Source organism: Drosophila elegans, unplaced genomic scaffold (genome assembly GCF_018152505.1).
Source record: "Drosophila elegans isolate 14027-0461.03 unplaced genomic scaffold, ASM1815250v1 contig_149, whole genome shotgun sequence".
Taxonomy (NCBI): domain Eukaryota; kingdom Metazoa; phylum Arthropoda; class Insecta; order Diptera; family Drosophilidae; genus Drosophila; species Drosophila elegans.
Genome location: NW_024545513.1, coordinates 5565750 through 5706228, shown reverse-complemented (window position 1 = coordinate 5706228; position 140479 = coordinate 5565750). Strand labels below are relative to the sequence as shown.

The following is a 140479-nucleotide window of genomic DNA, read 5'->3' as shown; positions in this document are numbered from 1 at the left end:
AACGTTTAAAAAGTTTTGCGCTACTAACTGACTGCTGATAACACAAAAATCTCACCCCTTAGCCCTCACCCCATACCCACTTACCCCCTTCCCCAGCCCCCCATCCATCCCCTTAGCCCACTTATTTTCCGACTTCTTTGGCAGCAAAGAAAACTCCCCCGCTCCTTTTTTCCTGTCCTGAGGCCAAGTTAAAACAACTGACAAAAAGTTGTTGCCTCCGAATGGCAACGAATCAAAGGGGAAATTGGGAAATGGAAAAGCTCTGGGAAGAGCAGAACCGTGGGAAGGGGGGCGGGAAAAACCAGAGGGAGGCCGTGACAAAATTAGCACGAAATATTTTATTTCTCAGCCAGACAAGTCGGCAATAAAACGAGAGGATTCAACCGAAATGGTTAATAAATAGGCAGTGATGTAGGGCTTTTGGCTTAGGGATAAGGGTCACATTTTGATTACCTTTAATAAATGTTATTTATAGAATAATATTAGACAAAAAAAAAACACTCCTAAGTTATTTTACCTGTAATTTATAATTTGTGTCAAATTCATAAATAAACTATTTTTATATTAAAAACATCTTCAATAATTTGTATTCGATCAAAATACATGAAAGCCTTAATAATTAATGAAAATTACTTAAGAATGCTCTTAATCAAATAATAATACTTTACTAATAAATATTATTAAAGAAAATTGTTTAAAAATAAGCTAGTACCTTACATGAATTTAAAATTTGTTTCTAAAATAGAAGCACATGGTATTGGACATTAGAAATCGCATTGCCTTCTTGGTGATTTATTCTTTAATTTTCATTGCTGGCTTTTCCCTTTTTCCCTCGATTTCACCGCCCGTTTCCCTCGCTTTTTCTGGCTCGCCAATGAATCTGTCAGTTTTTCAAATATCCCCAATGCCATTGTGCAAAGTTTCGAGTGGCAGCCACTAATATTGACAGCGCACAAATGTAGAACAAGGGGGTGGTGGGTGGTGCCCCAGTGGGTGGTGCCCCAGTGGGCGGTGCCTGCGGGTGGGTGGTGCTCTGGAAACGTGCCTGAGCACGTCTTCTACTTAACTTTGTTAAACACAAATCCTTTGGGCAAAGAGTTGCTCCGTCCTTCTCTTTGGCCCACGCACACGCATTAGTGGGCGGTGGGGGGCGGTAATGGACGGTGGGTGGTGCCCAAGGGGGCCGGGGTCGGTGGACAGACCGGCAGACATAATCGCATAAAGATAAAACAGTTTAACAGTCGCAATGAACAAAAGCAACTGATGGTTTTTGGCCGCAAGAAGACAAGACAGAGCCATTCAATTGACCTCCTGCTGATTTCCACGGGCGGTAATGGGCGGGGGGCGTGGTATTTGGCGGGGACGGCCAAAAAACTCAGTCTATACGAACAAAGATGGCCAACGGCGTTCGTCGCGCAAAAATCTGTCAATTATTTAAATCGCCAGGCAAAAATCTTGGCCAGGTTTTCAGTTCAGCAGGGAAAGCCCTCGGGGTGGTTCCAAAAATGGATATTTATACCTTTGTGTGGTTAATGGAGGGGCACTGCGGAAATATCTTAGTATTGGCAATACAGAGTGTTATTTTCGGAAATAATCTCTTTTTTGGCAGCACTCAAGTTAATATTTGAATCTTTAAATTTCTGTGTATCAAATATATTTAAAATTGATTTCAAGATATAATTAACCAACCAAGTTTAATTTTAAAAAAATATTTATAGAAAGGTTTTAAGCAATTGTGACCTTTAAATATGTATCATTAAAAAACGAAAGTATTATTAACCATAATAAATCTGAGCAATTTTTCATTTGATTTTTTTTTCTGAGTTGCAAGTCATAATAAAAGTGACTTCTAAGCTGAGTTGCTTTAAGTGTATAAAAGCAACTAAGTACACAAATGTTGACTGGGGCAGAAATATCCAGTGTCTGCTGGTAATTAAAATGAATACAAGCACTTTTGCAGGCTTTTTGTGGGATTGGCAGCCCTGGTCCAGCTGCGCTATGGTCAAATGTCGTCTAAGTGGGGTATCGAAATCGAAACCGAAACCGAAAGCACTGAAACTTGGAGTACGAAATGCGCGCAAATTAAAATAATAAATCCGCCAAATTAAGCACGGAACTCGTTAAGGCCGCGCTGTCCGCGGGATAGAAGAAGCTCTTGCTTTTGTATCCTGCTGATGGCGGCTTCTTTTGACGTCGTCATTAGCAGCATTTACACGTCGCTCAGGGATAATAAGTAACAGGGCCAAGTGCGAAAATAAAGAAAGCGGAAGAGCAGACGCAGACGACTGCGAGGACTGACACAAATTAAACTGAAATTAGTTGCAACTCACTTTGCCCTCGCTGCTGCCAAAAGGATGGGGGGTCAACCCCCTGTTTTCCATTGTCGAGCACCGAAAAATAGGGGCGAAGCGGAAGGACCCGATGACTGGTCTAATGAGAAATGTCTGTCGGGGGAAGCTAGGAAAAAAATGCAACAAGACGCACTCAGACATCCTGATGGCAACCCTGGCCGGCAACGAACCACTATCTTGGTAGAGTTGATTTTTTGTTTTGGCAAGATATAAAGTTCGAGCTTAAACTTGCATCCTTTATTGCGTTACAAACAAAGTTTGATGCGCTCCTAAATATATTTCTAAGAAGACCTTATCAAAAGCAATGACAAAAACAAATATAAATGGTTTGGAAATTTTATATTTTCAAGTTTTTTCAATTTTATTGTTAATAATCGTATTTGTTTTTTTTTTTATTTATTTAAAAAAAAAAAAATTAATTCAATATAAGCTTTGTGTATAAATTACTATTTTGTATGCCTACAAGTAGATGTGGTTCTGTATCTTTTATTTAAGCGCTCCCTAGTTTATTAAATAAAAGCAGTATCAAAATTCGTAGTGATTTCCACCTTAATTTAAAGCCTTTTTTCCCCCCAAGTGGCTGACAACTCCTTGATTGACCAACTGGGGGCGCCACACACGCCTGATCGATGTTAATTGACCGAAAATTGTTTTTGCCGTTGACCGCGAGGACGTGGGACTTAAATGCCTTCTGCAGTCGCCGCTTATGACTTGGCCATTGTCCTCGAATGCCGCAAAGCCCCCCTTGGAAAAGCCCCTCCCCCTGAAGTGCCGCCCCTGGCATTCTGCGGCGGATGTTGCTGCTGTTGATGTTGCTGCTGCAGCAGCAGCAGCACTTACTGCAGTTGCAGCTGCGGTTCGCTCGCTCAACTGCCACAGTCAGCGATAAAACCACAAAACAGCAACAGCCATAAGGAGGCGGTTGCAGGGGGCGTGGTTGGAAGGGATGGGAAGAGGGTCTGGGAGGCGTGGCAGTGAGGACAGGGGCGTGCAAGAACAATGAGGTGATAAACTTGCAGGCTCAACGCATGACAACGATACCCACCAGCAACAGCAACAACGGCGGCGACAACGTCACATTTTGATGGCTCCTTGGAGAGATGGCAACCCTCTGCTTGAAGACAGGTACACTTGAAAAAACTAGAGAGTATTTCAATATGTGAGATCATTGCATCTTAAAAATAATTGTAATATTTTTTGTTTATTGTGATATGGTTATACTTTTAGAAAGTAAAGTACTATTTGATTAATTACAAAAAAATCTATTCGCTATGGAATGTTTTTTTAAATACTTGCTGAGTCTGTGAAATTTCATACAACTTTTTCTCCCAGTGAAAGTAAGCAAGCTGGGAAGTGCAGTCATCCTTTCTACGCTCGCTGTGTGCATGCAAACAACAAAGGAAAATCAGCAATAGCAGTTGTTTGGAGGCGATGTCATAGACCGCTCCCTAACCGCCCTCCTCACCATGTCGCCCCCTCCTCGGCACCCCCCTCGACAATTCCTTACCCCCCCACCGCCCCCTCGTACTGGATTTTTTTGCGCTGCTGCTCTTTAACGTGTTTCAAAAGAAAGTTGGTTGACTTTTGAATGACTTTCTTGGCGCGCTTGGCTCGCAGCACTCTTGCTCCTCCCCCTTTCCCCTTTCCCCTTTCCCCTTCCTCCTTGCACTGGCACGCCCCCACCGTCCACCGACGCCGCCACCGTCCCCGTCCCCGTGTTGTTGTTTGTTTTATGTGTTAAGTGCGCTGGGCCCAAGCGCGCAAATTTCTTCGTGTAACTGATGCTGACGTTGACATCGCAGCCCCAAGCGACCCCACCATTTTTACCCTCCGAAAAACCCCATATATAGTATAAACATATATATATACACGCTATATATATCCGAATGCAGCGGGGTGTGTGTGCACAGTCGAGTCGAAAATCTAGTTACAATTAAAGTGACAAGCTGGCAACGCGGAAAACAAAGTCGCTACCGAATTCAAACAAATTGCATTCGCTTTGATCGTGCTCAGGCGAGAGTGATTAAAATAAGGGACGATGGCGAGGGGGGTGGATTGTGAAAGCTGGATAACAGGGGTTAAATACCAATATAGTGACAGAGCTGAATTTAAAAACAGTAGCAAACAAAGGTTAAAGAAGTACGGAGAGTGATTTAAAAACAATGGAACTATCATAAATGGGGTAAAATAAGAAAGGGACCTGCTAAATATATTTATAGGAGCTATTAAATCGCTGTGTTAGTATTGTATAAAATAATATTAAAACTTATATAAATTAATATAGAAAATACTTGATATTTTGGAAACTGAAATTGACTTGGCCAAACTAATACTATTTCCCAAAGACTGACTGTTTTGTGAATCATTTGAACAAAGTTATATAGTTTTGGGCAGTATTAAATATATGTTATTGATTTAAAGCTCTTCCTCCAGCTTATGCAATTCATTGCATACTTTTGAGCAGCTTCCGTTTTTTTGCAGTAAAAATCACACCTTTCAATATCCAAAATGAGGAAGAAATTTCTTAACTATATATTCCGGGTTGATTTCGCCAACTTTTGCATTTTATTTAAGGAGTGACGTCGTGATTCTTTTCAAAAATTTACAAAATAAATAAAGTTTTCATTAATTTCGATTAAAAATGTTATGACATTCCAGCTTTTAAGCAATATTGGCCAGGAATTTGATTAAAAACATAAACCTAGTTTGAATTTTTCCAGACTTTTGGCAGTAAAAATCCAATTTCGTGGGGGTTTTCAGCTCTAACCGAGCTAAAATAAGATACAGGCCACAAACATATTTGGGTACTATTAAAATATATTGTGTGTAACACCTAAATTAAATATAATTAAGCTTTGGAACTGAACTGACTTATTTTCCCGCCCCATAATTGTTTCTAAATGGCGACCTTTTTGTCTTGAATCTACTATTTCGTATGGTATTACAATTCCAGTAAAATCAAACATATTCTTGCTTAAGCTAGCCACTCTAGGCGTCTCTTTCTAGCCCCTCGCTGGCCATCTCTTTCTGTTTGTCGCTGTGGACTGCACTTGTTTTAATTACTGCCCCGTGTTGATTCCCCAGGACCAAAAAGACCAACTCAAAGTGAATTTTCCATTTGGGCTTTCGTTTGTTTGTTGCTTTCATTTGTTGTAGCTTTATTCGGAAGGGGGGTTTCTGGGGCTATCAAGGGCTGAAGCGCTGAGGGGGTCAGAGGTCGTGGGTTAACCCTTAACCCGTGCCAGCAGGCTTTCCCTTAACCCATTCAGTTATTGCCGTCGCGAAGGCGACGTCGTTGTTGCTGCTGCTGTGGTCGATTGATGTTGCTGTTGGGACGTTGGCGGCGCTGTTGCTGCTGTCGGCGATTTTGCTGATGTCGCTGGTTGTTGTTGTTGATGCGTCTCCTGCTGTTGTTGCTGTTGTTGTTGGGGCGACGACGTCTTTGCTGCTGGCGAATCCTGTTGTTGTTGTTGTTGTTGCCGTTGCGGTTGCGACGACGTCGCAGATTGTTGTTGCCATTGCCGTTGCGGCGACGACGTTGCTGCTGCAACTTCTGCTGTTGCTGCTGGCGGCGACGACGTTGTTGCTTCAACTTTTGCTGCTGCTGCTGGGGGCGGCGACGACGCCGACGATTGTTCTGCTGACCCCTGGGATGATTGGGCTGCTGCTCCTGTTGCTGCTCCTCCATCTGGTCCTGATCCTCGTTCTGATCCTCGTTCTGATCCTCAACCTTGTCGCCCATTTGCTGCTCCTGCGCCTGCTGCTCGCCCTCCGACTGATTCTTTTCGGTGGTAGCCTCCATAGCGGGCTCCTCCTTCAAGGGTTTGACCTCGCCCACACGCACATTCTTCACCTGGTCGCAGGGCACATCGCTGTAGATCACCACATTGCCGTAGTTGCACACGATCTGGTCGTTCTGGCGACCCTCGATCGAGCCGATGGAGCCGTTCTTGTCCTCGATCTCGTAGATGCTGCCCGACTTGGTGATGAAGCCGGTGACCTGCAGCGGCTTGCTGCCATTCGACTTGGCTGGCTCGGGCTGAGCCATTTTCCTTGGCGGCGCATTCACTATCATCGGCTTCGTGGGCTTGACCTCCACTTTGGGCGGGGCACTGGTGGAGCTCGTTAGCGGCGCCACCGTTTGACCTTTGACACAGAACGAGAACGGAAAAAAAAGCAGACACACAGTCATGGGTTACTTTCGGGCCAACCAAATCGAGGGCAAAAAAATTTACCGCTCACCAGCGAAAGGTCGCTGAAAAGGGCCGTGGCCCAGAGCAGGACCAGGATCATCCCGAATCCCTTGCCGCACATCATCTTAGCTCTTGTTGGCTTCTCGACTGACTGAATCGCTGTCCAAGCCGCGATCCCGGCTTATATCAACTCTCTGGCTAACGGCACTTCGACCAGAATATCGCTGCTCGGCCTCTTTCGTCTTGGGATTTTTGCATAATTAACTTCGCGGGTTCAAAGCGTGTCATCTGGAGAATGGGGCCAGGGCAACCCATTTTGCCAGGCCGTACACTGGCCAAAAAATATGTATTCTAATACTCAATTGTTGGGACTCAAAGACATTTGATTGAAACAGCTTCTTTTGGATGGGTTTTGAAGCTATACACATGTGATTTAAATGTTTATAGATAATTTATATGTCAAGTTTTTAAAATCCTTCTTTGACAAAAAAAAAAACAAATAAATAATCAATATTTTTTAGTTCTTGACATATCTTAGGTTTAAGTTAAAAATATCTATTAAGGTTTCATGTCTATACAAATTATTATTCAGCTCAATTTAATATTCAATTTATTAAACAATATTTTTAACTGAGATCACATTTGGTTATGACAGTAACATTTTTGTCAGTGATTTAATAATTCAATTAATTTTAAAATTCTTAATCTAAGACCACACATGGTTAGGCCATTACTTTTTTTTTCAGTGAAGTAAGGCCAATCCTATGCCGTCCCACATCCCCTCTTCATCGAGCAGAGTTCAATGGCTCAAACTAATTAGCATTCATATTTCTTTTTCGATTTTCGCCGCTGTCCAAAAATTCTCGTCTCTTTGCGCTTGATTTTCTCATATGTTGATTATGCAAATTGCTTTCTTGGCCAGCAGTTCGCATTTTCAAATTGACCTCAAGCCACAACTGGCCAAAAGCAAAGGAGGTTCAAATATGCAGAAAACAAAAAATCATCATTTCATTTCCTAGGCTGTAAAACTTTGCTTTTATTTATCAAAAATTGTTTAGCCATTTTAATTGCCCTTGTAAAAAATTGGTGTAACTGCGTAAAACTTGTTGGGCACCAAAAAAACCGGTTTGGTGCTGTTTAGGTTTCTATTTCTGGTTGAGTTTAGCGGAAATATTGCACATGTAATAGTAAATCATATTCTTCTTTGTTAAGGTTGTGTTTTTAATAAATAATAAAACGACTTAATCAGCAAAATGCGATGAAAATATTAATCTTAAATAATGCGAAATAGTTTAGGCTCAAAAGAAAGTTTCTCTCTCTTTGTAGAAAATTGTAAGCCCGAAATTAGTTCACGTTTTCAATGATTTTGTTGACGTATGCAATGCTAATGTTTAAAAAAAATAATGCTTAGATTACCAATCAAATTTGTTTGTACTTTCTACTATTTGTCTTGATTTGTTGAACTTAAAACGGAAAAAAGTGCAAAGCCAAAAATTTGGATAGCTTCTTTACGTTTTCTACTCCAATTTTTGATAAATTTGCTTACAAATCTGGGGCAAGCTATGCAAGCTAATTTATAAGTTAAATATATTATTTAAATTTGCATATCAAATGTGGTTAATAATAAGCAACAGATACTTCTCGCTGTGAAATTAATGTCGTATTAATTTCATATTGTTTAACAATTAACTCATTGTTTTTCTCCAAATTTACCAGCAAATAAATCAATTAATGCCTTTTCCATAACATAACATCCAATAAAGTTAAACTTTTTAATACTATAACTTTTTTATTCGTTTAATTTTGGTATGAGAAAAAAAAAACTTTACTATAAAACAAAGAGATATTTCAATTTATTTAATTATTAAGTTGGGGGCCTTAGTTCCTCTGCTTCTGGTAGTAGTTACGCAAGGCATCGGCCAATTCGGTTAAGGCCGATTTCTGGGCCTCCTCCTGCTTGCGCTCCTGCTGCTTCCTCAACTGCTTGCACAGTTTCTTCAACTGCTTGCGCTCTTTCCTCGCCGACCTCTTCTGGCCACTGTCGTCTTCTTCGGAAGAGGACGAGTTATCGCGCTTCTTCCGGCGGCTCAGCTGGGCACATTGTTGCAGCAGTTTTTCGGCCTCATCATCGGGGTTTGGAGTGGTTGTGGTGGTGGTGCTGCCCCCAGCGATACTGAGGGTGGTGCTGGGGGTGGTACTTGGGGCTGGACTTGGGGAGGAGCTGGGGGTGGTACCACCCCCAGTAGTTGCAGTCGCAGCTGTGGTGCTTGTAGAAGATTCTTCCGGCATTGGCGTATTGGTGCTCGTAGCGCTCGTGGTGCTGCTGGGCGTTGTGGCGCTGCTGTCTTGCGGCCTGGCCAGAACCGAGGAGCAACTACTGGCCACCAGCAGCAGGCCGAATATCAATGTGACAGCTCTCATTTTCGTCTGATTGGATTTCCCGCGACACGACAACTAAATGGAGATCGGCGCTGGGCGTTTGCTTATATATAGACGGCACTTAGCGGCTCCAAAAAACCTCCTCACACCCCCTCTTTAAATTAAGGGGCGTCACGATCCGACTGGTTTTTCGGCTGGCCGCTAGAAATAAGGTCTATAAATTCGTCATTATTGCAACATTTTTTTTTTTTTGTTTTCGGGGGTTTTTGGGAGCACCCTACCATACAAGTCCGTAGGTCCATTGATATCTTATTCAATTTAATAATTTGTGCCTTTAAAAATGAAGCCTTTTATTTAAATTAAAATATTTATTTTAATTTCCAGTATTAAATTTTAATATTTTATTTTATTTTTAAATGATTTAATTAATTGATTAAAATGTAAAGCTGATTTTTTTTCTTATAACCTGTTTATATTTAAATTTTTTTATTTATTAAAAATATTTTTAATGTGTTAACAGTGCCGAAACAATTCAGCTTATTCGAAGACGTTTTTTATCAAAGGGCATCGAAGTAAAAAATATACATACCAAGATCGTGTCCAAATATACTGTAAATACATCAAATGTTTTTTGTACGTGTTGTTTGCGCTGGTCATTAGCGTATTCTGAGAATTGGCTGGTTTCATAAACAAATTATTCTCGCCTTATTATATGTACTACATGGCTTCACACACTTATTACATAAATTTATTTAAATATTCCCAATACCCTAACTGGGGGTTTTAATAAAGCAATCTGCAAAGTGCTTTTATTTATTTTACTGCTTTTGTTTGTACTCAATATTATGTCTTTTTATTTGAATTGTTCTATTAACATGTCTATTTCTTACAAGATTTGTTGGTTGTTACTTAATTAATTAATATAAAATGAGTTTATTTTAATAAAACAAAAATTTTGTGCTACAAAAAACAGTACTTTTATAGAAGATTCGAATTCAAATTTCACTAAACAACTATTTAATTTTTTTTCCTAGGGTATACCTCGTTGCGTTCTTGTTTCCTTGGTTTTGGTCTCGATTTTTCTTTGTTTATACATTGGCATATGTGAATAAAACTTTTTTCGCATTGCGGCTCGCTCATAATGCCGCTAATTGTTTATCAATTACACTTGTTAATTGTTTAATGCGACTGCAAAGTGACGCCCGGAGTTGTGGATCGTGGATTGGGGAGGAAGTGGGTGCTGCCAAGGGGAAATGGGTGGAACGAGGGAGGGGGGCAGGGTCAGAGGTCGGGGACTATCGTACAAATTGCAACATTTATCCGCACACCTGATGCCCCAACAACGTTGCCGATTACTTGCTCATTTTTTGCTCGCCGCTTTATTTTTTTGTCTGTTTGCAATTTGTACAAGTAATTGAATAAAAAACGTGCAGCAAAAAACAAGTAATTAAAAAAGGACCTGGCAAAGGAGCAAAAGAAGGCGCCGAGGGGGTGGTGGTGGGTGGTGGGTGGTGGGTGGATGGTTGGCTTTCGGTGGGTGGAATCAGCAGCCACCGCGTAATCCATATGCAGCAATTTAAATGCAACAGAGAGAATATGTTAATTGCGTGTGAAACCGCTGCGCGGAGTCTCATCGCCACTTGCTGTATTTGCTTTTATTTATTACTTATTATAATTATAATTTATTTGCACTCGTATTTATATTATTCAGCTCCTTCAGCTTTTTCGGTTGTTTGTTTTTCATTAGTTGCATTTTATTTTATTCGCGTTGCTCAAGCTGAATAAACAAGCTGTTGCAAATAGTTTTAATACAATTATAAAGTTGTTCATTTGAGTTTATATTAAATAGGTATCAACCCATTTGTATGTGAGTTGAAGGAATGTGTAGACGATTATTTTTAATATACCAAATAGCTGCAGCCAATATGTTAATTCAGTGATTACTATTAAAGATTTATAGAATTTTTTCAAATTTAATTAAAGTTCTATAAAAATAAATGACAAAAAAAACTTCATTTAATATGCACATATATTTGGGTTTAAAATTACTGATTGCTATTCGAATTTTTTATGATTGTTCATTGGACGCCAATTAACAATTTGCTGCCCGCATTACCATCTCGGAATTTTACTGCTGCCAGCTTGGATATCTGATCCACCGACCGAAATTCCAGGAACTCGAAAGTTCCATAACCATTCAAGCACTAGACAATTACCGAGTTGAACTTTGACTCCAGTCGGTGAGGCTATCACTCTTCGGATTCCCTTTTCGCTTGCTGAGGCCCCATTCCTGACATTTACTATGCCCCCCAACTATTTGCAGATGGATCCCCTTCACTGGCCAGAAATTATTATCATAAGCGTTGCAATAATGAGGAGCAGCAGTCAGCAGGCAGCAGGAACTGAACTGAACTGAACTGAACTGAACTGAACTGACAGCGAAGTTGACCCAAACGAAGCCAAGTTGCAAAAGTCTCCAAGTCAAGTGCATTTCCAACTTGCACCCCCTTTTCCTCTTTCAGCATTCCCATTTCCCCCTTGATTTTACCATTTAACTCCGTGCAAGTTCTCGCACATTTCGCATGGTCTGGCCAAATATCACGCATACGCACATTGCGCATACGCCCTGTGCAACTGCTCCTGTGCGCTGTGAATCGCTGAATGCGGCCAGTCCCAAAAATCCGAGGCCCAGTTGGGTCACGTCCCAAAACAACGGGTGCTAAAAATCTTTAGAACAGTTCGCCGAACGGAAAGCCGAGCGGGAAATCCGAAGGACGATTCGCAGGACCAGCGCAGGCGCCGGCAGATGCAGAGACGCCGGCAGAGGAAAACTTAACAGCAGTCTAACAGAGTGGGAACAGTTTTCGCCACACCGCAAAGACCCGCAAAGACACTCAAAGGCTGCGCACCCTTGCCTCACTTACTTTACTTTACTTTACTTTACTTTTCCTTCGGCGATGCGTGTGGCATGTTCAACGGCCCTTGATGATGCAACAACAACAACAAAAACAACAACAACAGCAACAACAAGCTTTCAAATAAGAAAAACACTGCATCTTCAGGTGAATTTTTAGCGAGACAAACCCCCCCGAGTTCCCTGCAAAATGCCAAATGCATTTCAATTGCCTGCATTTCTCGTCGCACTTCATTAAACTCACTGTCGAAATTCGACAGCCAACGAAAGGGTGGTGTCTTAGGGGGTGTGCAGTTCGGCCACGTGACCTTCACACAGCAGAATGTGCGGTGTCGGTGGGGGTGCGTCATCACGTAGCCCCAAGATGAACACAAAGAGGAAAAACACTCATATCTCAGATTCTTCGGCTTAAGTTTTAGCAGAAAATTTCTTTGGAATGGCACGCGTCATTAAAGCTATATGAGAAATGTTGTTTATTTTTAATAAATGGCCAATTGACGTTCACAGCTACAAATTTTAACATTTGTCAAATTTTCACAAAAAAATCAGAAATTTCGACTTAAATAAATTTTTCAAAAAACGTTTTTCAAAACTCGGTTTTTGTGTCAAAACTAAATTATTTGTTTTCAATCGATCAGGGATGGATGGCATAGGTTGCCAGCTGTTCAAAATAGCAATTCTTTTGACTTTGGGTCTTATTTTGGCAAAGTTACAACAAAAAGACTGTTCAGAAATGATTTTGTTTGAAAAATTGCCAAAAATCGCAAAACATACATTAAAAAATGTGGTTTTTGTGTCAAAGCCCTGGGAAATAATGATCAAATGTTGGAATGTCATACACCGTTGAATTCGTAATAAAATTTCCAATCGAATGGCATTAACAGTTAAAATTTTTTCAAATTTTCAAATTTCTGCAAAAAATGATGATGTACCCCCTTACAAAAAAGTCAGAAATTTGGACATAAATAAATTTTTCAAAAAACGTTTTTTAAAACTCGGTTTTTGTGTCAAAACTAAATTATTTGTTTTCAATCGATCAGGGATGGATGGCATAGGTTGCCAGCTGTTCAAAATAGCAATTCTTTTGACTTTGGGTCTTATTTTGGCGAAGTTACAACAAAAAGACTGTTCAGAAATAATTTTGTTTGAAAAATTGCCAAAAATCGCAAAACATACATTAAAAATGTGGTTTTTGTGTCAAAGCCCTGGGAAATAATGATCAAATGTTGGAATGTCATACACCGTTGAATTCGTAATAAAATTTCCAATCGAATGGCATTAACAGTTAAAATTTTTTCAGATTTTCAAATTTCTGCAAAAAATGATGATGTACCCCCTTACAAAAAAGTCAGAAATTTGGACATAAATAAATTTTTCAGAAAACGTTTTTCAAAATTCGGTTTTTTTGTCAAAACTAAATTAATTGTTTTCAATCGATCAGGGATGGATGGCATAGGTTGCCAGCTGTTCAAAATAGCAACTCTTTTGACTTTGGGTCTTATTTTGGCAAAGTTACAACAAAAAGACTGTTCAGAATTAATTTTGTTTGAAAAATCGCCTAAAACCCCAAAAAAAAACATTAAAAACTTGGTTTTTGTGTTAAAGCCCTGGTAAATAATGATCAAATGTTGGAATGTCATACACCGTTGAATTCGTAATAAAATTTCCAATCGAATGGCATTAACAGCTAAAATTTTTTCAGATTTTCAAATTTCTGCAAAAAATGATGATGTACCCCCTTACAAAAAAGTCAAAAATTTGGACATAAATAAATTTTTCAAAAAACCTTTTTCAAAATTCGGTTTTTGTGTCAAAACTAAATTATTTGTTTTCAATCGATCAGGGATGGATGGCATAGGTTGCCAGCTGTTCAAAATAGCAATTTTTTTGACTTTGGGTCTTATTTTGGCAAAGTTACAACAAAAAGACTGTTCAGAAATAATTTTGTTTGAAAAATTGCCAAAAATCGCAAAACATACATTAAAAATGTGGTTTTTGTGTCAAAGCCCTGGGAAATAATGATCAAATGTTGGAATGTCATACACCGTTGAATTCGTAATAAAATTTCCAATCGAATGGCATTAACAGCTAAAATTTTTTCAGATTTTCAAATTTCTGCAAAAAATGATGATGTACCCCCTTACAAAAAAGTCAGAAATTTGGACATAAATAAATTTTTCAAAAAACCTTTTTCAAAATTCGGTTTTTGTGTCAAAACTAAATTATTTGTTTTCAATCGATCAGGGATGGATGGCATAGGTTGCCAGCTGTTCAAAATAGCAATTTTTTTGACTTTGGGTCTTATTTTGGCAAAGTTACAACAAAAAGACTGTTCAGAAATAATTTTGTTTGAAAAATTGCCAAAAATCGCAAAACATACATACATTAAAAATGTGGTTTTTGTGTCAAAGCCCTGGGAAATAATGATCAAATGTTGGAATGTCATACACCGTTGAATTCGTAATAAAATTTCCAATCGAATGGCATTAACAGCTAAAATTTTTTCAGATTTTCAAATTTCTGCAAAAAATGATGATGTACCCCCTTACAAAAAAAGTCAGAAATTTGGACATAAATAAATTTTTCAAAAAACCTTTTTCAAAATTCGGTTTTTGTGTCAAAACTAAATTATTTGTTTTCAATCGATCAGGGATGGATGGCATAGGTTGCCAGCTGTTCAAAATAGCAATTTTTTTGACTTTGGGTCTTATTTTGGCAAAGTTACAACAAAAAGACTGTTCAGAAATAATTTTGTTTGAAAAATTGCCAAAAATCGCAAAACATACATACATTAAAAATGTGGTTTTTGTGTCAAAGCCCTGGGAAATAATGATCAAATGTTGGAATGTCATACACCGTTGAATTCGTAATAAAATTTCCAATCGAATGGCATTAACAGCTAAAATTTTTTCAGATTTTCAAATTTCTGCAAAAAATGATGATGTACCCCCTTACAAAAAAGTCAGAAATTTGGACATAAATAAATTTTTCAAAAAACCTTTTTCAAAATTCGGTTTTTGTGTCAAAACTAAATTATTTGTTTTCAATCGATCAGGGATGGATGGCATAGGTTGCCAGCTGTTCAAAATAGCAATTTTTTTGACTTTGGGTCTTATTTTGGCAAAGTTACAACAAAAAGACTGTTCAGAAATAATTTTGTTTGAAAAATTGCCAAAAATCGCAAAACATACATTAAAAATGTGGTTTTTGTGTCAAAGCCCTGGGAAATAATGATCAAATGTTGGAATGTCATACACCGTTGAATTCGTAATAAAATTTCCAATCGAATGGCATTAACAGCTAAAATTTTTTCAGATTTTCAAATTTCTGCAAAAAATGATGATGTACCCCCTTACAAAAAAGTCAGAAATTTGGACATAAATAAATTTTTCAGAAAACGTTTTTCAAAATTCGGTTTTTTTGTCAAAACTAAATTAATTGTTTTCAATCGATCAGGGATGGATGGCATAGGTTGCCAGCTGTTCAAAATAGCAACTCTTTTGACTTTGGGTCTTATTTTGGCAAAGTTACAACAAAAAGACTGTTCAGAAATAATTTTGTTTGAAAAATTGCCAAAAATCGCAAAACATACATACATTAAAAATGTGGTTTTTGTGTCAAAGCCCTGGGAAATAATGATCAAATGTTGGAATGTCATACACCGTTGAATTCGTAATAAAATTTCCAATCGAATGGCATTCACAGTTAAAATTTTTTCAGATTTTCAAATTTCTGCAAAAAATGATGATGTACCCCCTTACAAAAAAGTCAGAAATTTGGACATAAATAAATTTTTCAAAAAACCTTTTTCAAAATTCGGTTTTTGTGTCAAAACTAAATTATTTGTTTTCAATCGATCAGGGATGGATGGCATAGGTTGCCAGCTGTTCAAAATAGCAATTTTTTTGACTTTGGGTCTCATTTTGGCAAAGTTACAACAAAAAGACTGTTCAGAAATAATTTTGTTTGAAAAATTGCCAAAAATCGCAAAACATACATTAAAAATGTGGTTTTTGTGTCAAAGCCCTGGGAAATAATGATCAAATGTTGGAATGTCATACACCGTTGAATTCGTAATAAAATTTCCAATCGAATGGCATTCACAGTTAAAATTTTTTCAGATTTTCAAATTTCTGCAAAAAATGATGATGTACCCCCTTTCAAAAATGCAAAAATTGGTCAACAAATAAATTTGTCAAAAAATTGATCTTCAAAAATCAGTTTTTGAATGAAAACAGTATTAATTTTTCTAAACCGATTGTGTTTGGATAGTATGGGTCCCCAGCTGCACAAAACAGTCATGTTTATGACTGTGAAAAAAAGTGGTCATGGGAAAAACTTCTTCAAAATCGACTAGGAATTGAAAACATATGTTGCCAGCTGCATAAAACAATCAGTCTTATTGGTTTTCATTTTGCAAAGCAGGTTATTTAAAATAAAAAAACGAAAAGAGCTACCTACGGATTATTGTATTATTATCTTACATGAATGGTTTAAAAAATATAATTAAATATTTTAATTCCATTTCTTACCCTTCTGTTAAAATCAGTTGTATTTTTCTATATTAAGCTCACCTTTTTTTTTTTAATTGAATGTGTTGAAGGTCGTTCTTCTTCAACTGTGGTGACGAGACGGCGAGCATTTGTGCATACAGTTGGACCCACCCCGAAATAATCAGATTAGATAATGCCATTTTCCTATTTCTATTTTCCCCCTTTTTTGCTCATATCTGTGCGAAGTTATATTGCCTGCCTTGGCAGTGTCCGTTGGTTTGTCACTTAAATGACAAATGGCAGGGGGGAAGTGCCGCTCACCTGCTCGGACCAGAAGGATTTTCCAAGCCAACGCCATCTGCATTTTCCAGGGCTTTCCCCCATTTCTTTTGCTGCATACTTTTAGGCATTTGACAAAAACACCGATGAGCTGAGACCATTTTCCTGGATGCCTTTGCCTTTGCCTTTGCATCTGCTTCTGCCTTGATGAGCCGCAATCCGGGCCACTTAAGTGGGCTGGGAAAACGATGGAAAGCGGAGGAAAATCGGGCGAGTGAGCGGAGCAATGTAGGCTTAGTCTGACATGTAATCGAATGCTATAATTTCCATTAAACTGATTTCCCACGAGCAGCTGCAAGTCAAGCCAGCAAATGTTGCAATGCTGATGACCGGCCCTGGCTTTCGAAAGGGGCTGGAAAAGTGGAAAAGCGCATAGGTGGAAAGGTGGAAAAGCGGTGACCATGAGTGGGGGAGGGGAAAGCCGACAGTTAATGGCCACATGCATAAAAACCTGCAGCCAACGGAAACCCAAAGAGGATACATCTCAAAAGGCGAACTGTGGCAGCCGGGTGGCTTGGAAAATTCATGATGGAGGTGGGGTGGTGGCGGAAAATTCATCCACTGCATCTCCCGCAGGACCTCTAGCCAAAAGTCACCAGTCTTGAGCTCTGAAATGAAAAATAAATTGAATTAAATTCCAAAAAACCAATCTTTTGCGGGCACTTCAACATCGGCAACCAGCTGGCATCAATTAATAAATCAACTTAGAGCTTAAAATATAGGATATGTAGTATATATTTGGTCTAACACAAATACTATGAAGGAAAATATTATCCCAAATCCCATATTTAATGACTTAATAATTAACCAAATATTAAAAAAAAGAGTTTTTAATCAAATATTAAAAAGAATTACAAGGAACACAGTCTGAATGACATTCATAAACTAAATATAAATAGTCAAATGGCTCTAAAAATGTTTGAATCATTATTAAATATAAAAGAAAAGCAGTTTAAGAACCCATGTATTTTTATAAACATTGAACATTATAAGCCGAATTGAAATTATAACAAAATATGTCCATTTTTAATTAAATAACTTTATTAAAGCGCAATTTTATTATCTACATTTTAAAAAACAGATGGATTTTTCCCAGAATTGTTATCCCCTTTGCTAAACATAAACTTTATGGTTATTCAAAGAGCTGTGGAAATAAAAAGGCCATAAATAAAATACCAAAATCGCTTGCCGAATGGCCTAAAAAATACCCGAAAGAAAACATGCATTGAATCAATCATCAAGATGGCAAATGGCTAAAATCCGCTTAGGTTCTCAGTTGTTTTTTCGCCACCGCCAGCGATCGCCATCCGCCCCCTGTGTCACTCCCCCTAAGCCACGCCCCCCCGCCGAGCCGCACGTAAGTCGAGTCCGATTTCGAGACATAAACAAAATAGCCCCAAATCGCCCCACTCAAGTGTCTTGTGTTTATAACCGGCGGACAAAAAGGAAAAGTCTGGCCGGGAATTCTTATCACCGCCGGTCAGTCGTCGCCAGTGGAGGGTTATTCGAGGGACTCCAAGTCCAAGGACTCGTCCTCGTCCTCAGTATCCTGTTCCTGTTTCAGTTCCCGCTTCTCATCCTGATCCCCGCAATGCTGCTCCCCCTTTTCCACCGCTCAGTGCTCACTTAAGCCGCTTTGGGCATGCATGGCAAGAGGCAAATCGGACTAAGCCACTGCTGCTGCTTTAAATTCTTGGGGCCACTCTGCCGCACTGAGGAAAAAATGTACAAGCTCAGAAAAACCCAAGAACTTTTCAGCTAGATGGTCTCAGTTAATTTCCATAATTAAATAGTGTTTCAGGGTAGAAATATGTGTATTCCATCAATGTCTAGAAACCAAAACATTGTTATTAAAAGACTTCAATGTGCTAAAGGGATGCGATTTATTTAAATCTTCATGTTTGGCATTTCCAATAAGCACAATCTAATATCTTTTCCTTGATATATTCGAAAGGATAATCCTATAATCACAACCTAATTAATAAGACTTATGAAAACTTAACAAAATTTTGTTTGGCATTTCACCATATTTTTGTTATTTATTTCCGTTAATATAAAAAATAAACTGCAACATTTTTTTTAAATCCCTGGTATTTTCAAGAGGCCAAACCCAAGTATCACAACCCATTACGATTTGTTATTTCATAACACATCAAACAAACTAAACAAAAATATGTATATAACTTGATACTGCACATTTGTGTTATTTCTAAATTCATCTATCAGTGTGTGGACCCTCTGCACCTCAAAAACAAGGGGGGATGAGGAAACATTGTGCCTGGGAAAATACAGCGACGACTGTCACCTGCGACTTATGCAAATCACCAAACGACCGAACAGCTGAAAATAATTTTCCACATTTCCGTTACAAATAAAAACCAATTCACTTTGCTAATATGGCCACACAGGCAAAGACTCATCCGGAATAGAAAAGCCGGTTTCCCGAGGGCTGGGAAAGTGGGGAAAAGTGGGCAAGTGGAAAAGCGGTGGGGAAAGCTGACTGCGTTTCGGATACGCAGGCCCTGCAAAAGTTTATGCACGCAATGCAATAATTTTGTTGCACAGTGTATGCCCTAAGGGCAGCTGGGTTTTTCGAATTTTAAGTAGCTCTAAAAACTAATAAGTGAAAATGAAATGTTTGTCCAAAATGTTGTGCTTTGTTATAAAAATCATAACATTTTTAATTTATTAAAAAAGGATATATTTAAAATGAATTAAAGACATCCAGAGAAACACGTTTTAGCAAAATTAAATATGTTTATATTTGAACTTATTATGTTGTTTTAAACACAATTGTGCTTAAATTAAACTTAATCTTAGTTATTTAACATAAAGACAATGAATTCCAATAATTTTCTTTAAAAAATTTAAATTTATTCACTCGAAATATTGTTATAATATATTTGAATGAAGGTGTTGTAGAGTTAAGCATGTTTTTTCTCTGGGTCAAGGTACAACAATTAATTGCATGGAAAGAAATGTTTTGAATAAAAAGGGAACAAATATTCATATTTAAGTTAGGTGTCCGCTAGTAAATTCCTTCTTAAGAATATTCCATTGTTTACATATTGTTCAAAATGTGTTTTATTTTTTTTAAATATTTTGAAACTATTTGTTGATGTAGAGTTTATGGTTTATACCATACATAAAAGTGTTACAAATTCAGCTGCTGCATTTTATTTTGCGGGAAGAGTATTTCGAACACCGAGTGACGCCCTGCGGTCGTGTAATATTTCCATAAGCTGCCGCTTACCAACCCGCTGGATGTTTCTTTTTCGCATTTGTTGGATGTCAGTTAGTCAGTTTGTCAGTCAGTCAAGTAGTCAAGTATTCAAGTGGCAGGAGGACGAGCAGGAGCAGGAGTAGCAGGAGTAGCAGGAGTGGTGGCATTTGCAAGTCGTTAAATGCCTTTGCAGCTCGTCATTGTCGTTGGCATTGTGGCTGCACTTGCCCCCCTTTGGGGCGCCCCTTTGGTGGTCAGGGGTGGGGCTCAGAGGGGGGCTCAGATGGGGGCTCAGAGGGGGTAGGCCAACCCCTTTTCGGCCATGTTCCGTGTCGCTGGCATTGTCAATGCTTTCGACTTCCTTCCGCTGTGGCCAACAAATTCGAGCCGCGCATGCAGGCCGCGCAAACATAATCATCATTATTGCTGCAATCAGCATATTTGGCAGGCTTAAAGTCAGTCGCTGTCCTGCGGGAAAAACACGGAAGCATTGTAAATTCCCTGCCCCCCTCCTGCTCCACCTCCTCCACGGCACTTAGTGCCCCCCGTTTTCCCGCAGTGTAGCCCCTTTGCCATGCGTTTAGTTGTGTGGTTATGCTTAATATCCGTCATTAAAATGGTTGTTGTTTTTACCGCACCGCAGAGGAGCAGCAAGACCACGACGGGTACACTACAAGAAATTGTTTGGTGAAATCTAAACAACAACTTCACTACAGGGAAGCCGAAATGTCCTATTATTATTTATTTTATTTTTTTTATTATTTCTGTTTTACCTGAACCTTATCTTGATTAAGTCAAAATTGTATGATTTTTTGATATTTTATGAAGGTTTTATCATTTAACAATATATAAAATAAAATAAAATAAAAATTGATATGTGCAAGGTAAATTGTCTTTTAAACGGCACCAAATACTATTTATGTAGTTTTATGAATAGTTATAATATTTCATTATCATTATTAACAAATTTAATTAAAAAGAAATTGCTTTACATTTTAAGCTCAATGCAAACTTAGTTTATAGGTTTATTTTTTTTTTAAACAATGAAATAATTTAAATAAAATGTTTCAGATAATAAGAAACATTTTTTGCGGACATTCAGTCTCGTGTGATTTAGCCACATGATTTATTTGCTTGTAGTTGAACCGCAATAGATTGTTTTCAGTGTAGCCGCCCGGTGCCAAGGAGAGTGCGTGGGTTGGCCTAAGGCCCATCACCTGAACCCACCTGAAGGCAACCGAGCCAATACACGTGCATTATGCAAATATCAAATATATTGCCCAGTGCATGCGATAAGAATCCATTGCGCAAAAATTAATTAGTCAATTTGCATGAAATTTATGTACAAAGCGCGAACAAACGAAACCAAAACGACGCAAAATTTGCTATTCCAAGGAGTTGGGGGAGTGGATTTGGGGCTGAACATATATCTGACTCGACGCGGATAAGGCCACACTGTGCTACAAAAATGATGGCCTTAAATTTGGATTTTAAATTTTTGTTTCAATATTTGTATACTGAAAAAAAGGGTACCCCCTAAAGTACAAAACTAATACAATCTTTAATTAAAACATTTTAATAAACTATACTATTACTTATTACGTTCGTAAGTATTTCGAAAACAAATTGAATTTTAAGTTTTTAAATAGAAAGAAATTAAACTGTCCGGTAAATATTACTAGTTGTGTTAAAGAAGGTTGTGCATTTTAAATCATACTTTTGCAACCTTTGATATAAGTGTCACCCATTTATAGATCCCAGTAGCCAGTTTATTTTGTTCATAAAGAAATAATCGTAGACATAATTTTCTCTAAGGAATTTTATTAATTTTGTGCACAAAATAAAGCGAAAACAAGATTCGGATTTGAAGACATGCCCAATGCAAATTTCATAGAAAATACTGACATATAAGAAAACAAATATTTGTTCATAGAAGAGTAAACAGAAATGCTTTAATTTGGCATAAGAAAATTGAGCAAAATAAAAAAAACATTGCGTAAGGTAAAGAAATCAACCCAAAGTAAGTGATATGATTGTTTTCCTTTGGCTTCTATAACACATTTGTGTGCATGTGTGTACACACACACACACATTTGAGAGTCTGGCAAAGGTATTGTCAAAATACATAGTGTGCCCTGCAAAGCATGTCAATGACGCCTCTGGCCCTGTCAAAACTGACTGTTAACTTGTGTAGGCAAGTTTCCGTAGCCTCGAAACTTATTTTATTTTCTTGCAATTCTTGCAGGATTGTCTGAGACGGAGATGGCCCTGTACTGGAACGTGAACTGCGACGGCTGCGGCACCACGCAGTTTCGGCACTACCGCTACAAGTGCCTGCGCTGCGCGGACTTCGACCTGTGCTCCGACTGCTACGAACTCGGGGCGATGACCGCTGACCACTCGCCGGCGCACCCCTTCCAGTGCCTGCTGGACCGCGCCGCCCGCGAGCTGCACTTCGGCGGCGAAGAGATTCCGTTCATGTGCGCCGACAGCTTCACGTGCCCGCTGTGCGGCGAGATGGGCATGACCTCCGGCGAATTGATCAAGCACTGCCAGAAGCGACACCGGGCGGTGCGCACGCCGGTCATCTGTCCGCTCTGCGTGTCCGTGCCGTCCTCGTGTCCGGACCGCGTGACGGGTCTGGTCGACCACATGGCCATTGAGCATCCGACTACCTTGCTGCGCCTGCTGGAGGGGCAACCGCAATCGCCCACACACTCGCTCCCGCCCCCGCCACCACCGCCGCCGCCGCCGCCACCGCCAACAACAACGTCCGTCTTTAGTGGCGGCTCCTATCAGTGGTCCGGGTTGGGCAATATGGAGCTCATGGGGAGCACCCTGCAGCAGCAGCAGCAGCAGCAACAGCAGCAGCAGCAGCACCAGCGCGCCCAGGTGCGCTTCATCCTGCCCATGTTTGCAGTGGAAGAGGATCTCGGCGATGAAGACGTCGACTTCTGAAGCGGAATCTGTTGAATCGGATGGAGGATCGGATGGAGGATCGGATGGAGGATCGGATGGAGGATCGGATGGAGGATCGGATGGAGGATCGGATGGAGGATCGGATGGAGGATCGGATGGAGGATCGGATGGAGGATCGGATGGAGGATCGGATGGAGGATCGGATGGAGGATCGGATGGAGGATCGGATGGAGGATCGGATGGAGGATCGGATGGAGGATCGGATGGAGGATCGGATGGAGGATCGGATGGAGGATCGGATGGAGGATGTCCAAGGAGCACACTTACTTCCATATATTTTCTTGCTGTTCACTTTAAGCCGCACACACACACACACACACACACTCACACTCACACACATATACACTCACAAAAGCACACTTAAAACATATTTACACTTAATAAACAAATACACTTTGGAAAAATGCAAAACAAAACGAATTATTATTCTTTTAAAGATGTTATTTGCGGATAAGACCTGCTTCTATATGATACTTCCTATTCGGATCGCTACTCATTAATATCATAACAAATAAACGAAAATAAAATGGCAAATTTTAGGTACTTAAAAAGGTATGAATCAAAAACTATAGAATGGAACATACCATGAAACAATTGATATTTAAATATATTTGTATAGCATTAGTTCCTATTGTCCTGTTTATGAATGCATACAACAAAGTTTAGAACTCGGGTTCACAATTGTATATACATTTTAATTGTATATTCTCTAGCTCATAATTTTGTTTTAAATTTGTTTTTATTATTTACCATTTTCCATTTATGAAAACTTAAGTCACACTCGCCATCGCCAGCCCAACTAATTAGAACTGAGGAGTAAGCCCCAGCTCCTTCGAGAAACCAGGTGCTTCCTGGGGGTATTACTTGGTCGTCAAGTCTGCAGTTCCAAGTGCTTCTGTTGCTGTTGCTGTTGCTGTTGCCGTAATCGGCTTAGAGGTGGAAACCTTTTGTCATTATAAAAGGATTTCAGGCCTGACAGAATTTCCATTTGTTGCGATTCGACGTACAGTTTGTGCTTAGTTAACTTTTGCCCGCTTTTGCCAGCCTTCGCAGAAATTAAGATTCAAAAACCGATATTGCGCCTCTCCAATTATTAAGGTAAGCACAGACAAAGCATTTCCAGATAAATTGCCAATCGAACTAGATAAAATGAGCCGAGTGTAAATAGTGGAAGAGCGCAGATAGGCCACGTCTCCAGGTCCCATATACACTGCGAGAAATCTAATTTCAAAAAAATTATACATTTACTCTTTTCTTTGTTTTGTGACTAAGATTTCAAATAAATAAGTAGTGTATTGGCAGCTGTAATTAGTTTTGGGAAATGAGTTAAGGCTTAATTCATATTATATTTATTACAATAAAAAATATCACACCTTTCTGTCAATATCCTATTTTTGTTTTGTGACTTTAAGATTTAAATTAAATAAGTAGCGGAACTTTTTTAGTTTTTTATTCATTTTTGGGTAAATTACACTTGATCTCGAACTTGAATGAGTTTCTAGCCATTTAATAATATGGTGCTATGCTATATTGGTAGTTTTTTAAACATAATTTTATGTTTTTAAACAGAAAATATTGTTAAAGTGTGAATAATCAAAATAATTTAAATTTTGGGAGCAAGCCCCTAAATAGTGTCATTTTTTTGTGCAGTGTATTAGGGCTTGCCTGGCAGCGTCCAGCCGAAAACAAAGCAGAGTAACCAGGAGTCCGGGCTCCAGCTTTTGGCTCCTTTCCTTTCCTTTTCCTTTGATCCCGGCGCTGCATGCGTGGCTGATGGTTGACAATAGATAGACATGGACATCGACACAGCCGGCATGTCCTTCGTCCTTCGTCCTGGGTCCCCCCTCCGTTCCTCCCCCTAGGCCTCAAAAGCTCCTAACTGTACATATATACACCCTCCCAGCAGGGTGGTCGTTATGGCTAATGAGTATTTTGAGGCCGAATCGGGGAATCGTGTTCACTGCAAGTTATCGGCCGGCAGGAAAGGTTTAAGGCTGCAGTTCCAAGTGGAAGCGGAATCCGGAATCCGGAATTCAGAACTCTCGAGCGACCCGCGGCGTGCGTGAGTCACGAGGGGCGGTCCTGCAGTTGTTGGATATAGCTTTAATTAAATAAAATCTTGATAGGGAGGGTACACTAAGACCTAATAAATTATTCAACATGTTTTAATCCCCAAAAAGTAGAATTTATTGTCTTTCCTTAGAGGTAATCCTCCCACCTTTGAAAACCAACTACTATTTGGTCAAATATAATTTTTTTTTTCTGTATAAAACTTAAAATTGGTCGCCTAGCATCGAAATGATTTTTATTATCATGTTAATAAACATACAATTTGTTTTACCCTTTTACCTTGTTTTTAGCTGCACTTCCGCTGGGCCCAAGTGGCTTCCACTTTAGGCTCGCCTCACGCCGGCATCTCAAGTGGCAGACTTAGGCCGCCTAGATCCCCTTATAACCCCCCTCGGAGAATCCACCTCGCCCACCGTCCCTGCCCTTACTCTTTCTCCACACAGGACGCATACAAATGACAATAAAAGCGAACGACTTTGGTTTTTGGATTTTGCAACTTGCCTGAGCCTCTCTCGCCGTTATTCTGTGTATGTGTGTGTGTGTGTGTGTGTGTAAGGGGTGGGGGGTAGGCTTAGCCCCCTAAGCACCCCCTATCGCCACCCCTTTGATTTTTTGCCCCTTGAAGAGCTGCCACAGTTTTGCGACTGAAAGTTGAACCGCAATCGACATCGCTGGCCGCCACACGCTTGCACAATTTTTAATCATTGCTCCGGCATTCAGAGCTGGTCCTTCGAGCTCCCTTTTTTCCCCGTCCCTGGCCAGCCCCTCTTTGCTCCGCCCCTCGACGATCCTGGAGCATTGTTGTGGGAAGGACGAGGACACATAAACATGCACGGCAGCAGGCGGCAAACATGCACTGCACAAAAAATATAGATATAATGTTACAAAAATAAATAAAAGGCTACTAAAGAAAATAATAATCCAGTTTTCACCATTCCTTCAATCTTATTCAAATGCGTAATCATTAAGACTTGATTGCATTAAATTTAAATAAAAAAAAAAAAAAAACATTTTAAAGTTACACTATAATCATCGCTTTAAATAAAGTGTTTCGAATATTGCCAAAAATAATACATACCCTCGAGTTATAATAAAATACATTGTAACACTTTTCAGAAAGTTTAAGCCAAAATAAAAAACCTACCATTAAAATAAAATCATAAAATCATTTCCATTATTTTATAAAAATGGCCTGTATGTTTTAAGGCCCCATTAAATATTTCCAGTGTGAGCAGGAGCAGGAAAAGGAACAGGGTTCTGGGTCCTGGGTCCTGGGTCCTGAAACGTGGGATCCCAGGCAGCGGGGTCGGGCACTGGGACCCCGGATAGAGCAGAGCCTGGGCTTATTGTCCGGGCTTTGGGTCCTTTATCTTGTTTCTAACTCATTGGATCGCAAAAACGGTCTCGTGTTCACCTTAATTGGGGTAAACATAAGTTCTGATTGCCCCGGCAGGGTTGCAGCGACACACAAAAAAAAAAAAAAAAAAGAAAAGAGTTGCCAGCGACATTTTTCTTTGCCCACCCCCATCTCCATTCTTGGGTTATCCTCGAAAGGAATGTGGCCGTTGTCTGGCCTGGAAAGTTGAGTCAAGTCAAAAGCCAAAGTCAAAGACGAACGTCGAACGTCGAACGTTGAACATATCCAATTAGAAGGCCACAAAGGGCGGGCGGCGAGAAAAGGGTCCGAAGTGGAGGTGGCAACCCTACCGTCCATTGTTGAAAGAAGATCACAGCGCCCAGATAGAAATTGTTGAACGTGTAATTTTTATTTATTGCATACAATTCTGTTAGAACAAATGACAGCGAAATTGGGACGGGTGTTTTCCGCTACACCTATGCGCAAAAAAATAGTATACTATAGTAAAAAAAATGTCGTATATTAATAAATAAATTCACCCAAAATTGTCGTGTACTTTATTAGCAACTGTATAACTTTTTTTGTATTACAAAAATTAAAGCAAAACAAAATTTAATACTAATTATTATCCCGAAATATTTGTAAAAACCTTTTGTAAAAATGGCTTTATAAACATTTTTATTGTTGCATTTCAGCTATTGGTCTGAGCACAGCTGTCTGTATTTAAAATAAATGTTCAACTTTGGCCGCACACAAAAAGGTTGCCGCCATGCAAAAAATGTTTGGGGAACTTTTGAATTGAAAAAGCGTTTAGACATTGTTCGCCTTTCTGTGTGTGGGCAACTAAATGATGGGGAAACTATAAAAATTTCCATAACAATAATAAAAGCAACGAAAAAGGCAGCGGGGCCCCCAGACCCGAAAAGACATTTATTCATTTCAGTTTTGGAAATTAGCATAAAAGTAAAGGCTCACATAGGGGATGATGTCTGTGTTCGGGATAAAAAGTGGGGGTTGAGGTGTTGTAAAATTTTTGGATTTCTGGGATGGGGAAAAAGGATACGGGATGCAGGATACAAGAGAGCAATGGGCCACAATCAAAGCTTGTAAGCGTTTGATAAGCGTGAAAAACGTGAAAATTTTAATAAAACCAAATGAGCCGCAAAATCATACAACCAAGAAAACAAAAAAAAAAAAAAAAAATGAACAGGGAAAATCGGGCTTGATATCCCAGATTTCGGCAAGTTGGGTAATAAAGCGCCCTAATGTATGCCACAGTTTCTGCTCGCTAATGCGGAAACTTTGTCACTGCGAAAAAGCTGCTCTGGAGAAAGACATTTGGAGACAGAGAAAGTCAGGGACAATGAGAAACATAACATTCGAAAAAATTCCACGTTATGTATGCTTTAACTTTTATCACCAAGTCCAAATTGTTGGGGAAATTGGTAAAATCTATAGGTAAATCATGCAGCTAATTACATTACTGGTTAAAATAATATCATATACGTATATCCAAATGAAATAAATTCTGGTAGGTTCAAATATATTTAAACTAGTTTATTTTTGAATTTGTACCTCTAGTTTAAAAGTCCTTGTTTAAAAAGCGATTTTATTGATATTATTTGGCTGCAAATGTCGGGCTCAATTGAATTTTAGTGGTGCTCTCGGCTAAGCTACGAGTTGGTTAACTTATGGCGTATTTGATGGCCACTTCAAACGGTTTGGACCAACTATTGCCAAGCTTGTTAGCCAACCAATTTGGCCCGAAAGTATGCGATGAAATCTGGTATTTGCCAAATGAGGGGACTTAAGTCCTGAACTATAGCTTAACCGTTTGGTTTTGGGATAGCAAACAAACAAGCCAACCTTGCCCCAATAAAAAAGAGAACGAAACGCGCACAGAAAACCCTTGTGTATCTGTCATACCTTTGAGAAAAGTTTCTGTTTTGGGTTTGGGTGTGGGCGCTCAATGGCAATAACTAAACAAAGGCAGAAATGACCAACACATTTTGCGCCTCAATAAAACTGTCAACATTATAAAGCGCCACTTAAGAAATGAACAAAAGACTGGCCCAAAAGGTGGGCGCGTCAGTGGGGAAAAAACAATAATCATAAAATTAAAGCCAAGCCAAAAAGGCAGGCGAAAATTAAATAAATAAATAAAAAAAACGAGGAACGCCACACAGGGCATCAGAAAAAAAACTACAGAAAAAGTTATCAGGTGGAAGAAGGTGAAGGGTTTGGTTGACATGTTTAGCATGACGCACACACACGGCAACACACTGGAAAAAAAGATCCACCCACAAACACAAGCCCGCCGTTGACATGGCTGCTGAAAACTGCCACTAAATGTCAGCAAATGAGGGTCAACACACAATACACATGTGCCACACCTCCGAGCCAACTAAATATTGTAATAAAACGTAGAAAAAACCCAGGGTGATGCATCGCTTGACATGTGATGGAGTGTGAAAATACCCTGGATATTCTTCGTTTTTTATAGAGAAAAAAAAACAAATACTTTAATTTTCCCTACTAAAGTACTTTATATTTTTTGATACTTGTATAATTTTGTAAAATCTAAAAATTCCAAACTTATTGCTTAGCAAACTGCTCCGCAGTACCCTGTATGCATAAAGGGTATAATGAGGAGAGAGAACATATAAAAAGTGAAAAAACTTGTTCGGCCCTTTCGTTATTTTTTTTTGGTTATTTATTCTATTTTATTTTTTTAATGAATTGACCGTAAAATGAACTTGTTGATGAGCCTTATGAGCTGACTAAAGTGCCACGCCCCCACCCACGACGCCTCCTTGGCGTGGTCATTTGCAATAAAAAAGGATTATGAGCTGAAGGACAGCCCCGAAAAAAACCGCACACACACACACTCGCACACGAAACACGATGTAGGGGGAAACACAAACACGGAGCATATAAATATTTATAAATGTGTGCGTGGAGTGAGGGGTCAAGTGTCAGTGCCATTTGACAACTTGCCACACACACTCACTGTGAAAAAAAAAGGTGCGTCCCCCTATTGGCCTCGCCACTTGGCCTTGAACCCCAAACTCAGGACCCAAAAACTCAGGGAGACAGCTACAAATATATGGCCTCTAAGCCATACATATAGTATAAATAAAAAGGGCACAAATGAAATCTGCCATTTTGAGAAATGAATAAGAGCAGTATTGTAGTATTGCTAATCCAGTTTAAATCTGTTTCTATTTTAAAACAGCTTATTTATTCTAATTTATTATCATGTGATAAATCGTATGATAGGAAAAGGAAAAGGTTTTTCTTAACCATCACCTAAATGTATTACTTAAAATAAAATAATGATAACACAAAATATTTGTAATATTTTGATAAAGAAAAATCAAAAAGTTGGGATCGCGAGTTAATATTGAAATAAACAAGTGCACAAATAAAACAAGAATCGTTTTGGTTCTTTCAAAACTCACTGGTACTTGATGAAAAGGAAAACAAGTCAAGGAAAACTTTGCTTGCAATAAATATGGCTTTTTAAAGAGCAATTGGCCCCGGAAAAGTTGCCCATTCCGGCAAGATTTGGACTACTTATCCCCCCACTGACTGTGCGTGCCAAAACATTTTGCTGAGCCTTTTGTCGAACTTGCAATCGACCGACTGCAATCCCGACTCGTACATCACCGCAACATTGTAAGCTGCCGTTGAGTATTTTTCTATTATTGGCGGACGCCGCCCTCGATCGGCTGGATTTTGTGTTTAATTTTATGAAAATGCCTGCCAACGTCAGTGGCGCTTTCCTCTTTTTCCCGCCGGATGTTTAGTGCAAACTTTAGTTTCCCCACACTTTTCCCCTTGGACCTTTGCTGGTCGGGCTTCAACTTCAACTTCAACTTTTTGTCGGCTTCTGTCGTGTTTCCTTCTGTTTTTTCCCTCTTATTTTCCTCCATTTCTGCGCCTGTGAAAATTTGTTACGCCTAATGGCCAGGCAAAAGGGGTTTGGGTGGCACTGTATAAGTGCAATGAGTCCCATAGCTTTTCATTTTCATCAATTTTTCGTTGGCTGCCAAGCTTGAGCGCTGCTCAAAAATGCATGAAAATAATATTGGCTGCAGGTGTGTTCAGTGGAGTAACAGAAAAGGTCTTAAGTGTATGAGAATTTAATTGAAAATGAGGGGAACGCAGTTATTTTCAATATAACTATTTGTCTTTATTAAATAGCATTGTGTTTGATTTTATCGCATATCTACAAATAAAAAATCAATGAAAAATTAAACAGCTTTATATGTAAAGAAAATATATATTATATTTTTGTTCTTAAAAAATAAACGTTGGAAATGTTAACAAAACTGTCAGAAAATGTAAATATTAAACGAATACTAGGGCCAAAATTAATTATAATCACATCTTTTGCCACAATTAATATGTACTTTTTCCAATTTTTAGAAAAGTTATCAGCTTGTTAACTTGAAAATGTATTGAAATTTAGGGCGAAACAGTTGCAGTTTGCAGTTTGCAGTTTCCAAACTCCACAAGGGCATCATACTTTTAATTGGAATCTATAAAACCATTCCACATTCTTGGGTTTCCCTCGGCTCAAAGCTCAATCTAGCCGAGCCCGTTTTCTCGTTCCACAAAATTTTCACTTTGCTGGATTTCGCTTTTCCTTTGGCCAGAATTTCGTATACCTTTCGGGACTCGTTACGTGAGTCACGCAAGTGGAGGCCGAAAAATCCAGATATGAGTGGCAAAAATGCATACAGTGCCTGTCATTATTTTTGTGCAGTTTGCAATTGCTTCGGAGCTGGAGACGAAGGCGGAGGTGGAGGGATAAGAGGTAAAAGGCTAAGGGGCTTAAGGGCGTGATTGAAATTTCCGTTTGCTTAGCCGGGCAACGGGGCGTATGAGTGCCCGCACCTATACTCTTCGCATTTCAGCAGTCGCTGTGTAGTGTATTAATTACATGGGCAAAGGAAGGAAACGGAACGGGAATACTTACCAACTCATTAATGTCATCAACTTCTTGGGAAATCAAAGTTTCTGGCTTTTGGGGCTTTGTAATTATAAACACGAGGCTGTCACCATCAATGTCCAGCATTCATTTGTTTGCCATTGGCTAGATGATGACACCCATCTGTCCCCTGCCCCCTGACCCTTGACCCCTGACCCAGTTGATTAATGAATGTGGCGACAGTCAGCGATGACATCGATTCGTGGCCCACTCCGCCGGATCCGCCAGCGGTTTTACGTAATGCGAGGGCAGCCGGAAAAGGAAAAGGAAAGGGAAAGGGAAAAGCAAGACCAGACGGCATTAAAAGTCAGCAAACACTATGACATCTGCCGCAACGCCTTTGGATGCACTGCGAGAAAGTAGGAGGCTTTATTTAAAATTAACGAGACCCTGTTAGTTAAATTGAATTACTAAATTTTAATATGTTAAAAATAAAGGACTGTAGAGTAGCTTGGAAAAAGTGTTAACTAAAAATGTTTTGCCTTCAAAATTCAAATTTGTATATGGTAATGTAATAAATTGTTTAAAGAAAATGAAATAAACTGATATCTGGCTGTTTCATTGGAATTTAATAGCTATACAATTTTTAAAAATACAGCAAACCAAAAAAAATGTATTTTTTTGAAGTACTTTTTTTTATATACTTCAACTTAAATCCTCACAAAGGTCAAAGGTTTATTACAATTTTCCCGCTGTGTGGCCCTGTTTTTGTGCAATGCCCGGCCACTCGACTCCACTCCAGCCCCCTTAGGGGCCCACTCCGCCCCTGTCTGGACGTGGACATTCATTTCGTCTGGCAATTATTTGCAACACTTGCAGCAAAACAAAGACCAAGGACCAGTTTGGAATAGGATGAAGTGTAGGGCTGGCGGATGCGAATGCGGATGCGAATGCGGATGCGGATGGTGTGGCCTGGAGATGGAGTGCACTGGAGTCGATGGGAGCGACCACATTGCGCAACAAATCTTTTTGTGGCCGGGCACGTGACGAGGGCCGGATCACGTGGCGTATGCGTAATGCCATTTTGGGCCAAGGCAGCACGAAGATACAGGCCCCCGAAAGCCAAAAACCGATCGAAATGACAAATTGTTTAAAGTTTGTGCTGATTGCCATTCAATTTCGAATTTTTAGTTGCCCTTTCCTCCTTCTTTCCTTCTGTTTTTTTACGAAAATTGGCGACACATTTTCGGTGGGCCACAAACTTTTGGCCAAGTTCTTTGCGGTCGAAAAGGCCCCAGGCCGAAGACAATTAATTTCGGGTTAAATCATTAGAAAGAAGTTTGGCTTTTGGCCCGCAGGCATCAGAAAATGAGTGGTTTGTTTATCGACACTTAAGCGCCTTCTGTAGTTTTGGCTACTTCAAGGTTCATGTCTGTACGAAAATTTCACAAGCTTATTATGATTTTAGCTAGCTGTTATTATTGCTAATATTAATCTTTTTTTGTATATTTATATCGCTTTTGAATGTTTCATTTTATTTGTGACATCAAATTTCTCATTTATTTAACACTGTTCTTTTTAAAGCTTGTTGTGATATCCATAACAATTAATCTGCAATTTACTAAAAGCTTATCTTAAATTTCAGTTAGTGCTTTCCCTAATCCATGTACAGCACTCACCTATATATTTTCCCTTATATATTTCCTTTGTCCCCGGAATCCCCTTGCGTCTTCGCAGATCGTTCTCAGATTTCATTCGCTTACTTGCCAAGGAGTTTCATTAAATTCCCGCTTGACTTTTATCTCATGGCTAATTATTCTTCTTGTTCTACCCACTCTTGCTGCAAATGAACTTCGTGTAGAAAGAGAGGGGGTCTGGATGGGTAGAAAGAGGCAGGGATATGGCGAATCTTGGCAGCTCTTCTCATCTGTCTCGTTTCGCTTTGTTTTCGCTCTATTTTTGTTTGGTTCCCTCATAAAACTCAAGTTGAAGAATCCAGACAAGATGAGGGGGGTTTGAAGAGCCCCCCCTTTACCATCCAAAAGGGGGGTCGGAGTCTTTGAGTGTCTGCTTCGATATTTACGACATGGCTGAGATTTCAACTTGGGCAAAAGTTTGGCTCAAAAACTTCGTTGCCTTCAATTGTAGTTGCCAGTTGTTGTAGTTCTTGATATAGTTGTTGTAATTTTTGTTGTAGGTCTTGTTAAAAAAGTTGCTGTTGCTGTTGCTTTTTTGGTGCTAATGTTGGTGTAAAAGCTGTTGTTTCAAATGTTGTTGTAATTGTTGGTGTACCTGTTGTTGGTACTTGTTGGTGTACTTGCAATTGTATTTTTTGTCTCACCAGCTGTTTTTGTTGTTGATTTTTATAAAGTGCTTGTTGCTGTACTTCATACCTGTTTTGTTGTTGTTCTTATTTTTTCGTTGTATTTGTTGTTGTTGGAGTTTTTGTTGTGTCCCTACAAAGTAAATTATAGCTCTTGCTGCAATGCAGCCGCCAAGCCGCAACTTGTCGCTCATTCTCTCATTTATCCTTGCGTTTTAATTGTCACACACACACACGCATTATAACATATATGTTCGCATATATAGTATGTAGATATATATGTGAACGCATATATTCTATCCAGACCACGCCCACACACATGTAATGCCGTACGCCCACTTGTTTACCGCTCGCTGGCATTTTGTTCGCCTACCCGTTTTCCACTGGATTTTCTTCCCTAAGTGGGCGTGGCACATCCCCTTTCCCCTCCCCTTCCACCCACCAGGAATCTCAGTGTCTCAGCATGTGTATTTGCACTTGGCAACTTAACGCTGAGGTTTCGTTTTAATAAGTTTAACAAGTTTCTTGGCATAATTTGCGGTGCCACCCCGCGTCCTTCCTTCAATTTTTTTTTTTTTTGTTTCTGTGGGCAAGGCTTTGCTCGGCTCCTCAGCTCCTTGGCTCCTTCCACATCCACACTCACATCCACTTCCTGTTCTGGCGATGCACTGCTGGCCGAGGGCTGCGAACTGTCGGAGGATTCTGCAACAGGTCCCAACTCGAGAACCAAGTCTCGAGTTTCTCACGTAGCCAAACTCGCCTGAAATGCGAGACCAGACTGGGTGAAGCAAAAAAAAAAAAAATCACGGTTAAAACAATGGACACCACTGTGGGTCGAAATTAATGCTGGAAGGTTCTCAAGGACACTTAAATTTGCCAACGCATACGAAAACCCACGCATTAGAGGATCATTATAAACAAAAGGTTAAAGTTATAGGACTTCTCAAAAGTGTCTTTTTTATTAATAGATATTGCATAAAGCTACTCTAAGCTAAACAAATAGTAAAATAAACAAAGATATATTATCTTTTAAGCCAAGGCATTTTCTAAGTAATAAATAAATAAAATCAGTTTATAAAAACGATACAATAATAAATTTATTAAAATAGATTTACTTTATTAATTAAACAATCTAAAGAAAATGATGATAAAACTGGCATGACAGTTTTGTTTGAATCCTGAAAAAGTAAATGAAAGCATACATACGCAATTGCCCATACTTTCAGATAGTTAGTTTTAATTTGAAACCTTTTTTCATTTTATTTCCATTTTTTGATGGATTTTATGGTTTCCAGAGGCATAAAAAATCTATTACACAGCCAGTAGTTTTCTGCAGTTTTTATCCAAAGCCGGTCGAAAGCGCCATGAATATATTGTGTTTCCCTGAGTGCTAAGCTAAAATCTTGCCTCTGGCCACACTGTGTCGGTGTTTTATAATTTGAAAGACGCCACCATTACGCCATTGCCCGCTCCTGCCCCCGATCCTGCCCTTTGCCCTTCGTCGAACCAGGGGAAATTCCATGCGGCGAGCATACTTTTGTTCTTATCAGGCTGTCGGGCTGCTTTGAAGTCGCCTCCGCCGCCATAATTCAATTAAAATGGCAGCCGAGGTCCAAGGCAGCCACATCCACATCCACATCCACAGCCACATCCACATCCCATGCACCCCGCTCCTAATGTCCCAACCTACTCACAAAGCTAGGTTCTGGCGAGGACATTGTTGTCGGCAGACGGCGATTGGCTTTAAGTCTTTAAAGGACTTGCAGTGGTGGGGAAAGGGGGAAGAGGGGACAGGGGACAGGGGGCAAGTCGTACATAGGCTGTGCTTGGAATTTGCATGCAAACAATGACATGCATAAACAAGTGGCAGAAACAAGGACCAGGAGGCGATGCCAACGATGATGGGACGGCGACATCGTCATAACGGAGGAGCCACGCTCGGACACGCCGAGTGGTATATGGCAAGTGGAAAATGGCAAGTGGAAAATGGCAAGGGGAAAATGGGGAATGGGGAAAACGGGGTGGAAAGGAATGGAAAAGCCGGTCGGAAAATGGGGGAAAAGCGTCTGCATCGCATTTTAGCCATTGTCCTTGACCAGACGGTTCGGGAATGGGGATGTGTCGAATTGCTGGCATCGCGCTTATCAACATTTTTCAGAGCTGCACCAAAGTCACGGTGATTAATTGTGATATTTATAACGATTTTCACCTAACGATTCACCATTAAGATTTTTGGCTTATCAAATTGTTTCTATTTTATAACAAGACATTGAACTTATAGTTTTTCAGTGCCACATTAACTTTTTAAATATTTGTTAGAATATAAAAATCATTTTTTTAGCTTGAATTGTTCCAAAAACAATATATAAGAATATTGTTTAATTGGTTTCTAAATGTCATAGATACTTAAACTCTTTATTTTAGTTTTTGTTTTTGTAAGCAATTTATTCATCAAATATAATAGTTGTGTATATTCTAAGACTGTTTATTGTGAATTCAATGTGATGTTTTATTATGTCTGTAACATTGAGTAAATAAAATGATTTTGTTCCTGTCACAATTCCCAGCTGTTGGCACCTCTATTGGACATATCTGAGTTATAGATTCGCACCAAGCCTATCAGATACCACCCATCCTCCCTTGGAATCCCGGGATCCAGATTAGTTGGATGAATGATGGCGACGGAGAAGGACACCTTTGATTCCGGAGGTGGGCGCAGCTCAGGTGATTGGGGGTTAATGATAATGATGGCGGGACATGGATGGAATTCGATTTCTAATTTTAAGCCGCATTTAATTTCAGACCTTTAAAACGCTACTATGGCTCAATAAGCTCTTTTATACAAGTTACTCAAAAATTACAAAATTGTATGTAAAATATATATATTTATTTGGAGTTTATCCTTTTGTAAACCATTGATTGAAAATATGTCTTAATTTGTTTTTCTAGCTATTTTTCAAACAGGCAAGAAGAGAATAAATTATTAGTTTGGAAATACTATCTACACTTCAGTTTGTAAAACATATTCTAACATTTTATTAAAATTAAATATTGTTGTACGGTGTCAAAAAATAGGAGACATCGAAGTGATTGCAAAACTACTGTTTAAATCATCTGATAATGTTAATGTTTTATATGAACATCACTTCATTCCGCTCGTTGCACTACAACTTTCAGTTCACGCACAAAACTTGAAGAACTTCAATATAAAATCCCTCGACTGCCATGAAATTCAATCAGGACATGGGCGGGGGGCTGTTTTGCTTTCGATGGGGGGTTGGGCGCTACCTCCCAAATTTCTGAGCCAAACGGAACGCGCCAAAGTCGAGAGCTTAGCGAGAATTTAAATATGCGAGCTGCATACTTTTAGGGGCAGGCAAACAGTGCGTGCGAAAAAGCAGCGGCAGCGGCGGGGCAATGGGGCGTGGCAGGTGGGGCAGGTTCAGCGCAATGTTTTCGGCATTAGAAGGCCACGCGGCCGCTGTGATTGTTGTTGCTGCGATTTTCAAATCAATTGGCAAACAGAACAACAAAAGCGCAAACACAAACAGGGAATTTGGTGTGTGTGTGTGTGTGTGTGTGTATGTGTTTGGCTGAGTGAATACCGTGTGACTGTGTGCGCTGACACTGAGAGAAATTTCTGGGAAGCTTACGAATATAAATTCAAATTTGAGCAAGGTATTTAGTAAGGATAAATAGCTTTGTCAATAAAAAAAAGTAAAAACCTAACTTTATAATAGCTTTATAAACATTTTTATAGAATAACCAAAGGTTTTTAGTTGCAACAATAACAATTTATTTTTATTTGTTGATTTCCGATTAAGTTTATTATATAAATATACATGTATTATTTATTTCATGCAACACTTAAGTTGTTTTTGATTTAGAGTGTAAAAAATCTATACTCATAAGTTAATTAAAATGTTGCCTTTGATTAAGTCAGTTACACTGAGAAAAGCTGCTTAGTTCTAGTGTTTTTAATATTTATTTGTGATTTACCGATACCATATTCCTTAAAAATAAATAATAATTATTTTATTTATGTAAGAATTTTGTTGGGCACTAACTTTAACCCTATGCTACCTGCACTACTAAATCTTCCACCCGAAATGTGGTTGTTAAATTGTGTCTGGCTATATTTAAATTTTGATGATTATATATACAATTTTACTTTTAAAAGCATGTAGCTTAAACAATATTTTTTGTACGGTAAGCTCAGAAGCCTTTTAATTTAGCTTTTATATTTTTCCTACTTTTTTCTCTCAGTGCCGCGTGAGTTGTGCTTTGGCGGCATTTACTCGGTGCAGTAACATAAATTACCGCAGGAGGCGACCACAACGGATTCCCCTCCGCTGACCCACACGACATAATAAACGGGACAGGTTGCGACCGCCGAAGAGGGTGGCGGAGGGCGAGGGCGTGGCAGGGCGGGGGGGCGTGGTGGTTGGCGGTTGGAAGGGGATGACCGCAGACGAGCCACTGCAACGTTTTGCGGCTTGCAAATTATTTACTTAATTGCCAACGAAATGTGTCTAATGAGCCAAATGGCGAAATGCAATGAATGCCAATGCGAGGTTCTGGAAATGGCACAAAGGATTACCGATGCGAATGAACACGGCCATAAAAGTCGGCTGAAAGTTGCACGAAAATCAGTATTTGAGGCTGGGAAAGTGGCCAAGGGGTGGGGGGTTTTTTTAAACGTTTAATTCGGTTTTTAGAGCTCAAAGATGTGCTTATTGTTGCTCATTTGCGTGGAGGTTTCCTTGCATTTTAAGGGCTTAAATATAATTATTTAAATATACTGCAATATACTGTATAATAAATGTTACGTATTAAAAAAGCAGTAGCAGTTATACTTATTAATTTTGAACAAGTACTATAATATGTGCCCTATTTGTTTATAAAATTGTAAGTACATGTAAAGCTTTAAAATGCATAATTCCTTTAAAGCTTCATTACTTGTCTGACAATGTTTCGCAAAAAAAATCGCTAAATGGTCGCTACAGACAATTAGATCAATCATTCTTTGTTTTCTTTTTTTTCGCAGGGCATTTAAAGTTCGTTATTTCGCTGGAATCGCTTCGCTTTTATTCTTTGCTTAGCTGCAAAATAATTTCCGGTAGACAATGGGCAGTCGAGAATCGAATTTTTCGGAACGTCACCGGCAAGGATGGAATAAAGGAGTGACCAGAGGGGCAGAGGGGCAGGGGAGCAGGGGCATCCGAGCTGGACGACGTTCAAAATGGTCATGTTTGCATATGTCGCTTGTGTTCCTGCCGCACAGGGGCGGCTCAATGGGGGCGGACAAAGGGGGAGGGGCTGGCCAGGGGCGTGGCCATATCGAACATTAGCTAAAACTCAAGTGAGCCGCAACGAATTGAAACGAATCGAATTTCTAGCCGGGAACGATGCAAGGAATGTGGGGCACACCAAAAGTAGCCCCCTCCCCCGATTACCCCCCTCTCAAAAATTGCGACCATGCGCTTGGATACTGAAAAAAATTTCCATTATATGGATCTAAAAAATACTTAATTTCATAGATCTTTAAGGAAGTATTTGAAGAAATTTAATTATAAGATTATATACTTTCTTATGGAACATTAGAAGCTTACTTCTCTACGTATACGCAATATGCAAAGCCTCTGAAGCTTAACCTTAACATTGCGTATACGCCTAGTTAAAATAAATTCAGTGCTCGAGTCTAAAAAATACGTCAATACCTCCTTTAACGCTTAACATTTGAGGCTTAACATTATAAGCAAATTTTCTTGTTTGTTGTGTTTTTGAATAATAATAATATTAAGAGGTACAAATACGCAATACAGAGAGACCTAAGATAGCCTAACCTTATCTATAAACAACAAAATGTACTAGATCATTTTACAGAAATCTCAAATTTTTCACACTTCACACTGGTGTGATCCGAGTATTTATCGCAGTGCATTGGTGGGGCGCAGCATTTTGCGGCGTGTTTGTGCAGTGACAGCAACAGCGACAAAGTTGATTTATCAGTTTGCTGGCCATTAATCATCGCAGCGACAAGTTGGACAGCCAGCGGACCAGCTGGGGTCAAACACGCCCCCCCGGACCACCGAAGCACCCGCCTTAACCCATGTTGCCCGCGTTACTCGGCACTCGGTATTCGGTACTCGGCTCTAACGGTCAACATTGTCGCTAACGCTTCAGCGCTTGGCCATTTTCTCGCCAGTCCTGCTTTTCTATTTCTTTTTTTTTTGGAAATTTTCTTTATTTTCCTTATCGAGTGAGATAATAAAAGGAGCAAAGTGAGATGGGAGGAGGGTCCTTAATAACCCAGGAGGACACTGGCTTAGCAGGTGACACTGGTCCCGCCCCCATTTCCACTTCCGCCTTTCCGCCCATCGGTTTGGCTTTGCATTAGAGCATTTTCTTGGCTGCATTTCAATTCACAGCACATAAATCGACAAATCGCCGCTGGCTGCGAAACTTTTGCGGCAGTTACAGGCTCCCCTCCGCCTCCCCAAATTTTCCAGACTTTTGTACTGAAAATTCTTAACCCACCGGGGCAAAAGTGGTCAACAATATTTAAAGCCACTTTGCTATTAATATTTTAACGGCTTGGATAGATCCATAAATCTTGTTTTTATCCCCAACACTTAGTTATTGTTTTTTCCTATAAAAATAATTTATATTATATTACCAAGCATATTTTATATCTTTTATTTTGACTTGTCTTAAAAATGTAAGAAATTTTTCTAAGTAATTATATTATTCTTAATAATGTCTGATGTAAAATAATATCTTCTAGTTACATAACTTTGCTTAGTCATTTAGTAAGATCAACTTCATTGAGACTGGCTTGGGTTTCATAGAGTAAAATGGGTTAAGCACCCTTCGTGTCGTATCCTAGTTCTTGGCCATTTATCTGAGCTGCGCAGGTGACACGCAGTGGAAAATGTGCAAAATTGCTGGACATATATATTGATCTGCTGCTGCTGCTGCTTCTTCCCCTTGGCCCTTAACCCTCTGTTGCCCCAAGTCCCAGGCGATAGATGTTAAACGGCCAAATCGATGGCAACACATGCGAGCCAAAAGCCAAAGAGAATTCGCCGCCATTGGGAGTCGATTCCTTGGCTTGGCTTTTGCCGGTCTCCTGCTGCTTTTGGCCCTCCCCCTTCCCCCCTCCTGCCACGCCCACTCCAGCGTCCATGCCCCCTCTCCCCGCCGGCAGCAATTAAAGCGCCGCCAGTTAAAGCCGACAAAGCGAATGCAAACAAGGAAATCAGCCAACGATCCCCGGCCAAAACGAAATCGGAATGCTCTAAATGCTCGACATTAGATGAACTTCGAAACACAATAATCACATTTTTAATTTAAAATAAATCTTTATGCTGAAAGTCTAATTACCGATTTTAAAGACGCAATTGTTATATTTTTAGCAAGCAAAAAATTTCATAAATAGTTTAAACACAGTACTGGAAAGAAATAACAATCTTAGTACTATCGTTAGTTCAATTCTTGTTTTGGCACATAAAATGTAAAATTTATTTTATTTCTTACAATCAAATCTGTAATTATTTATTTCCTAAGTAATAATTCATTTCTTCAATAAACTTAGTAGTTATTTAGAAAAGTGTCCCAAAAAAGATTTAGCTTTAGATTTATTTAACATTATAAATAGCTTATAATTACTTTGTACAATATAATCGGTAATAGTTTAAATTTCTTAAAATGAAAGATAAAATCAATTCAAATTATTTAAGCAGAAAAGTGACCCCAAATAATTTAAGCATTATATTCTAATGAAGTCTAATATTGCTATTTTGAAATGCTTTGCTTTAATATTCTTTTAAATATAGCCTAAACAGAAATAAACTATATTTTTTACTGGCTAATTAAATGAAGTCGATCCCCTAACCTATAACCGATTCGCCAGCATTGTTTCATGACCCCTGCTAATAGTGCAGCCCTTTCCTACAGAGCATATGCTAAACCAGCTCATAAACCATTTGTTATTCGCTGCCTGAAAAAATGTGGACTCCGAGTAAGTTATTTGCCACCCAGCGCGGGGCTTCGGTTTTAGTCTGTTAGTCTGGTGTTTGTGCTGTGTGCCAGGCATAAATAGCACATGGCTATATAGTCGGATGGTCGGAATAGGGAACCCATACCCATACTCATATCCACATCCACAACCATACCCATGGCTATCTCCCCTTTGCTGTGTGGATATTGCGTATGTTTACACAGGGCCACAACCACTGAAAAGGCTGGGTGGTGCAAGTGGTGCAAGTTCGATTGAAGCGAGTGGGTTAGTGGGCTTACTGCCACAGTCACAGTCACAGTCACAGTCACTGCCATCAGTAAAACACCACAACACACGGGCATTAACTGCGTGGAGATGTATCTTTTGTGTGCTTAGTGTAATTTCAACTAATTGCTTAATCAATAAATACATACTACATACTACTTTTATGACAGCCCGCAAAGAGTTCGAGCAGCTCTATCTCTGGGGATTCACCCTTTATCACGTATGTTTTTGTGCTATGGAAATAGATATACAAAAAGGGTATTTGTAAGAGGGGTTGTTGGAGCAAATCTTAACAAACTAATTAATTGTATAGAGCACCCTATTTCCATTTGATTATTGAATTTTCAATATATTTCTTTTAAATTTTTCGATCGATAAAAAGACTATTAAATAGCCAAAAATCATTTTATTTCAAAGGGAAGTTCTTGTTTTTTTTTTTTTAAGATTTGAAGATAATAATGATGTTTGTTGGGCAAAAGCCTTTCTTAAAATTTATTTTTATAGAAACTTTCCACGTTTTTAAGGAAAACAGCTTGTTTTAATTTTTTTTCTAAGATTTGTTTGATCTTTCTTAATTGTTTCATTTTTTTGATTATCGCCAAGTCCAATACGTTTATTTGATACCCTTAAAAACCTCAAAAATAGTTGCTGTCCTGGTGATACTTTAGAGCAGTCCATGAAGCAGTCAAAATTTTAAGCTGAGCCAGCCTAATTTTTGCCCTCAGCGTGTTGCCTTCAATTTTGGTCAACATTTGCCGTTTTGTTTTTACTTTTTTCATACTGCGCGAATTCATTAGGTGGCCAGGGGCGGACAAGGGGTTTTGGCCGTGTTTGGTGTGAGGAAGTTTTGGTCAAGCTAAGCGGCTTAAAATTTCGAGCACACCAGTTGGCGACGTCAAATGGCTGCCATCAACGGGGATTTTCGGGCCCGCGGACTTACCAATTCAATGAATCCCCCCCCCCACCTCTTCCACGCCCCAAAATTTTCCCAGCCCCCGGAAAAATTCCCTAACCCCTAAAGCAAGCCTTAGCCAAATGCGATCACACAAAAACCCAATTAAAAAGTTTGCATTTTTATGTCTCAGCCTCGCGGAAAAAAAGATGTTGTGCCAAAGGGAAGGCGGGCAAAAACAAAAAAAAAAAAAAAAGGAAGGAAAAGGGAGCCGAGGAAAGCGAAGGGAAAGCGCCAAGGAAAAACGCGTGCGGAAAACTGTTTGTCAAATAATTTTTCACAGGCCAATCGAGAGCTTACGCTGGGGATGTGGTATGCTGATAAGACGGCCAAATGATAGAGAGACAGGAAAAGTGCCGGAAAAGCGAAAAATGGGCGGCCCATTAGGTGGGCGGGGCCAGTCAAAGAAAATATAAATACGAAAAATAAATGGAATTGTGACATTTACGCGTTTTGTGAGCTTAGAGTGAGTTAATACTTTGGCACGTAGCGCGGAAAGCGCGAAAAATGGCTGAAAAATCGACGCCAAAGCAGCTGTCACCGAACAGAGCGGGAAAACAGGAAAATGGGAAACGGAAATACATCTCCGACTTACTTTTCCCAATTTTAATTATTTTTTTCTCGCCGTCTTCATTTCGGGTTTTGTTTTATTTTTATTATTTTTTTGTAGTGTTGTTTTTTGACTCCCTCTGTTTGTGTATTTTATTTTTACATTTTAATTAAAACGCAATTTGCACTTACTTAGAAAATCATTTCGACTCTGTTTCTTTTACTTGATTTTTTGTGTCTTTCATTGTTTATTTATTTTAGCTGGCTCACTTCGTCGCCAATGTCTTTCGCTTCCTTCTTCATTATTTCTGCAGAGCATAATTTTTGTCAGATTTTGCTGTAAGTATAAGGATGTTTTTTGGAGCCCAAAAATTAACAAAAAATTATTTAACTAAAAATCGACGCCAATGCGGCGTTGTTGCTATTTCAGTAATCTGTAACTGGAAGAATTGGTATATAACCCTGTTTGGCCGCTGTCAAAATCACAGTCCACCGAATAATATCGATATAATATAATATATAATAATATAATAATAATAAAAATAATATAAAGATAAGCAAACAAAATAAAAAAATAAAAATACGAGGAGCCTAAGTCCCTTTTAAGTTTCAGGGCTATGGAATTAATTTGCAAGCCACTTTTAATTGCTCGTGATTTTGGCCCACTACGCGTTCATCACGTTTTTGGGCAAGACCACAAGGGGGCGTCAGGAAATTGGGGGCGTGGTCGGCCAGGGCAATCAAAAAATTGGCAAATGCCATCGATGAATATTCCAGCTGTTTATTACACTGTTGGCCATCAAATAATCACAAAAGCCAACAAATTTGATAGCAGGCCCCGTTCTGCGTGCCCCAAAATGTTGGCCTTTTAATTGTTCGTTTGCCGAAAATGGCAAAATGTTTGAATAGTGCGAATTTAGCACTGAATGCGAGTGCATAATTAATATCGAGAGTTGGGCGGGGAAGTCAGGAATGCCGGGTGAAATGGCGGAACTGCGGACCTCTCATAATTCTTCTAATATTTGATCGGCTCTGTGGCTCCCTGGCAATTGGTATCCGCTACCGTTCTGTGCCCCTTTGTTTTGTACTGCTGTGTACATAATAAAATATATTTTATCTCATTGATCACAGCACGGCAAAAACATATTTGCATTTTAAAATAGCTACAAAAAAACTAAAATCAAGTGTTAAACATAGCTGACAATATTAAATAGAATTTATTAAAAATAATAATAAGTCAAACAAAAAAACATAAAGAAATTCAAATCTTAAATGTTCTTATAATTAATATAATAAAATATAAATTAGAAAAACATTTCTCCAAGTGTATTTGCAAACAATGGAAAATAAGAAGGGTAAAATTCAAGGGGAAAGGTGCTTTTCAAAATGGCCTCGAAAACTATGAAGTAGGGAGAGAAAACAGGCTAAATACAGATAGCATGATAACAATGGCCCAGACTGTACATAACGGAACAATGGACAGATGTAAAGGGAGTTAGGAAAGAGACAAAAAAAAGCAGAGGAAAACGAAAAACATAAATTCCAATTTAAGTCAGCATAACAGACTGGTTTGTTACGAACAATTAATAAAAACTTGTTGGTGAATTTAAAAACTTATAAAATTGTAGTGTAGATTTTAAGATTTCGTAGTAAAGTTTTAATATCGACATACTCAACCCCATTTAATTTTAGGCCTGCAGTGAAGTCCTTTAATCTTCTATAACTTATTTTTATCAGCAGCTGTCTCATCTTGCGTCGTTTGCACCCAAAAATAAATCCCTCTCATAAAGTGCTGATGATTTTTGGGGATCTTTGGCAAGGCGTTCAGCTCGTCAAACAATTTAATTAAAATATGTCAGTGAACCAGCCGAAAAGCAGCCGAAAACCACCCGCCGAACAAAGCAAAACAAAACAACAATTGTCGCTGGGATAAAATGGCAAATTGAAACATTTTGCAGCCGTGACAGAAACGGGTGACAATTTTGCGACTGGACAGGACGAAGGCCTCCTTTCTCCTTTCGGTGTTGCCATAAAACTTTGCAGCCACTTGCTCCACATTTTGAGTTGAACCCCCTTTCAGCCCCCGCCCCAGAAGGCAGCCTTTGTTTTTGCGTTTTTAATTTTGCTTTGTGACAATCTCTCTGTTACTTCTCAGGATCCTGCTCCTCATCCTTATAGTCATCCCCATCCCCATCGTCCTGCTACTTCTTTATTTTCACAATTGTCAACTGCCTGTCGGCACCGCCTCCTTTTCGCCGAAAACCCCTCCTCCACAAAGCCTAGACTACACCCTTGTGTTGTCTTCATTTGTGCAATCTTTTATTTTTTCTTCGCTTTGCCATTTGATAAGTTTGACAGCGGCTACTTCTCAACCTTCCCTCGCTGCCAGCCACTCTTCAATGGCTGCACTGGCAGAAAACTATTTTAAGGCATCAATAGAAACTAAAACAATCATTCTTTAGATTGTTTTCTTATTTAACATTGTACAACAATATTTAAAAGTAATTTCATTTTAAACTAAATCTTACTATTTTTGAATCAGATATATTATTGAAATATTATTATTATATAATATTTTAACTTATTTATTAAGTTGCTTAAATGCAAATATTCACCTATTTTCTTGGTAAAAATCCAGTTTTTCATTGCATTTTGCTAGTATTGTATTTTTTGCAGTGCACCCTTCACTGTTTCCCCTTTTTGTAGCATCGCTCCTTCTGCTGTGTATTGTTGTGCAAATAAGCAGCGCTCAGGCGTCAAACTGAAAATAAATGAGCCAAAAGTGGTGAGCGGCTAAGGGCCAAAGAAAGTGGTGGATAAAGGGGGTGAGAGTGGGGTGAAAGTGGGGTGAAAGTGGGCCTGGGCAGCCAGGGGACTGTGGATGATATTCTTGTTGCTGAAGTGAAAACAAATTAACTATCTCACGCTGGGTTTTTGTTACCAGCCGGGAAAATAAGACACGGAAGAGCCAGAAAGGACTCTCCAGGATACGGAGATGCGGAGACAACGACGCAATCGCTGGGCTCAGGCAAACACTCGCCAAAATGGCTCCGAGGATTGTCCGAGCTGACAGCTCTGTTGATTCAGCATTACGCTCGGAAAAAACTTTTGGGTGCAGGAATACGGAATACGTCACCATAGCAATATGTGGATTATGTTCTCGGGAGCAAGGAATTTCTGTCTGTCAATAAGGATAATTATAGCCTGAACAGTGGTAATCCACATATTATTCACTTGTCAAATTCGATCCTTACTTGTATTACTTTATATAAAATCATATTGTAATCTGTTTACCTAAATGTCTAATTTACATCTAGCTATAAAAATACTCTTAATTATTATTTTCTTATTCGGTTATGAGCACGTAAATTGTCATTTCTTATTTTTATTATGTGCAATACAATAAATTCAGTTTATTATATTTTTAAATATTCTAGTAATTATTGACTTTGATACTCATTGTTACTCGACTTCTTTTCCAGAGAAGTTCAGTGTATACTTTACATCTTGGACCTGGCTTTCTTTGCTCATTCTATCACTTTCATTTCGTTTGTCTTTGGCACTTTGCCTCATTGCTTTGAGTTGTCTTAATACTCTATTACTTTCTTGGGTCAATACAAAATTGGACTTGAAATGGCACAGAAGTTATTGTAAATTGCTACATTTAAATCATTTTAAAAGAAATTATTAGCTGCTTTGAAAATGAGATTTTTAAATAAAAGATTTTATAATCAACATAATTTATTTTGGTGAACAATAACAAATTATTTTAATTTCATATTTACTTCTAAAAATAAATCAACATGATTTAATTTGGTGAATAATAACATTTTAATTTAATTTCATATTTACTTAGTTTTAAATTTGATCTATTGTTATAACGAACTTTTTGGTAACTCCTCTTTGAATTAGTTTTTACTGCCGCCATTATTTTGTAGCTAAGGGCATTTGTTATTTGTTATTCGGCGCTTTTTCTCAACTGCTTTTCTTTTGTTGTTTGCTGTCCAATTTCGCGCTTTGGTCTTTTTTTTATATTTTTTAGGAACTGCACCTGTTGATGAGCTGCAAATGAGATTTGGCAAACACTGAGCATGATGAAGCAAGTCCCAAGAACAAGATGACGAGGATGGAAATGGCGATGGGGATGGAGATGGAGATGGAGATGGAGAAGTGGCAGCTGAAGTGGCGTTTTATGTGCACAATTTTATGCTAATGCCTTGCCATGGAATTAGCAAACAAATCCACGCACAACTTTAAGCCAGTTGACACACGCACACATTTGGAGGGGTAAAAACAGGGGCAAAATAGGGTCTTTCAGGGAGACGCACAAATAGAAAATATGAAGGCTACACTGGAAAACACACAAAAACTAAAAAATTAAATGTTAATTTAAAAAAAAATATTACAAATTATGAATTAATAGCCAGGAAGTAAAGTATTGCCGATACTATTGAACAAACATTTAAAATAAAGTAAAAAATATATTTTTAGGATATAGTGCACTTTATAATAAAAGCAAAAAATAGGTAATGAATATAATTCATAACATTCTTTAAGACTTCATTGTATTTAGCAGATGGTTTTAAGTTTTGCTTAAAGTATGACATTAGTATGTATTCATACATGATTTTTTCCCCATGTACTTATTCTTTCCACTCAGGACGACTATTCAAAGGGGGATTTTGGGGACAAGGGTGGACCGAAAAGTGGGTGGTTGGGTGGAGGGGTGGTGTGGGTGATGCCACCCACCCACAAGACGAAGTCGAGTCGCTAAGCCAGTTGGCACCAGTAACAATAACTTAACAGCCAGCCAACAAGGAAAATCTGCTGACGAGTTGGGGTTGGTGAATCCGATTCTGAATCTCTGGCAGCCCCTGAATGTAACATTTCAATTGAAAGGATTTACATTCCGTTGTTATGCTTTTCAACATTTTTGTTTTACAGCTAAGGTCGCCCAAAGACAAGTCATAATTGTGTGGTCTGCAGTTTCTGTTCTCGGATTTGGATCGGGATCTGGTGAGTTCCCCCGAAATGGAGGGTTTGTCAACGAGTTGTCTTCGGCTTTTGTTCTGTGGGTGCGAATTTTTCAAAGTAATTGGGCAGTTGAATGATGATGCTCTAAGTGCGAATGAATTTATTTAAATGGCAGAGGGGAATAAATAAGCATCGGGAATCATGAATAGGGCTTAAACTGGCCCTGGACTTGCTGTATACATATATATTATTTTTTGTTTTACTTATCATCGAGGTGGGATTAAGCCAAAAGCCCAAACTGCTTATAAATGTTGTGTATAACTATGGGACTATTCTGTGGAATCGAGAACCGGGAGTCCGCGGCCATTCGCACTTCATTTTCGAGTGATTCGCCTGATGATGATTTTAATCCGTTTTCCGACAGCTCCCACGCTCCGCTGACCATTAATTTGGCTCAGCTCAGCGCAGCTCGCCCGGATTCATTTGAACTCGACTCGAAAATTTGGCCCCGGGCCGCTCGACTGATTCGCTCATTTATGCAGTTGCTTGTCTAATGGCATTTTAATTGTCTCATGCGAGTTTGAAAGTGCCAGTATGCCAGTATGCCAGTTTGCCAGCTTGCCAGTTCGCCATTGCCGGCATCGGCGTGCGCCACCTAGCGGCGGCTGCCCGCACTCGCACCCGCAAAAGTTCCGCCCACAAGTTCGCAACAAGAAGTTTTTATTTCGAAAATAAACTCATTTTAAATACTTTTGCCAACAATTTGCCATAATTTGGCTCATTTCCTACAACACACGACGCTGCCAGCTTTGTCACCAGTGGTGGGGCTTCAGTGGGTTAAAATGGCGGTGCGGGGGAGTGGAATGGAATGAAATGGAATGGGCTAAGGCGGTGACTACTGCAAACTTTTGCGTGTGTTGTGCGCCAGCGGGCGTGGCACACCCCCCCTCCCTCCCATCCGCCGCCCACCCTTTTGTTGCTTGCACATTTTGGCATTGTGTGTTAAGTTCTTAAGCGCTGCCAAAAACTTGAGCCCGTGCAGGCAACCCTAAGGCGGCAGCCCAACAAATGCCACGCCCCCACGCCGCCCAGCCCCCCGTCGCACATAAAATAGTTAAAGTGCTACAGTTGCGGTTGGGGCAGAAACGACCCCGAAGAGACCCACTAGCAAGCTTTTGAAAACCGCAAGAAAATTAGACTCATGCATTATGTTTATTTTTTTATTATATTTCGAAATTTGTATTGATAAACGTTTTTTAATATGATGGCTAATCCTTGCGTAGTCGATTTAGATTAACATATAGGGTTTGCAGATATACTCAAAATAGTAGTTAATACTTTAAAGTACATAAATAACTTTCTTTAATTGTATTTTTACCTTATCTTACTCATGACAACAAGATAAAAATAGTTTAGTCCTTAAATTGTTTTTTAATTTAAAAAAAACTTAATTTATTAAAAATTTGATATTTTTTAAATAAAAAAAATTAAACACATTTTTGAATGCTACTTTCTGAATGTTACCCATCGGTAAATAGTATCACCTTGATAAGCATTTCTTTTATTTTATGGCTGTAATTTAAAGTTCTTACTCCGTATATAAGAGACTGCGGGTGACTTTTTACACTAAAATCCTTTTGGAGCAGCCTCAAATACTTTATTTATTAGGCAAATTTTTGGCTAGGTAAACTTGGGCAAATATTGCGATATTTATTACGGCCTATTCCAGGGTATCGGTCTCAAAAAGTGCCGCCTATGCAGTTAAAACGAAGAAGGTGGTTGGGTGGTGGTGGTGGTGATGGTGGTGCAGTTGCTACTTTATTACAGGGCAAAAAGCGAGTCCGGCGGAAGGAGAAGGAAGAGACATCTCATTCTTGTCTGAGGCCCCGTCGTTTTTTGGCCTGTTTGCATAATTTCCCAAAGAGAAGCAACAATTGGTGGTGGCAAGGGGTTAAGTAAGGCCCGGGGTGGGTTAAGCACAGCGAGAAAATGTAAGGTTCCACCACAAAATTGGATTTATTTTGTATACATTTTTTATACGGTAATGCCTGAAATATAAATACTTGTGAAAATATTGTGACAAAAATGTATGAAGAACTTGACTAATTAAATATACTTTTTGAAATGTTATAATATTCTATATTTTGTTTTATTAAATATTTGTATATAATCACTTTAAAATTTAATGAGACCAATATCGTGACTAATTAATAAAGTATTTATTTATAGCATCATAAAATGTTAAATAACCAATTTTCTTAAGCTTTCTATAAAGAAAATAGTTCTATAAAAGTTTCAATAAACAAAATAAGACCAAATGTCTACCTGAAAATATGAAAATATTGTTTTCTCTGTAGTTGGCTATGTCTGGCTTATACATTTATATATATTTATATATATGTATATTGAACCATCTATCCGGCAGACACAAGGGTTTACTTCGGAAGAAGTTAGGAGCCCAAGTTGAAAGGAAAAGGGGACCAAAAGCAGCAGGAAACCGAACGTAAGATAAGGTCAGGGATTGGGGAGGGAGAGGGGAGGGCTAGGTGGGTGCCAAACAATGGACTCCCTTATGTCTTCAAAAATTACATTTTAAGTTCTGAAATTACAATACAAAATTGAAATATCTTATTTCAGCGCTGCAGTTGGAGGCAATTTTTCATGCGTATAAAGTTGGGGGTTGCACGGCAAAGGATGAAGGACTGAGGACGAAAGACGAGCAGCTAACGAGCCGCATGGCAGACAAAACTTTGCTGAATTTATCAACGAGTCCTCGTGTGTGTATCTGTATCTGTATCTGTATCTTTTGCATTTATGAAAATGTAATAATAACAAAAGACGCAATGCAGACGCGGCAGAAGTAAACTGGAAACAAACACAGGACCTTCAGGACGAAGGACGACGGAAGGGCAACCAGGATGTGCGGCATATGTGTGCGTGGCAACCCTAGACAAACATATGGCTCACCGAATGCACAACGTATCTGCATCCGCAACTGTATCTGTATCTGTGTCTGAGTCTGCATCTCGCCAACTTCAGCTAACAAAATTTGCAACTTAAAAAATTTGTCAAGACAAATTATCATAAAATGCTCATCAGTCGCCAAAAAATAAAAGAATTTCAAAAGTAACATTTAAGAGATGAAAAGTCCTCTTTGGTATAGCAATAACTACAAAAGAATTGTGGATCTAGATTTATTAATGTATCATATTTTACAAGTAATAAAACCATCAATTGGTTTTTAGTTTATATTCAGGTTTTCTTATATTCCGCATGCAAATAAATACAAATAAATATTATTACATCAAATTCAAAATTATTAAACATGTTTATTGGTTTTATAGAAGGTTAGGCTCACTTGGTGAGTTTCCTACTTCACTTTTTAAAATAATTAATATCAGTTTATTTTGTTGTAAATAAGGAAAGAGAAATAATTGCATTGAATTGGGAAAAATTACTGTTTAAGGCCTAACCTGGGAATGTTATTAAATTGAACTTGCCCGGCAAGTGAAAACACTCAGAACACAGCACCGAAGTGAATTCAAATTCAAATAAGGGCTTACGTTTACCCCTGGACTCGCCCTCCGTAAAGTGCTCAATACGTATGCATGTTCCCCATCGAAAGCAAATGAAACTCCAATTAGCAGCGCAAATCAAAGTCAGACAGTTTCGTGCGAAGGACAAGTGGCATCGAGAGCATCGGCAAATGGAACCAGAAACCAGCGGCCAAACCAAAAATAAAATATAAAAATAAAAAAAGTTACAAAAAAGTTAAAGCCGCGTGTCCAGAAAAGTTGTGGGCATTAAATTGATAGAAAGGGGGGAAAGCGGGGAAAGCGGGGTAAGGGGGACAAAATGGGGGAAAAAAACGGAAAAATATTTGGAAAGGGTACGTTTGGGGGGGCTTGAGAGTTTGCTGCGATATTTTGCCTTTGATAGAAAAACAATTTTTCTACTCCATTTCACGCGTTCAAGGCAGAACCATAAAAGCTGGCCAGAAAGGGATGGGGGAGCTCGGTCGAAAAGAGACGGGGAACTCGTCCAGAAAGTGAGGGGTAAAAGGGGGAATCGTCAGCGTAAAGATGCCGCCAGACCGATAAACGCTAGAAATGAAATAACAATAAAAACCAATTTTTTATATCGAACACCAAACTGAAGTGAGGCCCTCCCTTTCTCGCACACGCACACACACACTCTCTCTTTCTCCCTCTCTCCAGCGAAAGTTGCCTCTGTGTGTGTGTGTGTGTGTTGACCCAATTTACTTTGGCCTTGTTGTTGTTACCGTTCACTGGTTTCTTGCAGTGTACAAATTTCGATTTGTAAACAAAATTTCAACCAAAAAAAAAACAGAATAGCACATTATTAGCCAGAAATATTGTTAGTAGAAGATGTCACAAATACAGAAATTTTCAATATAACATACATTTAAATTATTCACTATTGGTATAAACTTTATGGTATTTTAGATTGAGAAAGCCTATTCCAGTTTTTCTTCTTATTTTAGGTATATTCAAAGATAAAAGTTCCATATTTTTAGCCTATTATAAAAATATTTAAAACTTCCAAATATTAAAAGCTAAGTATATGTATTTGGTTAGAATTTAAATCAATATTTGGTACTTAATTAGTCGAAAAAAGGCGTTTTTTTTAAAGATATTAGCTCCTTTCTCGACCTGCAAATCAGCTTGCTATGTGCGTTATTAGCAGCTCAATTAATTCATAAAGGGAAGCAGCCCATTCGAAAGATACAAATGTATCTACAACTTCATTAGTTAGAACCTGCTGGCTTAATTTTATTCCACACACTCACTCACTTTGTTCTCGGGACGGGTTCATTTTAACCCCTGCCACCCGAAAAGAGCGCTAAAAACTTTTGTCAATAAAAGAAAACATCAACAAATAAAAAAGAGGCGAGTCAAGACAGGTTTTTGTCGATGCTTCTATTTGTTTGTCTGTTTGCTGACCAAATGTGGAGGCTGCCGTTTTTTGTTTTATTCGGGAGGGGCTTTAAGGGGTTTACAAGTGGCTAAAAGCGGGGTGGCAGATGGCCAAAAATGGGGTAAGAGGGGGCCAAAACGTGGCGCCCAGCGAACGGATTTCAATTGACCTACAGCGCGTTCATTTGAAGTTCAAAACTTGACCATGAAGTGGCAGATGCTCAGCGGAAATCAAAACCGAAACTGTGAGCCGGGGATTCATACGAATGCCCACTTGTGCTAAGGTCGATGATGGGAATTACCCCGAAAAATTAGAGTCATTCAAAAGGTTTAGCAAGTCAGTTAAAGTACAATTATTGGGTGTGTATTTATTCGACATTCAAACGAGATTTTTATAAACATGGCGTTAGACAGAACATTAATTTCAATTGCCAAAATTTAAACCATTAAGATGTAGCGTAATATATATATTTTTTTAAATTAGCATTAAATATTAATCTTGTTTTATTTCGTTGAATGTAAATCATTTTTGAAGTCTTGTAAAATTATTTCAGAATTTAATTAGATTTTGAAGAATATTTTAATCATTTTCCTAGCAGTTCAAGAGTTCTTTAAAATGGTTTGAGATTATTTCAAAAAAATGTGGTTGAGTTTAATAATTTAAAAATTCATAAATTCAAATCAATTTAAATGGCTTGTGCTTACTTAAAAAAAGATTTTTACAAATAAAATCAATATAACAATGACCATCAAGGCATCATTTCACTTCAGGGCTTTCTCTGTTTGACTGGAGAACCTTAAGTGATTCAAATATATGCCCGGATAATCATGTAAGCCTTTCTCTCCGTGAAAAAATCCCCCCAAAGAGAAATCCTCTAACGTAAGCCTAAAAGAAAAAAAATTAACAATTCGAGCTTGTGATCGAAACAGGAAAAAAACAACGTCGAAAAGTGATCAGACAAAGTGTTTGTTTATTGTTCCCCCCACCAAACGAGAAAAACGTGATTTTCGTTTTTTTTCGGGGGTCTGTCGCAGCGAACAATAGGCATATTGACGGTTGGACGTCAAGTCGGGCGTTAATTATTGATTAGTTTAAAGCCCGATTAACAAACCGGCAACGGGCTTAGAACGAAACGGAACGTCCGACACCCAACAACTTCCATCGCGCTCTCCGAAAACGTGTTTGAAAACCCAAAAAATCCAGAGAGGTACACGGAAAAAAAATATATTTTATTCCCTAGTAAATTAAAAGAAAAATGTGTATTCACTATAATATTAATGAAATGACAGACGTCTGACAGTCTAATAAACAAAATTGGGGATCTTATGTAAGAGCTTTTAAAAATTAAATTTTGCTTAAATAGTAAATTAAAATAAAAGATAGTAAGATTTATAATATAAATTATTCAGTGATTTTAATGAAATTTTAATACAATTTCAATGAAAACATCTGCCAAGAAAATTATTTTTTTTTATGGAAATATAAACAAGAAATTTTTAAAAAGCGCGGTGATATACCTGTGCAACCAAAATGTTTTTTGAAGTGCTAATGTTTATTTCACATCTATTTTTGGGGGAAGAGGAGTTTTTTTTCCAGTGAAGTGAGAGCGGAAGAGTTGCAGAGAAGAACCGGCGGAACAACAAACTGAACAGCGGACCGCAAAAAAACACGGCGGAGAGACAATAAAAGTCGGCCAGCGGCCAAAAACGCGCTCATTGCGTGCGCTGTTTTCGCAACGGCAACGGAAAATTAGCCACCCAGTTGAGGTGCGAGCAGGACGGCAAGTGTACGGCAACGGAATACGGATTTTCAGAGTACGGGTAGGACGAGAGTTACGGGTGTACGGGTGCACGGGTGTACGGAAAACAGGAGGACGCAGAAGCACGGATACGGATACGCAGCCAGGATGCGACACGCATTTGTTGGATTAATTGTGTGCTGGCTGGCAGTTTGTCAACCGCAAGGTAAATATTTTTGGAATACGCCATGGCGCCGGGAATCGGGCATAGACAGGACATAATGACAGGATATATACCCCACGCACACACACACACACACACACACACACACACACACACACACACACAAGCCTTTGTTATTACAGCAATAATTGCAAAATTATCGCTGGATTTTGCGCCTACGTGCGTTGCATTGTCAACAGAAAAACAGAGGAAAGTGTTCTTTCACAAACGGTGAAAGAGACAGAAATGTGGGAAAAGAAAGAGAAAGATGGCGAGGTAGAAACGACATCAAAAGCCTAAAGGTTTATCCCTGTTCTAGCCGCCTTTTAAGCCGTATTATCGGAAAAACACGAGGTTTCCGGAGGATCAGTATCGACTTGCGTTAAATATCTATTTTCTTTTATCTTCCTACCATAAAATACCATAATTTCCATCTTTTTTTCTAACAATACCTGTTGCCAGACATTTTTTAGTTAAACAAATTCTTAAAGATTTTTAAATAAATATAATAAATAATAAATTTACAAAACCAATTTAAATTTTATTCAGAACTGTCGAAATCTAGTAACGAAAGAGAAAGAGAAGACAATATCTTTTTTTTTTCTACCCATACCTGTTGCCAGACTTTTTTAAATTAAACAAAATTTTTGAGATAAACCAGTTAGAGATCTTCCCCACATCCATCTCTTTTTCGCATTTAGCCATCTCTTTCGTTTCTGTGCCATATAACAAATAAAAGCGAACAAGAATTTAAAAACGGTGGAGGAATACAATAGAATGAAATAAAATGTGTGGAACAAGTTTGCGAAAAGATTATAAATGCATCGCGCTGGGGACTTGTGTTTACTTTTGACTGCTGTCATGGCAACTTGCGGAACTTTCCACTGATGTTTGCTACCACTTTTTACGCTCGCTTTACTTGCAAGTAAAAACGCTGAAATGTCGCTTGAATCCCAAAACCTATTAGCCTGTAATGAATTTATTTTTTATTTGAATGCACAGCTCTGCAATTTTAAGAAGCGAACTGGACTTGTTCTATAAAGTTCATTTGGCATATATTTTTTAGGCTAAAAAAATGTAAGCAACATTCTTTGTCTTAATAATGTGTAATTTATGTTGAGTCATTTGATTTGGTTGTCATAAAATTGATGAAGAAACAGTCATAAAATGATTTTTTTGTTTTTCAAAAAATCTTATACTTATACTGTACAAAATTTTAATTATTTTAGATGCCAAATAATGCAAATCACTTTATCAGTATATCTGTTTATCCTTTATTTGTAAGATGGTATCGAACTAAAAGCATAATAGTTTAAGTTTTACAAGAAGATAAATTAATATCATTACTTAATTTGATGACAACCTAAGTGAATGATTGTAACAGTAATTCAGATAGTATTGAAGTAAAGACACCACGGCGTATGAGCAATATTATTACTTATACGCAGTAAATTTCTATTGAAAAAAGTGTAGCTGAAATTGAATAATTTTTATTATAAGTCTTAGAATTGATTGTGACAGAGTTTTGAGATGGAATCACAGTAAGGACAGCGTGTCGTATGAGCAATATTATTACGTATACGTAGTGTATGGCGGAAAGTTAATTTTTTTTTTGGAAAAGAGATAGAGTGGCTTAAATTCATTTGGAAAGGAGGAGTTTAAATGTGTTTTTTAATGTTATTCATTTCCTAATATTTATTGTGTTTTTTTCCAGCTGAGGCGCAGTTCGGAGGCTTTGGGTTCCAGCCGCAGGGACCGTTCGCCTTCCAGCAGCCGCAGTTGCAACAGGTATACCGCCAGCCGCAGCAGGCGCTTCAGTACAGGCAGTATCAACCTCAACCTCTGGTCTATTACCAACAGCCGCAGCAGGTGTTCCAGCAGCAGCCCCGCCAGCGACAGGGATCCGTGTCGAAGGCCAACACCAATGCCTACGAGCGGCAGGTGGACTTCGGCAACAATGTGGAGTACACGCAGGGTCTGTCCAACTCGCGGGCAGTGACCAAGCAGAATGGGCAGCGCGTGGTGACCAATAGCCAGGCCCAGACGAGGGACGTGGACCTGGGCGGCCTGCAGCTGGGCAACACCTTGACCCGCACCCGCACCAATGCCAACGGCCAGGTGTCGCAGGGCATTGCCGATCAGTTCCGGATCGGAAACGTGGGTCTGGGCGCCTCCTTGTCGCCCCAGAACCTGCAGAATGGCTTCGGCCTGAAGCGCGGCTCCGACGGTGACCTGCGCTTGGGCCTGGGACTCCTCAATCTCGACCTGGATCGCAACGTGGCCAATCCGAACACGCTCGCCCAGGCCCAGGTGAATGCCCAGGGCAAGGGCGCCAGGGTGGGTTCGAACAGCAACTCGCAGTCGAATACTCAGCACTTTGGCGGCGTCACCGTCACCGACACGCGGGCCAACTCGAATGCCTTTGGCAAGACGCGCAGGGGTCAGACCTCGGCCAGCACCGGCGGCTTTGGCGGCACTGCGGCCACCAATGGCCAGAGCTTCGGCGGTCCCTTCCAGCAACAGGTGGCCTACAGGCGGCCCAAGCGGAGGGCCCAGTTCGTGCCCTTCGGCTACCCAGGCGGTGGCTTCGGCCCTGGACCCTTCGGTCTGGGACTCGACAGGCCGCGCAGGCAGTTTGGCGGCGGATTCGGAGGCGGAGGTTTCGGGGGCCAAGGATTCGGAGGCCAAGGATTCGGAGGACGTAAGTCTGTCAAATTAATTAGCAATTTCTAGATTTCTTAATATAACGTATACGCAATGTGTAATGGTGGTTAACATTTTTTAAACGAATTATGGCTTTTACAAGATGTTAATAACATACAAGATGTTAAATTTCTAAGCTCTATTGTTGTTTCCCCAACCAACTGATATTTTAAATTACCTCTGAACCCCCGTTTAGGCCCTGGCTTTGGAGGCGAGGGACCTGGCTTTGGCAACGAATACTACCAGCAGCCGCAGCAGCAGCAGCAGAGGAAGAAGGGCAACAAGAACCAGGCGCAGGGCAACGCGAATGCCCAGGGAGGACCCGGCTTCAACCAGCAGGCGTCGACGAACAACCACGCCAGTCCCGGCAACACGGGCAGCAGCTCCATTGGCTCCAATCTGGCCGAGGACGGCAGCAGTGGTCAGGTGTCCTCCGCCAACACGAACACGCACGAGGGCCAGACGGCCAACGGCGGCTTCGAGAGCGGCCAGAACTCGCAGAGCCAGGCCCTGAACTTCAGACCTGGCCAGCAGCAGGCCTCCAGTGCGAACGCCAACACGGGCCACACGCAGCAGGGCGATCGCGACACCTACACCTCGAACAGCGGCTCCACCTCGACGAACAACAACGAGTACGGCTCCTTGACGAACACGGCCAACACCAACTCGCAGGTGGTGCGGGAGGGCAATCGGCAGGATGCCAGCAGCGATGCCAACAGCCAGAGCATTTTCCAGGGCAACAATGGCCAAGGCGATGCCACCGCCCAGACAAATGCCCAGACGAACAGCCAACGTGGTCCCGGCGGCTTTGTGAGCAACTCGGCCTCGAGCAGTGCCTCGGCCACCGCCCAGAATGGCCAGTCCGCCAATGCCAATGCCAACGCGAATGCGGGTGGTGCCGGCAATGGCGGTGGTGCAGGCGCAAATGCCGGCGCCAATGGCGGTGGCTTCGGTGGCTTCGGCGGCTTCGGCGGTGGTGGCGCCAATGCCAACAGCAACGCCTTCGGCGGCTTCGGTGGCTTCGGATTCTACGGACGTTAGTTTTACACATTCCCTAAACACACACCCACTTTTTTTTTGTCACCCACGCAAAAGCACGAGAATTAAAATGCATTTTGTTAACTTAAACACACACTTTTAGCACCAAATCGTTGAATTATTACACTGTTTTAAAGTGGTTGTTGTATGTTGTTAGATTTTGTTGAACATTGTTGAATGATTGCATGTTTTTGAATGGTATTGAATGGTGTTGAATGTTGTTGAATGTTAAATGGAAATTATGAATGTCATGAGGCTTTGAGTTCCCTCAACATCAGGTTCTTAAATGTATTTTTTTTCAATTTATTGATTGTGTTTTACTGTTTTAAAAAGTTATAAGTGGCGTTGTTTAGTTACAACATTGTTTCTGTTATATTTAATCCACTATTCAAGTAGGTGTTTCACGAAAGAGTTATGCCACCACATTGGTGAAAGACATGGAATGTTTTCTTTGATCTTTCACTTACTTTATTTATTGAAGATTAAAATGCTTAAACCCCCAGTTCGGCATCGTGCTCAGCAAAAGATTCGTCTGCAGCGTTGGCTGCCACGCCCCCAAAACAGCACTTCGACCAGGGCCACTTCGATCAACGACAACTTTGAGTATGTGTACTTTAACCACTCGTCGTCTCGCTTGGAGGACTTGCAGCCGGAAAACCCCAAGAATTCCGGACGGGAATCGCCGCCACTGAACACATCGATAGATACCTTCGGACCCTACGACAGTACCCAGCGTCAGGGGCGGACCTTCAGTTTGATCTACGACTGGATCAGCGGACTCTTCAACTCATGCGTCTCGCCCTGCACCTTGGAGGCCTTCCAGAGGCAGACCTGCTGTGAGACTTACGTGGTGGATCCCTCCTATACGCCACCTCCCCCGCCACCTCCTCCACCACCCCCACAAAGTTGCTGTGCCCCCGGCAGGCCTCCTTACTTACCACCACCTCCCCCTCCAAGGCCACTGCCCCCTCCGCCACCTCCAGCGCAACCCATGCCCTACCCCTACCCACCCATCTATCCGAACAGGAATACGCCCGTTATGGTGGTGGCCACGCCCATCAACTGCTGCACCGTGTGCACATTCACCTACTACGGACCGCCGCCCTGCGGTCGGTTGTACAACAACGGCACCAGCAGCAGCAGCGGCAATGGCAGGAGGGTCACCATCTACGTGCCACCACCCTACTACGGTCGATAAAACATAAACCATAGCCTTATTATACCCCAATTGGACACATTTTTTGTATATGTATAAGTTTTTTTTTCGGCAACAAATAATACAGCTAAGAAACAACTCTCCAAAAACCAATTCACCTTTTTAAATAATCGACTTTTCTTATCAAAACCCAGGGAAGTAATGGTCAAAAGATGGAATGTCATGCTTAAATGCGTCATGAAATTTCCAATCAAATGGCATTCCCAGTTAACAATTTTTCAGTTTATCCTATTTTGACAAATCGCTAAAAACCCAAAAAAAGCACCTTAAAAATCGGTTTTTGTATCAAAACCTTGGGAAGAAATGGTCAATGGATGGAATGTCATACACCGTTGAATTCGTAATAAAATTTCCAATCGACTGGCATTCACAGTTAAAATTTTTTCAGATTTTCAAATTTCTGCAAAAAATGATGATGTACCCCCTTTCAAAAAAGTCAGAAATTTGGACATAAATCAATTTTTCAAAAATCTTTTTTCAAAATTCGGTTTTTTGTCAAAACTAAATTAATTGTTTTCAATCGATCAGGGATGGATGGCATAGGTTGCCAGCTGTTCAAAATTGCAACTCTTTTGAATTTGGGTCTTATTTTGGCAAAGTTACAACAAAAAGACTGTTCAGAAATAATTTTGTTTGAAAAATTGCCAAAAATCGCAAAACACACATTAAAAATGTGGTTTTTGTGTCAAAGCCCTGGGAAATAATGATCAAATGTTGGAATGTCATACACCGTTGAATTCGTAATAAAATTTCCAATCGAATGGCATTCACAGTTAAAATTTTTTCAGATTTTCAAATTTCTGCAAAAAATGATGATGTACCCCCTTACAAAAAAGTCCGAAATTTGGACATAAATAAATTTTTCAAAAATCTTTTTTCAAAATTCGGTTTTTTTGTCAAAACTAAATTAATTGTTTTCAATCGATCAGGGATGGATGGGATAGGTTGCCAGCTGTTCAAAATAGCAACTCTTTTGAATTTGGGTCTTATTTTGGCAAAGTTACAACAAAAAGACTGTTCAGAAATAATTTTTTTTGAAAAATTGCCAAAAATCGCAAAACACACATTAAAAATGTGGTTTTTGTGTCAAAGCCCTGGGAAATAATGATCAAATGTTGGAATGTCATACACCGTTGAATTCGTAATAAAATTTCCAATCGAATGGCATTCACAGTTAAAATTTTTTCAGATTTTCAAATTTCTGCAAAAAATGATGATGTACCCCCTTACAAAAAAGTCCGAAATTTGGACATAAATAAATTTTTCAAAAATCTTTTTTCAAAATTCGGTTTTTTTGTCAAAACTAAATTAATTGTTTTCAATCGATCAGGGATGGATGGCATAGGTTGCCAGCTGTTCAAAATAGCAACTCTTTTGAATTTGGGTCTTATTTTGGCAAAGTTACAACAAAAAGACTGTTCAGAAATAATTTTGTTTGAAAAATTGCCAAAAATCGCAAAAAACACATTCAAATTTTGGTTTTTGTGTGAAAACCCTGGGAAATAATGCTCAAATGTTGGAACGTGATACGCCGTTGAATTCGTAATAAAATTTCCAATCGAATGGCATTCACAGTTAAAATTTTTTCAGATTTTCAAATTTCTGCAAAAAATGATGATGTACCCCCTTACAAAAATGTCAGAAATTTGGACATAATTAAATTTTTCAAAAAACTTTTTTCAAAATTCGGTTTTTTTGTCAAAACTAAATTAATTTTTTTCAATCGATCAGGGATGAATTGCATAGGTTGCCAGCTGTTCAAAATAGCAACTCTTTTGAATTTGGGTCTTATTTTGGCAAAGTTACAACAAAAAGACTGTTCAGAAATAATTTTGTTTGAAAAATTGCCAAAAATCGCAAAACACACATTAAAAATGTGGTTTTTGTGTCAAAGCCCTGGGAAATAATGATCAAATGTTGGAATGTCATACACCGTTGAATTCGTAATAAAATTTCCAATCGAATGGCATTCACAGTTAAAATTTTTTCAGATTTTCAAATTTCTGCAAAAAATGATGATGTACCCCCTTACAAAAAAGTCCGAAATTTGGACATAAATAAATTTTTCAAAAATCTTTTTTCAAAATTCGGTTTTTTTGTCAAAACTAAATTAATTTTTTTCAATCGATCAGGGATGGATGGGATAGGTTGCCAGCTGTTCAAAATAGCAACTCTTTTGAATTTGGGTCTTATTTTGGCAAAGTTACAACAAAAAGACTGTTCAGAAATAATTTTTTTTGAAAAATTGCCAAAAATCGCAAAACACACATTAAAAATGTTGTTTTTGTGTCAAAGCCCTGGTAAATAATGATCAAATGTTGGAATGTCATACACCGTTGAATTCGTAATAAAATTTCCAATCGAATGGCATTCACAGTTAAAATTTTTTCAGATTTTCAAATTTCTGCAAAAAATGATGATGTACCCCCTTACAAAAAAGTCCGAAATTTGGACATAAATAAATTTTTCAAAAATCTTTTTTCAAAATTCGGTTTTTTTGTCAAAACTAAATTAATTGTTTTCAATCGATCAGCGATGGATGGCATAGGTTGCCAGCTGTTCAAAATTGCAACTCTTTTGACTTTGGGTCTTATTTTGGCAAAGTTACAACAAAAAGACTGTTCAGAAATATTTTTGTTTGAAAAATCGCCAATATTCGCAAAACACACATTAAAAACTTGGTTTTTGTGTCAAAACCCTGGGAAATAATGCTCAAATGTTTGAATGTCATACACCGTTAAATTCGTAATAAAATTTACAATCAAATGGCATTCACAGTTAAAAATTTTTAAATTTTTCCAAATTTTCGAAAAATTGACGATGTACCCCTTTATCAAAAATGCGGAAATTGGCCATAACATAAATTTTTGCAAAAAACGTTTTTTTTAAAATCGATGTTTTATCAAAACAAATTGATGGATGGATAGTTTAGGTTTCCAGCTGTACAAAAGTGTGCTTTTATGTCTGTGTGTTTGATTTTGGGCAAGTAACAAAATAAAATTGTTTTTTTGAAACCCGAAAAACCCAAAACGCTAGGATGTAAAGTATGCAGTCAAATATTTTTGTCCCTACTTGTATACACTTTGGATATTGGTAACATATTTTTAAATCATCCCCACCCTTTCACTTCATGTAAATTGTGATTTCACTTGTTAATTCGTAAAACGAAAACAGCAGAATGTACTCTTAAAGCTTAAACCGGAAGGCTTTTGAGTGTGACAGCATAGTATTTTTAGCGTATGTCTGTCCCGTGAGGTCCTTTGTTCTGTTTGTTCTCCGCCTGGCTAATTCGGAAAACGCTTGCATAATCTCCGTGGATGGGGGCCTTGTTGCTTGGGGGAATCCTGTCAAAAATGCGGCAAATAAGACACACAACAGGGTAAGCGGGGGGTATATAGGTAGCTGCACTAGGAAAGAAATAAAGTTTTGATACCCTCACCACCGGGGAATGAGTTCCTTCTTAAAGAAATGTTCGGCTAAAAGAGAATATTTAATCTATGGTCTTTGAAGACAATAAGTATCGTATACTCATTGGCTTTACAATAATAATTACTTGTCGTATTTCTAAGCTTTTTCATTTACAGTTTCTACTTTGAGAGACCTAAAAGGATTTTCGATTTAAACGCTATGTTTAAGACATTTTTTGAATGGATTTTAATACTTGTATGAAAGAAATGGGCAGAAAAATTGTACATTAATTTATTTTGCAATGTCATGATGATTTATTTCATTGTTTTTTTGAAATTGATCGGAGGACATCATCTAGTCGTGGCTTTAACCCAAAAATGTCAGGTTAACGTGTCCCATCTTTGTGTCGCTTTTGTTGTGCGGCTGCCTTTCTTTGGGCCTCTTGTGCCGTTGACTTTTGCGCCTAAGCAAAATTTGTGCCATGTGTTTTGTGGCTGCTTTGTTTGTTGGCTCAAATTTGTTGGCAGCCTGCCACACGAGGACTCTTTGGGCCTGCGATTTGGACTGGGACTGGGATCGGGACACCGAAACCGAAACTGAAACTGAGACTGAGGACGAGGCTGAGGACGAGGCTGAGGACGAGGACGAGGCACAGACAGGACATGTCACGTCAGCGGCACAAAGCCCAAACACAAAGGCCTGATAACTGCAGTCGCCTGATAAGCAGCGCCCCAAACAAGGATCTCCGGCTCTCTCGACAACACAGCAAAAAATCTGCCTTCAATTAGTGGAAATGCATAGTCTAGTTGTATTTGATTTTTAAACTTCTAATGCTCCACATACTTGTTCACAAGCTTTTAAAATATTTTGAAAACGCCTCACCATTAAAATAAAATTCCTTTAACATTTCCTCATTGGTATTCATTATAAAATATAAAATTTTTAAACAAAAAAATACTTTCAATATAATAGCATTATAAACTTCACAATCCTTTTCCTAATAAATTTTCTTTATAAGTAACATACCTTTTAACATATAAAAGATTATCTTATGAGCCATTAATTTATAAAATGATTAATAAATTTACTAAAATTATTTGTTTCTCCAAACAATACAATAATTATGTTGGTAAGTGTTTTTCGCCTATTATCATATTTTTACAAGTTTTAACGAACTTTTTGAATTAATTAACAATAAAAATTGCTTTCGGCTGAAATAAATGAAAAATGGTGGAAAATTCTTATCCATTATTCGGCCCGTCCTTAAAGTACTTTTATAAAATGTCCTCTCGCGCTGAGAGTTAATTGCTGACCCCCAAATTTCTGCCAGTGTAGCCTTTTTGCACTGCAGACCCACAAGAGACCCTTCACCACCCGGAAGCAAAAGTCGCCCCTTTTGTCATTTCGCTCATAACGTTAATTTATATTCAGTTCAGTCTAAAAAAAAAAAGAATAGCCAGTGGTAGTGGGTAGTAGGTAGTAGTAGGTAGTAGTGGTACAGTGAAGCCCGTGAGTGACAGCCATCGAGAGGAGGAGTGGACGGGAAGTGGTGGGTGGGTGCCGGTCCGACATCCTAGTTGTAGAACTGCTGGCGACGACGCAGCGCCGGAGCGGCGGCCACGAAGCGGCGACCGGAGTTTCCACCGACGGAGTGGGATCCGGTTGCCTCGTTGGCGGAGTACAGCAGCAGTGGGATCTCCTCCACGCTGGTCTGCTGCTGCTGGGCGGAGTTGCGGACGCCGGAGCGGAGCAGCTCGTCGGCGGAGAGGCGGCGCAGGGCAGCGGGAGCAGGGGCGGCAGAAGCTGGAGCGGCGGCTGGAGAGACAGCTCCATCCAGCAGCTGATCCTCGTCATTCTCCGGCTGCTCCAGCACCAGATCCTCGGGCTGGGCCACGGCAATGCTGTTGCCCACCGGGGTCTCACCCTCATTGTCCGCCGCCGAGATGGAGCTGCTCTGGAGCAGGGCTTCGATGTTCTCCAGGTTGGACAAACCGTTGATCTGCAGCTGGTCGTGCAGCTCGGCGGGAATGGCGATGGCCTGCACGTCCTTGTGGCCCGAGATGCCGTTGGGCGTCGGGATGAACTGCACGTTCTCGGGAATCTGGTCGGTGGGGTAGACGGGCACCAGTTCCGCCTCGTTCTCGTTGCTCGACTTCAGCAGGATCAGCGAGATGGGCACGATCTTCTTGAACTTCAGCAGCACCAGCTTCTTGATGGCCACTGCACCGGGGAACACGCGCCCCTGGGGACCACTGTGCGGCTTCGCTATGAGCGCCCGCTGCTCGAAGTGCTGCCTGCGATGGCCACTCACGTGACGGGCTGCAAATAATAAGCAAATTTATGGAATAAGATTAAGTTAAATTAAACAAGAGTTCTTAAGACTATACCTATTTGTAAAATTGTATATAAATTTGCTTTAACGTTTCTCCATAATGATTTATAAAATAATGAATTAATTATAAATTATTATAAATTATTATTATAAAAATTGATTTAGCAACTAGATTGTGGAACAAGCCTCACTTAGATCGTTCCAAAATATAAAAAAAAAAAATCAGAAAAGAAATTAGTTCTTTATCCAGTAATTAAATCTACCAAAAATAAAATTATTAAAAATATTGTCTTATGAATAAGAATTTTTAGGCTTAAAGGCAAAAGTTCTTATATTTTATCAAAAGAATGGAATGAATTTCCAAGGAAATGTTGAAAAATCCATCAGAACCAATGGACTTTGCCAAAGAAGAGGCCAAGCCTTTTATTAATTAGTAACCGCGCGTTAATTACAACTATCATTAACGATCAGCAATCGGAAACTCACCTTCGCAGACGGCCAAGATTGCCAGGCCGATGGCCAAAAGGGCTACCAACTTAATTGCCATAATGATGGGATGTGGAGGCTGCGGACTTGGACTTGTGGATCGGGACTTGGCCTAAACTTGGACTTGGACTTGGTTCTGTCGCTGGACGAGGGCCTCTATTAAATGGTCCAGCAAGTGCCCGGCAAAGACATTTTATACAGGGGAGGAACGTTCACCTGGCCGCCGAAAAGACGGCGGCGAAACAGCAGAGACACATAAAAATCACCTGAAAAACAAAAGAAATTAGGTGGCCTGGCAGAACAAAGTAAAATGTGGCGAAATTGGAGGGGATTTGGCCGATTGGCAAATTATTAAACTATGCAAATGTCTGATGTCGACTGATTTATGCACAAAAACCAGAAACAGAAAACATGGACAACCGACAGATCCCAGAACGTTGACTTTTAGCAGGTCCATTTCCATTTCCAGTTGCAGTTTGCCTCTTACCAAAAATCGAGAAATTTGCATTTTGGGTCGTCTCGAAAATACGGAAAAATACAAATAGCCAAAAAACGAAAGAGAGAACCGTCTGGCCAAGAATCTTGAGCCAATTTTGAGGTCAAAAGTGAGATTTTCAATAAGTCAGGCCGCTTCCATTTGTCACTGTCCGAAGTGGGCGAGGTCCCACTGTTCGTCCCCCAGATGTCAGAGTTCGGGGCTTTTTCGGGCCACATCTCATACTGTTGGCCATTTTTGGCCAGCATGTGTTCCCATTCGGAGCAACAAACAACGGGCATTTAAATCAATCATAGTGCGAAATTTATTCTTTTCTCCATTCACCCCATTGAAAGTCGGCTCCACTTAGTGCCAGAGATTAAATATTTAACCCAGCGAACTATAAGTTGCGAGCCGAGCGGAATATTGGCAAGACGGATTATGAGTTTGTGGGATTTATTGCCCACTATTTCTTATTTCCCCTATTGTTCGCTAATTTAAATCAATAACGTTTTGTCCCGTAGGCTTTGTTCGATAATAAAGTCAATTAATACACAAGAGATTACAAAACGGGCCACATAAATCTTAAGTGCCTAAAAATAGTTTTTAAAAGGCGCCTGGAGACTTGTACCAAACGATTTTCCTTTTATCAGTAGCACTTTTACAAATTTCTTTATGGACGAATTAAAAGAGTATTATTACAGACACAGAAACATTTTGAGCCGTTGAACCAAGCTATTGGACTTTATTTTGTAGTTTGTTAATATCACATTGAGTTTGAAAAACTCATAAATTATGAAGCTTGTCAATTGTAATTTTACAATTATTAAGAGAAAACAATGTTCATAGACAAAAAATCTTAACATTTATATTTTTTAATATTATTGTGTTTCTATTTTACTGTTTCCGACTTTTTTTGTGTCTTATATAATTTAAATATTACATTTGAATTTTGTTTACTAAGTAAGCAGTAAAAAATGTAGCTTTACTTTGAATTAACCTTGACTTTTAATTGTTAAGAAGTTAGTTACATAATCCAACGACCTTTAGAAATTTTGTTATAATATGTTCATAAACAAATATATTTTTATTCTGAATTATTGTCCTAAAACAGTATTTATTTTAATATAACTTAGATATATATATTTTTTAGATTATTGCAAAAACCACAAAACGAATATTAATTTTTCCTCAGACCTTTTCGACATCTAAAAGAAAAGAAGATCATACATTAATGTGACGCACGTTACAAGAATCTATGGTGAGCAGTGCGAAACTTTCCCAAAACAAAAATGATTTCCTTGGGGCGGTTACATCGAATCATTTCCGATATCGATCCCCTGGCCTGAATATTAATTGGGCTCCCTAAAAAACCTATAAAATCGGGAGCCAATCGATGACCGCAGTGCGATCTAATTTCGAATTTGGGCCACTGGCCACGGGTGGTATGATTAATTTATGTGCCATGTTTTTTCGTGCTCCACTTTTTACTGCCAGACTCTCCGATGGTTTACCTAATTTATGTTATTGCCGCGCCAATTATTTAAATTTTCCGCGGCTACCGTTGGCCAGTTCTTTGTAATGACGAGGGCGGTCTGGGAAAAGAGAAAAAAAAAGGAAAACATATTTGCGGCCCATTATGGGCGACATAAACAAATGTTTTAATAACCAAATTATGCGGGGAGAAGCGCAATGTATTCATTAGCCTTGAGGTCTGGCCGAGCAACGAGCAAAAGAGATCCGAGCCAAGATGTTTGATGCTAATGGAAATGCATAAAAAAATCATAAATACTCATTAGCAAATTCTTTTTTTTTGTGGTTTCTAGTCTGTATGTGTGGGTATGTGTGTATGTGGCGAAGAAGAAAGTTGGCCCTCAACTAGGGGTCATCTCAACTCATCATCCGAGGGGTCAACATATTTGGAAAGTTAGTATTGTAGGGAAAGTTCTATTTTTGACCGGACTGGCTAAGAGAGATTCCCGGAATCAGCACAATGATCCACATTGGGTGAAAAGAAATCGCTGGGCGGAAATTACTAGGGTACTACTTTAGGGCAGTGGTGGACCCATCGGAGAAAAAAGGGGGTTCAAAATAATATGTTGCAAAAGTATCCTGGATACGGCACTGATTTAGGAAATTTACAAGACTTCAAATAATCAAAATCTTAAAAAAAATTGTATAAATAATATATGTAAATTTATAATAAGAATTTTTAAGGCCATACATGTATCAATCAAAGCAATCGATTTTGTTGATTTTAATCTAATTATGTGCATTATTTAGCCCAATAAAACTGGACGCGATTTGATACTAATATATCTTAATATCTTAAACATCTTGACCATTTCACAAAAGCATGGGTTTTATGTTCTTAAATAAACAAATTTTAATAAGCTAAAAATGGTTAAATGGTTTTCCGACTTCAAATAAAATAAAATAAACAAAATGCTTATAACACAAAATAAATATCATGAAAAATACACGTCATAAAATTAAATATCCTGGATAATAACAAAAAATATGCCTCTGTTCTTGGTCAACCTGAGTTTTTTATTGCAAGTTGCCTTGCATTTTGACAAATTTTAATCGAATGAATATTTGAACTGAAAATATTAAGCAGCTCGAAATTGATTACGCAAACAAATTTAAAGTTTATCTAAAAAATGCTTATCAAACAAAAGTCCTACAAAAGAGATCTCAATATTATATCAATGTTAGGTTAGAATATAAAATGTTAAATATTAATTTAAAAAATAAATCACATCCTCTAAATTTAATAAGTTTAAAATTAAGTTTAATACTTGGTTTCTTAAATATTTTAAAATCCTCAAGATCACGAATTAACTATACATCAAAGGGTTTTTATTATTTAGTATTGAATTAAAACTTTTACTTTAAAACTGTGTGTAGTTTACATAACATTAAAACCAAATATGCAATAATTCATTTTAAATCTTTGAAAAATTTTGTAGGACCTAAGACCAAATAAATTTCCAACAACGTGTTGTGACACGTTCTGAAACTGAGTTCTTGAGTAGCAATTAAATCGGAGATCTAGTCAAGCCTGGTCGTGAGCACATGTCCCATAAAGTCCCATAATATTCACGATACTCTGGGCCCTGGAACTAGTTTGTAGATATATATTTGGCCGAGCGACCTGCGACCCGATCTCTTTTGGCCAGCGGTCAAGAAACCGCAAATTGATTTACAGCCCCGAGTGGGCAATCAATACAGAGATACGGAGAAGAGAGAGAGCTTTAGAGCCAGCTCGCATTCTCAGACTCTCTGGATCTCTTGCTCTTTTGGGCCGGCTAAGCAGGGGCTTTTGGCCAAAACCGTTTGTAGACGGCACATAAAAAGCTCGGGTCGCGTCGCTCCCCCAACAGTTCGGCAAAAGAAACCTCTGTCTGTGGACCCCTAGAAATCAGAGATCGAGTTGAGAAAAGAGTTGCGTGCGTGTAGTAGAGACCCCCGAGATAATCTAGAGAAAATCTAGAGAAAATCCCCGAGAAAATCCCCGAGAAAACCATCGAGAGCAACCATGACCAAGTTCGTGGTGGTGGGCCTGTGCCTGTGCCTGCTAGTGGCCTTCAGCCAGCTGGCTGCCGCCGTGACCGAGGCTCCGGAGGTGGAGCAGTCGACGGAGTCGCCCATCGCCGACATGGCGCTGATTGGTAGGATAGGCTAGGATAAACCCCCCCCCCACCATTTTCCCCAGCCAACCCATTAATCTCCCCCTGTGTTTGTTCTTTTTTTTCATGTGCTGTGTGTTTTCGTTATCTTTGTTATTTGCCACTTTTTTTTACTGTGTGTTCTGTGTGTGTGTGCTGGAGCAGAGGAGACGCCCATGGCTCCCAAGATGCCCACAGAGAAGCCACCGGTAGTGGCCGTCCAAGAGGCCCCCTCCATGGTCTCACCAGTGGAAATCCAGGAGAAGGCTGCCCCACAGCCACACACGGTGGCCGACTTCATCATCCACCCACTTATCGCCTTCAAGCCGCGCCAGGCCTCGCTGGAGGAGATCCAGGGCAAGCAGGCATCGGCTGCCCCCGGCTCCAGTGCCCCAGCCTCGCCGGGCACCTGGCTCTTCGGCATGAATCCCGCCCAGCAGCTGGGCTCCTCCTTCTCCACGCTGGCCGGCTCCGTTTCCGGCTGGTTCAACGATCGCCTGCAGGCGGCTGGCCAGCAGCTGCCCGGCCTGGTGGAGACCCCGGTGCGTGGTGAGTCCACCACCAGCACCAGCAGCACCACTTCGACCACCACCCAGCGACCAGACATTGTGGTGCGAGTCCAGCAGCGTCCCCAGCGGAATGGCAACCGAAATGGCAATTTGAATAACAACAACAACCTGAACAACATGAATAATAGACGTCGCCAGCAGCGACCCAATCGGTTCAACAACCGCCTAGACTCCTTCGAGGATGACTACTACGAGGATGACTACCTGCAGGGCAACCGCTTCGACGAGGAGTTCGACGACGACGAGGACGAGCAGAGTCTGGAGCAGTTCGAGGACGATGACTCGCTGGAGCTGCGGCCGCAGCAGAAGCCCAAGAAGCAGAGGAAACAGACCCAGGTGCAGGCGCAGAACCAGCGCCGGAAGTTCCAGCAGGAGGAGCAAGTGGTGGTCAGCCAGAAGCGTCGTCAACCAGTTAACCAGAACAGCAACAAGAAGGTGAAGGCTCAGAAGAAGCCGGTGATCGAGGAGGCCCAGGATGACGAGGAGGAGGAGGACGAGGGGGCCAACAACGACGACGACGACGACGAGGAGGAGGAGGAGCAGGTGCAGGAGGACGACAGCCAGGAGCAGGACTTCCACCAGGAGCCTCTCTACGCCTCCACCTCGACGCGGCGCAGCCAGAACCAGCCCAACTTCATCCAGCGTGGCCAGCAGAGCATCATCAGCCAGATCAGGCAGTTCACCAGGGGTCAAACACCCGCCGAACTGGGCAACACCCTGAGGAGGACCTCCTCCTCCTCCTCCGCCTCCTCTGCGGCCGGAGCCAACGCCTCGAAGACCCGCCGTCCGCAGGCCACCACCTTCCTGGTGAACCGCAACGGGCAGACCGTCTATCTGGCCCCCGAGCTGCTCAACCTGAACAGCTCCCCCTATCCCTACGCTTATGTGCAGGGTCAGGGCAAGAGGCAGAGAGTGCCCGTGGCCGGAAACTTCCCGCAGCCCCCTCTGACCGTGCCCGTGAGGCGTCAAGGTCGTCCCACCCAGTACATCACCATCCCCTGGAGCCAGCTGGGTCTGTCGCCGCCGGATCAGCAGTCCGTGGTCTCCCTGGCCGAGGGCATCCAGGCCCAGCCCCTGATTCTGAACATCCCGCAGAGCGCCATCAGTCCGGTGAGGGGCACCTCGGGCTCCAAGAAGCAGCGTCCGCAGCTGACCGCCTCGGCCGTGCCCCTGCTGGCCGACGCCTCCCTCATGGACATCTTCCAGCCGCCCCAGATTCCGCCCTCCCGCAATGGTAGCCCCTCCTCCGCCTCCTCATCGGGATCGGGATCGGGTGCCGGATCGGGTTCGATCAAACCCATCTCTGCCCAGCCCGTGCTGATTGCCGCCAAGCCCGTGAAGGCTGGAGGCCTACTGCCCTCCCGCATTCGTCCCGGCACCATTGTGGAGAAGGCCCCGGCCATGGATGCCGCCATGGAGAAGCCCGCCATGGAGGCCACCGAGATGAAGCAGGAGCAGGAGATGATGGCCGGAGGAGAAACAGCCGCAGCTGCCCCCCAAATGGCCAGCGAGGGTGGTCAGGAGTTCATCCTGGTCGGAGATGACGACGAGCCCGGACTCTCGCGACATGTGCAGCCCGCCTTCGGCGATGCCCGCTATGTGTCCTACGGCGACTTCCATCCCTACTTCGATCTGCTGACCCAGAACAGGCGATTTGCCCTGAGGAAGACGGGCAGGTCGCTGGAGAGCGCCGGTCCCGAGGAGCAGGTGGCCCCCAGGGCCTTGACCACCTTCGGAAAGGTGCCACAGATGGAGGAGGAGCAGAAGGAGGAGGTCCAAAAGATGGCGGTTCAGAAGGAGGAAGTCCAAGAGATGGAGGTTCAGATGGAGGAGGTCAAGAAGGAGGAGATGCCAAAGGAGGAGATCCAGATGGAGGAAGCCCAAAAGATGGAGGTCCAGAAGGAGGAGGTTCAAGAGAAGGAGGTTCCGAAGGAGGAAATCCAGAAAGATGAAATCAAAAAGGAGGAACCCCAGCAGGAGCAGCCCAAAATGGAGGAGCAGGCCAAACTTGCAGCATAATTCTGTAAAACTATAGACCTTTCCAAGAAAAAAGCGAGCCCAAAACGAACGAAATAATTAATGAAAAACAAAAGAAGAAAATAACAAACAAAACCAAAACCAAAACGATTTTCAATCCCCGTGAAAACCACAAAGAAATAAATTTTTTTTACCTTTTTTTTGCGTGTGTTAATGCCTGACCAAAAAACAAGTTGAAGAGCCGGCGAAAATGAGAGAAAACTATTAGCATAACTAAATTTTTTTTATTGTTTGGCGTTGGCCAGTTGAAAGTTCAAGTTTTCGTATGCGCAAGATCATTGAACCTCGAAAGACCAGAAAACCTGATCTTTAATCCAAAACCAAAAAACCATGGCTTATTAATGAGGCCCGTGCGCTTTGACCGATTTAAATATCTTCCAACGCTTTTTTTTGCCTTTCCATAATTAATATTCGCCCAGCGACAAAAGAAATTCGCTGTTGGGGTCAAAAGCATAATTAATTCCGCTGAAAGAACTTCGAGATTAATTTCGAATCGATATGCAAATTAGTTGACCGATTAACGGTATTTGGCGTACAGTTGCTTGAGAACAATAATCGATCGAAGGCAACCTTGCAAACGGTTTTTATAGCAGTTAGCTTCTGGGGAATTGTTGGAAAGGACTTATGCAATGATCTATTGCAGCTTTCGAGTTTTATGGCAGGCAGCATTTTACAGTAGTTTAGAAATCTGAGAACTTTAATGAACTTAATGCCAGGACACCGTTAAACCGTTAAACATAAAGAAACTCTTGTGCAAATTTATTTTTTAAAAAAGTAGATTCTTTTCTGGGAACTTTAAGCTTGGTAACTATTAAATTATCTCTGAGCTTAGAGCTTAAGGATATGCATATTTTTAAAGTTAGGTAACAGAGATCACAGCTTTGAGCTTTATAGCAGGATAATATATAAACTTGAAAAAGCCGAGTTCAGTAAATTTTAAAGCTAGGCCATGATCGGGCATTTTAAAAGCTTACTTTCAACTTTTGGAATGATAAGAATTATTCTCTAAAATATTTAATTGGTCTTAGTACGATGCATTTCTTAGCTAGAAGATTCTAAATAAAATAATATATATAATATATGAACATTTTTTTTATATCTCCCAGAAAAACCAATACGAAAGTATGTTTCTAGAATTAAAGCATATGTCCAAGATCAATATTTTTGTGTGTCAAATAGTATAGTTTTATAGTATCAAATCAGTCAATTTATGTTTTTTTTTTAATTATTTATTTTATTTAATGAAAACACTATTTCGTCCCTACTTTCAAGGCACAGGAAATAGAAAATATTCAAGCATTTAAATTTTCGGAAAATTCCAAGTGAAACTGTGATATTTATTTGCTGTTGAGAACTAGCAAACTTTACATATTGAGACTATTAAATTATCCGCTATTGTATTACATGAAATCAAAAATTCTCACAATGTAGGCGATTCTCGCACCACCTTTACAAATCTCTCGCCGGCACAATCGACTCTTGGTTGGGGCAAATAAAACACGCAGAAATTCTTTTCCAGCTTGATGACCCCGGGCAGCATTTAACCAGTCAAGCGGAGCTGATCCATAGAAACCCATCCCAGATCGCAGATGCCAGAGACGAGAAGCTGCCAACAGTCTTGGCCCGATTATGTGGCCATAGCCCACGGGCCAAAAGGTGGAAATTTGCATAATCATCCCGAAACGAGCGGACACTATTGGGCCAACATGCGAGCACTTCAGCCGCGGCCAGTTGACAACATTATTCCAGCATTATATTCCGGCGATCGTTAATGGTTCGCAGCGACAAAAGGCCGGGGTTAACGCTCAGTCAAGTGGCCAAACAACTGGATGCCAAATTAGAAAAGCCCGAAGAAAGAGTTTCGTTTCGATTCGAATCGAATTCCTACTCTCCGATTCAGAAGTGTGCTGGCATAAATTGCCCCAGGCAGAGGTCAGCACCTGCCGAATTGGTTTTTGGACATTTTGACCATTTTGACCATTTTTACCATTTTACCATTTTGGCCATTTAATTAAGGAACGGACAATGAACTTTCAACTCAATCGGGGCCCAGCCCATAATTTCGACTTAGGTCAATTTATTACCCATCTGCCGGAGTTGGCCAAAAATTAAAAACTAAAAACCAAAAGAGCCAAAAAAGCAGCTTTCTTTGTGCCGTTGTCTCGTTTGAATACCATATTTCCAGCGGCCTGACCCCGATGAACTTCTCCCATCGGCACATTCTTATGGAAATTATGTTGCCGTTTCTTTTTCATAATCACAATATTTTTGTTTTAGAAATTTTTCGCAGTTTTCGCAGCTCGTTGCCAAGCGGATTTATCTGTCTTCAATAAAATATGTTTGAATCTAAAATTGACCCAAGTGCTTGTGGATTTCTTTATTTGGGGGGGAAAAAGCTAATATAAGCGGGTCTTTGAAACAAATCGAAAACCGTTAGCGGAATTTCTCCAATCCATACCTGGTCATTTTTGGTTGACCCAGTTTTATCCAACAGTTCATCAGAGTTTAAAGTTGAACCTCGTCAAAGAACAAAATTAATTTATGCGTTCTGACCAAAAGTTCGATGTATATGTATCATAGATGACAAAAAAAATCTGGATCAACAAAAACACTGTCATCCAGACCATTTACTCATGATCTAAGCATTAAAATGTTTTCTTCTATAATTAAGCTACCGTCTTAAAAGCTTGCTTGCATTATGAATATTTATACTTTTAGGTAATATCAGAATATGCTATAGGCAAAAATCAATAAATTCTTTGAATGAGCAAACAACAAAATATTTTTTTGCCTAGAAACACCTCTGACTTCTTTGATGTTATTTGCTAATATCTGCCGGTTTGTTAATGAAGTGTGACTAGGAGAAGAAAGGCGTAAGGAATGCCACAAATCTAGAATATTTTAAAGACTTCAAGTTATCCCAGGCCACTATTTTGCCAGCAATATTTAATGGAAACAAATTTGACAAATAAAAAGGGATGTTTATTATACATTTGTATTATATGCTATTAACTTAATGACTTATATTTTCTTCAATATCTTAAATTTTATCAATTAAAAAAACCAAATTTATAGACATGGGAAAAAAAGTATACCTTTATACCTGTAAAAATAAATACAAACTATTTTTTTCCCTTACAAAGGGTGTAAATTCTCTGAAGACTTGATGAACTTGAAATACTTGATCATTTAATGTAAACAACAAATTTTTGAAAATTAAAAAAAAAAAAGGATATTTTCTTCGATAAAAATTGTAAAAAAGTAATTCAAAATTTAACGACACCAATTGATATTCATTTTTTTTCTGCTTAAAAAAAAATGTAATAGATATATAGTTGATAAATCTTTTTACCGTCAGAATCTAAAATGTTTTATAATATTTTTATTAATTTTTATTATTTGAATAGCCCTTGACAATTAAAATAATAGGCATAAAATGGTGCAAAACGTTGTTCTTCGGTATTGGATCACAAAGTTATTTTTGTCTGTTTAAGAGACAGTAAAAATATCAAGAAGCAAAAGTGGATGACTGTTTTTTGATATCAACGAAATGTCTACCAGAATTCAAGTAGTTGCGGTTTATTATATATATGTAAAAAATATAAAATGTAGGATGAAAAATAGAGTTATAAAAATTTTTTGTTCGTAGTTTCCTTTCTTTAAACGTCTGGAGTGTCAGTTAAAAATCTCTGAGCTGGAAACAAAAGTAAACTATGCAAAAAACCGAACTATGAGCCAAGCGGTTAACGCCACCACGCATGTGGTGATCTACAAGTTCGCCTGGCCCCTTCTGATGTCCCTGTTCGAGGTGAACCTGTACCGGATCGTGCTGGAGCTGGGGGCCCACATCCTGCTGGTGGTGCTGACCCTGGTGGTGGCCAGGAAGTCCCGGGGCATGGACGACCACCGGAGTGGAAGGCACGCCGTCTTCTCCACCCTGGGCCTGCTCCTCTGCGTGGGCGAGGCTCTGCTGTTGAGCCACTCGTGGTGGCTCCAGGAGCTGACCAGGAAGCGGCTGACCCTGCTGCACATGGCCCTGGGGATAGTGGGCATCTGGCTGGGATCGGTGGGCATCTTCCAGAAGAGTTGGGCCAAGAGGAAGCAGGAGGGAGATCGGCACTTCGCCTCCAAGCACGGATGCTGTGGCCTGCTGGGAATCCTGCTGATCGGTGTTTCGCTGGCCACCGGACTCTTACTCGTCTACCTAAGCCACCTTACGCTGCACTTGCTCCACCGGGTGGCGGGTCTTACCGGCTTCGTGTGCCTCTGCTGCAGCCAGTGGTTCGCCCTCAACTTGGGTTTCGCCAGAAGGGAATGGAAATCGAAGCAGATCAAGTGGCTCAAGATCGCCATCTTGGGAGCAACCATCTCGGTCAGCGGCTACGAGTTCCTCTGCCTCTCCACGGACATCCTCCATCTGCTCCCGGCAATTTCACAGCCATGGGTCTGAGCATGAAGAACCTTACCATCCTCATCTTTGAGTGATCTTTGGGTAGTGGCTGCATACAATCACAAAAGCTGTAGACTTGGTATTTTTAAGTATTTTATTTAACGCATTTATGTTGATTATTGATCCGTATTTAAATCGTCTATGCAAGAAATCACAAATGCATTTGTTTTTTTTTTATTTTTATGTATTTTATTCTCTCATATACTAAAAGCGTTTTAACAATGATCTGCAAAACATATTTCGGGAGGAGGCATCTTAATCTAAATCTAAGTCTAAAGGCAATTTAAATGAAAGTCTTTAGGATAGAGAACTTTTAATTAATTAATAATAATTGAGCGACTTATCACCTCAAATTATTTTGGAGTTTGTAAAATAGTAGTTTACTTATTGTAAAATACCTTCTACATTGGACCACACAAATAATAAATAAATTTAAATTAATAGCAAGTCAAAATGTAACCAAACCCTAAATTTATAATATATGAATGAATTTAATACTTATGAAAATTAATTTGGAGCTTGTAAAATACTACTTAACTCTTAGTCTTCATATTTCATATTTATCCAATTCATTATTATATAAAACCTTTGTGCGGCTTGGGTGTATTGCTGAATATGCAAAATCTATTTTTGAGTCTGTGAATTGATCGCATGTGAAATACTAGTTAACTCTTAGTCTTTCACCTGCAACCAATAAATTTGGTGAATATGAGAATTCTGTTTTTGAGTCTGTGAATTGATCGCGTGTAAAATATTAGTTTACTGTCGGCCTCTTGGCCACTTCGTTGGCCAATTAATCACGACAGCGAGAACGGGAACGGCAACTGGCCATGGTTCTTGGCCAACGAGGGTCCATCAATCTTGGCCCTGCCTTCCATTTCCATTTCCATTCCCACTCGTATTCCCATTGAAATCCACGGTGGATTGGGTATATGACCCGTGGACGGGGTTTGGATGCCTCGCACTTCGCATGCGTCGCTGACTTGGAGAGCAGGTCCATCACAACTTCGGATCGGCCCTTGACTTCTCGGCTTTCTCAGTCTTTTCGGATCTTTTTTGGCTCATTTTGGCTCATTTTGGCTCGTTTTGGCTGATTATTTAGCTGGATATTTTTTGGGCTTTTGGAAGCGCAGTATTTTGTGCGTGTCTCTGATTGTTTTGTCATTAGCATGACTTCTCGATTCGGCGACTGCTGATTTATTCAGCGCTCTTTCTATTGTCCCGCCAGCCAGGGTCGCTGACCCTAACTTCTATTTTTCTATACCATTTTTCTACATTTCCACAAATTTCGCCACTTGAAATTATGCCGACATCGACCGCAATTATGCCCAATGTTCTTCATCTGAATGTCTGAGTGTTTGGGGCTCTCTCCCGTCTTCAGCTGTCATTGGGTTCTGGATTCTCGACTCTTTCTTCGGCCAGAACTTTTCGCATAAAAACCTAATGCCGCCGCCGCAGATCGTACAGTTCTGTTTGGGCCTTGCTTACAATTAGGATCCGGTCGGCAGTTCATCTATTTCATCACTTTATTTTGCCTTTCGCCGTTGCCTTTTGCATTTTCCGCACATAAAAAGATGTCCAAGTTGGGAGCTGGCTTGCTGGTGGCTCTCTGCCTTCTTGTGGCCACGGCCCTGGCCGAGCCACGCCTTCAGGGGCGTGGGCAGGGTCGGGGGCAGGGGCAAATGCAGATGCAGATGCAGGTTCAAAGGTCACAGCATCCCTATCTCTTTCTGACCATACCCAAGGGTCGTGCCAATGCCGGCGCCGTGGTCCAGGGCTTCGAGATTGTCGAGGAGGAGGACGATCATGAGGATCTGCAGGATGAGGAGCAGCAGAACGACGCCGACGAGGACGACGAGGAGGAGGAGCTGGAGCACCAGCTCGGCCTGAACTTTGCCCGCAGCGGCCTCGGCTACCGCAAGAGCCAGCCGCAGGAGGACGATGTGGAGCAGGACGACGACCAGGAGCAGGACCAGATGCCCGAGGTGGCGCCCCCCAAGCAGATGATGGTGAAGCGCGACCAGGCCGGTGCCATCATGGTGCCCGACGGCATCATCGAGATCGAGGGCCAGAGCGTGCTGGACGAGAAAACCGGCAAGGCGGCGCTTCTGGTGCCCCGTGCCGCTCTGGACGCCATTCCCGATGGCGCCGTCGTGGCCCTGATGGAGCGATCCGCCGCCCCCCGCCCGAGCCAATGACGAGGAGCTGGAGGAGGAGCGCGCCAACCGCGTGGTGGTGCGCAGGCGCAAGAACAACGGACGCCGCAACATCCGCCGGCGGGGCATCAACAACAGCCGCCGTCGCCGTCGCCCCGCCCAGCGACGCCGTCGAGTGGGCGGCAATGGCAATGGCAACCGCCGGCGCAACGTGCGCGTCATCCGCCCCCAGAGCGGCAACCAGAGGAGGCGTGGCAACCAGAGGCGCCGCGGCCAGGTCGTCCTCCAGGGTTAAGATTGGACACGGAAACGGAGGTTCCCAACAATCCCCCTCTATATAGTATTATGGTTAAGATCCAGCGCCCGAAAACAGGACACGACACACACAGGACACTTGCTAAACAACACTTGATGCGACAAATAAAATGTGATATGAAAATTATATATTTATTGGATTTTAATTGGGTGAATAATATGAAAGTAATTGGGGAGTTAATATTATATCATATCTAGAAGAGATCAGAATTTCTGCTTAAGTCAATGAACAAAATCATTAATTTACAGATTAATTTATTAAGCACTTTGCCATTTTATATCAAATACAATAGTGAAGATCAACGAATAATGAAAATGATTAATATGCAACACTTGTTGCGACAAATAAAAGGTGATATGAAATTTATATTTATTTGGGATTTTATCCCAAATTCGTATTAATACGAACAGATTTATTTTAATAGATAGAAAATCTAGCGTTGATGAGAAATATATTCTTATTGACAGAAATCAAATACTTTCTATTCGCTTCCGAGTTGAATAAAGAAAGATTTATGTAGCCATTTTCCATCTAACGTTAGAGTTAAGATACAACGCCCGAAAATGGGACACGAACTATGAGACACTTGGTATACAAAACTTTATGCAACAAATAAAATGTGATATACAAATTATATTTATTTTAAATTTATACGGGGGCTATGATATGAATGAAGGTTATTAAGCGGTTGATTATATTTTAAAGAGATGAGAAATAAATTATTTTTGTCAGAATCTCTGATTATCCAAATGAACAAATGTCTTTCATTAAATCACAGACTTTAATTAAAATATTATTATTATTTATATATTATATAAATATTTGATTGGGAAGTTATTAATACTACATATTTATAGAAGATGGAAAGTAAATTCTTATTGGAAAAAACTAAGCTTATTCCAACAGTCAAATGATTTTAATAAAATGTAATGGAAAAATAACATCTATTAGCAAATTTTATTACTATGTGTGTGCCATGAAAAAATTTTATTGGAAAGTTATTTCTATTAATATATGGAAAATGAAGTAATTATGATTCCATATTTAGAGGAGATGAGAAGTAAATTCTTTTTGAATAACACGTTGCCATTAACTCTCAAATATTATGATAAAGATTCACTACCGAACAAAACCTGATTTATGAGACAAATTAAATGTGATATGGAAATTATATTCTTGTTGTTTTTTCAATGTTTATGAAAGTAATTTGTTGGAAACTGATTATTGTTCCATATTTAGAAGGGCTGAGAAGAAGTTTTAAGTTCAATAAATAATTTTACATATACTTAGAGCATAACAAATATAAAGAGCAAATGCCAAACACATTATGAGACAATTGATACAACACCAAATGTGATGTGAAATTATATTTATTTGGAATTATTTTAACGGGCTTATAAAATGAGCTTAATAGCTTGTAAATACACTAAATTAACGAACTACCTATAGAATACCAATTGTGGAACAGTTTGAAAGGTTAAGAATATAGTACTGGTATATTTTTAATCATTTTATTTATCAAATAATTATTTTAGGAATAAAACATTGGTTCTATATGCATTCTAAAGAACCAAAGCAGTATTTAAATTATCCAGTTGTTTTGTGTTAGTTGAAAATTTATTTCCGCTCTTCAATTAAATGAGCTAGAATTTTGTACGGGTAATTAAACCAGATGCTGTAATTGAAGTAACTTCAGTTAACTAGTCCACACTTTTGCAAGGAAATGCGATGTACCAACTGAGCTGGAGAAAAGGCAGAAGTGACAGCAAAGAACTTCTGTTTGGGCCAGATTCCGGAGGTCAATCTCAACTTGACGTCAATCAATCATCGGCTGCTCGGCGATGGATGGAAGAATGTTTTTGGCGAAAGAGATGGCAAATTAGCATAAAATTCGTACGCCTCTGACCCGCGACCCGACTCACTTTGACCCCGGGCGAACTTTGGCTAATAGAGCTGGCCAAAAGATTGGAAACTGGGGGGTAATTTGGAGGAGGGACGAGGATGACAGCCATCGATCAGCTGGACGGCTCCAAGTGGCTATATAATCCCGGCTCAGTCCATCAGTTGTCAGTCAGTTGTGAGTGCAAACTCAGAGACAACAAGTGAGTTAGGAGCCCTCGATCCCCAGTCAAGGAAATCCCGAAAAACCCCCAAAATCCCCACAAGGAAATCCAGGAGAACCACCTGCAGAATGCATTGCCTGCTTCAACTGAGTCTGGCCGTGGCCCTTTGTGCCCTCTTGGCCCCATCCGCCACCTTGGGTGAGTCCTTGAAAATATACTAAAGTTTAACACAAGAAGAAAGGGCTGTATTAACGGCCCTTATTCTTTGATTCTTCATCGAAAAAGCGAAATCACTTTGCTCAAAACAGTAAGAGAAGAAGGCAAAGCAGCAGCAAAGCCCTCTATTCTTCAACAAATAAAAGCCCTCTGATATCCGATTGTTTAGCTTAAACAAAGACAAAGTCTGCAAAAAAGTCTCACTCATAAAAATATTATTTTTTTAACTCTTTGAAATATCTTATATAGTTTATAAACTTTATTTTATCAAGCATCATTTACCATTTTTAAGAAACTTAAGAAAAGCAAATAATTTTCAAAATGTCCAATCTTAATAACTTTTGAAAAGATCTAACGGTTAACGCCGATTGCCTTTAGCTAAGATATTGTTTTTCCCATATTTAACAACATTTTCTCGATCGGCTTGTAAATTATTCATTTTGTTTTATTACTACACTGGTTTTTAAGGGTCTCTTGTAAGTCCTTTAAATTTTCTTGTTTTAAAACTAAATTAAAAACTCAATACTAGTGACTTAATTTAGTTGAGTTTTTTTTTTGTAAAAAGTTTTTTTAATTCATTTAATTTTATTGCTGAACTTAAGTGATTGATTTTACAAGCTTTTACACAATTTCTTACTGAATATTTATAACTAAGATCAGTTTTTATTTCGACTTTATTTTACCTAATTTTGTCTTGCACAAAAGTTGCAATAATAAATTAATTAGCTTTGTGAAATAAATATTTTAGAATTGATTTAACACGCTTTTGCTTACTTTCTTACTCAATAGATTATTTTGTTTTTATTTATGGCTATGCTTAGTCTGCGTTTGCAATAGTTTTGCCCTCTTTTTGTTTGGCTTAGAGTAGTTCTTCCCTACTGAGTGTTTTTTGTACCCTACCCCTCAGCCGAACGCCGCAGTGTGTACCGCCTGGGTGGAGCTTCCTCCGCGGACGCTCCTCTGGAGGCCCGCTTCACCTCCTCGATCGCCAACAAGCTGTCCGCGCTGAAGGGCACCACCACGACGACCACGATAGCGAGTCTCACCTCCACCGACACGCCCAGTACCACCACAGTGACGTCCTCGCCCAGTGGACCCACCACCTCCACGGGCACTTCCACCACCACCAACACGCCCACTACCACCGGCACTGGCACCGGCACCGGCACCGCCACCACCCGTCGCGCCTTCGGCAGCGGCTTCAACCACGAGGAGATCGACGAGGAGGAGGACGAGATGCCCAGGTCCTTCGAGGAGGAGGACGACGACGACGAGGGCGGCAGCTCGGCGGACGAGGACAACGACGAGGACGACGAGGAGAGCTTCTACGTGGACGCCCCCGTGGCCAACAACGCCGTGGTGCAGCCGCAGACCGCCGACTCCGTCGGATCCGTGGTCCGCCCCACCGAGCTGCAGTGGCGCCAGTTCCAGGCGGAGCAGCGCAACCGGCGGCGCATCCAGCGCCTCCAGCGGGAGCACAACCAGCGCATCCGGGCGCTGCTGCGCCGCCAGCGGGCCGCCGAAAAGCGCAGCCAGCAGCAACTGCGCCGCCAGCGCCAGCAGAGCCGTCGTCGCAACTCGCTGCGCCAGCGCCGCAACCGCAACCGCTCCAGGGCGCAGCGCCAGCGCCAGCGCAAGACCCAGATGAGCCGTCGCCGCCGGCAGCAGCAACAGCGCCAGCGGCGCCACCGCCAGCAGCAGCGCCGCCGCCTCCTGCGCATCTTGCGCCGCCGTCGCCGCGGCGGTCGTCGCAACTAAGCGGTGGTGACCTCAACGGTGACCCCTAGCCAACCGATCCGAACCCCCCGAATAAACTGAACTTGTATGCAAAACAACAGCACCCATTTTTTTTTTTCATTATTACATGGGGGATCCTAAATGGAATAGTATAGCCAAAGTGGAGCTTACTAAATCAAGCGAGTTTTTCAAAGACTTATAAAGGATGATATGTCAAACAGATATGTGATATGTGATGTTTGAATAACCCTATAGGTTCCACCCGCAAAGATCTTTAGTGATTGAATCAAATATATATAGCCACCAGCAAAGATCTTTGGGGATAATATATTTCACTAAGGAGAAAACTATTTGAGTATCAAAACCATTATAAAATATATTGAATGAAAATAACAAGATCACATCTCAATAAAAAAAAGATAAGAACTGTGTTGCAAGAATTGTATAGATCATAGAAGATATTTTAAAAAGCATTAAGAGCTTAAGACTTAAGACCCAAAGGAAACATTTACAAATATGTTAACTCCATTTCATAATGTATAAAGATAAGAATGGAATAATACATAGTCCACAATATGGTATTAATCTGTTTATTTTCTTTAAATTTTATTGTGTATAAGAAAAACTAGGAGAAATATTCTTTAAAAAATTGATCGTTTGCTGAGTAAAAGAATATGGAATTGAAAATAATAGCATTTCCTTACAGAACAGAAAAATTCCACTAGCAAACTCGCATAAAATCGAATAAAGTATTGTAATAACGTGCGAACTGGAACTCTTTCTCCGATTCCAAATGTCTTTCTTCGCGGAATTGTGTGTGGGGTCACTGCTTCGGTGGTTCATTGACCAGTCGCCTCCACTTTCGCCCTTTGGTTTTTAGGCTTGCGACTCAGAATCAGAATCTGAATCAGAATCTAAGAAACAAAATCCGAAATCTGAAATCAGAACCGAATATGAATATGCAAATGCCCAGCGACGATTCGCGAGCCATATGCAAATGATTAGCGGCGATCGATCGATGGGCTGGCTATTGGCATTGGCATTGGCATTGGCACTGGGCTGCTTGGGGTTACGGGTCAGAGGGCGATTATTTATGGCATTATTATGCAAAGCGCTTACAACGCCGGTTGGCTGTTTGTTTGGCCCCTTTGCAGGCCCTTTCTTGGCAGTAGGCCTAAACTTACAAGCCATCTCGCTTTCTCCGCTGTTACACGGCACTCTCCCCCTCTCGCTCAGTGACCCGTGGGCTGTAGAACCATTTGTTGTAACTTCTTGTAATGCGAAGGGCCATGGTTACATATAAATATGCCGGCTCCCAACCCCAGAAGTCAGTCACAGCAGCCCGGCCATCCAAGAGATACTTATTAAAGCACCGCCGAACCCATCCAAAGGATACACATCCATAGACAAAGATGCATCTGACGAAGGGACTTTTGATAGTGGTCTGCCTGGCGGCCCTTGCCAGCGGTGGGTTTTCCATTGGATCCCAAAGCCAAAAGCTTCTTATATCGATTGTTTGACTTCTCAATCCACAGCCAAGCCGCAGAACTTCCAGATCTTCGGACGCCAGCGGGATGAGCCCGCGGCCCAAGGTCGCCTGAGTGCCAGCCAGCTGACCGATATCCTTAACAGCCTGAAGGGCGTCAGCAGCACCACCACCCTGGCACCCACCACCACCACCGTGCCCTCGGGCACCACCACCGTGACCACCTCGCCCACTGGACCCACCACCTCCACCGGAACCTCCACGACCTCCACCACTCCCACCACTGACACGCCCACCGACACTGCCACTGGCGATGGCCGCCAAGTAGAGCTGCTCGACGACCAGGAGGAGGACGACGAGGAGGAGCAGCAGCAGGTGGAGTCCCACCACAACCGCTTCCAGCTCGAGGACGACGACGAGGAGGAGCAGCAGCAGGTGGCCCGCGCGCAGGCCAACCGCCGCCGCCAGGTGAACGCCCGGAGGCAGCGCCAGCGGATGCAGCAGAAGTACCGCCGCCGCCAGCAGCAGCAGCGCCGTCGCCGCCAGCAGCAACAGCAGAAGCGCCGCCAGCAGCAGAAGCGTCGCCAGCAGCAGCGCCGCCGCAGGCAGCAGCAGCAGAGGCGCCGCCAGCACCGCAACCGCCGCACCAACATGCGCCTGGTCAACCGCTTCCGCCAGAGCACCCCCAACCGCAACCGCGTCATCCGCATCGCCGCCTAGGGTGGACCTTGTCCGGAAATAATCAAATCTGAAGTGAACCCGAATAAACTGCATTGATACAATACTCTTAATGGGTTTTTTTTTAATAGGAAGGGGGAATGTTACCAGTCCTGGTTTGAAATCCTTAAAGTTCAACGGATCAATGGAGGGTGGTGGAAATTGAGGATTTTTAAAAGGAGATGTAACCATTCCTAGTTTTATAACTTTAAAGTTACAGAAACCACTTGTAGTGGTGCCGCCAAAGCACCCTCAACGGCAACCGCGTCATCTGCATCGCCGCCTAGGGTGGACCTTGTCCAAATGACATCGAATAAATTGTAATGATACAATATTTTTATTGGTTTTTTTTTTAATAGAAGGGGCCATGCCACCACCTTTGGTTTGATCCATTTAAAGTGGATCATCAGCACTTAAATATTTTTTTGAGTATTTCTGAGTAGGGTAATGGAGATTGTACCACTTTAAAAGTGGTGCCGCCAGAGCACACATTTGCGGCGCCGACTAGAGTGGACCTTGTTTGGAAATGACTTTTATACTTTATTGAACATTTTTAAAATAGGATTGATTTTATATTAAATTGTCTTTATTTTTAGAAATAATGCCCTAAACATGGCCTCAACGATGAGCCTGCCGTGAAAAGTACCTTTTCAGGGGACCTTCTAAGATGGGGTACTTTTTAAGAAGATTTTGAATATAAGCAAGTAACAAAAAAAAACAACTTAAAATTACTGAATCCGTTTTAAAGGATCATCCACGAAACAACACTTCTGAGAATTTTTAAAGCGTATTATTTTTGTAATCATCTTTAAATAGTAAATGAAGGTGTAGACTTAGGGTATGTTACCACACTCAGATTATTTAAGATCATCAACAACCTCATACTTTTTAGGAGTCTTAATTGATAGCTTGAGAATTCCTAACAAGTTCAGGAACTTATAAATTATCAATTAGACAAAGGGCGACTAGCCGACTTACGAGAGCAATTGTTTCAAAATGCAACAGATATCGACCATCGCGAACACTTCGCTGATCAAATATTTTCAAAAGCTCAGTAGACAGCCCAACAGTCAAAAGTGTTTGAAATCGTAAAGGATCACGCATTTCTGCCACGTAACTATGAAGTCCGATCTTAAAGAAATATTTATATTCTAATATGCATTTCGTATAAATAACAAGCTTTACTGTTTTTTTCAGAAGCGATAACGTTTGACAGCCTTAGCGTTACAATAAGTGAAAGAAATAAAATATTAGTAACATTTTTGCATTTTAAAAACTTAACATAGTTTTTATTAGCCCCCAGTAACATTCAAGGTAATTCCTGCCCTTCCTTAGCATATTGCACTGAAATGGAAAGTTGAAAAATCTCTGACCCATATAATATATATATATACATAAAAAATAAAAACGAAAAATCGGATTTTTAACAGATACACTTTTCTAAAATATCCATAAGCTTTGATTTGTTTAACGATTGTAAGAGAGAGGATGTAAACATAGTTTTGGAAAGCGAAAATAGAAAAGTATAGTATTAAAACATAACAAAATCTTGTTTTATTGGGTGAACTAATTGTTCTGTGACATCCATTATGACACTTGTAAATTGCAATGCCAAATTGATGAACAAGAATCAGGTAACTAATGGTGAATACTAATAACTTGGTACTCTGCGTTTATCAATCACCACCCAATCGATGCGAAATACCTCAGCGAACTTCGGCTGAAATATGTCGCATGGGTCAAACTAGTTCAACGATCGGCGAGCGGTCACCGAAATTTATGCAAAAACTTTTGGCGAATGTGCAAATTTGCGAAAAAGAAATGATAATGAGAATTATGGTCGTCGATTCTGGGCTGCGTTGTTGTTAGATCCGTAACTGGAGCGTGGGGTATATAACCCCGGCTGGCCGCTGGCAATATCACAGTCCACCAGCGACCTTCCCTCAGGCACAGTCCTCCAGTCGAATTCGAGTCCAATCCGAAGGCCCAGTCCAGTTCCAAAGGAATTACCCACGAGATCCCCAAGATGAAGTTCTTCTACGGCGCTCTGCTGATTCTGGGCACAGCAATCATTGCCCAGGCAGCTGGTGAGTTCAGCTCTTAGTCGGTGCTCCTTGAAGTCTAAGTCTAAGTCCAGCAAAATCAAAGGAAAATAATTTATTCCACTTTTCGCAATTTGCTGATAAAAAAGCTCTAGGAACTCACTAAAAATATTTTAAAATAATTCTTCAATATTTAATTGGCTCTAAAAGAAATTTCATAAATTGCCAAAGCAACATCAAATATTTTACAAATCTTGAATTTTGAAGCTACATATAAATGACTACATATCTTAAATTAAAAAAAAACACTTTCTTATATAAAATTTTTAATATCTGTGACATCCATAATATTTTTGATACATGAACACCTAAGAAAATATAATTACCTAAAATATTTCTAGCTTCTTAATGGCTTGATATTAACCAACATTTTTAACACAATTAATTGAGAACCCGCCCTTTCGGCCTTGAAATCAAGAAACGAAATGCTTCGTAAAATACAGTTTTATTAATGCCCTTTACCCTTTACTTTTAGTGGCCCGCTCCAACGATGAACCCGCCCAGGAGAAGGAGACGGAGCAGCAGACCAGGTACCGCCTCTTCAAGCAGCCCGTTCAGATCGAGGCTCGCAGTCTGCAGCACCTGATGGCCCTGAAGCAGCCCGCCTGTCCGCCGCCGCCGCCACCGATGACCACCAGCACGTTGCCCTCGACCACCACGGAGACGACCTCGCCCACCGGGTCCACCCCCAGCACTGGCACCACCACGAGCACTGGCTCCCCCACCACTGGCTCCCCCACCACCGGATCCCCCACCACCGGCAGCCCCACCACCACGGCCCGTTTCTTGGGCAATGGCAACAACCAGGTGAAGGACAACGAGGAGGATGACGAGGAGTTCGAGGAGGAGAAGTACCTGAAGGAGCAGGACGATGAGGAGGATGACCAGGAGGCCGATGACAACGATGACGAGAGCTTCCAGCTGGCGACACCCAAGGCCTCTGGTTCCTCCTCCTCCATGCGCCGTCGTGGCAGCTCCACCTCCGCCTCCGCCTCCGGATCGAAAGACAACATGTCCACCAACGAACTTATGCGCGAGATCGAGCTGCGCCGGCAGAAGGACCTCAACCAGCGACTCCGCAAGCAGCTGAACGCCGCCAGGCGCCGCACTAACCAGAACCGCCGTCGCGCCCAGAACAACCGCCGCCGGGTGCGCAACCGCCAGCAGGCCAAGCGCCGCCGCGCCATCCGCCGCAGCAACCAGAGGCGCCGCTCGCAGAACCGCCGCCACCGCAACGCCCGCCGCCGCCTGCGCCGCAACAACCGCATCAGCCGCCTGCGCATGCGCCGTCGCGCCAACCGTCGCCGCAACTAGGGAGCTGACAGCTGACAGCTGACCTTTGACCCACAACCCCCGACCTGTATGCGAAATGGTTTCAATAAAGCGAATATCGAACAAAATAGCTCATTCTCTTATCACTTTCTGCGGGCTTTCAGTGGGGATCATCCAAATAGGTTCAATTCCTAGGGTACCTATAGTACAAAATGAAAAAATTGCCATTTTACAAAATATTGCAGGGACAATTCATAAGGCCCGTTCTAAGATGTTCAATTCCTGGAGTACCTATGAGCCATTTTTAATGGAAGTAGGGACCAGCCTAAGGGACCACCCCAAGAGGTTCAATCCCTAAAGTACCTAGTTAAAAAAATAAATAAATAAATAAAAAAATATGTCATTATCCTATTCATTTTAGAAAATTTAGCAGGGGCAGTCCTTAAGAACCCTAATAAGAGATTTAATCCCTGAAGTACCTATAAGTCCATTCTGATTTAACAATGTTAGTTGAGGTATTTACTAGGGACAGCTTTAAGTGACCAATCCGAAGGGTTTTATATTCATATGCTAAACAAATAACTCATGGTAACGCCGCACCAATTTCATTAATTAATTTCATATTGTACAACTTTAACAATATTTTGAAAATCTAAAATCAAAGCTCTGTGTTGCATAGGTTATCGCTTTATGTGTGTTTCCGGAAATAATAGTTGATCCAAAAACATACTTAATATAATATATATATATATATAAGAATAAGTATTTACGCCAGCATGTTTATAAATCAAATTTAGAGAGAGACTGTCCATTGGTGCACTGATGAAAAATGGTATAATGAAAATAAATATTTAAAATGGTTCCTATTAGATATGAGTGCATTATGTTATGGTTATACATGTTTTAAAATTAATTTTTAAGGCTTTCAAGTTAATAATGGAAACTATTAGGAATAAATATATAAAATTCCAGCAATATGTTTAAAAATTATGACCCCTTTTTAAATGATGTGTGTGTTTTATTTTTAATCTCTAAGCAAGTTGAATGTTTCAATGCAAAGTACAATAGAAATTGCGAAAATATTAATTGGATTAATTTTAAAGCTGACAACGAAATATAAATAGAAAAGGAAACGTTCAGGGTTAAATATATTTAAATCTACAAGCAAGTGTGCATGTCAAAAATGTCAAGCAATAGGTTTTAAAACATAGTACATACAAAATTTTGAAATTACTAATTTCGAAATTTTTTAAAATTATGAGTGTGTTTTAATTTCAAGCTATGTATAAACAAGTTGCATGTTTTATTGCAGAGTACAAGGTAAAATGGGAACCATTTCAACTATTTCGATTTCTTTAACTAATGTATGTATTTAAAGATTAAGAGCCATTAAAAGTATTGTTAAATAATAATATGGTTATAATATTTCTAGTTAAGGTTTCATGGCTGTACCATTTCATCTTCGAAATCTTCGAAGCTCGAGCTGTGGCACTTTGTGGGTCACTTTCGCAGGCTGTTGTGGGCCACCTTCGACCCAGCGTCTTCAATTAGAAATCAATTTCAATGGATTTTCACTTTTTTTTGAGCCCACTCCAGCGAAGGCCCAAGGCACTGCTAAAACTCAGAGATCAGAAATCAGAAATCAGAAATCAGAAACCAGTAACCATAAACCATAAGCCAGAAGATCAGAAGAAATGGCGTTCCGCTTGGTTGAAAAAAGGCATGGGATGACCGGCAGAACCCGGTTGAATACACAATATAGCTGGCAGCGATTTGCGATTTGCGACTTGCGATCAATTGAATTTCAATTGTGTGTACACACCATTTTACCGTTTGCCGTTTGGGGCACTCTACGTTCATTTGCATTCCAGCGGCCAGTATAAAAGCCCCTGAGCCGGGCCATTAAAATATCAGAGCCTGATTGTCCAGCCAACGGCGAGCAGCAGCAGAAGTCACCGAGATTTTGGTCCACCCCGAAAAGTTCTCTTCGCCGAGTAGTTTCCCGACAAAGCCAAACCGAAAAGAAGATGAAGTTGCCAGCAGTAGTGATCCTTTTGGCCCTCGGCCTCCTGGCCGTGCAGGCGGCTCCCGAGAAGAAGCTGGCCCAGAAGTCGAGCCAGATGGAGGAGAAGGAGGTGGCCAGCGGGGCAGCAGGAGCTGCCGGCGCCAAGGATCCCTCCAGCGGCAGGCTCTTCCTGAAGAAGTTCCTCACCTTCAAGAATCTGTTTAGCAGCAGCAACCAGCCGGTGATTCCCATCATTATCACGGGTGCGGGCACGGGCACGGGCACGACCACGAACACGGGCACGGGCACCTCGCCCACGGTGACGGTGACCTCGACGGGAACGATTCCCTCGGCCACGGGCACCATCACCACCTCCCCCACCACCACAAGCCCAACGCCCCAAAGGACCTTCGGGCCAACGATTGTGAAGGGAGCCCGCTACGGCAGCGTCGACCAGGACGAGGACCAGGACCAGGACGGCGAGAAGGAGCAGGACCTCGATCAGGAGCAGGAACAGGAACAGGAGCAGGAGGCGCAGCTGCCCGCCCAGGCCTATCCCGCCGAGCTGATGGACGAACAGGCGCTGCAGGCCGCCCTGGCAGCCGGCGCCCAGGAGTACGAGGTGGTCACCGAGCAGGAGGTCCAGGGCACCGCCGGATCCGCCAGCTTGGCCGGCACCGAGAGCAAGGCCACCCAGAGCAACCACATCAGTCTGCGGCGCAAGGGCGCTCGCCGCGGCCAGGTGATCAGCGTGCGCATCCCGCCCCGCTACAGGCGCTACTTCAAGAACGGCCAGAAAGTGATGCTCAACACGGGCAGTCGGCCCGCCACCAAGCGCCGTGTCGTCCGCAAACGCGTGCCGGCCAAGAAGATTAACAGGAACAACAACCGCAACGGCAACATCAACAGGCGACGCAACGGCAACAACAACAAGAAGAATCGCCGCAACAACCGCAACAAGAACCGTCGCAATCGCATCACCGCCGTGTAAAGGGGTATCCTGGATCGGGAGCGCAGGATCACTCGGTCGATCCGCCACCCACACCCCCACTAGCCGACATGAACAATTTTTTTTTTTCTAATTTATTGTAGCCTTACTTCGAGACTGCCACACTTCCTGCGGCGGGACATATGACATTAATAAAGCCCTTTCACAAGTAACGCGATTGTTGTTTTTGTTGGTGTTTCGAAATATGGGGTCTGAGAGAAGGTCACTCATTTTCAGAAATTACAAAAATATACGTGTACTGCACCATCGAAAATTGCCACCACAAATGAGGACATTATACCACATTTATTAATAAATATAATTTCATTGGTTAAACCAGTTGATGTAATAAAAAGTAATAAATTTGTTGCGCCTTATATAAAATAAAACCCCTTTTTTCTCCTGTTTTGTTTTTTGAGTCAATGTAAGCTAGATTGGAAATATCTATTAATTCACTCAGTATTTTAAAATCAATAATAATAGTTTACAACACTTTCAATAAATATTTCGCCAGTATTGTTTGCTGACTTCATTTTGCCAAGTTACAAAAAACAAGCTTTAAAGAAACTTGATTTAATATTTCTGCGAAAACCCTAAAAAAGCACTCAGAAAATCGAATTTTGTATCAATACCTTGGGAAGTAATGTTTCAAGGAAGAATGTCATACATAGTTGAACTCGTAAAAAAAACATTTCCAATCCAATATTTCGCATATACATATACTAATTTCAGGTCAGTTTAATTTGAAGCCAAGTGAAATTTGTACAATCGACTTAATGAATGTTCAAAACTCATAATTGTATATTAGTTCAAATAGTTCATAAATGTATATTTTTGGCCCACATATGCGACTGAACGTATATCGATATGATTTGGCGATCAACCACCTCATCCAAAGATCGGCGATCGTTGATCTCCAGGGTCGAACAAAAGCAGAAGACAATTGTGGCTTCTTACTTCGCAGCCAATAGCCTTAATGGGCATAGAACCAGTGAAATAATTTGGTGAGAAGTACGCACTTGACCCACATTTCTGGGCCGAGATCACCGAACAGATCGGATCGTGGCGAATGATGGGGCACATTTTGGGTATTTAAGCGGCCGTTTAGCCCGGGGCTCTGGACAAACATGGGTGGACTCCGACTGCTGACCGTTCTGATCGCGTCTGCGATCTTGGCCCCTTCGATTCCAGGCATTTCGGCCAATGCTTGTGGATCGCGGCTCCAGTTGCGATCCCAAAACGATGCCATAGATCTCCGTCGGCTGAGCGAGAAGCAGTTGCAACAGCTCGTGCAGCAGTTGTCTAGCTTTAAGCCCAAAAAGGACGAGGACGCGGATGAGGATGAGGATGAGGATCAGCCAGAGGAGGAGGAGGAGGTCGAACCAAGTCAGGTTGGCTATCAGGACCGGGAGGACTTGGAGGACCCCGAAGATGATCGCCGCGGTGGAAGTCGCCCGTGGAACAGAGTGCAGCGCATTATCCGGCGGCAGCTGGTGAAGATTCCCAGAAGATATCTCAAGAAGCTGCTCAGGCAGTTCGGATTGGCCAGGAGTATCGGAAATGGTGGTGTCAGGAGCTCGGATATCGCAGGTCCCCAACTGGAGGAGTACTACCTCATACCATTAGAGTGAAAGATATGACGGGAAATGAAATGGCAAAAAATATACAGTGTGTTTCTTTGAATACTTTTAGGAGGTGATTTCAAATGGCTTCCATAGGCTTAATTTATTTAAATTGCCTTTCTCCAGAAGAAAAGTAGCAATGCCATACATCATAGACACATTTGTTAAGAAACATTTTTAAAAATCGAGTTTTGTATCAACTCAACCGTTGAATTCGTCATAAAATTTCCAATCGAATGGCATTCACAGTTAAAATTTTATCAGATTTTCAAATTTCTGCAAACAATGATGATGTACCACCTTACAAAAAAGTCAGAAATTTGCACATAAATAATTTTTTCAAAAAACATTTTTCAAAACTCGGTTTTTGTGTCAAAACTAAATTATTTGTTTTCAATCGATCAGGGATCGATGGCATAGGTTGCCAGATGTTCAAAATAGCAACTCTTTTGAATTTGGGTCTTATTTTGGCAAAGTTACAACAAAAAGACTGTTCAGAAATAATTTTGTTTGAAAAATTGCCAAAAATCGCAAAAAACACATTCAAATTTTGGTTTTTGTGTGAAAACCCTGGGAAATAATGCTCAAATGTTGGAATGTGATACGCCGTTGAATTCGTAATAAAATTTCCAATCGAATGGCATTCACAGTTAAAAATTTTTTCAGATTTTCAAATTTCTGCAAAAAATGATGATGTACCCCCTTACAAAAATGTCAGAAATTTGGACATAATTAAATTTTTCAAAAAACTTTTTTCAAAATTCGGTTTTTTTGTCAAAACTAAATTAATTTTTTTCAATCGATCAGGGATGAATTGCATAGGTTGCCAGCTGTTCAAAATAGCAACTCTTTTGAATTTGGGTCTTATTTTGGCAAAGTTACAACAAAAAGACTGTTCAGAAATAATTTTGTTTAAAAATTGCCAAAAATCGCAAAACACACATTAAAAATGTGGTTTTTGTGTCAAAGCCCTGGGAAATAATGATCAAATGTTGGAATGTCATACACCGTTGAATTCGTAATAAAATTTCCAATCGAATGGCATTCACAGTTAAAATTTTTTCAGATTTTCAAATTTCTGCAAAAAATGATGATGTACCCCCTTACAAAAAAGTCAGAAATTTGGACATAATTAAATTTTTCAAAAAACTTTTTTCAAAATTTGGTTTTTTTGTCAAAACTAAATTAATTTTTTTCAATCGATCAGGGATGAATTGCATAGGTTGCCAGCAGTTCAAAATAGCAACCCTTTTGACTTTGGGTCTTATTTTGGCATGATGTATCCCTGTTTTTCTTAATCGAACGGAGATTTAGAGTATATGTCACCAGCTTTACAAAACAGTTGCTCTAACATAAATATCTTATATAAATAATTATATGATAATGTTTAAAAGTTTTAGTTTTTTCGAATTCTGCAGAAAGCTTTGTCGAAATTTTTTTCCCCTATACTTCTAGTTATGATTCCATTCGAAAGCTTGCCAAATGATCGTGTTAAAAAGCTTGCCCCCAGTTATGCTCAGCTTTCTAATGGCATATCAGCTTTTGAACAGCTGTTTGACTGGGCCAGCGATAACTTTTTATGATTAGAGAGTTTGTCACACGTTCGAGGGTAGAACAGGCGAAAACTGCTGTTTATTGAGTGATTTACGGAGCAGAAGTGCAGCCAGAATGTCAGCGGGAGTGCTAGCGGGAAAAGTGGCTCTGGTAACAGGTGGGTTTCACATTTCCATTTCCATTTCCCAGGTGGCCCGTGTGTATAGTGATCATACAATTTTTGTAGGTGCCGGTTCGGGAATCGGGCGTGCCACCTGCCGTCTTTTGGCCCGAGATGGAGCCCTGGTGATCGCCGCCGATCGCAACCTCAAGGCGGCCCAGGAAACGGCCCAGCAACTGGGTGCGGATCGATCGGCCGCCCTGGAGGTGGACGTCTCATCCGCCCAAAGTGTCCAATCCGCGGTGACCGAGGCGCTCGCGAAATTCTCGAAGGCCCCCAGCATTGTGGTCAACTCGGCGGGGATCACCCGCGATGGCTATCTGCTGAAGATGCCCGAACGGGACTACGACGATGTGTACGGGGTCAACCTGAAGGGGACCTTCCTGGTCACGCAGGCCTTCGCCAAGGCCATGATCGAGCAGAAGCTGGAGCACGGCAGCATCGTGAACCTATCGAGCATCGTGGCCAAGATGAACAACGTGGGCCAGGCCAACTATGCGGCCACCAAGGCCGGCGTCATCTCCTTCACCGAGGTGGCATCCAAGGAGTTCGGCAAGTTCGGCATCCGGGTGAACTGCATCCTGCCCGGCTACATAGACACGCCCATGGTTGCCGTGGTGCCCGACGCCATCAAACAGCAGGTGGTTCAGCGCTGTCCCCTGGGAAGATTGGGCCAGCCGGAGGAGATCGCCGAGGTGATCGCCTTCCTGGCCTCCCCCCAATCCTCCTACGTCAATGGGGCCGCCATCGAGGTCACCGGCGGTCTCAAGTGATCGGCCAAGGAGGATATACTATCCAAAACAAATGCCATGCATAACTCAAACCCCCCTAGTAAGGCTAGATATTAAGTCATATAGGTCCAATCTAGGTTTGAGCTATGGAAAACCGACTGTGTATATCAGGGATGGGCCCAGAACATTGCATTTACTTGTCCAGCCATTCAGTAAAGTTTTTCGTTTCATAATATATATGTACATGTCGCAAATTGAATAAGTAGTTTTACTGACAGCTGTTTGGGCTATTATTAGTAAGGATTATTATTTTTAAAATGTTTTCCCATTCACTAAAATGATGCATTCTAAGTCCCAAATCCCTATTCCAAAACATATTAACGAGCCAAATTTATAAACATGTTTTTCTAATCAGAACTTTGACCTTACACCTGTTGATGTTGTCTGCTTATATCAACTACGCCACCTGGTGGCGATCTTTGTGCCTAATCGTAGAGCTTTTTTTGGTCTATCGATACTATCGCCTTAAAGTCGGGAAATACACCTATAAAAAATGTATATACCCTTAAATCAATTATTTTAGCTTATTTATATTTTGATTAAGCTATTTATTAATTATTAAAATTTGAAGAAATGATAAAAAAATATGCTTTTAGGCTGAATTTTACAACAAACCCATATGCCTAAAAGTATGTCACTTTTCATTCATCATATATATTTTTTTCTCCTATTTTCGAGCAGAGCTCTTTCGCCACCCAACACATACATATATTTGAATGAATTTTCCTATCTGCTATTCGATCAGTAGTGGCAAGCAGAAATCTATGCTCCACTTGGTGAAACCACCGCGAAATCCCCTTTCCATTTGGATTAACCACAAAAGGACCATCGAAGTGGGAAATGGAATGTGTGACACGGCTTGTTGTGGTTTATCGACGGGGCTTTCGGGTGGGTATTTGGACCTAGACCCACCGAAATGTACAATATTAATATATTTCACAATTCCCCAGCTGCTAATTAACTCAGTCGCACACACACACATAAATACACACACACAAAGTCGCAGGGGGAGATATATGCATGTCAGGCGACACACACACACACACACACATATGTTTGAGTGGTGGTTGGGTGGTTCTCTGTGGTCGTGCGTGCAATTTAAATAATGAAGACATTTTATTAATTCAAGAAATTCAACTCTCCCAAACTGGCCACGCACACAGAGACAGCTAAACCCACACACACACACACACACACACACACGCATAGAGCAGCAATTACAGTGGCCACCCGACATTAAGCAACCTCCAACCAACGACACCACCGCACAAAGGCGCACACAAAACTTGCCAGCCATTTTGGGGTTAGGGTCGTCGGGCGGAAAACCAACCCACCAGCCACCAGCCACCACCCACCAAAACATCACCCACCGAACAAACAGCTGCTAGCTGGTGCGTTTCCCATTTCCTCCGGTTTTTAGTGCATAGTGAAAAACAAAACATTTGCTAATCATATGAAGCGACCCTGAGATGTCGCTTTTCGTGTGCACTGAAACAACAGAACTGCATTTTTTCAAACAATGAAAACATTTTTAAAAACTTTTACTCGATTTTTCCCGCATAAATCTATTTATTTGGTCGATAACCATAAAAATAATGGCCATATATTGGAATGCCATACCTCGTTTAACTCGTTATAATATCCGAAAGATCCATTGGTATTGAAACCCATTCTCGCAAAAAAAAAGTAATGTAACCCCTTAAAAAAAATTTAAAATTTGTCCAAATTAAAAGTGTGTCGACGAGTGATGGGGACTGCTAGATTAGGTTCCTAGCTGGACAAAATAGTTTGATTTCTAGCTGTGTGCCTTGTTTTTGCCAGAAATTATTATGGTTTTTAAATATAAAGAATAACATGGGATTGAAATAAGGACATTCTAATTTACTGACTAAATAAATCTTTGAACCTTTAGAAACCTCTGGGAATTATTATTGAAATGAAATGAAAAATACAAATATTAAGTAAATAAAAAGAATAAAATTACGGTGGCTTCCTTTCCAAGATGAGTTTGGCATATAATATCAGTTATTTTTCCGAGTGCACGCATCCACCTGTCCCTGTCGCTCCTTCGAGCGCTCTCTTTGTAGCAATTAACAACGCAGTGCGACACAAGCGGCGACGACAAGCCAACACTTGAGCCATAAACCAGCCCAACACGACCCCCGGAACGACCCCAAAAAACCTCAATCCCAAGTCCCCCCCAGCCCCGAATCCACATAGCCCATTGCCCATAACCCATAGCCACCATAGCCACCATAGCCACCATAGCCACCATAACCGCCCACAATCCACCCAAAAAACCCTCGACTTCGGAGCGACCAGCGCTTTGGCACTCGCCATATCTCATGTTAATGAAATCGTAACTCTTCGGGCGCCTCGTGTCCGTTTTTTGTGCCATCGCCTGTCCGCAAACAAAACAAAAAAGGTACCCAAAAAGGAGCCGACGGAGCCCGAAAGGATGTTGGATCGCAGAGCTGAGTGATTAACGCGCCGGGAAAATTCCGGACGACTTCACGGGAATCGGAGTTGCTGTATGAGTTGCTATCATTTCAAGGGGTTGGGGTTGCAAAATGGCAAAATAATTATTTCACAAACATTTAAAATGTTCTAAGCTTTACTTCTGTACTTATAAGAAACCTATAAGCAAACGAAAGACTTAAGAAGTTTTAAAACATTTGTAAAATGAATACAAAAGTCAAATAATTAATAATTAATTAATAAAATAAATAATATTAGGTATGTATATATTTATTGGATTACTTTATTTTGTCACACTAAATAAGATTGTGAGTGTAGGGAAAAAACGTTAGGTCAGATATATATTACATATCAGAAAAAAAAACTTTTTTTAAATTTCAGGCCTCAAATAAATCTATATATTTAGTTTTGGCTTTCAAATAGTCTTAAGTCTTAACAATTGCTTCGTATATTATTTACGATCTTTTCTTGATTGAATAACCTACTAAGGCGATTAAAACTAAAATTCAAATAGAGTATAACACTTAGCTAGGGGTACACTTTTTAGCAATGCTGAGCAAAAAACTCCAACTAATGTCAGTGGCTCTGGCTTTACTTTCACCAGTCACCAGTCTCTTGACATTTGCCGACTCACGTTAGTTTCAGTTTTCGAGAGTTTCCTCCTCGCCTTTTTCCAATGAAAAAAGAAAAAACGCTAATTAACACAGCCAACCGCAATTGCAACTTCCTTCTGGCTAAGTGCACGTATGCTCCAGTATGCCACCCCACCGCCCAATATAGTATACCACCCACCACCCACCACCCACCGCCCCAGCAAGTCACGTGTGACAGCAAGGGTCGTTCGGTGACAAAGGGCAACTAATTTAGTTTAATGGGCGTCGTGCGCGACTTTGTTGCCCACAGCCGCAGAATTTCTTGCGGCCAACACTTGCCTCCAGGGGCGGCGAAAAGGGGGGCGTGGAAAAGGGGTGCGGTGGGTAGGGGAGGGGGTGAAAGGGGTCAGGGGTCAGGGGTCGGGAGTAGATTGGTAGGTGGTTGGGCGGCTGGGAAATCCTTACGCACTCTCATTAAGCATTTTTAGTCGAGCTTAGCGAGCCGTTTGTTTGCACTGTCAACTCTACAACTCTGGAAAACTGCACTTGGAGAAAATTGAAACGTTTTAAAGCAACATAACAATAAAAGACTTGTTCAATTAAAACTGTAACTGAAAAATCGAGTATATGTACTTATTGTTTACAATTTTAGTAGGGACTTTTTATCAAATAATAAATAAATAATAAATAAATAATAAATTGTCCAGACTTTTGTAAAATAGTTATGGCAAATGGATATTTTGAATGTTTATCTCTACATACTATACTTACTGTAGAAATTTGGACCACACTTAATTACTATTTATAATCACAAAAAAATTGTAAAGTTTATTCCAGCAAGTATTAATTATTCTGGAATCGAAACCGATTTGTGGCAGTGTAGCACTGCCGACAACTCCGAGGCGACTTGCCATAAATTAACACACATGACTGGCGGTGGTGGTGGTGGTGCAAGTGGTGCCAGCGGTGAAACATTTTCATTTCACTCTTGTTTGTTTGATTTTTGGCTTTTTGCAGCTAGCTGACAGTTGGTCCTTCCGACCTGGGCAAATTAAAAATGTTTTCTGCCCCGCTCCCCATATTTGTCTTTCGACTTTGATGTCCAACTCCCGAACTCCCAATTCGCAATGCATCGCTTTCCTTCTTTTTCAATACATTTTTATTCAGTTTATTTTTTTTTTGCTTTCGTGTTTAACTTTGTGTGTGTTTTATGCTGCTTATTTGCCTTTATCATTTGCATTTTGTAAACAAAAAACATTTGTTCGTTTCGCGCGTAATTGGCGAAACTAATAAAATACCCACAGCTAATAAATATAGCAAAAGAGCGGAGTAATGTTTACTTTTTCTGGGATTTCTTAGATGAAATACGCTCGCTTATCAAAATATAATGCTTAGGGCTATGAAAAAAAATGCATGTATAATATATATATCTATGTATATATCTAGGGCTAGGTCTATATTTTAAATATGCGTGTGTATCTTTAGTTAGGCTACAACTAGGATAATTAGACCGTTATACACTTAGAAGTACACTTAGCACAATTGAACTGACGAATTGAATACGTTAACGCTCTTCTTTTTTTGTTTGCTTTTTGTTTTTTGTATTTTTTCCATGGGCGATTTGAGATGTATGGGCGTGTCATAAGTTAAGGCGACTGTCAAGATCTAGCTTCTATATTTATTTAACCGTACAACGCACTATCGAAATCTTAGGTCTAGCCTAGTGTTACGGGCGAGAGAAGATAATGCTACATGATTCAGTTGAAGAAGAAGTTGAATTTGGGGGGCGGTGCCGATCTGAATCTGAAGGGTCCTCCAACCCCCTACTTAAATACTATCAGGTACTTTGGCATTTCGTTCGCTTACTCGCTAGCTAACCATTCAACTGAATGTCTTTATGCTTGTATATAGATTCATTAACATTTAGCATATACTATATCCGTGTATACATAATTGAATTCTTTTGTTTTCTTTTCTAGATTTTTTTTTCGGGGGAGTTTTTCGGGGTGACTTTGTTATGGGGGAAGAAAAAGTTGGGGTATAGAAAATAAAGATGTGCTGTTAAGGATTCTAATATAACGTATGTGAAGTTTAAAAAGGTATTTCATTTTTTAAATTACTCAAGGAAGGAATGGAAAGAACTTGCAAAGAAAAGGATAAAATAGCAAAATATATATAAGTATATAGAAAAATTGTCTACTAGATGGATAGATTTCTAAAGAAGGAGAATAAATTAAGATATAGTTAAAGTTATAGAAAAAATACGAAATATATTAAATCTGAGAACAAGTTCAAAACAGTTCTCACACGCTAGCAGCCCCCCGAAAACCGAATTTTGTAACTGGAGGTTAAATCACCAATCAGTTAACCATTACATTAAGGCGATTTCTCAACAAGCGGTAAAACTCTCTAATCTTCCTAATTGTTTTTCTTTTTTTTTTTTTTTTTTTTTTTGTTCTGTAAATGCTTAACACTCATTCTTTGAAGCTTAGTCTCTCTAGATCAAACTGGGCATTAGCCTACGATATAAGATCCTTAAGTTTAGAACACAAAAACGTCAAAAAAAAAAGTTCTAGATCTAAGGACTAAAGAAATGATGAATCCGATTATGTCTATATAATCGGATGTGTGTGTGTGAGCTAAGTGCCTAAACCTAAGCAATTCGAATTTTTGGTAGCTAAAAAAAACGCACCACCAGCACAGTGATGCCCCCCTAAAGCAGCCGCCGGGGCCTCGTTTTCCGCGTGAGATCAGTCTTAGCGTGGCTCAATGTGGGTCATTACTGCTTGGTGGTTGTGGTTGTGGTTGTGATTGTGGCTGTGGCACCCTCTTAAACAGCGGTGGGTGGTGGCAGCAGCGAGGAGTTGGAGGACCGCAGATACGGATTGCCGTAGATGGCGCTGTAGCGCGGATCCACGCTCAAGGCCATCGAGCTGGGCACCACCACGTGGGTGGTGGCGCTAGTGGCGGCGTTGCCGTTGCCACTGGCGTTCACTGTGCTCTGGTTGCTGCAGCTGCCGTTGGGCGACGAGCTGACCACCGAGGCGGTGGTCGACTGCAGGCTGGGCAGCCCGTTGTCCTGCCGGATCTCCCGCGATCCGATGATGCTGCCCGTCAGACTGCCGCCACTGCTGTTCGTGAGGAAGGTCATCGGCAGGGTCTGCGCATTGGAAGCCTGTTGGTGGTGGTGGTGGTGGCTCTGGTGGCTCTGGTGGCTCTGATGTCCCTGCTGCTGCTGTAACTGCAGCTGATTCTGGTGGTTGTTCTGCAGAATGGTCGAGCTGCCGTTCGATTTCGTCGAACAGGTGGTCAGATACTGCGGCGGTGGACTGTAGTGCGTGCTGTAGTCGCCGTACGGCACATAGCCGCCCGAGATGTCCACCTTGAGGTCGCTGTAGTTCGAGGTTCGGTCGCCGGGCTCCAGTTTGCAGCTCACGCCGCCGTTCTTCGTGATCTGGTGCTCGCTGATCACGTCCGCAGGCGGCAGCTTGGTGCGCTTCTTGCACTTGATGTAGACCACCACCAGGATGGTCAGCACCAGCAGGAAGGCCACCACCGAAATGCCGCCCACAATCGTCATCAGCAGGGAAACGCTCTCTGCGGAGGACACAAGAAAGGCAAAGGAAGTGCGGCTTGAGTATGGTGAAAATTCAAAATTAATTTCCATATGAATTTACTAGTATAAACAACCAACCAAAGTATCGAAAATAGTTTGTAGCTTAACGTATTAAAAGTAAACTTACATTTTAATATGCAAAAAGGTTTAAGCAAAATAAAAAAAATATATAGATAATTATTTAGCTAAAAAATGTATTAAAATTCACCAAAATACAGGTTTTTAAAGCCCTATAAGCCATGTATAAACTACTAAGCCCAATAAACTAATAATTTGGGGAAGTACTCACTCTTGGCCTGCAGCTGAATCTCGGCCACGTCGTTGCCGTAGTCGTTGACCACCGTACAGTTGTACTTGCCGTAGTGGTAGGCCTGGCTGTCGCGGATGATGAGGGTGCTCTTGACGCCACCGGGCACCGCGTCCACTAGGATGGAGTAGTCGTGGCCGGACTCGGAGCTGATCTCCTGGCCGTTGAAGGTCCAGGAGACGTGGCGGGCACGAGGCACACTGCTGGCGAAGCACTCGATGCGGGCTGTGTCGCCCACGAGGCCGTACTGCGTCCGCTGCGACCCGATCGCCGGCGATCCCTTCAGGTAGACATAGGCGTCGGCGGATATCTCGGCATAGCCGGGCACATTCGCCTTGCAGTAGTACCGCCCGGCCGTCTCGTTGCTCACGCTGAACGTGAGGTTGGTGCTGGTGCCCACCACGCGGTCGCTGGGGTGTTGGATCCACACGATCTCCGGCTGCGGATTGCTGTCCACCTCGCAGCTGAGGGACACCACGCTGCCCACGTCCGCCTCCATCGACTGCGGTCGCTGCCGGAAGCTGGGCGCATCTGCAATCAAAGTGGGGGCATTGAAATAAATTAACTCAAACAATGCAGTAAATAAATATTAATGCAACAGAAATCACTGTGGTTTTGAAATAAGCTTTACCACGCCGCCTAAGAGTATGCAATGGTATATTCAAAAATCTAAAAATCCGTTGGACTTATTTCAAAAAACGAAAGTAATATTTCTACTGCATACATTTCGGACACCTTATAAAGTGATTTCAACAAACAAGTGATTTTTATTGCAGCCCCCCTATAAAATAGGTAAGATTTTGCCAGTATTCTAGTGCTCATCAAAATGCAATCTAAAATTAAATATAAAATATTAACCTGAATTGATAAAATCTTCAAAAAGTATGTAACAAGATACTACAATAAAAAAAAAAAATATGATTCTACATACAACCATGAAATATAAATATCGTTAAGTTAAATATTGAATGTCAAATAGTATTGGCAATTTACTGCATTTAATTTCCAATTAATTAACAGCTTCTGACCAAAAGCTTTAAAAACAGAAAATACCAATGCGTACATCGAAACGAAACCCATTACTAGGCAAATAACTACACATTAGTTAGATATGAAGAGCAAAATTCACGTTTGTCTATGATTATTATTCCACAAAAAAACAGCATAAAACAAATTCTGCCTATGGAAAAATACATTTACACCATATATTAAATATTTCTCTCTTTTCTATTTTATTATGGTGATTTTCCATTGCATTGCAACAACCAAAAGGCAATTTTAATTTGAATATTTGTCTATCACATTTTTTGATATTAACAATGATTTGTAAATACATTGAGTTTGCAACGAGATGCCATTTCATTATTTTTCATTATTTTTATAAAATCAAATAAATTGTTTGACAGATTGCTGTCTAATTTTTGTTGGTGAATATATATATTTTTTTTTTGAACTACTTACAGCTTATATCGAGGGTTTCGCTGTCCTCACTCTTGCCCACGGAATTCTGCACCTCGCACTTGACAATCGCGTCGTGGAACTTGCGGGTCACATTGCGAATCACCTGGAGAAAGAGGGAAGAGGGGGAGAGAGGGTCGATCCATGAGTTCCAGTTGCAGTTAATTGTGGGAACGTTAGGCCTTTCCGGTGGCGATCTAACTGGTTCCAATAATTGCCAACATTATACAACAGCAGCAGAGGCAGCATTTTAATCGCAATAGTTGCTCTAATTATGCGCCAGCCTGCCAACTGGAATGTCGACCAGTTTTTCCAGGAGGAAATCTCTGGGGAAAATCGAGCAAACTAGGAGTAGGAGCGCCACTTACCATCTCTGTCTTTTGGCCGCCAATGATCGGTTCGTCGTTGATGAACCAGCGGTACCGGACATCGCTGGGATTCGCATCTGCCCGGCACTCCAGACGCACCTGCGAGTGCTCCACAATCCGGGCGCCGGCGAAATGACCACCACTTGCTCCACCGCCTGCACCACCAACTGCACCACCAGCCGATCCAGATGCGCCTGCACCACCGGGTAGCGATCCCATCACATTCACTTTAACCTTGGGCGCGTATTTTACCTGCAAATGGAGGTGAAATAATGGGAATGTTTAACTAAAGTTTCCACTCAACTTACATCTAAAGTTTGAAATTAAAAAAATGTCTACAAAATTTATAAATAAATATAAAATAAATTATTGCATTTATTTTCCTTTTAATTTCTTAGAGCTACTCAGATGTAAAATTGTATACTTAATGTTACATTCTAATTTATTGTCATTTAAAATAGTCAATTTCCCATTCTGGCAGTACAATTTAATGATTTTATTTCTCTCCCTTTTAAATGCCTAGATATGGTTAAATAAAAATCAATTTGAAATCTGCTGAATAATCAGGATAAATTACACAAATTTGACACCACATAACATAATTTGAATGGCATTAAAAATGTGGAAATTACTATACTTGCAACCACATTCATGGGCATTTGTTGGCCTAAAACTACGCAAGTTGTATTGATGTGCCATGTCCTGGCATGCTCCAAGTTGGCCCTCATTCAGCTCAATCAGATGCGAATCCCGGCACTCCTTGGCCCGACATCTTCGTCAGGGATTTGTCAGCGCCATGGACATGTGACCCCCCCGAAAAACCAGGCCAATGACAAGTGGGCTGAGGTCGGTGTTGGCTCTTTGTTGGCTCCTCACTTTCGCACCCTTCCCGACGAAATGAGGGACTCGCAGGAGCCTGGAGCTTGGATCTGGGAGCTGGGAGCTGGGAGCTTGGAGCTTGGAGAACCCATGATGGGTGCCTTTATGTCCGGGCATGAATTAGCCCGTCAGTGTCGTGCCATGTCCGGCACAAAAGCCCATTCAAAAAATACTATCCCCCGGCTTGGAGCTGTCCTCGGAAAGAAGGGGACTTCCGCAGCGCCTCGCATCACGTAAAACTGATAGCAGGCTCTCTCCTTTGCCCCGTTCATACCATAGATAAGGCTTGCGGCAGTTCATTGCACTCAAAAAAATAACTATTTAGCCAAAATAGGCTTAGAAAACTATTAATTGAAAATATTGACTGAATATAAACATAAAACTCATGAACAACTATCAGAAATAAGTCATAAATATACTTTGAAAAAGTTTCCAAAATATTAGCCACCCTTTATATTACTTCTTTGCCTAAATCAAATTTTTGCTAAGCATCAAAATAAAAAAAAAATTTAAATTTAAAATGACATAATAATATCTAAAAAAATATATATGTTCTACTTTTTCAAGAATATTACATTCTAAACTAAGATAGGCAGTCCCACAAACTGTTGATTTATTTAATTAATTGTTTATGCTCAAAATAAATTATAAAATTCGTACACACTTTAGCAAAAAATTAGTGGAATTCGAGGTTGTTATTTAAAATTAGTAACCAAGATTAACAAGCTCTATAATAGACTGTCCCAAAAATGTTCTAAGATTTTTAGACACTCCAGTAAAGGTACGATTTAATTATAAATTAGTAACTTAGTTTGAACTAAACAACTTTCAAGAATATTCTCTAAAATCGATGATATCCCAGCAAAAACTAAGAGGACTGGCCAAATTTAATTATAAATTAGGTGTGAAATTTTACAGTGTGGGGGCTCATGCAAAACCTGCAATGACCTGTCAGCAGGACGACCATCGGGGGGTCAGCTGCTGGTTTTTTTGGTTCCTGGGTTTTTGCGTTCTCTGCGTTTTCTGGTTTCCTGGCCGCAGGACTACTCACCTCGACACGTATTTTCGCCGAGCGATAGGTGCGGTCCGCCGTATTCTGCGCCTGGCAGGTGAAGTTCGTGTTGTGGTGCTCCTTTTTGGGGGTCAGTCGCAGGACGGACTTGGCCGTAAAGCGCCGCAGATCGGGCAGCGGTATCACCGTGTACTCAATGTTATCCGTGAGTACGTTGCCCAGGCCATCAATCCAGGTAATCTGCGGGTGGGGGTGGAAAAAATGCAGATTGTGGTTCATTGTTGCTTCGATAAGCTGCCCAATAAGGGTCAGGAATAAGTCATTTTTGAACAGTTTTCTAAATAATACGTAAATATGTATGTGATCATAATTTCTGTGACAATTATGCAAGCCAAAATAAAGGAAGTTCATGATGGCCAAATATTTAGAAGAGAATAATAGAATCTGATATTATATTGATTATCAACGGACCTTTAATATTATAAGGCTGAAATGATTCCACACCCAGTCTTAAATTTGTCTCAAAAACATATGAGAAAGTTAAAGTAACTCAAGAAATAAAACATAAATAAAACCATAAAGTGAAATATAAAAAGTACAAGTAAAAAAAAATAAAAAAATAGAAAACAAGAAAATAAATAGATTAAATATTTCAATAATTGTTTGCATATAAGTCTAGCATTTACTTTTTCAATAGTAAAATATGGCAGAAATGCAAAAGCAGTAAGTGGCTATGTGTTTGTTAAAAAATCGAATTAAATATATGGAGTAAGCTCGCAGAAATATACTTGTTTAATAGAGAGGTGAAAAGTAAAGACCACTCACCTCAGCAGCGGGTTTTCCGCCCACCGAAACGCATTCGATCTCCACCTTGCGGTCCTCGGTGGCGAAGATGACGTCGCCCTGCGTGATCTTGGGCGACTCGGGCGGCACCAGGACGGTCAGTCCGGCGAAGGTGGACCGGATGGCGGGCTGGGCCTCGGGACCGGGACTCACTTGGCACTGGTAGCGGGCGTCGTCGTCCAGCATCACCGGGTAGATGTCCAGCGAGTAGTCGCCCTCCTCGTCGCTGCCCACCATCGCGTACCGCTCGAAGCCGCTCAGGTCCCGCGAGGTGCCCAGTCCGAAGTCGTCCTTGGTCCATTGCAGCGTGCCCTGCTTGTTGACCACGCGGCAGGGCAGCGTCACCCGGGCCCCCACCACCGCCGTCTGGTCCTGCGGCTCCATGGCGAACCGCTGGTTCTGGTAGCTCGTGTACGGCGAGCTCCTGACCACGCCCACTCGCAGCCCCATCCCCGCGATCGTGGCCAGCAGCAGCAGCTGCATCGTGTCCAGCATGGTGCTGCAAGATAGATGAAATACCCAAGTTAATGCACATCCAAACACCACAATCAAAGCCTTAAGATAAATAAGCTTTAGCCTTAGAGTGTTACTTTGATACCTATGTACATATTTATTTTGAACAAATATCTGCCACAACTTTACATTTTGTTATATGTTTTTCTTAAGCTGTATTCTTGAAATTCTGTTTTTCTAGTTTGAAAATACTTCCCGAAGCGCTTGTCAAACCGGAAACCTCTATTAAAGTCCTTCAATTAGCTGCGATTCGGATGCAACAAAAGGCTAAGGGGAAACCGGATCGGATTTTGGAGTTTTGGGTTTTTGGATTTCTGGGGAAGCCTTGAGCAGGCGCCAACATAATGGAGACCCCAAACAAAATTGTCTTTTCTTCTTGCGCACACATGTATCTATTTGTTTATTTGCTGTGCTTTTTATGCGCTTTGTTTTGCTTTGTTGCGTTTTTTGGTTTGTTTTTTTTTTTTTATCTCGTTTCGCGTTTTATTGAACAAATGTTTCGTGGGACTGAGGGGTGGGGGGGCTACAATTGCCTCAGGGTCTTATTACTTATTATTGTTCGTTTATTGTTCGCTGTTGGCGCGCTTGTTTTTTTTTTTTGTTTTTTTTATATATTTGTTTGTGCTGTACTCGTACCCATTTTTATGTTCATTCGCATTTTATTCGGTTTTATTCATGTTTTCCAAGTGCAGACAGCCGTACGTGAGCCCCAAAAACGAATTACATTCAAATTAGTCAAAGCAGGGAGCTTGGGTGGCGCACAGTGGTGCAGGGTGGTGCACGGGTGGTGCACAGATAGCCACCGCAGAAAACGGCTTAAGCCGCGGGCCAGTGCCGGAGTTTATGACAAAGGGCGCCCATAAACGGGCAAAATGTGCAAAAATCTTGCAAAAATATTCCACAAAGTGCCAGGCCAAATATGTAAAGCACAAGTCTTAAAAACTGAAAAAAGTGAGCATATAAAGATATGCAAGACAAAGAAAAAACAGATAAACACGACTTTGTAATAGAATAGGTAACTAGTAAAAAAGATTCCTAGTAAATTGGTTTTAAAAGCTAAAATATAAAAAAATAATAAATTAAGTTTCCCATTATATATTCATAAGATAGAAAAATAAAATTAAATGTCCCAAATATTCTCTGTTATATATCTAAATTTCCCTTTCAATTCCACTTCACCGCTGTATTAACTTGAATGATCTCCGATTCATAGAATCGAGCTAAAACCTCTTCATCACTTGAGCTAAATTCCTTCTGTTAACCACTTAATTCCAGCCACCAAGCCTCAATCCCCACTTTCAGCTCGAGTTGCGTTTGATGAGATTTGCCTAATAAATTGCAGCTACAATATATGAAGCACAATCTCGACTCTAAGCACTAAACTACACTCTCCCTTTCCACTTTTCCACTTTTCCGCTTTTCCACCTTTGTTTCCCAGCAGCACTTTTCAAGTTCGACGTACAGGTGCCGTCTGACTTGGAATTTTCTCACGCATTTTTCCCAGTAGTTGGGTAACTATTTTACTATTTCTGTATATTCTCTGTGGGGTTTAGGGTTTCTTCTATTTTTGTTTCCATTTTTCTTTTTTTGTTGGTCGGTTTGCTTCCGTCTGTCTAATTTCGTTTTCTTGTAGTTCGTCGCTATTATTTGTTTTTATTGCATTTATACGGAAATTGGCGTCTCAAATTAAACGAAATTATAACAGAAAATGAAATAGTAGAAGAGAGAAGAAATCCATAAGAAAAAATAACCCAAAAAAGATGCAAACGGAGGCAAAAGATTAGCGGGCTTCCGTTCAAACGAAAAAAAAAAAGAAAAGACAAAACGGAAGGGTTAGAAATCCGAGGGGCGGGGCCTCGAAAATTACTCAAAATTAGAGCTGTACCCGAAAAAAATTTAAAATCCGAAATCCAAAATTCACTGGAGGCTGTGGGAGAAACTCCAAACGATGAAAATCTCGAAATCATCACCGACTTCCCAGTTGAAGATGGTAATAGTGCGTTTGCTAAGCCAATTAAAACCGATTTTAGACACGCTCGCAGGGAGTTTTTTGCTTTTTTTTGAGGCCCTGCCTTTTATGGGCGATAAAGATTCGGTTTCATCTGTTTTCGGATTTCGATTTTTGGGAGAAAAGCGAGGAAAAAGAGTGTTGATGGCCTGCGTATCGATGGTGGAAATTGACTTTATTGCCCTGCAAGAATTTATGGGAAAACCTGATCTTGCAGCGGAGAATTTACTGCAGGATGGCTGCGGACTATTGATTAATTTTATATAGTTTTTTTTATGTATATAAATATTTTTAATTAGTAAAAGTAACGAGGGAATTGACCTATTTACCTTATTTGTTTTTGAAAATAATGGATTTAAATTAAGAAACAAACTCTTCACAAAGTAATGGATATAAAATATTAAGATAATTGCTTTCGTTCTTAAGATATTCTTCACAATTTTCTAGACCATCTGGGACTTTTTTTTTTTGTCTGCTGCTTTGATCATGTTTTCCTCTTGAAATTCCTTAACTTTTTGGCTTTTTAATTTGTTTTCTCCGTTTCGCTGTCAGTGTCTCAATATCCAGGGCATGTCATACACGAAAACTGCTCCGAGTCTCCGCCCGGAAAAGTGTGGGTGGTTCAGGGGGTGATGGTTGGCCAACAATACAAATCACTCCACTCATTGGCCAAGTACGAGACTTAACAGTAGCAGCTGCCATCTGAGTGGAAAGTGCCTGGGCATCTTATTCTCTTTCGCCTCGGAACACTAAAGCTCAAGTGATGTGCCATTACCCCTCTGACCCTGTAGCCCCCTCTAAACCCACCCACCTGCCGAAAAACTTTTGCAAGAGAAAGAAGCAAGGCGAGTGTTCAATATAAATTTTTCAAAGTTATTTGTACCAGGTGGGCCTTTCTTTATTGATTTATGAGAGCCACTTCGACGTGCTTAGAAGGTGCAGCCGTAGAAACTTCAGGGGCGTCGGAAGAAAAAGGGGGAGCGGCCAGGTGGCAATGGGCACACAAAAGGGGGAGGGGCAGCGGGCAGATAAACCGTAAATGACAAAAGTCTCGAAGGAAGCCGCACATCCGCTGCAGCTTGCATCTAATAACCGAAGCGAACTGGCGATAATAATGCGATCGTGGAAACTGGTTTACGTTTTTACACTGGCCGGCAAGAAAAAGAAATAAAACCAATTAGAGCAGCCAGGGATGCTTAAGTTGGTTATATATTGAAATCAATTTGTATTTATATATATTAAAAATAAATATATTGAAGTTTAAGAAAACTAAAAGTACTAAAAATTAAAAACTCCTATTTCTTACAAATTTATGTAAAGAAAAAGGTAGTTATTATATTAATTTTTATAAAAATGTTTAATTTGTGATTAATTAATGCTTGATATATATCCGAGAAAAAAGATTTATCTAACACAGTCTTGTTTCATGGAATATAAAACAAAGTAAACTCGATTAACTTGTTTTTTATTTTGTAGCATACAATTTCTTTCTTAAATATCGTTAATTATAGTTTAAGGTTTCTCCTTTGAATATTTAGCCATGACTTTAATGCTTGTTATTCCGACTTGCATTCATTTATTTATATTATTTGGAGCATCCAAGGAGCCTTTTACATGTATCTATATGTGGCTCAGATTACTGTTGTGTCTTTAATATTTTTGCAAATCAGTTAACCCTTTTTTTCTCGCTCTGGGCTGACAACTTGATCCCGGGCGTCGTCTTAGCACCTGTTCCCCCGATTCCAGTTGCAACTTGCAACTATAAATATCACAACAGATGCTTGGGCTGTGGCATTAAAGGATGCTGGATGGTGGATGCTGGATGCTGGATAAGTGCAGCTGCATCTTGTGGTCAGTTGAGGTGATGGCCAGGGGCGTCGGCTAAAAGGGGGGGGGCAGGGGCCCGAAAGGCAAAAGCAGCTGCAGAAAGGAAGCCCGATGGCCGGGGAAGTTGCTGCCAATTTCCAACTGGCAACTGGCAACTTGCAACTTGCAACTTGCAACTGCCGACTAACTGACAAAACAGGCAACCATCTCCCATATAGTGTGCAATATCGATTGGATTGGATTGGATTGGATCGGATCGGAATGGAGGGTTGAACGGCGGCAGAGGGAGTCGAGATTTATGTGTGATAAGCGTCGCCTGAAAATAATTACTGTATCTCTCTGCCGCCGGAGAGCTGCGAATATTGAAAACTGGAGCGGAAAGCGTTCGCAGCGGAAATGTTTTTCTTGCCATCGGAGTTTTCTGTTTGCCAGTGATTGGCGATTGGCAGCGTGGGGTTAAGAGCGCCCAGTGGGGGGTTAAGTCCCAGATTGTGGCCGGAATTATCTTCACCAATGGTGTGGCAATCTGCTTTTGTCTGGATGCCGACCGAATAAGACGATTTTCGATGATCCGCTTTTTTAAATGGAAAAAAAATCAGTTTAAAAAGCTTCACCATAGATATTTTATGATATGATGCCAAACTTGTTATGTACAAGAAACTTCAATTTCATATATATTTGATTGTCTTGAAATATTATTTTTTTTCGATTAAAAGTCCAGTTTAATTCATTTCCTTACTGTTCAAAAATATTGCCATGAAAGAGGTACAGTGTTGTAAAGCTTATATAAATAAAATAATTAGTGCGACTTTAATTTAATAAGATATCATTGTTGTTGGATACAAATCAAAACCAATGGCACATAAAGAAAACAGTATGTGTCTTCGGAAGCAACTTTATTCGCTGTTAAATAAGTGAATATGTGGCACACATCCTTTGGCTTTCTGTTTGGCTGAGTAAGCTGTCCCAGCAGCCTGCAAGTTTCCCAAAACAAACCGAAAACTCAACTTTAACTGTCAGTTAAAGTGTCGACTGTACTTGAGGACGCCTCCATCTGTCTCTGTCGCACCTCTGAAGCCCCCTCTCTTTCGCACACACATGCAAGTGCCCTTAGGGACCGGTTAACCCTTCACCAACAACAAAAAAAATAAATACAAGGAAGGAAAAAAGGAAAGCTCGTCCAAAGGAAGGCTACTTAAAGGACTTTTGCTGACAAAACGGAAAAGGCAACAAGCGGAAGGGAAAAAGGACTAAGATCGGGAATCGGGGAAATCGGGGGATAGGGGGAACCGGAAAAGGCATAAAGGATATTGGTCGAGGTCCAGGGTTCAGCAAAGATTAGGACAATTAAAAAAGGGAATGCTTAACAATTAAAATCAATTTGTGCGTATGTCTGTGTGGGTCCCTCCCCATTCTCCAGTTCTCCATTTACCCCTTTCGCCCACTGCTTTCTCCTCGCTTTTCTGTTGACAATTTGTTTGCTCGAACAAATCAACTAAAAGGCAGCGGCTAAGTGGCAAAAGGAGAAGTCCGGGGGGAAAGTCAAAGTCAAAGGATGACGACTGGCCGGGATTCAATTGACCCTCTCTTTTTCCACCCATCCGCCATCTCTGATTACGAGACAAATGTGTGTCCTGGGGCCGGGCTAAATCTGGAGCACCAGGATCTGGATCTAGATGTGGATCCGGGGTCCCCATTCCAAAGTCAATAAAAGGAAAACGGGAAAAAAAATAAACTTAAATCGCCTATTAATGGGCCACACACCAGAAGTTTTTGGCCAGAGTCAGCACAACTTAACGGAACAGTGAACACAAGCTAAAAAGGTCAGCGCTCATCCTTAAAAGGGGACACTGATAATTATCAATAGGGGTTTGAGTCGGTAAGTGACTTAGCAGAAAAAGGCAGCCACTGTTCAATATTTTAAATAGACAGTGTTACAAAGTTTAGCAATTGAAAAACAAAGACAGTGTTGAAAAGCGAAACAAATATGATACTCCATTCAGTACTAGTTAATAGTACAACTTGTTATAATGTATAAACTTAAAAAAAAGATTAATCACATATTTAAAATGAATTACAACTGTGATACTTATATGGCTTTAACAATAAAAGTAGTGTTGAAATTGTGATCGACCAGTGTTGTCCAGCCATTAATCATACACAAAAACCAAACAAGAAGTAAGGCCAACAATGTTTAAAACTAAGATCAACAAGCCCGAAACGAAACTTGAAGCCAGATCAGATTTCATAACACTAATCGAATGAACCCGAGACTCCGTCTTGCCTTAATATAATTACCAACTGCAGCTCACCCAGAAGAACGAGTTAAGTTATTCATCAATTCTTCAAGCTCCGCGGGGATAATATCTGGCGAAGGGGGTGAAAAACTTGTTAGCCGTGTATAATTAAAGCATCTCGGTTCGATCGGACTCTCATTAGCATAATTCTAACATAATTCCTGACATGGTCAGGCATAAAATTATGAAACGAACTCGCAGCAGCCGAAACTCCAAATAAAATCATCAGAAAGATATATATACACAAGACATATGCGATACATAGTATATACAGAAAGGAGATGGGCTTGGGGAATGGAGCAGAGCGAATGAAAGTTGCTTGGCCACATCGAAGCAGAATTTCAATCAGTAAATTGAACACCTGAACTTAACTGATTTCGTGGTTGCTTTTTGTTGTTGGTTTTTTTTTTATGCTCTTTTGTGTGTGTGGTTATATTATTTCGATTTTTTTTCTTTATTTTCGGCTGACTGGAAAGGGGAGAAGCTGCGAAGAAGCAAAACAAGTTGAAGTCGAGCAGCAGGAAATTAAGCCAGGCCAAGAAAAGACACTGCAACAATGACAAGCCGAGGGGAGCCAGCTGGCTTCGATTTGGGTTTAGTCGGGGCTTTCGGTTTTCGACTTGGTTTTGGGTTCCCCAGCGGCCGCAGCAGCTTCTCCACTTTACGTTTAGCATTTTTTTCAAATTCATGTTTATGGTTTTGTATTACAAGCGATCGCAGTCAGCCAGTCAGCCAGCCAGCCGGCCAGCCAGTCAAGATTTGTATAACTTTAAGCCTTATTAACATATTTTATGCTCCATTCGAGTTCCATTCCATTCCAAGTCCAAGTTCGCCCACACACCGACATTTTTCTTCATTTCGTTTTATTTCTCCCCGTTTTCGTGTGGGCCGCCACTTTGACATAGATCGATCCAATCCAATCCGATCCGAACCCTCAAATAAAACAAAAAATATAAGAAATAACGAAAACCCACCAGAGAAGCCCATGCGATGCGATTGGCAAAGATTGAAAATGAGTGATTTCGAAAGCGGCACTTGACCAGAAAGTATTTGAATAGACTTTAGATGGTAAGCATGGATATTTCTTAAGCGACTAAAAGTAGAGATTTTCAGCAACTCTTGGTTTATAATTGAATGAAAATTCGGTTCGGAAAACCTGAGGGAACTTGAGTTAGTCTGGTTTGGTTTATGATCCCATAGTCAGGCCTTCGGAGATCTTTGGGGCTTTAATATTACATTTTAAGAAGAATTAAAGCGTTGTGTTATTTATCATATCATTTTAGCTGGTGTCCAAGCTGTATACCAAGTTTTATAATAGACTCTATAATAGCACTGACCGAGTTCCTTGAGGCTTTTATAGGAATGCCTATAGCAATTTGTGTATATATTCAATTTGTATTTGCCAACTAAGTCATATACCAAATTTCACACACAAACCCAGGCAGCAACTTCAGTTCCTTGAGGCCACTTTCTAAAGCCCAGTGACAACTGCAACTATCTTCACGCAATTGTAAGTGTACCAAACTAACTAAACACCATACCACGTTTCATTGAACAAACTCCACTGCAAGGCGAGTTCCCATAGGCAATGTTTTCATTTCAAATTATCATCCACAACGACAATTGGCTGACCAAGAAAATACAAAAAATAAAAAAAAAAAAGAATCGGTAAAACCCTCACCTGACAGCTGTCACTGTTTCAGGGGTACCTGTCCCCTCCGAAAGCCGAAAACCGAAAACCGAAAACCTAAAACCGAGCCCAAAAAATAAACAATCTCCGCCCGGCTACCTCATCTCGGGCTTATTCTTTTGTCCGGCCGTCAGTATGCCCCATTTCCTTCTCCCCATGCAGCTAATTGAGTTATATCCCCACCACATGACACTGCAACGTGCAGCGTGCAGGGCCCGAATGGGGAAATGGGTAAAAAGAACGTGGAAGAAATAAAGCGGCAAGCGATGGAGAGACGAAACCTATTTTAATTCGTCCCAAAAAACCCAGGGAGACTGAGACTCCACACAAATACGAATCAATTCAATAAATAAGAGCGGGACCTGGACCTTTCCCATACAGGTTATCCCCCTTCTGCCACGAAACCTCTTAACAAACGTGTTAGAAAAGAGCAGTGGAGGTGCAGAGATACAGATACAGTATATACAGATGCAGATCCAGATCCAGAGATACTGGCACATTTGCCGATATACCGATTCGACCCACTCGGGGATGTCAGTTTTTCTTTCGCTGGCTTTTCCATTTGATTGCCTTGTGGTTGAACGCTACTCGGGTTGGTGGGTGGGTGGTATATCTATCTATCTATCTATCTATCTATCTATCTATATGTGTATGTACATATGGTGGTTGCACCACACTGCGACAACAAAAGATACAACGAGAACAACGAACAACGGCAACGACAACGGCAACGATAACGACAACTTCAACTGGCAACACCTTCGGTCGCTTGCGTCTAACTAAATCCGATTATAACTAATTATCATGGACGCCGAAGCCGAATCCAAAAACGAATACGAATACGAATACGAATAGGAACCTGAACCCGAGACGGTAAATAGCAAATAGCAAATAGATAAAATGAAATGAAGGGGGTTACGAGGGGCCAGGGTTGCCACACTATTTTGCGGGCTTGGCGTGGGCCATTCTTTTTGTATCTGTATCTCTCAGTGCTCATTGTATTTCTTGGCTTAACTTTATTATTCTCCTCTTTTTGAGGTTGCGACTTGAGTTGGGTTTTTGTTATGGCCATTGTGTAATGTCAGTCATGTGTCCATATCAAAGTTGTTTAAACTTGTAGGTACATATATATGATTAAGCAAGGGAATCTTTAAAGCAGCACTCAATCGAAAAAATTACTGAAACTGCTATCAAAGTATATATTTTAAATATGTTATTATAAAAGTTGCAGTGTTTTCTTTCACTCATTTCACTCACCTTAAACACCTTTTTAATGAAAGAGAACACAAGTCTCGAGTGTCACTTTCTCACTTTTCTTGGCCGCCCTCCTTTTTTGTTTGTTTTCTGTTTGTCTTCGGGCCCTGAGATCTGCAAAAAGCGTGAAAAAAGGGAAAAGGGAAGGAAAAACATAAGTACGATTATTAATTCAATTCTTGCTCTTGTGCTGCTTCATTTGTTTGCCTCTGTACGTATTAATTGTGGCTGCTAATGTTTCTGTTGGCCCTAATGCTGTTGTTCGTCTTCATCTTGGCCATAAACACGCACAGGCCGTGTTTGGCAGCGACGGGCTTCCGCATTCAATGCTCTTTTATAGGGCACAAAATGTTTATTAGACATTATGTGTGCCCGCAGCAGTTGTACCCCCTCTCTACGCCCCTGGCCGAAAAACTTGCAGGGAATCACGCATTTTTCGCATAACAAGTCAACAATCGACATTTTTATGCAACGTTTTGTGTGTGTTACTGCTCCTTTGGGCTGGGCCATAGTCCTTTTCTACTTAATTTTCTATTATGATCTTTGGTAATTGTTGCAATGAAAATTTATGGCTGGGAAATATTTGCACAGGGGATAGTTCTCGAATAACTTTTAGAGAAGAACTCTAACTAAATTAATAAACCTCATGTGCACTATCCATATTAGATCAATAATTGAGTTAACTGTTTTGTATTATACAATTTTGGGCTGTAAATTTCAAGAATGAACATATATTAGACCAAGGACTATTTTCGACTGGCATGCAAGAATCCAAACAAATTGAAAAATTGATGCCTGCATTAGGGGCATTTGCAAGCCCTTTCCTCTATGTCGCAGAGCTGTAAATGTAACCACAGATAACTCCCTTCCCCAAAAGCCAACCCCCTTTTCGGCCCCCCTTCCATGACATTTTTACCCCCTTTTTTAGTTTGATAAAGCGACGGACATGATTCATGGAGGGTTCCGTTGGCTATGCTCTCGATTATATCCTTGCATGCCTAAGGTTTTTTTGGAAGGGGGAAGGGGAAGGGGCAGGGGGGCAGCGAAACCCCCTTTTTCAGGGGCGGAGGTACACAAACACAGACAGAACATGCAATACAATACAAATAAATACACAAAAATGAAAAAGTACAAAACGTGTGTGGCACGAAAGCCGAATCAGGCGATTGTCTCTGTGTTTTTTTATATTTCCTTTTTATTTTTGATGGGGTGTGGGGGAGGGGTGGATTTTCGGGCGGGTGGTGTCCTGGCTTTGAACGCACTTCAGGACGCAGACAGGACAGCTGGAACGGAGCTGAATGTGGCAACAAGCGTTAAGTGGTTGCCTGTTTGTCGCTCGTGTACTTGGAAATGTTTTACAAATTCAGCAGCGTGGATAAAAAATGGAAATAAATAAAGGGAATATCGAGAAATCCAGCTGTGGGCTGGGTGGGATGGGTTGGATAGGTGGCATGGGTGTTCGGGGTTTGTAGGGGGATTGTATGGGGGAAACCACCCTGTCAGCTGTTTCTCATAGACCAAAGTCAGCTGCTAATCCTCGGCGGGGGTGTCCTGCCAGATGACGATGACTCACATTGTGACGGGGTGACTGTGACTGCGATTCCTTGGTGGTTGTCCGAAAAAAACCCCAAAAAAAAAAAACAAGGAAGTAAAATCGAAACTTAAACTAGAGCAGCCGAGGGGATGGTTGCATAATGACTCATAGTCCCAGCCAAATGAATTATTTATTAGAACTTTCCGTTATAGTATCATTTTAACCCACACTGCTGAGCAAACGCAACATTATGTTCAGAATTTATGTTTTAGTGTCAAAAGTTCGAGAAAATCCAGAGAGAAATGGATATTTTCTATTGATTTTTGGGCTTTTATTTAAAATAATAGTGGATTTATTTAAAATTAAACGTGCATTTCTTTTTATTGCCCTTAATTTTAACTCTTTAAAAATGTTTTCCTAATTTTTTAAACCGAACATATTTCCTCCAACTTTTCTCACTCCCTTCAAAATTTTTAGGCTTTTCCCCTTGCTTTATATTGTTAATTTCAACCATTTTAATTGTTATTCAAAGCGGCTTGGCATATTCCTGACTGGATTTTCCCAAGACCTCGGCTGGAGGACGCTTCCATCCCGCTGACCATCCCGCTATCATCGCCCCGGAATTTTCATCTCGTAGACCGCAAGTGTTTCACATGCTAGTTTCCAAGCATAGTACAAGCATACAGCCCCCACCTCAGAGCGTTTGTCCAAAGTTTTGTGGGCTTATCTAAATGCCATTTTATTCCGGCTGCTTCTTGGCTTGTTCTTGTTTATCTTGCAGATACATCTCTGCTAGGCTGGGAACATTCTGCGGTCAGGAGTTGTCAGTTGATAAAAATACCCGGCCACAGTCGGCGATAGCCCGAAATCCACTTTGGCTAAATGTAAATATTAAATTTGCGCATAAAAATATTACGGCAAGGAGAACGCAGGGCGTGGAACGCTGAAGGTTGGGCAGATAGAGATAGCCAGCCAGCCGGGGCCAGCAGCTAAAGTGAATTCACAAAGGAAAACGGAGAGCCATAAAAAGCTGACTGCGGCAGGACTATGAAGTGCCAGTGGAGGCTAAGGTCCTGGACTCGAATTCTCAATTGACGCGCCACGTCCTCGATGGCAAAAAAGATACATATATCCAGATACGGATTGCAGGAACGAAGAACGGGGAACGGGAAAGAGGAGACTCCACGGACGACTCCATAATAATTTTATGCGCTTCCAAAAAACTTCCGTTCAGTCATTGCGTTGTGTTTCCGCCCAGAAGTCGGAGACGAAGACATCGCACATGGTTACTTCTTTTTTCGATTGAGATGACATCGTGACTGGGGCACGAAAGTCAAGAAATATCAATATCATCTTTTAATTAGTTTTTTTTTTTGGAAATGCAACATAGCTAACATCGCAGGGCGATGCTTAAGAATTCGCGGCCCGTTTAAACTTGAATTAAGTGTTTGAACAAAGGTAGAGTTTAAGAATTCGCCAATTGGTCTTACTAAGTTTAAACTGTTCTGAAAGATGCTTAAAAATTTGCAATTTGTTTGAATGCAAAAAGAGAGTTGATTAAGATTAATTCAGCATTTTTAAGAATATAAATTTCAAGATCACCATCATCACGCTGTCATCTCTAGATATTTTTCACGTTGTTGGCCAAATTGCCATAGAAATTTCGTAGGTTCCCGAGCGCTTCTTGTATTTTTTTGCGACTGCCTCGCTTTTCCTTTATGTTTCCCGTTTGCCGGCTGTCTTGCTTGATTTTTCCCCTTCCGCGGAGTGCTTATTCGTTGGCTGGTTCTTTTTTAGCTGGTTCTCTGAGTGCTGGCTGAATGAATGAGCCGGCGAGCGAATGAATGAATGAATGAATGTTCAACTGTCACTTCCGTCAGACGGGCCAAGCGGAGTCAGGCCAAGAAAAGGAAACCAGCACCACCACCACCCACACGTGGGGTGAAAGTGGGTGAAAGGGGGTGGTTTTGGGGGGGGGAACGACAACGCGTCAACATTGTTGGGGAAAATGCGGGGGCCAAGCGAGTAATGACATATTCAAACGCAGCGCGAACTTGACGACGCCCCAAAGGAGTGAAGATGTTCTACACCAAGAAGACGCTTAGCGGAGGGAAAAGCGGGGGGAAAACCATGGGGGAAATGTGCACAAGAAGCGTTGCCAGACATTCTGACAAAGCTGGCGACAAGGACGTACACTTGTAATAACACGAAAAGGATATTGTAAAACATTTTCATAAGTTCTCTCAATTTCTGAGCGCTTTTTTCTTCCAGCTCGCGTCGCGTTCAATTGCTGATGAAAATGGTCCTTGGAGGGTGTAAATCTGGGGACTTGCCAAGGAACCAAAGAAAGTACGGCGGATTAAGTTAATTAGTGCTAAGGATAATTTCGAATCTGAAGCTAATGAGTTTTTTATACATATTTATTTTAACTTAGTAACTTTACATTGAAGAAGCGCAATGACATACAATACTATTTAACAAAGAATGATATAATTTAGCTAATTCATCAAATCATGTTTTGTGAATTATAATTTGCCTGCACAATCACTATATTTATCTTGAACACTTTTGTGTTAAGTTTTCACTCCAAATACAATTTAATTAGAGCAGAAAAAAATTCATCCCGCCATTTCAGACACTTTTGTTCATCTAAGCATCGCCCAGCTTCCGCTTTAGATTCTTTATTCTTTACCCCCTGGAAATTCCCCCTTTTTTTGGGCCATCTGGCATGCATTTTTCGACTCCGTCTACTTATTTCAACTATTGTCCGACAATAAGGAAATTTTATGCCCATTTGAGTTCGGTCCTTGGCTATTTTCCCCACACCCTGCAAATCACCCTCTTTCGTTTTTGGACTAATTTGATGTTTGTCCCCATTTGAGATACGAATTTCTTGGGTCTTTTCTTCTGGGCTGTCTGCCAACCACCGAAAAGTCAAGGGAATGAAATCACACATGGCCGCCCGTATTCCAATTTAACCCCCAATCTGGAGGGGGGGCTTCCAAATGCCCCTGCAATTTTTTCCACCCCCCTTTCTGCTTCTTCAAGGCGACGGCACACTTCAGTTTCCCTGGCTTTCCACTCTGGATCCAACTTTTCCCATCAATGACTATTAATTGGCATTCTCGATGGGTGGAAGGGGGCTGGGTAACCATGGGCGGGGGTGGACCAACCCCCTTAGCCCCCCACCCTCCTGCATGCTTCACTTGCATTAAGGCGGCGCCATTAAAGCTCATCAAAAATGCAGGCCAAAGTGGCGCACTTTAAAAATGCCGCCTCTCATAGATTTTCATTTTCCATTTCCATTTTGCCCCCCTCCCCCCCTCCACGAAAGTAGAGTGCTATGTTTTTGGGGTCAGAACACCCCATCAGAGACCTCCACTTCCCACTCCCCACCCCCCACCATTCCCTTCTAATGATGATGGCTTGACAAATATTTATTGCTTAAGCATTTGAGTGCAAATATTTTAATTAGTCTGGCGACAAGACAACAGATCTGTAGATGGAAATATAGATGGAAATGGAGCTGAATTCTGAATACCGAGCACTGAATGCCGGATTCTGGGCCCGTTCTCAACGCTGATGAGGCTTAATGAACTGCAAAGCGGCTCTCAATTGTCTTCAATTAACCAAATTAACCAAGGGATAAATTGTTTGCCTTTCAATGCCCTCGGCTGCTTTTCTTTTCTTAAACGAGATGAGAAATTAGCTGGCAGAGACAGAGATGCAGATGCAAATCCCAAGCAATAAATATTTTGCTTATTTCTAAAATAGCAAATTTGTTATTCGATAGCGTACCAACTGTATTTGACACAACAATTAAAGCTTATAAGGTATGTGTATTTAAAATTAAATTATATATTTTTGTCGAATTTACAATAATTGTAGGAAATTCTGTTTTCTGACTTTGTGTTATATATTTTACAGAACTTATTCTTAGGAATTTCAAACAAAATAGACAACCATTTTGGGGTGGGGGGGAAAGATTCTCCTGTTCATTTTGAAGTAGAGTTCGCTGTTAATGAGCTCTATTAAATGCCCAATATAAATAGCTCAAAATCTCATTAAACGGAAAACTTTCCTTAACCCACTGAGGCCGGGGCCGGAACGAAGGGGCACAAAAGATGAGTGAAGCAGTCAAATCAGTGGAAACGATACGGCAGAAACTGTCAAAAAGCCTGACAGCTCCGCTCTCAAGGTGAAACCGGTGGGCCGGCGGGGGTTAAAGGGTGCTGGGCGGGGGGTTAGGGCGGGTTAAGGGGGTGCCGAACATAATTTGTGGCATGCAAAGAACTAACAAAGCGACAGGCAGGGAAAAAACAACAAAAAAATAATGCAAAATCGCAGGGCGAAATTGAAAAGGAAAAATAAGTTTCGACATGCTGACGAGGACGCGTCAAAACGATCCAACAAATGCGGCCTCGCCAATCGATAGCACAGCAAAAAAATGCAACAACAAAAGTACGGGAAAAATGAGGCAACAACAACTTGCGACATGAGCATGTTGCACTTCCTGCCACGCCCACCCCCATCGCCCCTGAACGCCCCTTTTTGCAGCCCTGCGCCAAAACCCCAGCCCCGTTCACCATTTCCCTGTCGATTGTTTCAGACGTTTTTAGCAATTTGCAATGCCAGCAAATTGGGCCAAATTATAAAATCAAAAAACGGCACACACACACACACTCTCAAACACACAGAGCGTAAATAGTCGGGATTTTTTAAAAGGTATCATTATGAGGCCCTAAAATATTTACATTAATATATTGACTATCGTTTTAAAAGATTTAACCATTGAAATAAATCTTTTCAAATTTCGATATTTCTTTTTAAAGACGAAAAAGAAGAATTCCTAGCAGCTTAATTTCAAGATAAGTAATAAGACGCATTATTATTATTTTCTGTGTATTCATACCACACATATGGAGCAAGAGGAAACAGCAGCATAAGTAAAAGGTTAGCTTGGCACAGAAGTAGCTGCTGAAGATTGAAACTTTGCTTGCTTTTTTAATGACAAGGGACAGGTGCGTGTGCCTGAAGATACACATACACATACACATATGCATCTGTATCTGTGTGCGTGTGCCTGTGCGTGAGTATCTGTGAGCGATGCGTGACTGTATTGGTGCAGCTTCTGGGCCTGCAGCTTCTTCAACTCGCATCTGTGTCTTTAACACCGAAGCTGCCAGCTACATTTTCTCGATTCACAGCTGAAGGCACAGTATTTCGGTTACACAGAGAAAAAATATCCTAAGGAAATAAAATATTTTGTTTCAGGCCAAGCTAATGAACATACGAATTTTTAAAGAAGTGAATAGAAAATGAATTAAACATAAAGTTTTTAAACTATACAAAATATCAAAAACCATTTCATTCAAATAAATTAAAAAATGATCATGAAATATAAAACTTTTTTGATTTTAATTGCATATAACTTAGATAAAAGCTCGAGGTTGAATTTCGAATTTATTTAGAAATGATTTAATTTAATTGCGACGTTTTGCAAACGCTTAGCATATCTTATTAACTTAGCTTTGAATATTTAATTTATTTATAGATCCAGATAAAATATATAATCTTATTTATATGTGTGTCTGCTTAAACTTTTTGTGATTCTTAAACTTTTTGAGTTAAAAGGAATACCTCTTTATATGATTTACAAAATACTATTGTTTCAGTGCAGCAAATCTTGTTTTTCTTCACGCATACATTAAATGTTTTTATTTTTTTTTTTTTCAATTTTAAACTCAAATACTCAAGGAATGCTAATCGTTCTCTTGTTTATTACTTTTTGTGTCTTCAACTTTTTTGTTTGAAAGTAATCATAAATCATGCAAAACCAAGGAGAGACAAAGATCGAATCAGTTAAGCAGAGCACTTTTTTTCTGAAGATGCCCTCGGTTGAAATGGTCAGAAAAAGTTAATTAGATGGCCAAGGTCTGGAAAAGAAGATCTATTATTGGAAAGGGAAAAGTAAAGATCCAGTTCGTTGGGTTTTAAAGTTTTAGGACTACGATCCGCTTGTATATATGTATATATATATAAACAAAAAACAATTAAAAAAAACGCCGTAAACATGCTTTAATCATTACCTTAATTAACTGATTTTATTTAATTCAATTCAAGACATTTTAATTTTAAACTACATCGAAGAACCTTTAGTCATATTTTCATCTCAAAAATCGTTCAAAATTTTGTTGTATTGTTGTCCTAGTTTGAGCAGTCATTTTTGGTAATTATAAAATGAAATGATTATAGCTACAGAAGACCGATATCACATTTTCTACGTTTGCCTTGATTGCAACTTCAAAACACATATTTTCCCTGACCAAAACACAAACCAACGAAAACACTTGTAACCAAAATGTCAAAGTGGCCAAAAGCTCAACTTTTGAGGGGCGGAGACTTTGGGCAGCTGTATTTTATAAACAAAATCAACCGAAAAGGTCAAACTGAGGGAGCAGCTGTTGCAGTTTGCACACAAAAAAAAGCCACCAAGTCAAAGCGGTTTTCTTTAGATTTAGTTTGTAGTTAATTTTATTTTTACTCACAGTTTATGTTATTTTTTATCTCGGGGTCCTTAGTCCTATATATTGTGTATATATTTTGAACTGCTTTTGAACAATCACAGGCACTAATCCATAATCGTTGTGTGACAATTTTCAGCTTGTTTGGTTTTTTTTTTTGGGCCTTGTTTTTATTTATTTATTTTAGCCTTGTTTAATCCATGTTTAGCACTCACTTTTCCACTGGTAATCCACACCAAAATATACTTTTTTGGCTTGCGTTTTGCACCACAAAAAAAAAAAAATTGTATTTGAATAGATTTCGGTTTTGTTTATGTTTTATTGAGAGTCTGGTTTGCTTTATGCTCGGGCGAATTCGAATTCTCGTCTTCGGGTCTCGAGAAAGTATCTGTGGGATACTTGCAGTTCGGAGTTTCGGAGTTTCCGCCGCAACGAAGCGAACGGGACGAGCGAACGGAACGAAGTGCGAGCTCGATCCGAAAATGCGACTTCTTTGGCCACGCCGGCTGCCCTCGAACAAAACAAAGCGACGCAACGTGTTCGCTGCGGCTGCAAGCGCCGCGTTCGCGATTTAACAGCGCGCAACAGTGCCAACAGCGCGGTTCGATGCAACCTCTGTTATTCATTTCAAATTTTCTATATTTGAATTGACCAAAAACAATGGAAGAATTCTGTTCCTTTTCTCAAATTAAAATCTTCTTCTATTGCTAACTTGAAGAAATAGCAATTAAAAATGTATAGTAAATATAGCTCAAATTTAACGTTTTATTTGGGAATACAGAGTATACACATTTTAAAAAGTATAAGTTAATAGTTGAGTTACTCTGTTTCTGCCCCTTTAACTTTGACAGATTTTCTCTGTGTATTCTTATAACTTATTTTGAAAAATTTAAAAATAATTGAGTAACAAAAATAACAGATTATTCAATTTTATTTTGAACAAATTTGTAGCAGAGAAAACACATTTTTCCTTGAACTATAAGTATTAACTATTGTACGATAATTTTAGCCAACATTTTGTTCGGTGCAAGTAATTTTGGGGATATCCTCTTTTTTAGGGCCATCTGGATCACCTTAATTGCCCTCTGATTTGCTGTTAGCAGCGCCACCTTCCGCCGAAAGTGTGGACCACCAACTGTTGCCGGAGAAGATAAAAAAAAAATTAAATAAAAAAGCAAACCCTTTTAAAGCTGCAGATTGAGATAAAGACGGAGAATTGGCCGCCGAGAGGTCAATGCTGTCGGGACGGCAGCTGTTCTCCATTTCTTCTCCTCTTGGCACCCACAATTCTTCGCTTTTTGGTAGAAATCTGCAGTCTTTCTTCGGATTGTGGAATGCCGAAAGGGCTGCAAAGTGCGCCATATGGTCCACTTCGGCGTTTGGAGAGCAATTTGGGGAAAATTCTATGGCTTTGATTTGACAAAACTGTGGAAGTCTCATGGGAACCACACTGAACCGAAAAAGACACCACTTTCGAACCAAATAAATAATTGCAACAACAATTGATTTTAAGCTTGGAAATGTGTAATGTTTTAAGATATAGCTTTAATTTGTCATTTAAAGACTTTATGTATCCATTTAAGTGTGATTAAGTAAATTTTGCGCTGTGGGAGCCATTTACCGAATGCGACTTGTTAATCAATCGACTGCATGATGGGTCGATTCTAAGATTCTCCATAATTGAATCGATACACAGGCCGGGCGATCCATGAGATACTGAGATGCGCTGATAGAAAGATACAAAATACAAAGATAGCTGCGATGAAGATGGACTGCTGGATGGGAAGATTTCGGCACTGGAGACATAGAGATGTGAAGACCAAAATAAACAAGTTTCGGGGGGAAATTTATGGCACGATTGCTGCGAACGCAATTTAAACTACGCGTGTGAGGGAGGCACTGCCGGAAAATGAAAATGGAAAATGGAAAAAGGGAGGGGGTGCCGTGATGAAGTGTCGGCTCGGCTCAGCTCTCTTCCAATTTTCCGCTTACTTCTGCGGTTCTCTCTCTCTCTCTTCGCGCCTCTTTCTTGACTTTTCCGAGGGGGAGATTTTCCGAGCTCCGCTGATTTTCTCCGGTTCCCCAAGTAATTGTCGTGTAATTTATGGCCGCCGTATGGGAATATCAATGCAATGCGCTCTAAATTTACACAAATCCGACAGATAAAGACAGAACGCCGGATAGTTAGGGTATTTCCTCTACTTCTCCACTCCTCTACTCGACTTCAATATGCACAACCGAAAATTGTTTATAAACACCCAAAACGAAGAAAAACAAAAAGGCTTTTTCGATAAGAAAGATCATGGCGAGATCCCATAAATTCCAGCACCGATAGGGTTTGCTGGAATTTACATAGATTGAAATGCAGTGGCATTACCAATTAAAATCGTAAATTTCCACACACACTTTGTCCTTAAAAATTTCAAGCAGTTCCTTATCTCGAGAAGAGTTTTTTAACCCTACAAAAAAATTTGTTGAGCTAATTTGTGGTCTTAAAATGGTTGTTCAAAATATAAATAATAGCACTTGGACTAGTGAAATAATTTAGTTCGTTTTTCAAATAAATTTATGTTTTTATGGTAGGCATGTTTATCATGTCTTATATACCATACATTTGTATAATATCACATAGCTCTTCAATTTTTACCTCTTCTTTTTAGTTGTCTTGGCCTTTGTCTATTTTTGGCGCACCATAACCCGACAATGTTTTTAAAATCCCTTTTGAGAACCGAATCAATATCCATACCATCAAATCAAATCAAATCAAAAATGCGATACCTTCCGCCCTGTTTTTCCCTGTTAGTTGACAGTTTTGGCTGCTCATTAAGGTGGGGCAAAGGCGAGGAAAGCTGGGGGAAAACTCTCCATGGCAACTGCAGATGCAGACATTCGCCGTCATCCCCATTTGGATTTTCCATCATTGTTGCCAGGCTGCTAAATATAAGCACTCAGACGTGTATGTTACAAGTTCCCCCATCTCCGAACCGAAGTCCACATCCCGTATTCCGTATTCCGTAGTCTGTACAGCCCCCACTCCATCGCCATTCCCATCCGAGTTTGCATCTCCCGGACAGCTGTACTTTGGCACGCTTCTCCGGTCCCGATTCTCCGGGATTTGGGATTCAAGGGCAGAAAGACACCGCCAATCTCCAGAAGCGCCTCCATCCGACGTCCGTCGTCCGTCGTCCGTCGTCCTTCCCCCGGGAGTCTCGCAGACTCCTCGAACTATTTTTGAACGTCCGGCCTTTTATTTTTTTGCACTGCGCCGTGTTCCCCTGGAAATTCCCGTGTTTTGTTCATTCCTTTTTCGGGGCGGCACCCTGGAAAATCGGGAGATTATCGACTATCTCAGTTGATTGGTCAGTGCAAAATCAAAAAACAAATTTTTGATTTGGTTTTTGATTATTTTAATGCATTAACTAAGTTTTTTATATGTGCATGCTTATTGGTAATTAAAATAAATTCAAGTCAAGAAAGAATTCAAGGAGTACCAACTATATTATTTATATTTTATTACGTATTTTGTATTGCCTATTTATTAATAATTCTTTTGCAAACGAAATATTTTCATAACTATTCGACTGTTCTTATTTTATTTCTTTTTTTTTATAAGTACATAAAGTAAGCTAAAATCCAAATAATAAAGATGATGATATTCTCATAAATAATATTATAACTTATTAATCCCTTATTTCGTTGCTGCTTCAAATAAAATATTTATTTTCGAGGGCATCCAAACTATCGAATTTGGCTGCACCTAATGCCCATATGAACATATACCCCACAATCCCCCCCCTCGGTACAGGGGCCAATGCCAGCGTCTCTTTTTATGTGTGTTTACTGTGAAATTTATTTTTAATTTCAACGACGCGACCGGCACCCTCCTCTTCCTAGTTTTATTTATTCCCTTTTCCTTTTCCTTTTTTCGCCTGGCTGTGAAAAGCAGCCGTGGAAAGGGAAAACATTTAAACAGGATGCAGCATTTGCTGGCCAGGGGGACAGGGGCGGAGTGGAGAAGGGGGCTGGTGGGGTGGAGGGGAGAAAATGTCCCACCCAAGTCATGCTGAAATTGCTTAAAAATTGCCAGACAGTGCAAATATGTTCCAGCCAAAAACGGGATGCGAAAGGGGGATGCTGACTCAATGTATCCCCTCCGATTACCCCGCCCCTGGAGTTGACAGCAGCGGCAGCAACAAATAGTTTTTAGCCCTCCGAAAAAATAAAGTAAAGAGATATAAAGTGAAATAAGAATATAACAAAATGCAAAGCGAAAGGGATCAAGACCCCCTGCCCTGCTCCTCCTCCTCTGCCACCCCTCTGCCACCCCCCTGACAACCCCCGCCCATGGCTGTCAGTCTGGGGCGCATTAAAATGCAGAATGAGGAGCATTTCATTTGCCGCCGTCGCCTGGCGAAATTCAAAATCAGCAAATTACGTGCTGGGCCAGAATGTAACTAACACTTTGCCAGTCATCCCCATCCCCCCTGCTCAATTTTCCCGTCCCGCCGTCCATGCCTTCGCACTTCCCCCCTCTGCGCGCCTAAGACGACATGTAATTATCGTTCAAAGCGATAGTTCGCAGGGGGCGACAAAACAAAAATAAGTGCCAAAAGTAAATAAGCCAAAGGTTAAGCAGTCACAGTGACTCAAAAAGTCAAAAAGTTTTAAAATTTCAATCTAGACTTAAATCAAATTTGGTTGTGTTGAGCTAACGGTCAAAATATCTATTGCTAGATATTTAGAAATTATTTTTAAAAATCCAGACTGTTTTCGACTTCTACAGTATGAAAATTGAACTAAAAATAATAATCATTTGTTTATAATTTTAATATGATAAACTCGTATTTTGTTATCACATTTTTCTTTATTCTTTTAAATAAATACTTTCCAATAAGCTACCTGGTTTTTTGAGCATGTAACCCAAGAAGTATTTCTTACCAACCAGACGAGATCCCTCACTTCGCACCAGTTAATTGGGAAACAGTCTTAATAAGGCCGATGGAAAAGCGACTTCTTCGATTCCTGGGGGTCATTGGCAACAGCTGTTGGTGTGGAAATGGGGGTCCCAACTCACCGCCCACCCCCACTTTTCTCTCTCCACCGATGAAGTCTTACAGTTTCCTTCGCGAACACTGAGGGTGGGGGGTTTTCGTCCCGTCCATTGGCCTCGCGTACGAGTGGGTTTTTATTTTCCCCAAGTTCATTTAAATTTCCACCGCCTGTCCGTATGTCCGAGCCTCTAAACCAACTCGTTGCCGATTACTTTCCCTGTCTAAATTATTTGCGCAAAAAAAGTGGGGGGCCATTGCTGGGACTTGGAAAACCGAATCTTGAAATACTCTAAAAAGATTGTGTCTTTAAAGATGTGAAATTTTAAATGCTATACACCCCAGCTGTAGTACAATGATTTTCCAGTTATTGTGTGTGCCAACACAATATAAAATAGATAAGTTAAATAAAAGGTAGTAAGTTTCCAAACTCTCTTAAAATCCATCGCAACCTCTGCCAAAAGAGTACAAAAAAAGAGTTGGCAAATAAGTAAGGGGGGAAAAAATACGGTTTTGGGTGTTGGGAGCGACAGGCGGCTCAAGGTGAATGGCGCAACGGTAATTAGTTAAAAAGCAGCTGCCTGTGAATGCGACTGCGACTCGATGAGTCGTGACTCCACTGAGAAAAATAGCCAATCATAATTAATTCTTTACAACTGAACAATGAGCTTCAAATAAGTTATAAATTATAACATTTTCAAATATATATGACCACATTAAATCAAAAAAAATGATGAATGGTTGTTTGTTTTCTCCCAGTGTAGCTGTAAGGCTCGACCGTCTTTAGAGGATTCCAATTGGTGGGGGGAATGGACGGGGTGCGTGCACCGGTTTATAGCACGTTTGGGAGCCAACTCGTGGGGCGGGGGGCGTGGCAGGGGCGGTGAGCGGCGGGTGGCGAGTGGTGTTAAGGGGAAGAGGGGGTGCACTTGACCGGCTGCCGTTCGCTTGACAAAAAGTGAAATGTAAGTAATTAAAATTGCCAACGTTTTAGTCTCGCTTCATTTGTAACTCGAAACCTGGCATGTATTTGCCACCCGTCCTCGTCCGCAGGGGTTCCACTGTATGTCGCCCCCACGCAATTCGGACTTTTCATTCACTTTCGAAAATTGAGGAAAATTAACGAAAATGCCGTTGATAACTTTGGTGAAATTTCGCTTAGTAATCTCATATTCCGTTGATGGTAGGCATTAAAAATAAAAGCAAAAACTGGAATTTTCAATAATTTCATTTACTCTTTATGTGTATTAAGTCAATATAAAGTTAATTTATCTACCAAACTGAAAGAAAGCTCTCTTTTACAACGAATGGCATTAAATCATTGATTTTACCTTATTTTTTTCTCATCCTGACTCTTGAGTTTAATTTGATGTTCCCTTGGGAGTCTATACCTTGCCATCCTTCAGATTCGTCCCCCTTTTTTATTGTGATTTCCCATTGTTGAGGTTGTATTAATATTATTATTATGATATATAAATTTTTTTTGGCTATTTGTTTGTTTTGTCTTTTCTTTTTTGCCTTTCTGTTTTTCGTTATTATTATTTGGGCTTCCGAAGAGGCTGCAAAATCGCTGAAAAGGCACGTAGCCCATTGATGGAATGAAAAGCGGGGAATCGGAGACGCCTCTGGGGGGAGGGTGGGGGCAGGGGCGTATGGGGAAAAGGGGCTAGAAAGGGGGGCTGAGACAGGGTCGAGCCACTTCACCACGTCGCCGCCTGGCACTTGGCTTTCATTCCAGAATTTTATTTGGACTCTGTTCGCTCGACTCTCATCTTTTTCCACTTCGATTTTCCATTTCAGTATGAAAATTGCTGATAATCAGAGGGTCTGCCCCTCCTCCCTTGGCACTTCATTTCCCATCCTCATTACCCAAAGTGCGAGCAGATCACTCGAAGGGGGTCGGCTGATTGTGATAAGCGTCGAAAAAATAATTGAGGAGGGGAATCGAAAGTGACAATCGCCGATTGTGCTGGAATTAAATTAGAGATCAAAAAGAGTAAGGGCACACCTTAATTTAAAAATTGCTTGGTGGAAATAAAATTGTATAAAAATTCCTTAGTAAAATATATATATATATTAAAATACTTTATTAACTTAAGAATAAGGAGTAGAAGAATCACTCGCTAAAACAATCATTTGTTTTCTAGTGCGATGAATGATTGATCGAATTAGTAGATAACTCAATCAGGCATTCATTAAATGAAAGCGCCAAGCAATTTCCATCATTTTCCTCAGCTTGACTTCGAGCGATGCATCTGCATCTTTGGCCCTTTTGCTCCTGCTCCAGGGTATATATAGATATATACATATATATATATATTATATATACATATATAGTAAGATATATGTGTGTGCAGCCATTGTGACACTCGCTGCGTAAAAATCATGTTAAATAAATGAAATTGTCATACTCGATGGGTTTGATGGGGCAGCTGAAAGCGAAAAGTGAAGACGAAGATGCAGACTCAGACACCCAGATGATGATAATAATGATGATGATGATGATGATGCTGATGATGAGATGGGGACTTGGGATGGGGTCTTGAGATAGGATGGGATGGGCTGCAGTCGGACTGGAGATGGGTTGCCAATGGAGTGGATGCTGCAGGCAGCAGGCTGCAATGACAATGACAATGACGTTGACGTTGTCGCCCTGATGACTTTCAATGAGTCAACTTCGGGCCCCCTTTTCCCTCCTCCCTCCGCCCCTGAAATTCTGGGGCCAAAGAACCCCCTTTCGGGTTCCGAGAAAAGCCGCCCCCTTCCCCAACGCAAAACTCTTATTTTTTGAGCGGTAATTATTACCCGACACTATCAGCTTCTCTCTTGCAGACCGACTGATAAAAATAAGTAATCTGGCAGTCTTCGAAATTGTCACCAACTTAAGTTTTTTTCGAAGTTTAATGCACTTAAATGGGGCATGAACATTATGTGTTTAAATATACTGCAAAATAAGTAGAGCTTATAAACAAATTATTCAACTAAAAAAATATGTATTATTATTGTGTTATTTTAGAGTTATGTATTTATAGCTTCTTTAAATTGTAACGCTTTAGAAACGTGCAAAAAGAGGGTATCAACATTTTAATAAGTAAAACAATATGAAAAATAAATTTGTATGAAACGTATTACTTTTGCAAATGTTTTGACCCTGTTTTTGGACCTAAACTTTTTGTCATGAGAAAAACTATTTATTTTGAAAACATATTGCCATTAATATTATTACATTATATTCACAAAATTAAAAAAACAATCAAAGCACGGAAAAGAAATGACCAGAGTATTGCAAGTTTCGGTGTTTAAGCCAGCATTTCTTTATCTTCTTTTTTTTCCCATTTCATTAAATCGCTTCATGCACAAAATTTATTGTTATTATTAGGAGAGCAGTCGCCCCGATCGAAAGGGGAATTTTTGGGGGACACTCTCGGTTGTTTCCATCAAAAACATATACATTTTCGTTGCTTTTTTTTCGACTTCAACCGGGGCTCTGGGTAAAAATTGATGTGAAAACTCATAATTGGATTATGGCAACTCGGAGCTCTTGGTTAGCGGTCGTCGCCTTTAAGGGGGTCCCCATTTTCTCCGCCGCCAAGTGACAATGAACTTGAAAATGGAAATGGAAATGGAAAATGTGAAAAAGCGCTCGAGGGGCAGCATGACTGTGTCTTGTGGTTTTCGAATTTTCATCGCTTTTTTTCCGTTCCATTTTGCCCAGTGCTCAATTAAGTTTTTCTCCGCTTAGTAGGGGATTTATTAGCCAAGTGACGACTGTATTTAAGAGTCTAGTCAGGTTGATGGCTTTGTTTGGCTTCGCTTGGGGATCAAAAAGGGGTTTTCTTCTCTCTATTTATTGATTTTAAAAATGTACTCTATAAATTGTTCTAAAAAATCAATTTTATTAGTTCTAAGATTTTTTGAGTGTGTCTCATATGCTTAATATCAATTCCTTAATGAAATGGGAAACATTTTTATGTGTCTAACATATGGAAAATCCAAGAGAAAATCAAGGGTTTAATTCGTTAAATGATTGACCGAACAGCTGAATTTTATGCTTGGGAATGATATGTTTTTTGTGTGTGAAAAAAATCGCTAAAAAACACCTCTGTTTAGTTTCATTTTCAGCACTGCACTGGCAATTTTCCAACCTGTTTGCTGACCTGTCAGAACCCTGTTTATAAATCGAAACCCATCATCGATTACACCCCACTCTTTGGTTTTATAGATGAAATATGCATGTATTTAAATGCGTTACAATAAATTTTTGATTTATTTGCGACGCCATTGACTGAATTTTAAATGACAGCGATTTATTTCAGATTTATACATAACAGAAATACGATGAGAAAAAAAATTAAAGCAGAGTTTGCCAGAGTTTTTTTTTTTTTTTTGGTACGGTAAGCCATGAAAAGGGGTTTGAATTTACGAATTTATTGTTAGCGCGCTACCGACATATATAGCCTTATCTTTGTCAATCAGTTTTTATGATGAAAAATCGGTTAGCATTTTTCACATGCATCGCCCAATTTTTTTTTATTAGATTTAATTCGTGTCAACATAATTTTGTTTGCATCGCTAGTGGCAACTTGAAGCCCTACGAAAATCCAATAAAAGCTGATATATTTTTCTGTAAAAAGGTTAACTTTGCTACCGACTTAATTAGGCATCGCCGACGAGAAAAACACCTAAGCGCAGCTTTTACTTTTGGCCTGGGAAACTTCGTGTACTTTGCGCAAGTTTCAATGAAAACAACAAATTAACTGAGACAAAAAGCGGAGGGGGGCTTTTCCCCTCGGAAAACACAAATTATCAAAGCAAAAGGTGCTTGAAAAAAAAAGACTTGAAGAGTAACTGGGGCCCGGTAATTATGCCGTCTTACTTCTGTTTTCGGTTTTTGTTTTTCTTACCTCTTTCAGTTTCAAATTCACATGATAAAGCTTAGAGATTTACTCCGGTGGAGGGCCTATAAAGATTATAAATACAAAGTAAGGGAATTACTTTAGCACTCAATTACAAAGGTAAGTTATTTTATAAATTAATATTAAACTGACTATTAAAAAGTTCGTTTTATAAGATATTTTATATATTATTATTATTTTTCGGCATAAATTTCGGGTTAAGTCCTTAGATATTAACAACTGGTGGAGAATCTCGTTATTGGAATGGGAACTAAAGACAACGACCCCCACATATGGCCACATCCCCCCACAGCGCCCCGCCCCCTCCAGCCGCCCCCACACACAGAGAAATCCTAAGTGCTTTGTCTAAATATACGATTGCCAGCCGAAGCCGCGCTTGTCTGACGCATAAATCCCGGAAAATCTCAGACTATATAGTTTATAACACTCGACCGACTCACTCCCTTAAGCTAAAAATAACTGCAAATTGTCTAGAATTTACGGAGCACGGGAAATGAGGAAGGCAGAGGGGAAAACGAGAAAATTTCCAACTTGCCTGTTGAGTAATTCTACGAAAGATCGTCTCCGTCTGGGAATTGGTTTTCCCTGTTTGAAGAGCCCTAAAGACGTCTAATGAGCATCATTAGGTCGTCTGTATCTTTGTATCTTGTATCTGGCCGTGTGTGTGTGTGTGTGCGTGTGTGTGTGTATCCATCCCTCGCCTAGGATTTGTTTATAATGAAGTCGAAAAGGCAGCGACGTGACTGAAAAGGATGGCGAGAGTGCCAAAGAGAGAAAGAGAGAGAGGGAAAAGGATCTGAAGGCCCGTTTTTGGGTTAACAAATTTCTAATCGATCTCTGGGTCTTTGACTTTGATGGAAAGTGTTTTAAAATTGTGGGAAATATTTACAAATATGAGTTATCAAATAAAATGCATATTGAATGTATAGAATTATTGAATATAATCCTTCTACCACCACAAAAAAATACATTTTCAAAGGAAAGTCTATAAAATTTATAGAATACATTTAGGCAAGAAGTTATAAACTCGAGAATGCGTTATTAAATTTATTTATTTGAATATCCAACTTCATTAGTTCAGAATAAATTGAGAAGATCAAGCCTTGATTTTCCAAGATCACGCCTAGTTTTCTCCAAATCTCAAAGGGTATTTCAGTTTCAGTTTTTCTGGGTTCACATGATTTTGATGTCAACTTTAGGGTTTTTGAATAATCAATAATGATCGATGGCTGTGTGATTAAATCTTGGGGTTTCTGAGTGGGTGTCTGTACTCGGCTGCCCAGCATCTACCCTCTCCCTCTCCCTCGCTCTGCCTTTCCTGTCTTGTTCTGGTCACCTTTGACCTCTGCCGCTCTGAATTCCTCTTTCTTATTGCTTTTGGTCTCGGGAACGCATCTTCCGGCCCCGCTTGACATTTTTATGATCGCCCTTTTCTTGTTCTGGAATCTTTATTGTCTCTGGCTCTGTTTTTGGTCGCTCGTTCGCACACAATCCTTGATATTTTCATTAGTAATTAAATAAAATTTACAATAATTTCTGGTGCACCTACCGCCCTTTAGTTTGCCTTGACTTTTCCCTGGAATTTGGCTTTTCTCACACGCTTAACCCTCGTGTCTCCGGGGGGCTATTAAATGCCATCTTGTTGCCTCTTTCACTGCGTATTGTTGCTGTTACAACACACCTAGCGAAAGGGACAGGTAGTGGGCTGGCGAAAGAGAGGGGGCATTTGAAATCTCATTTCTCGTTCAGCTTCCGCCGCAGTTAAAAATAATGACAATTGAAATCTGGGAAATCGGCAGCGAAAGAGGAAGCCAAGATCTGCTTAGGCATAATTTTGATGAAATATTATTTCAAAATATATTGAAAGGCCGAAGAGTTGTTTGAGTTCTGCTTGAAATGCACTTGAATGGAGCTAAACTCGATACATGTGGCATCATATGACAGAAGTCTTAAAAACCAATTTGAAAGGGAAAACATTACAAAGGAAAATTCATTCACAGAAATTATGATTGATATTTGTATAAATAAATTCATTTTTTGGCATTTGATTTGTGATTATATTGTACTTCTACCTTACTTTAAAAATTTTCAACAAAAAGGAAATGGCTACTATTGAAATATTATTTTATAATTACAATTTACAAGCCAAATAAATACTTGTGTAATATTTTTGATACCTTAGAATGCAAAGGAAAATAATAAACAAGCAAGCCAAAACTATGCGGATATGAAAAAATCACGTTTGTTATTCAATTCCATTCATTTTAATTTGAATGTGTCAGGCGTGGCCCTTTTTTTTACAATGTTCTGCCCAGGCCATCCATCAAAACCAAGATGTTTCTGTTTCTGTTGCTGTTGGCCGCATTCCACCGATTCTCCGATTCTCCATTTCTCCACTTCTAAATTTCTCCACTTCTCCATTTCTCTGGCTCGGTTCACAGTCAATTGGCAACCTTGTCCCGCTTGAGAATGGGCCCTCGAACGGATCTTGTTGGCAGCAGTAAAAGTTATAACATTTCTGCATAATTTGTGGGCCAGAGAACTGGGCGAGTGGGCTGTTTGCTATGGAAATGGCAACTGCAAGTGCAACCTTGGCCAAAAACCAAGGCAGTGGCGTGTGGGAACAGGCACTGGAGTATCTGCGTATCTGCCGGGAGTATCTTTAGCTGTGGGATCTGTGGCCTGGCTAATTGCTGCTGCGGATTTCTGCCCATCGCCGGGGTGTCAATTAAATTCACTCGCAGTCGGGAGGTGCAACATCGTAGAGTGGCAACAGCAGCAACATTGCAGGCACAGCAGCAACATTGCTTCGCAGCTGCACAGACAGCCACACATCTGCAGCCCAGCTGCTCTTCAAAAGTTCGTCCGAGATCACACTGAGAAAAAAAAGAAATCAGCAAAAAAAAAATATTTGAGGGAGCAGTGCGACAAGTGCAATGATGGCATCCCGTCAATGCACTTCATACCATTTAGTTTTCCATTACAACATTTTCCTTGGCTCTCTCATTTTTCCAGAATTTTCTGCACTTTCTGCTCCGCTTTGCGATGGGAAAAAATGTAGACCAGCGACAATTTGTAATGCGATTAATGCGGCTGATTAAGTTTTGGCTTTCAGAGAATAGTAACAGCCAGCACAGTGGGCTAAAGTTCAGTAGTTGAAAAAACATTGCAAGACTTCCAATTTGTTTGAAAAAATTATTAAATTATTGCTGCTGCTTTATTTTATTATTAGGTTTGTGTTTATGTAACTGTTTTGATCTTCAACAACCTTAACGATCGTTTAAAAAGATAACAATTTATATACATCCCCTACCAATCAGAGAAATCCCCCAATTAAGAACTGCGCTTCCTGAAAAACCCCCTTTAAAATATAGAATGCCCGCAGAAAATTATTCGATATTGCGGTAGATAACATCGCTCGATTTCGTACGATTGCCCTCGGATATATGTATATATGTATTTATATTCGAAACACTGGAACCCGAGACAGCTGCGGCTCACACAAATCAGGGAATGAAAATAAAAACGAGACCGAGGCGGGGTAAAAAATGCCAGAAAAAAAGGAAAAATAATATCGCGTGGGGAGGGGGGTGGAAGGAAGCCAGGAGAGTGGAAAGAATCGAGTGCAAACGCACGAACCGCATTCGTAGCTGGATTTTCTTCCCTTGCGACCCCCGCACCACAGAACTGCGATGATGTTGCTGCTGGGTATTGGGCATGATGTTGCTGCTGTGGTGCAATGTGCTGCATTTCCGGTAGCCGCTCAGGATCGACAGGCCGACTTCGTCGCTCGGTGCGTGTCTTTCACTGGTGCGTGTGTCTCACTTCTCTGCGATTCCCCGATTCCTCGATTCTCCGATTCTCTGTGTCTCAAGCCCTCAGTTCCCATTCAGAGCAATCCGGAGGAGGCAGCGAAGACAGAGAAAGGGACTAAGACGACGTGCCTGTTGGGCCTTGCAATTGATTTCTTTGAATTTTTTCGCTCGTTTGTTTTGCAGTTGGTCCTAACTCTTCTGGTGATATATATTTTTTACACAGCGAGAATAAATGTAAAATGAAAGAAAAAAATCTCAGCTTAAGGATAAAATGTTTTCAAAATGTCTTACATATATTATACATATAAACTTGAATAATTTGGTCAAACGATATGAAAGGAGGGAAACGCTTAAGATTTATTTTTATACTTCTTAACTCTTTATAAATAAAATGAAATTCAGCTACGAAATCATAGTTGCTCTAATACTATACTCAGATTAGATATTAGGTGAGCTGAAAAATACTAAAATGTGTTTTATATACAGTATTCAAACCGTTAAGTTTATTCTTTTAATTTTGATTTGCCTAATGGAATTTTTTAATCAGCGTTTCTATTTTTTCGTTGTGAAATGCAATTCCACTTGAATTCTTGATGTTATTTTTATCAACAGTACAATTTCTTTCGCTGTATTCTGCCCCTGTGGTTGTTGCTGTTTTCTTATCTAGTTTTGTGTGAAGTCATTTTGTACCTGTGGCCAGGTAATGGGCAA

At 40.6% G+C, this 140479-nt stretch overlaps 16 protein-coding genes across 19 annotated transcripts; 12 read left to right on the top strand and 4 right to left on the bottom strand.

The window, feature by feature from the left end:
- Positions 1 to 5616: 5616 nt before the first annotated feature.
- On the bottom strand, positions 5617 to 6678 carry LOC108140597 (myb-like protein P). The gene is made up of 2 exons (XM_017263508.1): positions 6587 to 6678; positions 5617 to 6497 (listed from the first exon to the last, which is right to left on the bottom strand). Exons 1-2 carry the CDS (start codon positions 6666 to 6668, stop codon positions 5617 to 5619), a joined length of 963 nt encoding a protein of 320 aa, XP_017118997.1. The 5' UTR covers positions 6669 to 6678.
- A 1690-nt stretch (positions 6679 to 8368) lies between these two features.
- Positions 8369 to 9008, bottom strand: LOC108140691 (cell wall protein DAN4). Its single transcript, XM_017263644.2, has one exon. The coding sequence runs from the start codon at positions 8963 to 8965 to the stop codon at positions 8423 to 8425; it is 543 nt and encodes a 180-aa protein (XP_017119133.1). The 5' UTR covers positions 8966 to 9008; the 3' UTR covers positions 8369 to 8422.
- Positions 9009 to 17967: 8959 nt separating this feature from the next.
- On the top strand, positions 17968 to 22942 carry LOC108140592 (E3 ubiquitin-protein ligase KCMF1). Of its 3 annotated transcripts, none has more exons than XM_041710672.1 (2): positions 17968 to 18026; positions 22138 to 22942. In XM_041710672.1, exon 2 carries the CDS (start codon positions 22155 to 22157, stop codon positions 22848 to 22850), a length of 696 nt encoding a protein of 231 aa, XP_041566606.1. In that variant the 5' UTR covers positions 17968 to 18026; positions 22138 to 22154; the 3' UTR covers positions 22851 to 22942. The 3 variants fall into 3 exon arrangements, with proteins under 3 accessions (XP_041566606.1, XP_041566605.1, XP_041566607.1); XM_041710671.1 differs by lacking the exon at positions 17968 to 18026 and adding an exon at positions 21653 to 21893; XM_041710673.1 differs by lacking the exon at positions 17968 to 18026 and adding an exon at positions 22052 to 22082.
- Positions 22871 to 24937, top strand: LOC121467483 (dibasic-processing endoprotease-like). The gene is made up of 2 exons (XM_041708907.1): positions 22871 to 23157; positions 24778 to 24937. The coding sequence occupies exons 1-2, from the start codon at positions 22871 to 22873 to the stop codon at positions 24935 to 24937; spliced, it is 447 nt and encodes a 148-aa protein (XP_041564841.1).
- A 30027-nt stretch (positions 24938 to 54964) lies between these two features.
- On the top strand, positions 54965 to 59069 carry LOC108141501 (glycine, alanine and asparagine-rich protein). Of its 2 annotated transcripts, XM_017264932.2 has the most exons (4): positions 54965 to 55221; positions 56933 to 57006; positions 57079 to 57919; positions 58118 to 59069. In XM_017264932.2, exons 1-4 carry the CDS (start codon positions 55164 to 55166, stop codon positions 58960 to 58962), a joined length of 1818 nt encoding a protein of 605 aa, XP_017120421.1. In that variant the 5' UTR covers positions 54965 to 55163; the 3' UTR covers positions 58963 to 59069. The 2 variants fall into 2 exon arrangements, with proteins under 2 accessions (XP_017120421.1, XP_041566628.1); XM_041710694.1 differs by having other exon boundaries at positions 56933 to 57919.
- Positions 59070 to 65156: 6087 nt separating this feature from the next.
- LOC108140857 lies at positions 65157 to 66462 on the bottom strand. Its single transcript, XM_017263844.1, has 2 exons — positions 66402 to 66462; positions 65157 to 65902 (listed from the first exon to the last, which is right to left on the bottom strand). The coding sequence occupies exons 1-2, from the start codon at positions 66460 to 66462 to the stop codon at positions 65157 to 65159; spliced, it is 807 nt and encodes a 268-aa protein (XP_017119333.1).
- Positions 66463 to 70276: 3814 nt separating this feature from the next.
- Positions 70277 to 73200, top strand: LOC108140666 (apoptotic chromatin condensation inducer in the nucleus). Its single transcript, XM_017263608.1, has 2 exons — positions 70277 to 70550; positions 70713 to 73200. The coding sequence occupies exons 1-2, from the start codon at positions 70418 to 70420 to the stop codon at positions 73133 to 73135; spliced, it is 2556 nt and encodes an 851-aa protein (XP_017119097.1). The 5' UTR covers positions 70277 to 70417; the 3' UTR covers positions 73136 to 73200.
- Positions 73201 to 76833: 3633 nt separating this feature from the next.
- LOC108140738 (cytochrome b561 domain-containing protein 2) lies at positions 76834 to 77744 on the top strand. The gene has a single exon (XM_017263718.2). The coding sequence runs from the start codon at positions 76884 to 76886 to the stop codon at positions 77601 to 77603; it is 720 nt and encodes a 239-aa protein (XP_017119207.1). The 5' UTR covers positions 76834 to 76883; the 3' UTR covers positions 77604 to 77744.
- Positions 77745 to 79177: 1433 nt separating this feature from the next.
- On the top strand, positions 79178 to 80054 carry LOC108140869. The gene is given in 2 exon segments (XM_017263873.2): positions 79178 to 79792; positions 79794 to 80054. Coding segments are annotated over 2 exon segments (876 nt in total).
- A 2212-nt stretch (positions 80055 to 82266) lies between these two features.
- LOC108140873 (trichohyalin) lies at positions 82267 to 84112 on the top strand. The gene is made up of 2 exons (XM_017263903.1): positions 82267 to 82336; positions 83262 to 84112. The coding sequence occupies exons 1-2, from the start codon at positions 82267 to 82269 to the stop codon at positions 84110 to 84112; spliced, it is 921 nt and encodes a 306-aa protein (XP_017119392.1).
- Positions 84113 to 85503: 1391 nt separating this feature from the next.
- LOC108140589 (UPF0746 protein DDB_G0281095) lies at positions 85504 to 86297 on the top strand. Its single transcript, XM_017263481.1, has 2 exons — positions 85504 to 85558; positions 85627 to 86297. Exons 1-2 carry the CDS (start codon positions 85504 to 85506, stop codon positions 86295 to 86297), a joined length of 726 nt encoding a protein of 241 aa, XP_017118970.1.
- Positions 86298 to 88269: 1972 nt separating this feature from the next.
- LOC108140846 (transcription initiation factor TFIID subunit 11) lies at positions 88270 to 89710 on the top strand. Its single transcript, XM_017263834.1, has 2 exons — positions 88270 to 88381; positions 88872 to 89710. The coding sequence occupies exons 1-2, from the start codon at positions 88321 to 88323 to the stop codon at positions 89708 to 89710; spliced, it is 900 nt and encodes a 299-aa protein (XP_017119323.1). The 5' UTR covers positions 88270 to 88320.
- Positions 89711 to 91607: 1897 nt separating this feature from the next.
- Positions 91608 to 92812, top strand: LOC108140863 (serum response factor homolog A). The gene has a single exon (XM_017263857.2). It carries the CDS (start codon positions 91696 to 91698, stop codon positions 92662 to 92664), a length of 969 nt encoding a protein of 322 aa, XP_017119346.1. The 5' UTR covers positions 91608 to 91695; the 3' UTR covers positions 92665 to 92812.
- A 976-nt stretch (positions 92813 to 93788) lies between these two features.
- On the top strand, positions 93789 to 94292 carry LOC108140581 (guanine nucleotide-binding protein-like 3 homolog). The gene has a single exon (XM_017263468.1). The coding sequence runs from the start codon at positions 93789 to 93791 to the stop codon at positions 94290 to 94292; it is 504 nt and encodes a 167-aa protein (XP_017118957.1).
- Positions 94293 to 95848: 1556 nt separating this feature from the next.
- On the top strand, positions 95849 to 96987 carry LOC108141659 (estradiol 17-beta-dehydrogenase 8). The gene is made up of 2 exons (XM_017265133.1): positions 95849 to 95994; positions 96064 to 96987. The coding sequence occupies exons 1-2, from the start codon at positions 95952 to 95954 to the stop codon at positions 96768 to 96770; spliced, it is 750 nt and encodes a 249-aa protein (XP_017120622.1). The 5' UTR covers positions 95849 to 95951; the 3' UTR covers positions 96771 to 96987.
- A 4068-nt stretch (positions 96988 to 101055) lies between these two features.
- Positions 101056 to 126452, bottom strand: LOC108140986 (irregular chiasm C-roughest protein). Its single transcript, XM_017264063.2, has 8 exons — positions 126014 to 126452; positions 117935 to 118045; positions 108325 to 108841; positions 107539 to 107739; positions 105609 to 105860; positions 105244 to 105346; positions 103765 to 104313; positions 101056 to 103456 (listed from the first exon to the last, which is right to left on the bottom strand). The coding sequence occupies exons 3-8, from the start codon at positions 108835 to 108837 to the stop codon at positions 102690 to 102692; spliced, it is 2385 nt and encodes a 794-aa protein (XP_017119552.1). The 5' UTR covers positions 108838 to 108841; positions 117935 to 118045; positions 126014 to 126452; the 3' UTR covers positions 101056 to 102689.
- Between the last annotated feature and the right edge of the window lie 14027 nt (positions 126453 to 140479).

What these genes read in the sequence shown, in the direction of transcription:
- LOC108140597 (XM_017263508.1), bottom strand. Translation starts at nt 6,668, where the DNA reads ATGATGTGCGGCAAGGGATTCGGGATGATCCTGGTCCTGCTCTGGGCC. An exon ending in CGACCTTTCGCTGGTGAGCG is followed by an intron (nt 6,498 to 6,586) that starts GTAAATTTTTTT and finishes TCTGTGTCAAAG; the next exon opens with GTCAAACGGTGGCGCCGCTA.
- LOC108140691 (XM_017263644.2), bottom strand. Translation starts at nt 8,965, where the DNA reads ATGAGAGCTGTCACATTGATATTCGGCCTGCTGCTGGTGGCCAGTAGT.
- LOC108140592 (XM_041710672.1), top strand. Translation starts at nt 22,155, where the DNA reads ATGGCCCTGTACTGGAACGTGAACTGCGACGGCTGCGGCACCACGCAG.
- LOC121467483 (XM_041708907.1), top strand. Translation starts at nt 22,871, where the DNA reads ATGGAGGATCGGATGGAGGATCGGATGGAGGATCGGATGGAGGATCGG. An exon ending in CTTCCATATATTTTCTTGCT is followed by an intron (nt 23,158 to 24,777) that starts GTTCACTTTAAG and finishes CCCTCCCAGCAG; the next exon opens with GGTGGTCGTTATGGCTAATG.
- LOC108141501 (XM_041710694.1), top strand. Translation starts at nt 55,164, where the DNA reads ATGCGACACGCATTTGTTGGATTAATTGTGTGCTGGCTGGCAGTTTGT. An exon ending in GGCAGTTTGTCAACCGCAAG is followed by an intron (nt 55,222 to 56,932) that starts GTAAATATTTTT and finishes GTTTTTTTCCAG; the next exon opens with CTGAGGCGCAGTTCGGAGGC. An exon ending in AGGCCAAGGATTCGGAGGAC is followed by an intron (nt 57,920 to 58,117) that starts GTAAGTCTGTCA and finishes ACCCCCGTTTAG; the next exon opens with GCCCTGGCTTTGGAGGCGAG.
- LOC108140857 (XM_017263844.1), bottom strand. Translation starts at nt 66,462, where the DNA reads ATGGCAATTAAGTTGGTAGCCCTTTTGGCCATCGGCCTGGCAATCTTG. An exon ending in AATCTTGGCCGTCTGCGAAG is followed by an intron (nt 65,903 to 66,401) that starts GTGAGTTTCCGA and finishes TATTATTTGCAG; the next exon opens with CCCGTCACGTGAGTGGCCAT.
- LOC108140666 (XM_017263608.1), top strand. Translation starts at nt 70,418, where the DNA reads ATGACCAAGTTCGTGGTGGTGGGCCTGTGCCTGTGCCTGCTAGTGGCC. An exon ending in CGCCGACATGGCGCTGATTG is followed by an intron (nt 70,551 to 70,712) that starts GTAGGATAGGCT and finishes GTGCTGGAGCAG; the next exon opens with AGGAGACGCCCATGGCTCCC.
- LOC108140738 (XM_017263718.2), top strand. Translation starts at nt 76,884, where the DNA reads ATGAGCCAAGCGGTTAACGCCACCACGCATGTGGTGATCTACAAGTTC.
- LOC108140873 (XM_017263903.1), top strand. Translation starts at nt 82,267, where the DNA reads ATGCATTGCCTGCTTCAACTGAGTCTGGCCGTGGCCCTTTGTGCCCTC. An exon ending in GGCCCCATCCGCCACCTTGG is followed by an intron (nt 82,337 to 83,261) that starts GTGAGTCCTTGA and finishes CCTACCCCTCAG; the next exon opens with CCGAACGCCGCAGTGTGTAC.
- LOC108140589 (XM_017263481.1), top strand. Translation starts at nt 85,504, where the DNA reads ATGCATCTGACGAAGGGACTTTTGATAGTGGTCTGCCTGGCGGCCCTT. An exon ending in CCTGGCGGCCCTTGCCAGCG is followed by an intron (nt 85,559 to 85,626) that starts GTGGGTTTTCCA and finishes CTCAATCCACAG; the next exon opens with CCAAGCCGCAGAACTTCCAG.
- LOC108140846 (XM_017263834.1), top strand. Translation starts at nt 88,321, where the DNA reads ATGAAGTTCTTCTACGGCGCTCTGCTGATTCTGGGCACAGCAATCATT. An exon ending in AATCATTGCCCAGGCAGCTG is followed by an intron (nt 88,382 to 88,871) that starts GTGAGTTCAGCT and finishes CTTTACTTTTAG; the next exon opens with TGGCCCGCTCCAACGATGAA.
- LOC108140863 (XM_017263857.2), top strand. Translation starts at nt 91,696, where the DNA reads ATGAAGTTGCCAGCAGTAGTGATCCTTTTGGCCCTCGGCCTCCTGGCC.
- LOC108140581 (XM_017263468.1), top strand. Translation starts at nt 93,789, where the DNA reads ATGGGTGGACTCCGACTGCTGACCGTTCTGATCGCGTCTGCGATCTTG.
- LOC108141659 (XM_017265133.1), top strand. Translation starts at nt 95,952, where the DNA reads ATGTCAGCGGGAGTGCTAGCGGGAAAAGTGGCTCTGGTAACAG. An exon ending in AAAAGTGGCTCTGGTAACAG is followed by an intron (nt 95,995 to 96,063) that starts GTGGGTTTCACA and finishes CAATTTTTGTAG; the next exon opens with GTGCCGGTTCGGGAATCGGG.
- LOC108140986 (XM_017264063.2), bottom strand. Translation starts at nt 108,837, where the DNA reads ATGCTGGACACGATGCAGCTGCTGCTGCTGGCCACGATCGCGGGGATG. An exon ending in GCGGAAAACCCGCTGCTGAG is followed by an intron (nt 107,740 to 108,324) that starts GTGAGTGGTCTT and finishes CCCCACCCGCAG; the next exon opens with ATTACCTGGATTGATGGCCT. An exon ending in GATTCAGCTGCAGGCCAAGA is followed by an intron (nt 103,457 to 103,764) that starts GTGAGTACTTCC and finishes TGTCCTCCGCAG; the next exon opens with AGAGCGTTTCCCTGCTGATG.